The sequence below is a fragment of the Panthera pardus genome, unplaced genomic scaffold (genome assembly GCF_024362965.1).
Source record: "Panthera pardus isolate Hobbes unplaced genomic scaffold, ASM2436296v1 HiC_scaffold_2, whole genome shotgun sequence".
Lineage (NCBI taxonomy): Eukaryota > Metazoa > Chordata > Mammalia > Carnivora > Felidae > Panthera > Panthera pardus.
Genome location: NW_026526765.1, coordinates 35792423 through 35936601, shown reverse-complemented (window position 1 = coordinate 35936601; position 144179 = coordinate 35792423). Strand labels below are relative to the sequence as shown.

General features: G+C 37.6%; 1 protein-coding gene and 1 long non-coding RNA gene across 5 annotated transcripts; one reads left to right on the top strand and one right to left on the bottom strand.

Annotated features, from left to right (window-relative positions):
• Window positions 1-41125: 41125 nt before the first annotated feature.
• Window positions 41126-48147, bottom strand: MRPS30 (mitochondrial ribosomal protein S30). Its single transcript, XM_019464314.2, has 5 exons — window positions 47501-48147; window positions 45773-45918; window positions 44931-45036; window positions 43485-43661; window positions 41126-41493 (listed from the first exon to the last, which is right to left on the bottom strand). The coding sequence occupies exons 1-5, from the start codon at window positions 48084-48086 to the stop codon at window positions 41204-41206; spliced, it is 1305 nt and encodes a 434-aa protein (XP_019319859.2). The 5' UTR covers window positions 48087-48147; the 3' UTR covers window positions 41126-41203.
• LOC109275886 (uncharacterized) lies at window positions 48093-127920 on the top strand. Of its 4 annotated transcripts, XR_008423695.1 has the most exons (9): window positions 48093-48203; window positions 80978-81142; window positions 81263-81379; window positions 82034-82109; window positions 87250-87386; window positions 93070-93163; window positions 96049-96199; window positions 126856-126893; window positions 127718-127920. It is a non-coding gene; the product is annotated as an uncharacterized LOC109275886 (long non-coding RNA). The 4 variants fall into 4 exon arrangements; XR_008423693.1 differs by having other exon boundaries at window positions 80978-81379; XR_002084424.2 differs by lacking the exon at window positions 93070-93163 and having other exon boundaries at window positions 80978-81379.
• The last annotated feature ends 16259 nt before the right edge of the window (window positions 127921-144179 follow it).

Here is a 144179-nt window from a genome sequence, read left to right as displayed (position 1 = left end):
CTGAGGCAACTGTCTCTTAAGCCACAGGCCTCACTTGGACATAGGTATACTGCTTAAAATGTAAGGGACTTCATGCTTCTCCTATTTACTAGGAGTACTTTACAGTTACTGACTTTATTTTTTTTAATTTTTTTTTTAACATTTTATTTATTTTTGAGACAGGGAGAGACAGAGCATGAACAGGGGAGGGTCAGAGAGAGGGAGACACAGAATCTGAAGCAGGCTCCAGGCTCTGAGCTGTCAGCACAGAGCCCGACTCGGGGCTGGAACTCACGGACCGTGAGATCATGACCTGAGCTGAAGTCGGCCGCTTAACCGACTGAGCCACCCAGGCGCCCCCAGTTACTGACTTTAATACACACTCCAAAACAGTAAATATTGGGAATGTAGCGTTAATAACTGTGAACACCAATTACTTCTAACAACAAACAATATTGCTAGAGATGTTGTCAAAAGAATTAAATATAAATCTTTAAACTTTAAAGGGAAAAATATACAAATCTAATATTGTCCCTTAATTTATTATCAGCATAATATTTTGTTTTTAATTATCTACTAAGAGCTTTAGTGAAATTTTAATTGTAGTTCTTTTATGGTGTTTTTTTTTCTCTAGCACTGGGAATAAGAACTAAATTTTGAGATCTGTATATTATAGTAATAAAATCAATATTTTATATTAACAAAATCAAAGGGATTCTGGTTCTTCCATTCAAAACATTCATGATTTTGTGAAATTTTCCATCAGATCAGGATTTTTTATTGCAACCATGAAGAAAAAAAGAGTAATTGATTTCTATACCGTTAAATAAGAAGGCTTTGGCTATATCTGGAAATTCTGTTGAAAAACATGGCAGAAATGTGTTTGCTACCCATAGAAGGAAAGAAGAGCAAGTCACTGAGAAGGATCATGCCCAAACTAAGAAATATTATGGCTAAGAATTGGGAAACTAGAACAAGACTACCAAAGGTCACATACTGTCATTACCATTTACTAGCTCTGTGACCACGGGCCCCACCTTCAAAATGAGAATGAAAGGATAAAAAGAGACAATTCTTGTTAGACCCCTTAGGCCAGCCTCTGGCAAAAATAAGTGCTCAACAGAAACAAACAACCCATCATAAAATAAACTGACTGTCATATCTGGCAGCATGCTAAGCCCCTTATGTAGTTTATCTCATTTAATCTTCTCAACAACACCAAAAAGTAGATTCTTTATTACCCTCATCTTCCATGAAGCCAGTATTATGCTAAAGAAAGAGAGAGACAGGAGAGACAAAACACACACACACACACACACACACACACACACATCGAGCTTCTTAAAAATGAAACGGTGATAACAGAGAACTTGTGTTAGTTTGCGTTTAATACTTCTGGATGTTATAAAAATATGTTAACTAATTAGCTAGATATTTAGAAGCAATTCTATTTAATTATAAACATTCCTCAATTATTCAGTGCTTAATATGAAGGCTATTTATTATCTGCGAATTTCATTGGTTTTTCTCCCTCCATCCCTTTCATGGAACATACAGTTATTGTCAGGAAAATAAAGCTAAGTCAGACTTTAATTCTATAGCACATATTTAGTGAATAGTTTATACATGTGTGGCACTGCAAAGGTCCCTGTTTGGAAGGGGAGGGGAGAACTGAATCAAGAAATAATATTGTTAGGATGTGGGAGAGATTGATCCAACAAAATCTGGTGGGAGAAATTAAAGATACACAGCCTATCATTATGAATAATCAAGACAGATTTTTAAATACTTACTAATAGTTAAGCTTCAAAGTAAATGAAGATGTCCATTTAAATAACCATTCACAGATTAAACACATTTTTTTATTATCATTTCTGTGAGTGTTTTTCCCCCTAGCACTCCACTATGCTCCTTAAAATTTATATGAATCTTTTGTTTCTCAAATTTCTCCTCAGGCAAATTTCCTGTGCTATATCTCCAAAGACAAATAGAGGTGAAGAATATGTCTCCTGGTAAAATAATAATTTCCCCATCACTATTAGTTAATCTCTGCTCACAGTGGCTGTATTGAACATTGCTTTGGCTCATTCATGCATTTGAATGATTTATCAGTATAAATGTAAAAGAGAAATAGTATATTTGTATAGTGTATACATGATTCTTTTGCTGTTCAGCTTTGCATACTGTATACATGATTCTTTTGCTGTTCAGATTGACCCCATTTAGGATATTTCCAAACTTGACAGCCATTTTTCAGTCCAGGACAAAGCTCTCATTTCAGAATTTCCCAAGATAAATTATTCTAAAAAATTATTTAAAGCTCTCTACTTTTGTTTTTTAATATCCATTCCATTTTAGCAGCAAAATGTGTTGCATAATTTTAAGTGTCTAGGCAAGGGAGTTTATTAATCACTATTCCATTTTATTTTGTGTAACTGGAAAGTGTTAATTTACTTCTAGAATCCCACCTCTATAAGGAAGGTATAATGGGCTGTCATAATTTCTTCTTGTGACAGGGCGGAAATGTTAATGCATGAATGGTCACAGCCTCCTTCACTCCCCTACCCTTGCTTAGTGTCTGAGTTCTTCATTATATTGGTCCTTATGTCAGTCAGGATTAGAGTCAGGTATTAAGTGACACAGTAAAAAACAAAAACAAAAAAATAGATTACTTACATTATGACAGCTAAAATCCATTCTTAGGAGAAAATAATGAATTTGGAAAAGAAGGAGGAAAAAGAGAAAGAAATAGAGAAGACCAAGAGTGGTTTGAGTTTCAGAGACAATTTTTGGAGGGAGAGAGAGACAATGAAAGAAGAATGTCGAGGGGCATCTAGGTGGCATAGTTGGCTAAGCCTCTGAGTCTTGGTTTCAGCTCAGATCATGATTTGACGGTTTGTGGGAATGAGCTCCGCGTTGGGCTCTGGGCTGATGGCACGGAGCCTGCTTGGGATTCTCTCTTTCCCCCACCCCCCTGTTCTCTCTCCTGCTCATGTTCTCTCACTCTGTCTCTCAAAATAAATAAATAAACATGAAAAAGAAAGAAAGAAAGAAAGAAAGAAAGAAAGAAAGAAAGAGAAAGAAAGAAAGAAAGAAAGAAAGAAAGAAAGAAAGAAAGAAAGAAAGAAGAAAGTTGAGGGAGAAGCAAATAAACCAAGAACTGGGTGTAAAGTGAAGTGAAGGTTGAGGGCAAAAACCTTACTGTGATGACTTGGGAGATATTTGGGTGTAGCAGATTTTTCAGATATTTTGCAGTGGTTCATGTGTAATCAATCACTCTTGGCATTTTTCAAGAATACATAAAAAAATAATTTAAATTGGTTTTCAATTTCTAGATTGAGTTCTTCATGCATGCCATCCCCTGTGGGACATTATTCTGTTGAAATGGGCCATGTGGGGGGCATCTGGGTAGCTCATTTTGTTAAGTGTCTGATTCTTGATTTCAGCTCAGGTCATGATCTCACAGTTTGTGAGTTTAAGCCCTACATTGGGCTCCATGCTGATGGTGTGGAGCCTGCTTGGGATTCTCTTTCTCTTCCTCACTCTCTGCCCCCCTGTTCGTGCTCCCCAGCCAAAATAAATAAATACACTTAAAAAGAAAAAGAAATGGGCAATTAGGAAGTTCAGCTTTATTCAGATTACTTACTATGATATTTACCTTTGTTGTTATTGTGTCTTTAGTGGCCTGTGCTTCTTATTAGACTATAATCCCCATAAGGATAGGAATTCTGTCTTAATCATTTTTGTAACCTTATCATCTTGAACAATATCTGGTCAGTACTAGATGTTCAATGAACATTAATTTAATTAATTAATTAATTAATTAATAAGACGCCAGAGTCTTATACCAACGTCAGTCACAATAACATGGAGGAAAAATGTCTTAACATAGAAAAGTTCTTCAAAGTTTGGAATCAGTTATGTAACAAAATTTTTCCCCAAAGGTAAGAACAGACATGGCCTACATTTTTCTGCAGCATTGATTTCTCTTTTTGCATGGGCAAATTACACATCAGAGCACCCACACACAGTGTCTTGCAAAAGAGGACAAATATGATAAAGAAGGCATTTTACCGATTGTAAGGTGAAGAAGACACAAAGTAGACAGTAGAGACAATAAATGTGTTGATGTCTATAATTTACTGCACCTATGTGATAATCTACTACAGTTTTTAACTATATTTTTCCCAAAAGGTCAACATATTCAAATCAGATAGTTGCAATCTTAAAATATACTGATTGTCAATGAAGCCAGTAGGAGATTCAATTTCTCGAAACTTCAAAGTTTGTAAGTCAAATTTTATTATATGGTAAATTATATTTTAATTGCCTTTGTCAAGAAGTTTAATTAAGGCAATTCATTCATTCATTAGCCAGATATATAATGAGCATTATTATGTACCAGGCACTGTGCAATGTACTAGAGACTGAACAAAGAACAGACACAATTCGTACTCTCAGGAACCTTGGAACAATAAAATACAGTACAATGACTATGCAATGGAATTGTACATGGGGCAAATGAGAGATCCTCAGTCTGTGAAAGAGCCAGGGAAGGGTTCACAGATAAAGGCATATCTGAAGCTATACTGTGAACCAATTCTCTATGCAGGTGAAACCAACCAAACAAACAAACAAATATAAAGACAAGGAGCTCAGGGCCAGCTCAGTGCACTTAGTGAAGGGCAACTTTTCCAGTATTGTTAACACTTAGGAAATGAAAAATGATGGGAGAATTGATGAAAATTGAGGCTAGAAAGGAAACTAGCGGCCTTGTATGCCTTCCTAGGAAGCATGGATTTCATGTTGAGGGAGAGATTTGTGTCCTGTGGTTGCATCGTGAGGTAGGTTAGAGAGTGTGAGACTGAAGGCAGGGGTCTTACAGGACCCGTGGTACTGTCCAGGGGAAGAGTGATGAGGATCTAATACAAGGCAGAATTGGTAGGGGAAGAAATGAACGGTGAGTAGGAAACACCTTTAGAAATTTGCAAGACTTGGTATCTGACAGGATGGGGAGAGGAATAAATGTAAAAAATGACTCCCAGCTTTCCAGATGGGAGACTGGGTAAACAGCAGTGCCAAACCCTGTATCTGGGAAGACCAAAAAGGACAGAAAGCTGTTGAGTTCAGTTTGAGGCATGTTGAATTTGATGGTGATGTCTAGAAATGTGCTCAGGAGCAAACTTCTGGCTCAACAGAGAGATTTGGGAGTTTTGTGGGTCCATATGGCCGTTGAAGACTGAAGAGAACACCACAAGTGTTTGGAATATCCTAACAAAGCTATTACCTTCAATTTGTCTACATTCTAAATCTAGACTTTCACAGATGAAGGTTTGTTGAAAACAGTGGTTCATAAACTTTTGTTTCCTACTGCATAACATGCAGGAAACATGAAACACTCTAAAAAGGTACCAGAAGCTTAGTATAGCAGGATTTTTCCCAACAAAAGTTAAAGAAAGTCATGACCACTAAACCAGCCCTACAAGAATTGTTAAAGGAGACTGAGTAGAAATGAAAGACCATAAGCAAGAGTAAAGAAAGTAGGAAGTAGAAAGGCAGAAAAAAAATTATGCCTATAAAAATCAGTCAAGGGGGGCGCCTGGGTGGCGCAGTCGGTTAAGCGTCCGACTTCAGCCAGGTCACGATCTCACGGTCCGTGAGTTCGAGCCCCGCATCAGGCTCTGGGCTGATGGCTCAGAGCCTGGAGCCTGTTTCAGATTCTGTGTCTCCCTCTCTCTCTGCCCCTCCCCCGTTCATGCTCTGTCTCTCTCTGTCCCAAAAATAAATAAACGTTGAAAAAAAAAAAAATCAGTCAAGGGACTCAAAAAATAAAAGGATATAAAGTATGACACCATAGACCTAAAATATGGGGAGGCAAAAAGTAAAGAATGGGTTCAAACTTAAGTGACCATTAATATAGACTGCTATATACAGAAGATGTTGTATACACACTGAAGGGTAGCCACAAATCAAAAAGAAGTAATAAATACACAAAGGAAAAAAAGAGAGAAAGGAATTCGAGTATATTACTAAAGAAAGTCAACTTATTATGAGAGAAGAGAGCAAGGAAAGGAATAGAAAAGTACTACAAAACAACCACAAAACAAGTAACAAAACGGTAATAAAGCTATCGTAATTACATTGATGTAAATGGACTAAACACTCCAGTCAAAAGGCATAGGGTGACAGTATGGATTAAAAGACAAAATCCATCTATATATTGCCTACAAGAGACACATTTCAGACCTAAAGACAAATTGGTTGAATTTGTTGAAATTCATTTATCATGCATTTATCGTGCAAATGAATGTAAAACAAAGACTGTAACAAGAGACAGAGAAGGACTATATAATCATCCAGGGGACAATCCAGAAGATATAACAACTGTAAATATGCACCAAACATGAAAGCACACAAATGCTTAAAGCAGTTAACAAACATAAAAGAAATATATGATAGTAATATAATAATAGTAGGGGACTTTAACACCCCACTTACATCAATGGACAGATCTTCCAAATAAAAAATCAACAAAGAAACAGTAGCTTTGAATGACACATTGGACCAGATGGATTTAAAAGACATATTCAGAACAGTCTATCTTAAAACAGAAGAATACACATTCTTTTCAAGTGCATATGGAACATTCTCCAGAATAAAGTACATATTAGGCCACGAAACAAGTGTAACAAATTCAAAAAGATCAAAGTCATTCCATGCATCTTTTCTGACCACAATGCTCTAAAATTAGAAATCAACCACAAGAAAAAAATCTGGAAACAACACAAATACATGAAGGTTAAATAATATGCTACTAAAGAATGAATGGGTCAACCAAGAAAGCAGAGTTCAAAAAATACATGGAGACAAATGAAAATGAAAATACAATGATACAAAATCTTTGGGATACAGCAAAAATGGTTCTGAGAGGGAAGTTTATAGTAATACAAGTCTACCTCAAGAAGCAAGAAAATTTTCAAATAAACAACCTAATATTACACCTAAATGAGGCAGAAAAAGAAAAAAAATGGCAAAGTCAGTAGAAGGAAGGAAATAATAAAGATTGGAGCCAAAATAAACAAAATAGAAAGTAAAAAAACAATAGAACACATCAGTGAAACCAGGAGCTGTTTCTTTGAAAAGATCAACAAAATTGATAAACCTTTAGCCAGACTAAAAAAAAGGGGGGAGGGGAGGCAAGAGGACTCAAATAAACAAAATCAGAAATGGAAGAGAAGAAATAACAACTGACACCACAGAAATACAAAGGATTATATGAGAATATTATTAAAAATTATATGCCAACAAACTGGACAACCTAGAAAAAAAAATGGATAAATTCCTAGAAACATAAAGGTTCCCAAAATTTAATCAGGAAGAATAGAAAATTTGCACAGATTGATTATCAGCAATGAAGTTGAATCAATAATAATAAAAAAAAAAATCCCAAGAAACAAAAGTCCAGGACCAGATTGCTTCACAGGTGAATTCTACCAAACATTTAAAGACTTGTTAATACTTACTCTTCTCAAACTGTTCCAAAAAACAGAAGAAGGAAAACTTCCAAATTCCTTCTATGAGGCCTGCATTTCCTTGATACCAAAACCAGATAAAGATACTACAACAAAAAAAGAGAGCTACAGGCCAATATCTCTGATGAACACAGATGCAAAATCCTTAATAAAATATTAGCTAACAAAATCCAACAATACATTAAAAAAAAAAAAAAAACATTCATCATGATCAAGTGGGATTTATTCCAGGATGCAAAAGTGGTTCAATATCTGCAAATCAGTCAATGTGATATGACACATCAATAACAGACAGGACAAAACTGTATGATATTTCAGTGGATCCAGAAAAAGCATTTGACAAAATACAAAATCCATTCACAGTAAAAAGCCTCAACAAAGTAGGTTTAGAGGTAACATACCTTAATATAATAAGGGCGACATATGAAAAACCTACAGCTAACATCATACTCAGTGGTGGAAAACTGAAGGCTTCCCCCTAAGACCGGGAAAAAGACAAGGATGTCCATTATCACCACTTTTAATCAATAGTACTGGAAGTCCTAGCCACAGCAATCAGACGAGAAAAAGGAATAAAAGTCATCTAAATTGGAATTTGTAATGAAGAATTAAACTTTTACTAGTGCAGGTGATACTTTATATAGAAAACCCTAAAGACTCCACCAAAAAAACTTTTAGAACTGATAAATGAATTCAGTAAGGTCACAGGATACAAAATTTGTGTACAAAATTTATGTAATGCATGTCTATACATTAATAATGAAGCAACTGAAAGAGTAATTAAGAAAGCAATTCTGGGGGCATCTGGGTGGCTCAATCAGTTAAGCACTTGACTCTTGATTTTGGCTCAGGTCGTGATTTCACAGTCGTGAGATCGAGCCCTGCATCAGGCTCTGTGCTGGGTGTGGAGCTTGCTTAAGATTCCTTCTTTCCCTTTCCCTCTGCCCTTCCCCCTGTTCATTCTCTCTCTAAAAAACAAACAACAACAACCACCAAAACAAAAACAAAAAACAAAAAAAAGAAAGCAATTCCATTTACAATTGCACCATATAATAATAAAACACCTACGAATGAACCTAACTAAGGAGGAAAAAGACCTACACTCTGTAGACTGTAACACACTGATGAAAGAAATTGAAGATGACACAAACAAATGGAAAGATATTCCATGCTCATGAATTCGAAGAACAAATATTATTAAAATGCCCATACCACCCAAAGCAATATACAGATTTAATACAATTCTTACCAAAATACCAAAGCATTTTTCAAAGAACTAAAACAAATAACCCTGAAGTTTATATAAAACCACAAAAGACTCCATATAGTCAAAGCAATCTTGAAAAAGAAAAACAAAGCTGTAAGTAACAATTTCCAGATTTCAAGTAATATTACAAAGTTATAATGATCAAGGCAGTATGGTACTGACACAAAAATAGACATATAGATCAATGGAACAAGACAGAAAACCTGAAAACAAACTCATGATTCTATGGTCAATTAATCTTTGACAAAAGAGACAAGATTATACAATGAGAAAAATACAGTCTTTTCAATAAATGGTGTTAGGAAAACGGGACAGCTACATGCAAAAGAACAAAGCTGGACCAATTTTTATATCATACACAATAATAAACTCAAAATGGATTAAAGACCCGTATGTGAGATATGAAACCATAAAAATCCTAGAAGAGACAAGCAGTAATTTCTTTGACATCAGATGTAGCAATATTTTTCTAGATATGCCTCCTGAGGCAAGGGAAATAAAAGCAAATATAAACTATTGGGAGTACGTCAAAATAAAAAGTTTCTGCACAGTTTCTTTCAACAAAACTAAAAGAAAACTTATTGAATGGGAGAAGACATTTGCAAATGACATATCCAATATCCAAAATATATAAAAAACTTACGCAACTCCATAAAAACAAAAATCCAATCAAAAAAAGGGCAGAAGACATGAACAGATATTTCTCCAAAGGAGACATACAGATGGCCAACAAGCACATGAAAAGATGCTCAATATCACTCATCATCAGGGAAATGCAAATCAAAACTACAATGAGATATCACTTTACATCTGTCAGAATGACTAAAATAAAAAACACAAGAAACAACAGGAGTTGGCAAGGATGTGGAGAAAAAGGAATATTTGTGCACTGCTATGGGAATGCACATGGGTGCAGCCAGTGTGGAAGATAGTATGGAGGTTCCTCAAAAAATTAAAAATAGAACTACCCTACTATCCAGTAATTGTATTACTGGGTATTTACCCAAAGAATACAAAAACACTAATTTGAGAGGATATATGCACCCCTATGTTTACTGAAGTATTATTTACAATAGTCAAATTATGGAAGCATCCCATGCGTCCATTGATAGATGAATGGATAAAGATATAGTATATAAATATATACTATATAAATATAATAAATTTATGTAAATATATAATACATTTATAGATTACATTATATGAATATGCTTAGTATATATTATGTATACTATATATAGTATATTATAGAATACATTGGTATGTAATAATATAATATAATTACATTATATCATATAACTATAATATATTTAGTATATATGGTATATTTATATACTGTATCTTTATCCATTCATCTTTCTATATACAATGGAATATTATTCAGCTACAAAAAGAAGGAAATCTTGCCATTTGCAACAACATAGATGGACCTAAAGAGTATAATGCTAAGCAAAATAAGCCAATCAGAGAAAGACAAATACCATTCTATTTCACTCATGTGTAGAATTTAGAAACAAAGCAGGGGCGCCTGGGTGGCTCAGTTGGTTGAGCATCTGACTTCGGCTCAGGTCATGATCTCGCACTCTGTGAGTTCAAGCCCCGCGTCGGGCTCTGTGCTGACAGCTCAGAGCCTGGAGCCTGCTTCGGATTCTGTGTCTCCCTCTCTCTCTGCCCCTCCCCCGCTCATGCTCTGTCTCTCTCTGGGTCAAAAATAAATAAAATTTAAAAAAAAATTAGAAACCAAACAAATGAACAAAGGAAAAAGAGAGAGAGAAACCAAGAAACGTATTCTTAGTTATAGAGAATAATCTGATGATTACCAGTAGGGAGATCAGGGAGGGAATGGGTGAAATGGGTGAAGGGGATTAAGAGTACACTTCTCGCAATGAGCACTGAGTAATCTATAGAATTGTTGAATCACTGTATTGTACACCTGAAACTAATATGACACTGTGTATTAACTATACAGTAATTAAAATAAAAAACTTAAATTTAGTCCTTGATCACAAAAGTGATATAGTTTACTAAAGGCATTTCAAGTGTGTTATTTCTAATATTGGAAGAATTTTGTGGCCTTGATTCTATTATATGAATTCTCATTTTTCACAGAAACACACACACACATACATGCACACACATAGTTTGCATTAGTAAAACGTTTTCCTCTTTTTTCTACATTCGAATTCATATGTTATATCAGATGCTACAAGTATTAATTACAGCTCCCTGGCTATAATTTGTTTCAAATTACTTTGCTGGCAGGATGATTATTTAGACGGTTTCATTATTTAGACATTTGTGCTTACTTAATGTGCTATGGCAAAAATAATAGTACTATTTTATGATTGTATTTAAATTTTTTTTAATCCTTATTTTTGAGACAGAGAGAGAGAGAGACAGAGTGAGAGCAGGGGAGGAACAGAGAGAGAGGGAGACGCAGAATCTGAAGCAGGCTCCAGGCTCTAAGCTGTCAGCACAGAGCCCAAAGCAGGGTTCTAACCCACGAACCATGAGATCATGACCTGAGCCGAAGTCGGTCGTTCAACTGACTGAGCCACCCACGCACCCCCATGATTAAATTTTAATTATATTTGCTTCATGTAAATGAAGAAAGTAGATCTCAGAAATAAAGAGGGATTGACCTGAGATTCTCAAAGTCTATAACCATCTGAAAACATTTAACTCCTTTGCTACTTTTTTATTAGGAAAAAGTAAACTCGCATATCAAGAATATGAGCACATCCTCTGAAAGCCCATTATGTCTGAGATGTTTCCAAACAGGCCCACCACCTTCACCAAATTTAATCTTTGTAGAGTGAAGACTAATCTACATCTTCCCTTACTGTCATGCTTTTCAGTTCCACCTTCTCTTCCCCTTTCTTGCCCCCCACATCCAAGCCTGAAGACTTTGGAGTATCATGAAGAAAGGGAGAGAAGGTCATACACAGAGTTACCAGTGGCTGAAGAAGTGAAATGGTGAAGGAAGTGAGGTACCCAAGCAAGCAATTAGCATAGGGCAAGTGGCTAAAGGGTCAGGGGATGGTGGTGGCAGGCAGCATGGATGAGGGGAAAAGGTAGAGGACACAGCTGTAGTGGTTGGGGAAATAGTTGGTGTCCTTGAGTAAACAAGGTAATTTGTAGAATAAATAAGTACATACATGAAGAGCCAGGTTTGTCACCACTCAGAAAGGATTTACAAAGAGGAGGGGAAGACTACTGTGGAAAAAAGTTGTGAGAGACTTTGAAATGGACCAAAACTACCAATGAAGGTCTTTGGAGGAAACCTAGTGCTAAGTATACGCTTCTGGGATATCTGTTTCTAAGGGGTCTCTGTGCCTTTCATTGTCTTTGAGCTACTTTACTGTTTTGTACGCTGTAGATATCAGATATCAATGCAATCTTTCTCATTTAACACATGTACATGAATGTTGTCGAATGGAAACATAATGGATCTCCCCCTTATCCCTCTTCCAACCACCACCCTTGGAATAAGCCAGTTTTGTATCTAGTTTTAAATTTGCTTAAGCATTCCTTATCTGCCTTTATATGTGTGGCTCTTTGACTTCTCCTTTTAGCCAGTTGCAATTATCTTGCTATTCACTCATTAATGTGAGTTAAATAAAATATTTGGGTAGTGTTCGTTTTATACCTGCATAAGAAATCTAATTTTACTGTTAAAATTTATCTTTTAACACTATTAAGCAATCCTGAAGGGTTGAATTGGAATTGAAAGTATCTGTATATACTCACTGAGTTTTCAAAATATTGACATAGATTTAGAAATAGTCATGACAGTATAGAGTAACACCTCTCTTTCTCCCATTCTCCACTGAAAGGAACCTGGGCTTCCTGGGGACATGGCTGACACAAGGGAGAAACAGGGAAAGATGATAAACTTGGGACGTTTTTTATGCAATAAAATAAAAATATTCTGAAAGGAGTCAGCTTGAAGGATCTCTTACAGGTCAAAATTTATATAATTTGAACATCAAAATACATAATGAGTGTACAGAATTATAGCCTACTAAATAAAATAGGAACCTATTATTCTATACTGATATAAACAAACAAATAAAACATTCTTTCTTATTTCTAATAAATAATTACAAATGAATAATCAGTTTTGGGCAACTCTCATAGTACTAATTGATAAAGATGGATGCTACCAATAAATCTTAAAACTGATAAGATTTGATGAAGACAGTGTGTTGGGGCAGTGTCAGAATAACTTGACACAAAATACGAATCAAATTCCAAAGGAAAATGGTGACTTTACATTGACAAAATTTGGCAACCATCAAACTGACCAGGTGATCAGTGGTGGAAATTATAGCTAAAATTGTGTGTGCTCTGATGTAGTACATGGAGAATGAGAACAGCACTTTTTTTCCCTTGCTCTTTTAAATATTCTTGCCAACAATGCAGGAATACATTCTTAGATTGAGAGTTTGCTCATGAGAAAACATCAATCAGACTCAGCTCGAGGGCTATTCTACATAGTGAAAGACCTGTACCCTTTAAAACACTGTCAAGGGAAGGGGAGACACGAAAAGTGAGCAACTATTTACAACTGCAGGAGATTGAAGACACCTAGCAACTAAATGCAATGTGTGTTTCTGGATTGGATCCTGACCCAGGAAGGAAAAAGATGATGTGATGTTTAGTAAAATTTGAATGGGATTTATGGATTGTACGATAGGGTTATATTACTGTTGATTTGCTAATTTGAAAGGTTATAATGTATAGTGATAATGCAGGAGAGTTTTTTTAATTTTTATTTTATTTTTTTTAGAGAGAGAGTATGACTGGGAGAAAGGGGTTGGGAGAGAGAGAGAGAGAGAGAGAGAGAGAGAGAGAGAGAGAGAATCCCAAGCAGGTTCCACACTTAGCATGGAGCCCTATATGGGGCTCCATACCACAAACCCGGGATCATGACCTGAGCCAAAATCGAGAGTCAGATGCTCAGGGGACTGAGCCACCCAAGAGCCCCATGTAGGAGAGTTTTGATGTCTTAGGGCAATACATCCTGGAATTTAAGTATAAACTACATGCCAAAGAAAAGCCTCACATAAGTGTGTAAAAATAACAAAAAGGCCATGTCATCCAGTGAACATTCTAAGCATGAAAAGATCAGGGTCTAGATAGAAACAGATGTACATTTGAATTGGGCAATTTAGGACAGATTAATAAAGGGACTATGTTAAAAAATAGGGGCGTTACGTGGAGAAACCACAAGTAAGAGTATGATACTCCCAGACGAGGAATGGCAGGATACTTTGTGGAGAGGTTCATTAGTGATTCAGGTGACATGAAGGGAATCAATACCTTTTCTCATGTTATTTGGCTCTGGTGATTTCTGTTTTATCCCACATTTCCCTGGTGCTGAATAACTCCAAAACCTTCACCACAGCATTCACTCTGGAGCCACAGTGACAATGATAGTATGCTGTCTTTATAACCTGAATCCTTGCTCTATTTTGGGTTCGCCAAGTGACCAGATAATAAGCTATTTTGCTTCTTCCCTTTTCCTCCAGGCTGAGTATGCTAACCTTGATTAATCACTCAGCTTAGCCTGCCAAAATTGAACTGGTCACTAACATTGTTTTTGGCACTAAACAAAGTGGTTGACAAAAGATTATTTGAGTGATCAAGCAGAAATCTTAAGGGATGTCAACTGTTGGCATCATTAGCTTGTAATGCAGAAGCCAACATCTGTCCTGATGATCTGCCTACAATCGCTGCTGAACTTTTCTCGAAGTGTTTAGTGATTGTGCAACCCAACTCCACCCAATGTTTTGCTACAACAATCAACAGATATATTCCAAAGTTTTACCTTTGGGTTCATGGATAACAATTTAAATCATGTCTTTTTGGGAACATAATTGAATTTGAACAGACCAGCCAGGGTTATCAACGCAATTGTTACAAATGGCTGTGGTCGAAACAACCCTCCTCACAAAGGCTGTTTCTAACACATCAGCCTTCCTTTATTTGCATCACATATCACTCTTTGTTACTTGCTAGGATTTTCCTCCAGTTCTAATACCAAAATTCAGAAGCGGAGGGCATGGCAAAGACACTATATTGCTGTAGTTTTCAGCACTTTTGTTCCCAACCCCAAGTACTTGAATGAACATATACTTCAAGGCAGGATTTTGAAGCTCATTATAATATAAATAAATGCTTGCCTTGGTGTAGATGAATCACCAAGGTATTTTGTTTCACTGCACCAATATTGCCTCATTTTTATTTATGCACACACACACACACACATGTGGCGTGGGGTTGGGGGCATGTGTGTAATAAGATGGGGGAGAAAAATGAAGGGATGAGGAAGAGAGGAAAGGAGAGGAGAGGAAAAAATCAATGTTTAGGTAATAGATATAGTATAGATAGATATGTCCCAACATAACTATGACTATGTTCACTTCTTTACTGGCTATTCCCCACTACGCTGGTTTCCTGCGGCTTCTGTAACAAATTACCACAAACTTTGTGGCTTACAATATGGAAATTGTTTCTTTGACCATTTTGGAGGCCAAAAGTCCAACATCAGTTTCTCTGGGCCCAAATCAAGGTGTCATCAAAGACTCCTTTTTTCCCCCTAAGTATTATAACATTCACAGGTTCCAGGGATATGGGTTTCTTTGGGGAGCTATTTTTCAGCCTACCACGCCCACCAACACACTATTACACTCACTCCTCTTCCACTGTTACCAGTTGTTAAAACTTGTAAAATGGTTTTTGGACACAAAGAACTAGATCAATCTGGGAAAAAGGCTGAGTCTGAAATGATGAGACAACTCATTATTATTTGTAGCAAATGGGCCATACCTGGAAATACAGTCTTTCCTTTTCCCTCCAGTCTGAGAGCTCTCTTAAAGTGGAGTCTGTCTTGTTATCTTGGGATCTTTCATGATCAGCTCAATATTTCCCACACGGTAATAGGGAATAGTGTCCATGCAATAAACAAACAAATGTGTGAATTATGGTCATGTATCATCTCATAGTTCCCATGCTTCCTTCTACATTGACAAGATCAATGATGGAGGTCTCAGTTACAGTGAAGTTAACTGATGGGTTCTTTAGTCCCGGGGCTTTGCACCTCTGATCCTGAGGGCCTATTTTGTTCCTTTTCCCAGCACAGTTTCATGTGGCTCTTTCTTCTTTCTGTGTCTTCCTCATGCTACGAACCACAGTAGCCCGCAACTGGCTCTTTTCCCAGTACTGTCGCCTCCAGCAATGTAGCTCTTGAGCAGAAACCCAGCATGTGGCAATCCTTCAAGGATAGACCATGAAAGGCCCTGCAGAGACACACTGCCATTGGCCAGGACATATGCAATGGTGCAATGGTGGGCCTTCATCTGTGCCCTGATTTCTTTTTGTTACCTTCTTTTCTGAAACTAGGAGAAAGTCTTTTCTTCTATATATCAGCAAGTCTCATTGGGTATATTTGGTCAGGGAAGTTTTTTCACTGTCTTTCCCTCCTGAAATGAAAGCTTTTGCTCTGCTTTGAATGCTGTGTTAAGAGAATTCCTCTGATTTCTCCACCATTTCACCCACTGACCATGACCCCCACACTCACCATGACCCCCACATTGACCTCCACACTCAGCCACATCATACTTTCTCATACCTTTTTTTTTTATTCCTTTAAAAACTTCATCTTCAGACTTTGGTTTTTGATTTCTTATCTCTATTCAACCCCCCAAAAAGTATGTATTCAACTATGAGGCTTGGGGAGAGATAACCAAAGTGGAATCATGTCATGTTTGGGTCACACATGTTGCACAAAAGGAAAGTTTCTCTGAGGCTTCCTTCCCAGAGCACCATTGCACTAGAGGTGTTCGTGAATTTACTGTAGGATTTGGGGTGCTAGTTGAGTAGCTGCAACCTTTATATTTAAGTTCAGATTTCAACCTACGAAACTGTTCCAAATAGCTGACATGTTTCCTTCTACAATGGCTCCAAAAAACATTTTCTTTTATAAATTGCAAGACAGACAAAATAGAAATCACCTAAGTCCTCACTTAGAATATATAGACATCTTATAGGCAAGAAGAGACCAGCTCTTTTGTTTCTTTTCTCTTCTTTTCTTTTTTTTTGTTTTTTTTGTTTTTTGTTTTTTGTTTTTTGAGAGAGAGTGCATATGAGGGAGGGACAGAGGGAGGATCCATGCCCAGTGAGGAGCCCAATAAGGGGCTCAATCTCACAACTGTGAGATCACGACCTGAGGCAAAATCAAGAGTTGAATGCTTAAACAACTGAGCCACCCAAGCGCCCCCGAAGAGACCACCTCTTAAAGATGATCTGTTTCATTGACATAAAAAGGATGCCAAGGTCAGTATTATTAATAAAAAATATGAAAAACCACTTCACTGGGAAAAGAATGGCAGAAGAATAAGCGTGGAAATGGAGAAAGGGAAGTGAGGCCAAAGGAAGCACAAAATAACAAGGGCAACTGATTTGCCCAAGATCACAGGACTAATAGTTGTAAAGACAGGATTGGAATTCAAATATCCAGAGCCATAATGCAGAGTTATTTCCTCTACCCAGAGTTTCCCAGTCAGCGTGTCAAGAGTGAGCTATAAGTATAGGAAATAACGATTCCTTTTGCACAGCAGATGGAGCCCGGGATGGGAGGACTCCATAAGCCAGTTGCTGCTACCAAAAATAGCCCGGTTCTATTTACAAGAGTGTGCTAATGTAAATATAAATTTACTTGTGTTCTAGGATATAAAAAATACTGGGAAGCACTGTGGAGTCTTGACGAGACTTGCGAGGCTTTGCAAGACCTGGAGGGAAAGTTTTTGACTGGGATGGTAGATAGGCGTCTTTGTAAAAATGCCTTGTCTCACGAACCTGAGAGGACATACAGTCTATGTCAGGGTACCCCTGAGATTCTGTGGTAGGTATAAGGACAGGGAGTACTCCTGGAAGACAATATTATATTGAGAAGACCTACGTTAAAGAAGGACATTACTTGAAATTGCACTGAAAAACAGACTTGACATGTGAAAAATCTTTTCGTACATCTGTAATTGAGTCATCTAACATAGAATGACATTGAGTCATCTAACAAGTCAGCTTTATGCAGGCTGGCTTGAGGACCAGCTAGTAAGCTTGTGGGAAGCTTCCATTTTTGGCTACTCCCTTCTAGCAGGTAACAGAGACCGTTTAATGTGGCTGATATGAGGGGTTTTTATTGTCTCTGCTAGTGTAATGTTAGTGAGGAGGGCTTCCTGAAACAACAAGAGTGAGAAGTTCAGAAAAATCTCTAAAGCAACATACAGAGAGCCAGCAGCAGCCACGGCTTAATTAGAGCCATGCCTTCAACAGCAGCTTGATCTGGGCAGAGTGCAGAGTTTCCTTTTGTGGTCCTCTATTCTGCTTTCTGTGGCCTTTAATTCACAAAGCCTATGTCAGTTTCAAAACATGAATCCAAATTCTTTGCTTTTTGTCATCAAGAAGTGTCATCACCCTTCTCTTGAATCTTGGTGAACTTATTAATGCTGTCACCAGTTGATTGCAGTGAAAGAATGCTGTGGGACCTGAGACTAAGTGGGGAAAGGCCATGCAGCCCCCACTCATTCTTTTTAGGAACTCACTTATGGAGCCCTGAACCATTATGTAAAAAGTCCAACTACACTAAAACCTCCATGCTATGAGGAGGCCCAAGCCACAAAGAGAGGCCAAGTGTATGTGCTTTGGTCAATCAGCCCCAGCTGTGCTCCTAGCCAACAGCAAGCATCAATTGCCAGGCATGTGAGTGAAGATAACTCCAGATGATTCCAACACGTAGCTGTTAAGTCACTTTCAGTATCTGAATTTTACGAGGTGAAAACCAAACACCCAAACCATTCCTGCCATAGGCCTTTGTAACCTCCAAAGTATATCATGTAACCTATCACACTGCTCCACTGTGTAAGGTCAATACTAAGTCCAACTCCCTGCCGAAGCCAGATCTAATTTAAATGTTTTGTTACTTTCCCCCACGTCCAATGTCCCTTTGTTGCAGATCCGTTACCATTTTCAAATGGTCATATATTAATACTGAAGACTTGTAATGTCTATATTTAAATACGTATTTAATAATAACTTTTCATGCTCTATCTCTGGATTATTTAGCATTAAAATCCATTTTTTTCTGGCAAAGAAATGACATATGGCAAATAACTGATACAAGTGGAATTAACAGAATAGGAAGAATCTAGTTCCTAATACCCAGCTCTGTCCCTTGCTCAAGAAATGCTTAGTGACTACAAATATAGGACAAAGAATAAGGGTACAATAAATGGCCTCCATTTCTCACTACTTGTTTTAATGCTTCCATGTTCAGTACTTCTCCCAGAAGAAAAAAATCCTTTACTAAAAGTACAACCCCTTCTCCACAGAATCTATGTGGTTCTACGAAGCACACTGAAGATATTCCATTGCTTAGTCGTAAGTCCATTTATCTAGGTTGTCAAAGAAAGATAAGATGGTCTGGATTCTAAAATACTCATTGCACACCTGCTTTTTTTTTTTTTTTTTTTTTCCTTTACCAACTATAGTTCAAAAGAAACAAGATATCAGTCTTTTAATATAAAAGGTCAGGTAGTTAATACACAGACCAACCAAACTCTTAGACAACTTACCTTTTGGTGTGACCTGACTCACGAGTTCTCCTCTATGCTTGCTTGAAGAGCAGAAACAGGTCAATAAGTAATCGATGTTGCATTGAGAAAATTACCAAAAGCTAATGATCACTTGAGCCTCAAGCTGCATACTAACTGGAAAATTCCTATATGGAAGTAAATGGTATCATCTGAGAGTTACTCTGAGCACCCTAGTATTAATGCCACATCAAACATATACGTGACCTGGGGCAAATCTCTTAACCCCTCTGGCTTCTATTACTTTAAACTTAGAAAATTGGGGTGCCCGGGTGGCTCAGTCGGTTAAGCGTCTGACTTTGGCTCAGGTCATGAACTCGCGGTTCCTGAGTTTGAGCCCCGGGTAGGGTTCTGTGCTCACAGCTCGGAGTCTGGAGCCTGCTTGGGAGTCTGTGTCTCCCTCTCTCTCTCTCCCCTGCTCACACCCTATCCCTCTTTCTCTCTCAAAAATAAATAAAGATTAAAAAAAATTTTTTTAACTGGAAAATTGTACTAGATCATCATGTGGGAATGTGGATTCTCAAATAAATTTGTACATTTAGGCCAGCTTCTTATTCCTAGACTCTCTGTTTATGCTACCCGGAAGTTTGTGCTGCCTGCGTTTGCCTATGTGCTTTGTGCGTGTGCCCACTTGTGCTTGTGTGCACACACATGCACACGCACACATATACACACAGCTTTTGCTACATACAACATACTATTTACTTAATTATATTTGTATAATTGTAGTAGAAGCCCTAATTTTTTTTTTCTGTTTTGTAATGTGAGTGCCTGACTTAGGTTTTGATTGCTGAGGCATCCACTTCAAAAAGGCAGCCACTTAAAAGACAGCTGTCTCTAATAAACACCTTGCCGATTGCACAACGAGATCAAAAGCCAGGCTGCCTCCCCCCACCTGAGTCTCCTCTGTTTTAGAGATCTTTTCTTATTTTCTGTAAATAACCATTTGGGCCACTTGTTTTTTTCTCTTCGCATGCTAAATTCCTGCTCTTAGGTATTTTTTGTTTCAAGTTTATTTATTTTGAAAGAGAGAAAGCATGCAAATGGAGTGAGAGAAGGGGGAGACGGAGCAAAAGAGAGAGAGAGGGAGAGAGAATCTCAAGCAGGCTCCATGCTGTCAGCACAGAGCTGCAGGGCTCAATCTCATGAACTGAGAAATCATGATCTGAGCTGAAATCAAGAGTCTAACACTTAACCGACTGAGCCACCCAGAAACCCCTCCTGCTCTTATGTGTGTGGGTTTTTTTTTAATTTTAAAAATATTTTATTTATGTTTGAGAGAGAGATGCAGAGTATGAACGAGGGAGGGGTAGAGGGAGAGGGAGACACAGAATTTAAAGCCGGCTCCAGGCTCTGAGCTGTCAGCACAGAGCCCAACACAGGGCTTGAACTTGGGAACCTTAAGGTCGTGACCTGAACCAAAGCCGGACATTTAACCGACTGAGCCACCCAGGCGCCCCAGTTCATATGTTTTAAGTTTGCCAAAAAAGAGTGAGCCTGTGGCACCTGGCTGGCTCAGCCAGTAGAGCATGTGACTCTCGATCTTGGGGTTGTGAGTTAAAGCCATATGTTGGTCATGGAGCCTACTTAAAAAAAAAAAGAAAAAAAAAAAAGAGTGACCCTGTGAAACCCTAGGCCCCTACTCACTACCCCAATAAAAGCAGAACCCCAGGCCCACACCTCCCTCTCCCTCAACTTCTCTGTGTGATGTCAGGTATACCAACTAATTTTTACAACTTGTAGGTAATAAACCTTTTTGTTTTCAAAGTTTCCTGATGGTTATTGCTACAGGCATCTTCCAATCATAATAAGAACCACCAGGGTTAGTCCAGCCACAACAGTGGTTATCAATAGGCTGAAACCAGCAAATACCATATTTGCATAAAGCTTATATGTCATACGTTCAGAAAAATGTAGAAAATATTGAGTGAAAACCAACATGCCCATCATCCAAGCTTACCAAATACTATTATATTATTTTGGTATACATAGTCTTGACCCTCTCTCTTTTTATTTCATTTTTTATTTTTTAAGTTTATTTATTTTGAGAGACGGAGCATGCGTGCTCATGAGAGTGGGGGAGGGGAGAGAGAGAGAGAGAGAGAGAGAGAGAGAAAAGAGAGAATCCTAAGCAGGCCCCACGCTCAGTGCAGAACCCAACCCAGGGCTTGATCTCATGACGGTGAGAAACCAAGAGTCAGATGCTTAACTAACTGAGCCATCCAAGCAGCCTGATCCTCCCTCTTTTTAAAAACAAGTAAAATGTTGCAAACATAACTGAGCAAACATAACCATGGAACATATTCCCCACCCACTCTAATGTTTTCCACTTCCTGCCTTATCATTCTATAACATCCTGAAGGGTGTATAGAGCTTTCAATGCGTATTTTTAGATTTTACACATACGTAGAATTCCATTACTAATATAATATAATATAGTAATATAATATAATATTATATAATATAATATAATATAATATAATATAATAATATAATATAATAAATATCCTCTGGACTTCTAAAAATTACATAAATGGGATGATACCATATTTTTCAACAACTTGCCTTTTTCTGGATTCATTCATGTTAATACATTTATAAACTTCATTCACTTAAACACTAGTTGGTACATTTCAATGAACATACTACAACTTAGGTGTGTTTTCCTTTACTGTTAAAGATTTACAGATTTTCCATTTTTCCCCTTTACAAACAGTGGCACAAGGAATATCCTCTTACTTATCTTCTTGTGCACCTGAGAAGGGTACATTTAGAGTAGTGATCTAGGAGTGCAGTTACTGTGTCACAGGGCATGTTTATCTTCCACTATGGTGGTTACCACAAAGCAGCAAGCCAAAGTGGCTGTGTCAACTTAAAGGCCTGCCTGGAGTGTGCAAGAGCTCCCATTTCCCCACATCCAACTTTTCTCCAATCCAGTGGGAATGATATCACAATTCATTATTTCTATTGGCATTTTCAAACTTTTTAAATGTTTATTTATACCTGAGAGAGAGAGACAGTGTATAAGTCGGGGAGGGTCTATTTGCATGTATAACACTGACACAGAGGCTAGGAATTTTTATGGTTTTTCTTATATTTCTTGGCCACATGGCCTCATTTTCTGTGGATTGCCTTTCTTCTAGTCCCTTTCACAGAGAGGACTCACTTGGAGGAGTCAGATTATAAAGTAAAATTGGGGGTGAGGGCTGTCTTCCAATCTCTGAGCTCAAGTCTTTAGCCATGTCCATGCCTCCTTTCCCCAGGTGAGTGTTAAAATGCCAATTCCACAGTCCATTTCCAGGTAGGCTATCACCCAGGCTGCAGACAAGCCACACAGGGCTTACTGGCTTTGAATATCTTCACTGATTCCCACTTATAGATCCTTCCTTCCTCCTTTCTTCCCTCCTTCCTTCCCTCTCTTCCTTCCTCCCTCTCTTCCTCCCTTCCTTTTTTCCTTCCTTCCTCCTCCCTCCTTCCTTCCCTCTCTTCCTCCTTTCCTCTATTCCTTCCTTCCCTCTCTTCCTTCCTCCCTTCCTTTTTTCCTTCCTTCGTTCCTCCTCCCTCCTTCCTTCCCTCTCTTCCTCCTTTCCTCTATTCCTTCCTTCCTTCTTTCCTTCCTTCCTTCCTTCCTTCCTCCCAGCTTAGTCATATTTTTAACTTCTTTTGTGGTGCATTTTTTCATAAAGAATCTATAAAAGGGACAAAATGGTTGATGCCTTAATCTGCCATGTTGCTTGCACTAGAAATCCCTGCTACTGTTATTTCATTTTAAGCCAGTATCTCTGCCTATTGTTCTGCCTGAGTCCCTTTTTCTCTCCAAGATAGCTGTGGAAAATTATTGCATTTTAAAACTTCTCTATTCTGGTTTCCTGGACATTTTAGAAAACTATCTACTAGTTGACCTCCCGTCAACCACGTAGAAACAGTAATTTTCACGAAATGAAAAAAAGGATAGAAGAGATTGCGAGAGAGATACGGCAGGACAGAGAAAGCTTGGTCTTTAAATCTTACCTGTACTGAAAGCTGAGCCCTTTCTTGGCACAGAGTAAGACTAATTCTATTTGGCTACAAGCCATGGATTGCTCTTAGTGTAAGGTTTAGTTTTCTTTTTCTTCTTCTTTTTTAATGTTTATTTATTTTTGAGAGAAAGGGAGAGAGAGCACGAACGGGGGAGGGGCAGAAAGAGGGAGAGAGAGAATCCCAAGCAGCCTCTGGCACTGACAGCACAGAGCCCAATGCAGGGCTCAAACTCAGGAACGGTGAGATCATGGCCTGAGCCGAAATCAAGAGTCAGATGCTTAACCGACTGAGCTACCCGGGTGCCCCAGGTTTAGTTTTCTTGATCAAGTCACTGAAATTTCAGATCAGGGAAGATTCCAGGTGGCACTAGGCACAACCTAGGAAAATCTTAATTATCCTCAACATTGCTCTTTTGGTTGTGGAATCCCAAGATATTCTACTTTAGGCAGACTTCAGTTTAAAGTCACAGTACTTCTGGGCTGACAAGTACCTCAGGGATCAAGGAAATAGTGCATACGATAAAAGGGGTCATCACGGCTTCAAAAAACCTGGTAATGCTGGATGTTTTTAGAATTCAGATATCCTGCTCCCTCCCTAACTTAGAGGTTTTGGGTTTTTTTAAACTACCTGTATTAACAAAGGACCACAGACTGGATGGCTTAAAACAACAGAAGTGTATTATCTCACAGTTTTAGAGGCTGGAAGTCCAAAATCCAGGTGTCGGCAGAGCCATGTTCCTTGGAAACCCGCAGGGGAGAATGCTTTCTTGTTTCTTCCTGGTCTTTTGGTGGTTTATTGACAATCTTGGGCATTCTTTGGCTTGTAGCTATCTTCAATCTCTGCCTTATCATCATGTGATGTTCTCCATCCTATTTCCATGTCTCTTTTTCTCGCAAGGACACCAGTCATATTACAGTAAGGGCCCACCTTACCTCTGCTATGACCTCATCTTAGCTGATTACATCTGTAGTGACTCTGTTTCCAAATAAGCTCACATATTGAGATAGTAGGAATTAGGACTTCAACCTATCTTTTTCGGGACACAACTCAACATACACCACTACACAATTTCAATAATTTATAAGAAAGAGCTTAGTGGTGATGGATCTCTTAAAATAGGATTTTCCCAAGCCATCAATGAGAACTAGTGTCTGCTCCTACAATGTATTAATATGACCAAGTGAATATTTATGCATTTCATCATTTTAAGTAGTTTTGTATAAATATTCATCATAGGTTGAATAGTATCGGCCCAAAATTCATGTCTACTTGGAACCTCAGAATATGACCTTATTTGGAAATAGGATCTTTGCAGATGTAATTAAATAAGGATCTTGAGATGAAATCATCCTGGATTTAGTATTGGCCTTAAATCCAATCACTGGCAGACTTATAAGAATCAGAACACATAGAGACACGGGGAAGGAGACCATGAATAGACAGAGCAAACATTGGATTTATGCTATCACAAACCAAGGAGTGCCAGGGGCTACCAGGAGCTTGAAGAGATAAGGGAAGATTCTCCCCTAGAGCCTTCAGAGGAGTGGGACTCTGCCAGAACTTTGATTTTAGATTTCCGGCCTCCAGAAGCGTGCAAGAATAAATTTCTGTCATCTGAAGCAACCAAGTATGTGGTAATTTGTTATGGCAGCCCTAGGAAACTAATGCAGTATTCCTTTTACATAGATTGAGATAAGTTTAGTTTGCCAAGCCCTTACTGGTAAACAATCAGGCTGTCTCCAATTAGAAAATAACAATTAGGCTTTTGGATTTATTTTTGGTGGGTTTTGCATTTTTCCTATTATAAACAACAATGAAGTGAATACTATACATACTTTGTGTGGTAATCTAGTAGTTTCATTTTTTAGGATTTATCTCTATACATGGAATTGCTGTTAGAAGGATTTTCAGACTCATACATTTAGCAAAGGGCTCTCCATGCAAGGCTACAGAAATGCATACTTCTAGAATATTCAAGAGTATCTCTTTTGTCATTCCCTTCATGATACTGGATGTTACTAGTTTTCATCCTTGCAGGGGGTGAAAATCCTTTAATCATTGTTTTAACTAATATATTCTTCTTTTTTTTTTCTTTTTAGAGTTTACTTATTTATTTTGAGAGAGAGAGAGAGCACAAGCAGGGAAGGGGCAGAGAGGGAGCGAGAGAATCCCAAGCAGGCTCTGTGCTATCAGTGCAGAGCCAGATGTGGGGCTTGAACTCACAAAATGTGAGATCATGACCTGAGCTGAAATCAAGAGTCAGGTGCTTAACTGACTGAGCCACCCAGGTGCCCCTGAAATGTCTTTTTTAACTTGTAGTTTTATATTATGTTGGGAGAATGGATCAAAGGGGAGAAATTCAGGAAACAGGAGGAACTGTTGGGAGTATTTTGCAATGGTTCATATGATGAAGGTTTAAATTAGGGAAGTAGTCATAGGACAGAAAAAAAGGATAGATTTTGGAAATATTTATGGAGTAAAATCAGCAAGACGTCTTGCTTAATTGGATGTGTGGGAGGTGAATAAAGAAAGGGAAACATCTAAGATGAACATGAAGTTTTTCGCTTTGTTTTGATTTGCTTTTTTTTACATTAGCTTGAATAAATGGTAATGTTATTAACTATTAAAGTGAGTTTTGAAGAAGATCTCATCGTGAATATAATTATCTTGAAGGGCCTATAAGAAAAAACACTCACTAAACATCAAAGTGTGTGATTGTGACTTTCAAGGTTAAGTTCAGGGCTGGCAATCAAAACTCAAGGGTCTTCATTAAGAATGTGATTATTCAAATCAGGACAATGGACATAATTTTCCAAGGAAAAGACATAAAGAAGGAGTTCTCAAAGTTCATGACACATAATCATCTGGAGATCTAGATAAAAGTACAGGTTCCACTCACAGAGATTATCATTCACTGGGTCAAGGGTGAGGGCCAGGAGTCGTTTTCATCAAGTGATCCAGGAGATACTGATAGGGGGTCGTGGTTCTTTTTGAGAAACACTTTTACAGAGTAAGAGAAGCTATAAGCCAGAGGGAAACACCAAAGAGCTAACAACACTTAACATAGTCCAGGAAAAAGAATCAAGGATGGAGTGCATGAGGAATAATCGAAAAAGTAGTAAGGTTCAAGAGAGGACAAAATGGAGCACAGCCTTTCAGGAATGAGGAGCGAGACCCAGCAGTGGTAAATGCAGCAAATGGGCCAAATAGTTTCAGGAGAAGGAAAATGCCATGATTGAGAAGCTTTTTGTGACTTAAAGGGGAAAGGGTTTGGTCAGAAGGAAAATCACTGATTTATGGTACTTCATTCTCAACAAGAGTGATAGAATGCATGTTCCATGTGGACCTAATGCTGGCAAGCAGGCTCTGGGGACCCAGAGAGGGTCCAGCAGGACAAGTCAAGAGGGTCCCTGTCTGCATGTAGGATGGAAATCAAACACAAGCCAGAAGGAGGTGAAAGCAGAGTTTATTGAAGATAGATAGAGAGCAGATACAGACGATACAGGAGGAGTGTCTGGGAGACTCAGGAAGGAAAAGAGGGCCTCTCCCCTTTGTTCGGGGTCTGAGGGTTTTTACTGAGGACAGTGGTCTGGCGTATGTGTCCTCTCAGGCGTCCAGAAACAGAGATGAGGGCCCAGGTGTTATTCCTCACCAGTGGTCTGGAACACACCTATGAGAGCTTTGTCGGGCATTCTCACCTGGTCCTTCCTTAGGTCTTATCTATTCTAGAGAAATCATTAACTCCTTGTCCTTTACAAGGGGGACATATGCTATTTGTATTACAAGGCAAGTGTAAAGTGGGGTAGGGGTGTAGGTCCTAGCAAGGAATAGAAGCAGGAAAAAGAGAAAAAAAAATGGATTTTTATGGAGTCCTTCAGTGTCCTTGTTTCAGACAATGTGTTGTTTGGGTTTATACTCCCTATTTTTTTGAATCTTTAGAAATCATAGTGACCTCTTTGACATGTGAAACACTTAGTTTAAAGAAATCTTTATTTATCAAACATGTGTTCAGTAATTTTCAAGTTAGTATATCAAATGTAGAGCAAGAGCCATTCAGTTTTCTATTTCAACATGAGTTTGATACAATTGTGTGCAAAGTCAAGCAGTGTAAGTTTGGTTTGAAACTAAGCTTCGAGAATAATAAAGACGTTTCTTCCATCTGGACAATTTAAAACTTTATGCCAATCCCCCTACTCTCCGGAGAGGGAAAAAAACTATTTCATAAACTGCTTAAAATTCCTGGGAATTTTAGTAAATAACAAATGAATTTTCATATGTAGAATAAAACAGATGCATTCATACAAATAACTAATTCATGAGGTTATAGCAAAAAAGGAGAAGAATAAACAGCATAATTTTCTTCAACTTATAAAATAAGCCAATAAAAACGTTCACCTTATTTCTTGGAAAGCATTTTTACCTTCATCCTATTTGTCTTGATGTACATACAAGTATTTATTTATTATTATTTGAGATTTGATATTAATTCAAAGAACTCTGCATTTGGGCAGCAAAACACAGGGACAGTGACATTTCCTTTGAAGGGTTGTTTTGAAGAGTAAATGACATTTCTGCACGTGACTAAGTACTTTGCATATAATAGTTACTCAGTGAATGTTAGTGGCTCTCCTTTTTCACACGGTAGAGGAAATAAGGGAACAGTTACACAAAGGCCTCATTCTAATTAGTAAGAATGAAATAACTGCCATAATAAAATTGACAAATTCCTTGGTAAAAAATAAACACATAATCTCAAAGTTTATTGGGAAGTTGGCCCAGTTGGGGAAAGTGAGCATTGTAATATTTTAGACTTTGAGAATTAAACAGTCAAAATGTCAGAGAAAATATTGGCAACAAACCCTCACTGGAGGGAGGTGGGGGAGAACATAGCAAGAAGCTAAAATATGTATTTGAACCTGCTGAAAAGAATGAAGGAGATACCTGCATTACCATAAAACCTAGAGCCAAGATGAATGGGAAGAAACTATCAGAAAACAATTTCAAACCAAAATAAACATTGTTTACTAATAAATACAGTTCAAACTGGGAAAGTGGCAGCCTTAGGAGAGACAATACCTCTTCGTCCTTTAGGCACAGAGGCGAGTGAGTACTTGGTGTAAAGTATTTAGAGGATATTCAGGCATTGAATAGTAAGTTGAACTTGACCATTAAATTTCCTTTTATTCTAAAAGTCTGAGTCTGGCCTCGGGAGATAGTGCTGTGGGGAAGAAAAGTAGGAAAGAGAAATATCACAATGGAGGAAATTCATTGAAACAACAAACCAGACCCCACACAACTCTCTAGCGCTTAAGAACATTACCACTTTGCCATTTAGAAACAGGAGGTTTAAAAAAGAAATTTTAAAAAATAATGTTAATGGCAAATTACATCTGCCGGGACAGGCTTACAAGGACTGATTCGTTGAGCATGAGCATCACTGGGGGGTATTTTGCAGACCTTTTTGTCGAATCCCCTCAATGTGTGAGATGCAGAAACTAAATTCAGGAAAGAGCGATAGGTCCTAAGTCACTTAGCTAGTTAATGACAGAAGCAAGACTTCAATCTAGATTTTAGATCCGACTGCCAAACTGATTTTACATTTTCTTTAAACAGAGTTAGAACTGAAAGAATTTTTCTGGCATTGTTCTTTCTTCTTCTTCTTTTTTTAAAATTTAGATATTTAGTTGGAGAAAGAGAGAGAGTGCAAGGGAGGAAGGGGCAGAGAGAGGGAGAGACAGACAGACTCTCAATGAGGCTCTGCACTATCAGCACAGAGCCCAACACAGGGCTTAAACCATGAGATCACAAACCATGAGATCATGACCTCGACCAACATCAAGAGTCAGATGCTTAACCAACCAGGGACCCCTGGCATTGTTCTTTCAACTGATATTTAAAACTCTAGTTTCTAAAGGTTGTAACAAATTACCCTCCACCAGAGGATGACTGTATAGATATTTTCTTTTTTTTTTTAGGGCTTTCCAAATACACGGAACCTTTATTTTTCCAATTATGAATCACACCCAGGTGGTGAGATACGGAAATCTTGAAAATATGTTGAAAGTCAGAATTTAATCATCTGCGTGCTTGTGAACTATTCCAACATTAAATATATTTACACCCACATTAGCTAATCTTATATAATTATCATGCCGAAGTTTTTAGAATAAGAAAAGCCTGATTCTTTTTCACCTTGTAAATGAATGTGAACTGAATATTATGGAAATGTCATGTTTATGTATTTCTCTTTTAGTGCGTTAACACTGCTATTATTCAACCACTTTCAAAATACCCCAAAAGACTATATAATATAGAAGTTTATAGTAATTTGGGAAAGTGATTATGAACTAAAAATGGGAAAACATTTATGATCTCAAAAACATAAAGTATTAACAAAAATGCGTGCATATAAGGCAATAGATCAAAATGTTAACAGCATGAGGTGATCTTCCCCACTTCTCTTGTGTTTTTCATATTTTCCATAATGATCATATATTTCACAGCAATAGCCAAAATAATATATTCTACAGATTAAAATGAACCTAAGAAACAAAATAGTTTGAAAATCTGATTTCTCAACAAAAATCAAAAGCTCATCTATTCTTTACCTAAAGGGATAAAATTCATTAATCCATAAGATATGATCTGATATATAAAATAAATTTCTAAGTCTCATTGAGTGCTTCTACAGAGGGTTGTTGTAAATAAATATCTATCTATATGTTCCCTTGGGTAGTTGATGATAAATACCTGAACAATCTCATAAAGTTTTAAATGTATATGAACACTGAATGTGGAATGCTTTAATGTTAATGTAGTACCTGGCATTATAAAATTTGCTCACCATATGCTTTCTTTTTCCCCCGTAGCTTCTTGTGCATCTATTCAGATTATGAAGAAAGTTTCTGGATCTCATTCAGCAAGAATCCAGCTGGAGATCATTATCAAATTAATATGCAACTGATACGAACATTAAATTTGTAAATTCTTTAAAAAGAGAATTATAATGACTTTGTTTAGAGGTCTTGTTTACCAATGGTTAAAGGTAAGTTGGTTTTCCACATCACTGTTTCCTGTCCAATCTTGCCAGCTGAAACTGGTCTTTCAGACAAGTGATGGTTTATTCTAAAGAAATCCTATCAATTTTAAAGAGATTTTCCATTACAATTAAACTGAACAAAGAAAGGGCACCTATGAGATAAACTGAAACTCATTCTTGACCTGCCATCGTGTCAAGTTTTTGTTTTTGTTTTTGTTTTTACTTTTAAAGAATTTACTGAAATGTATGCTAACTTAAAATATATTTACAAATATTATCCTCCCATGAGGATACTGTCTTTAAGAAACCTAGATGCTTCTCAGAAATAAATATGATGTGTGCACCTTGAAAAAAATGTGCAAAACAAATAGGGAAGGTAAAATATCACGCAATAGCTCACAGTTTGTAGACACATATTTCCACTGATTATGTACCGGCATATTATTTATCAATATCAAAAATACCAATTCAGCTGCAAATTAGGTAGAACTCATTATAAAGAGTACTACAGATTGGGTATCCACTGGTATCCAGAACAAGTACAAATGGGATTCCTAAATGCCTAGTTTGATACTTCATTTCTTTCTCTAATGGTCTTCTTACTTCTACATTCAATTAACACATATCCTTATTTATCCTCTCTCCACACTACTGCTGCCATTGTTTCTGGGCATGAGTAAATACCAACCCCTCCTTACTGGAGATGGTAGAGTAACAAAAGTTTATGAAGACAACTTTTATTATGAATATTTTATTCTGACTTTCCAATTCAGTAGTTCTCTCTAGTTTTGTTTATAATCTTTTGGTGGGCAGATCCTAAGATCATCCCGTGATTCACACCTCCTTCTATTCATGCCCTTGTGTAATCCCCTCTCCTTGTTCCTGGACTGGCCACAGTGGCTGCCGACCAATAGTCTTGTTAGCAGATTCTCTCTGTAGGCTCTTTTGTCAAGCTGCCTTGTTGTAACCTGCTCTACTGGAGAGAGGTCCATATGGCAAAGAACTGAAGGATGATGCCTCCTTCCAATGGCCTTGAAAGAACTGAGGCCCCCTGTGCAACAAACTGCTTGCAGCCACAATCATTTGAAGCAGATCTTTCTGTAGCTGAGCCTTCAAATGAGACCCTCCCCCTGGCCAATACCTTATTGGCCAATACCAATACCTGATTGTGGCTTCTGAGAGACTCTGAAGCCGACCCAGTTAGGCCATGCCTGGACTCCTCACCCACAGAAACTGTAAAACAATAAACGTGTGTAGTTTTAAGAAGTTAAGTCTGCAGTTAATTATGCAGATTGGATAACTAATACAATGTTTTTAGTTCTTAATTTTATTTATTTTTAGTTCTGAAATATGACTCTTGCAAGTCTTCAGTAATATTTTTTATAATTTCCAGTTCTCTACTGAAATTTTAATCTTCTATCTCCTTGAACACAGTAGCCATGTGAATTTTAAAGTCTATCTCACAATCCAAATATTTGGTGCCACTTTGGATCTGTTTCTATTGTCTACTGTTTCTGCGAGTTTTCATTCCTGTTGTCTTTCTCCCCCTGTGCCCAGTTATTATATGGAAAAACTGTATTTGAAAAATTATTTGTAGAAATAATTTGAGGCCTAGGAAAATGTTCCTTCTCCAGATTTGCATCTTTCAGATTCCTAGGGACATTAGATATCACATTTCATAGCAATCTGCTTTCAAAAGTTCCAATTTTTCTGAGCTGTCTAGATGACTCAATTGTAAACCATATTCTATATGAATGGTTAGCTTCTGGCTCACTCTTACTGCTGGGATGTGGATCTTTAGGTCTCACACCAAAGAATCCTACCAGAGTCTCAAACTTAGAGGTCCTACACCCTAACTTTTGTCCTTCTGGTCTCAGAAAGTTATTAAAATGTTAATCCTCCTCTCAGCTTCCTATTCTTAGTTAACAAATCTTCCCTTCCAGAGCAAAAGCAGTCTCAATACCAGACTCATCTCTTTGGATTTCCATTTTCTTCCAGATATCAGCCTGACAGTTATTCACTACCTTGTTAGCTCTCTAACGCCTCCAGAGGGTGTTACAGTTAGTTGGATATTATAGCAGAAAGATCGGAATAATCTAGTCCACCATTTCTGGAAGCAGAAGCTGAAGTTCTGTTTGTTTGTTTTTTAATTTTTATTTATTTTTATTTTTTTAATGTTTGTTTTTTAGAGAGACAGAGTGCAAGTAGGGGAGGGGCAAAGAGAGAGGAAGACACTGAATACAAAGTAGTCTGCAGGCTCTGAGCTGCCAGCACTGAGCCCGATGCGGGGCTCCAACTCAAAGAACCCAGAGCTCATGACTTAAGCCGAGTGGGATGCCTAATTGAGCCACCCAGGCCCCTTGGGTTTTTTGTTTTGTTTTGTTTTGTTTTGTTGGGTTGCCTTACATCTTTCTAGCCAATCTGTGTTTGAGCTGCCATTTGGGCACCTTCTCTAGTCTGATAAGTGCTGGACTCTGTAAGAACTTCCTAACTATTCTACAACAGGGGAGGTCAATGCTAGAGACAACCCAATTTAAGCTAGAAAAGGAAACTACTCGTTGTAGTGTCCGAATATTCTTTGGTTACCAATTTTGGTTCTATGAAAATGGACAAAAATTCTCCCAACCTTGTTATAACTGTCAAACAAAACAAATCTGGATTCACTTTGCCATTCATTTAGCAGAACAGAAAGGGAACAGAAGTTTATATATTTTGCCAAGTAACTGTATATAGCATCCTCCAACTCAAAGGCCAGGTTTTGTTTCATTATCTCAAGTGAAATTGAATTCCTCCGAATTTATCATTACTTTCATGTTTGTTGTTAAAAAACTGAAATTTTTAAAGCCCAAAATGTAATTGCAAAGGTTGAGTTTTGCCAATAATACAAGTTCTTATTTGCAATCTGGACTGCAGGGGTCATAAACTCAATGTTCAGGGACAAAACATCGAACAGGAAGTAATGAGGTATGCCTGATGATGGCGGCCAAGTGAAGGAAAGAAGGAGTGGGGGGATTGTGCCACTGGAGAGAGTATGTCCCCTCTAAAGGAGCATAGAGCAGATAATTTCAAGCTCCTATCTGTTGTTAACATGCAGAATGTATGTTGACCCCGAGTAGAATGTAAACCGGGAGTCACCATATCGTAACATTTTTCGAAAGAATATGAAACCTGGATGTTTAAAACCCCTCTCTTATTGTTGACAATTAAAACAAAAAACCCACACGGTGTAGCATAAAGATAAATAGCATAAACAAGGCTCAGCTGCTAAGCTAAATTATCCCTGATGCCACTTCAGCTTTAAATCCTACCTACCTTCTTTATCAGTACTATTAATGATTGAGAGAAAACTCTTCTTGAAAGATTTCACAAGATCTTAATAAAGTGCTTGTAACATACATATTGTTACTTTGCAAGTAAAAGCAAAGTTTTATATGGACTAACGATCCAAAGAAATACTTCCCAAGCGGCTAAGTATCATGCAAGCTTTCATTTTCCTAAAGTCAGGACAGTTTTTCGTTTCAAACCTGGAATTAAAATAATAATTAAAAAATACAGCTAGTTCATTTATAAAGCTATTTGGGGTACATATTGCTGCATTATGAAATATTTTTACAATATGAAAAAAGCCATAAGTCCACAGCAAAAATGAGTATCATGATCCTCATTTTGTATATACACATCACACCTAAAAGATGCTACATTTGCACATGTCTTTATATCACACACAATTATCATAAAAGTATTCTAAGGGTATATATATTGAATCAAAATATTAAAGCATCAAGTTTATAATCATTTATACAGTTATCTAATTCAAAAATTTTCTAAACTGACTGATGTATTGGTTTTTGCTGATCAAGTATATATGTCACCAAGCCAACACTAACATAAAGCTTCGTTTATTTTATCCCAAAACTAAAAAGACAAAAAAACCCACCACCACCACCACCACCAACAACAACAACAAACTAATGAGATCGCATTTGCATTTATCAACTTGGGATTCCATAAATTTAATTCATTTCTAGAGAATATTGTATTTTAAATCCAATGGCAGTACTTTTACACAGTTTTAGAAACAAATCAAATTACAACCATAACCTTCTTTTAAAAATGCAGAAAACCAGGGGCACCTAGGTGGTTCAGTTGGTTGAGTGGCCCAATTCCACTCTCGTCATGATCTCACGAACCCTGAGTTGGAGCCCCACATCAGGCTTGCTGCTGTCAGTGCAGAACCCACTTTGGACCTCTGTCCCCACTCACTGCCCCTCTCCTGCTTATGCTCTCTTAAAAATAAGTAAGACATTAAAAACAATTTTTTTAAATTTTTTTTAACGTTTATTTTCGAGACAGAGAAAGACAGAGCATGAACGGGGGAGGGTCAGAGAGAGGGAGACACAGAATCTGAAGCAGGCTCCAGGCTCCGAGCTGTCAGCACAGAGCCCCACGCGGGGCTCGAACTCACGGACCGCGAGATCATGACCTGAGCCGAAGTCGGATGCTTAACCGACTGAGCCACCCAGGCGCCCCTAAAAAGATTTTTTTTAATACAGAAAGTCAGAATTACAACCTATACGTTAAACCTCAGACTTACATACAAACTATCATACAAGTTTCAGAAGCCAATTTGAAGTGTGAAATGCTATTTACAATTTTACAAAGTGTCATGCAGAATTCTGTAAGGTGACAATGAACACAAAATGCAATCAAGATCTGGGACAGAATTCAGGTTTTGTTTTGTTTTACACAGGAAAAGAACAAACAGAAATGTGATTGAGAAAGGAGGTTAAATTGTACTAAAAAGAATGACTTAGAGAAGCATTATTTAAAGCAGGCTAATTATGAGAATACTCAAAGTTATCTAGTCCTGTAAGCTACGTTTCTGCAGAGATAGGCTTATTTTGATAGTACCTATGGCCAAATTTTAGTCTACAATGCACTTATTACTCCAAGACAGTAGTCATCTCTATATATTTGGGATAAAATTACCTATACATTCTCATTCTTTGTGGAATTACTTCTTCTTCCCTGGTTTGGGTTTTTTAAAATGCTATTGTTGGTTTTATAAAGCTTTCCATACCAAACTCTGGACAACTAAGAAGACCTTTCTATGACAAATTCAACCTACTCCAATTAAATATTGGTCAGTATCAATGTTGTGCACCTGCGGCCCCGTTTTTTGTTTTTTTCTTTTCTCAATATTCACTAGAAAGTTTTTGCTCATTTAGTTTGCTCCTCATACTTTCTCCTGCCTCTATCCAAAGACATTTTTCCAATTTCTGTAATAGTAAACGAGTAAATTTCAAAAATTATTGTGCCTAACATTTTATGTGAATTAACCTTATCTCACATGTAACTTAAACATCATCTAAAATGGGCTAGAATTTGATATGAAATGCAGAATGCATAGTAATTAACTTGTCTATTAAAATATCTCATGAAAAAATCTAAGACCTTCATGTCTAGTATCTAAGTTTTCAGTGTCCAGGGGCCAACAACTTAAAATAAGTTAGAATACTCGTGTGATGAAATTTATGTGAATCTTGTTGAATAAACATTTTCTTAAATAACTAATATAATTTTAAAAATCTTTTTCAAATACAATTTCACAGTGAAGTTGTTTATGAGTGAGTGGAATTTGACAGAGAATGGTTGTTCCGTATTAGAGTCCATTTAAGAAAGATGACTAGTTTCAATTAAAATGAAATTATTTTTTTCTGATTCTAAAAATCATATGTATTTTCTGGGAATTTAGAAAATTTACAAATGAGAAAAAAAAAATCACCAACACTCTTAATTACTCACACCTGTTCAGTTACAATGGTGATGCACACAGTTCAGATATGCAATATAAGCTTGAACTCAAACTGTAATTTTGAAAGTGTTTATAAATATATTTAAATCCATGAGACCTGATAAGGTGGAAAGGGAAAGAGTGTGGACAAAGAAAAGATGGAGCCTAGACAGAACATGGAGGCATACCAATATGGCTCGAATTAAGATTCGAGGAAGAACAGCAAAGGGGAATTTGAAAGAACGGTCAATGAGAAAGGAGGAAAACCAAGCGTATTTCTCACTGAAGGCAATAGGATCCCATATAACACTAGATGAAGAATGAAGGGGTGGTCAACCATGTCAGATGAGTCAGATATACTGAGTTAAATAAGGTCATAGAACTGTCCAGTGGACTTTGCTACCTGGAGGTTAATAACCGTCCATGCTGATAAGCAGTTTTAGAGGAACCCAAATCAGATTGGACCTATACACCTCATGAGAATCAACTAAAAAAAACTCTTCATTTAATGAGCCAATTAAATGGACTTTTACAAAATATATATCCATACTAGCTACTTAAAGCCATTTTTAAAAGTTATAAATCATACAATTGGAAAGAAAAAAAATTCATTCACAATTACACAAAAATCTAGGCATAATGAAGAAATCTTTCATGCAGAAAATGTTAAATTTTGCTGAGATATAAAAAGTGCAAACAAATAAGGATATACACCAAATCTCAAATTAGAAAAACTAGCTTAAGTTCATTAATTTCTATCCATTCAACAAACTTTACTTCTATGCTTGCAGCACTTGAATTAACACATAAAGGTCAAAGCTGGCAGTCTTACCAGACTTCAGTGGGAATAGCACCTGTATTTCACCATTAAACCTAGGTCGGATGTTGACTAGCTTAAGGATGTTGACTAACATTAAAGTATCTTACCTAGGTTTCTTTCCTTTTTTAAACAAGGATAAGGATTTTATCAAAAGCCTTATGTTTCTCCTTTGAACTACTGATGTCCTCTATTAGCATATTTCCTAACATCATAACAACAACCCATTACTTTAAATCTACCTTTTTAGGATGGATTCTTTTAATTGTTGAATTTGGTATGTTAGCATTTTATTTGGGATTTCTGCATTTATACTGATATGTGCATTTAACTTATAAATTTCTTACTGATTTTTTTAAAAATTGGGAGACTATAGAACCAGTTATCGCATTTATGTGGGTTTTTTTTTTCCGCATCATCTTCTACATTTGTTTTTTTTTGTTGTTCTAATTTTCCTTAGTTTTTTTTTTTTTTTTAACTCTCTGGCAAATGCTGATTTTATTTTAAATTGTTTTTAATGTTTCTTTGTTTTTGAGAGAGACAGAGCATGAGCAGGGGACGGCCAGAGAGAAAGGGAGACACAAAATCCCAAGCAGGTTCCAGGCTCCTGGCTGTCAGCACAGAGCCCGACATGGGGCTCAAACCCACTAACCGTGAGATCCTGATCTGAGCCAAAGCCTGGCGCTTAATCGACTGAACCCCCAGGCGCCCCTATTTTCTTATTTGATATACACATATAGCATTATAAATTTGCCATTAAGTAAATTGGCAAACAGGTCTCAAACCTAAGACTATAAGGAGCAAAAGATTTGAAGCTCTTCCAGAGTTCTGAGATTAGTGAAAATTTCTTTGAACTTCATGTTTTCTCTCTTAAAATATATATGGCTTTTTGCATTCTACTCCATGTGTTTTAATATAAATATAATTTTTCTTGGGGTATTAAAGCAAAGACAGTTGACGACTGCAGAGGGAAGACGGATTATGTTTAGTTAGTGGTTGCTTCCTGCAGCATCTTCATGTATCCAAGAGTAAACGTGTTCAGAATAACTTTATCCCGCTAGCTTTGTATGCACTTTACTACATTGTTGTCTAGTTAGAGTTATATTTTTACATTAATATAATGCTCTCTTGGTCAAAGAAATTAGTTAAGCACAGAAAATGTACAAATATCTAGATTATATAAAAATATCTGACTAAAAAAGGAGAGGGAAGAAAGACAGCTTTCATTTTTAGATTGTGACATAGCTCTGGGAGTGTTTGATTATATATTGAATATTCTGTCCTGGCAAGTTAATAGCAACTCTATAGTTATTTAGGGATACACTTTTATCTCCCAATGATTACATGCTCCTGGTTAAAAACTGTATTAATACCTTTTAGATGTATTGTGGTGTGAATAGAGTTCATGACCTATATAATGCTGACTTTTAAATTTCCCGAGACTTTCTATAATCTAATCAATGGTTTTGTATACAAGTTCTATCACATTTTTAAAAATCTGTTTTTTTTTCTAAGTTACCAAATTTTAAGTCAGCTTTACTAATTATTCCTTATTTTTAGTTACTACAGCTTAAGATTTACATTAACATTTCATATACTGATTACAAGTTGCAACATATAATGACCTTTTAATACTGGAATTTGTTTTTGCCTTGAATTGTTTGAAATTAATACTGCTAACTCTGCCTTATGCTTTATTTTGTCTGATATGACCTTGTGTACTCATTATATTCATTTCAATTCTCCTTCGTTGATCCCTAGTATCATTTGCTCATCAATTGCAGTACATTTTCATAAACTTATTTTGTAAGTGACGTGGATGTTCCGACATTTTTTCAATTGTTCTGCATTATCTAGATCTAGGCTGGTCCTAGATTTCTTCTGCTGTGACTTTCCTCTGGAAGTCTGTAACATTGCTGCATTGTTTCCTAATGTTCAGAGCTATGCAGAAGTCTGAGACCTGTTAAGACTTTTTTTCTTGATAAATAATTTTTGTTTTCCCCAACTGATTTTAGGCCACATCCAACTTGCATAAATCAAGCTACTACCTATTTCCCAAGTACGTCCTGAAGCTTTCCATCTTCACTCACAGCTCCATCCACTCGCTGTCCCTCTGTTTTTGGAAAATGCCGTCTATCAAGAACCAATTTAAATGCCACTTGTGCTAACACACATTTCCAGGATTCATATTAGTCAGAATTAATCTATCCTTTATCTAAATTTATGCCACTGTTATACAACTGCACCACTGACGTCTACGGTGTATTGCTGAAGAATATATACCAGAGTGGTGATGAGTAGGTTCTGGAGTCTGAGCACCAGGTCTCAGATTTCAACCCTGCCATATTCTAGTTGTACGATCGAAGTTATTAGGCTCCCTGTGCCTTCTTAACTCATCTGCAAAATGGGAATAGTTTCTAGCTCATGGAATGTTTGTGATGATTAAACGAGCTAGCATGTAAAATATCGAGTCCACGCTCTAGAATATAGTTAAGTGCTATGTGAAGTCCTGACCTATACATATAGGTATGTATGTATGTATGTTATGTTCTCCATTTGTCATGAGAAATATCATTACAAGAGAATGAAACAGGTGCTACTACAGAGGTAGAAGTATTCAAAGGACGGAAATGAAACATGAATTAAATATAATCAGTTTAGGGAATGCAACGGCATTTCTACTGAATCCAACATATCTTAATTACATAGGATTTTAAAGGCACTTTAGTTTGCACTAGCTCATTTAATCCTTAAACTTTGGAAGATAATTTTGTTTTGGAGAAATAAAGGATGGCAACTCAAATTGCTCAAGGTACAGAGTTAGAAAGTGAAAGGTAAGATTAAGAAAGGTGTCATTGTACTTGGAGCTTGGTAAGGTCGCTTCTCTCTACACATCTGCATTTTTCCATCAGGGGTAAATGGAAATGCAATAGACAGGTTGAACAGACAGGACCCCGGGTAGAGAACAGTATTCCAAGGTTTGGAAACTGCTTAAACAAACAAATGGTGGTGTGTAATTACATGGCTTTCTGGGTAAACTGGAACTAATGTGTTGAAGATGGAACATAGCACACTGCCTTGCAAAGCAAGCTCTTGGCTGAATTGAATGCCATTGTTCAAATGTTATTCCTTCAGTTTAGCAATCATTTGCGGCAAATAATCCCCAGGCTTCTGGCTGAGGAATCTATCAATGTAACTGTGGTCTCCATCTTGAAAGAAAGATAACAAGAGAGGGAGGGTGAGAGGGAGGAAAGGAGGAGGGAAGGAAGGAAGGAAGGAAAGAAGGAAGGAAGGAAGGAAGAAGGAATGAAGGGAGGAAAGGAGGAGGGAGGGAGGGTGGGAACAGAGATTTTCATATGACTACAGTACATAATGGGGTTTTTTAAATATTCATAACAGGAGGTTATATAAAATAAAAAGCAGCATGACTATACAAAGGTAATTCTTTTTTCCTCACTAAAATGTTTCAAATGAATCTTAATTCTCAACAAGGTTAACAATTTTATCAACTGACAACTGATTTTGAAACATAATCTTTGGGATGGAGCAAATTACATGAACAGAAATATATTAACATTACTTCTTAGTGCTAAGAACCTAAATTCCACATATTTCATCAGCTATATTATTAACCATCTGTGAAATTGTGGAAAATTCACTTAACTCCCCTGGGCCTCAGTTTCCTACCTTGCAAAATACTGTTCAGTTTGAGTAGGACTCTGAAACTATCATGTTATTAATGAAAAAAATAAAAACAAAAAAGAAAACTATAACACATCTACATACTCAAGCTTTTGAGTTACTGCCCTTAAAATACTTTCAAAATAACATGTAATTAATACCACATATTGAAGACAGCTCAGTCTCACCAGTTAGTCATATATGAATAAAATCACCTTAAAATCAACATACTATATTTCAGATGAAATCTTTCAGTGTGTACTCTGAGCAGAATGAGAGGTCTAATCACAGGTTAACATATGAAATATTTGTCTCAAAATAATGCACTTGACAGTTACAGGTCTCGTCATTCAAATTCTTTTTATTTTTCCTCCAGTGAAATTTAAGTATTCCCAAAGTCCTGAATCAATGATTTCTTCTTAGTTTTCCAACAGCTGTGATTTATCTTCTTTTGGTCTGTTCAGTAGAAAGTGAACTATCTGAAGTAGGACATCATCATTAAAACCTTTCACATTATTATCTTCGATGGTTTCATAAAGAGGCTTACTTTGTGTTCCCCAACATATATTTTTACGAGGGTTATTTTGATCAGCTTGTGTGGTCAGTGCCAAAGTATTTAACTGGTAGCAGAAAAAGGAAAAGTATTTTCCATCTGTGATCACTCCCTGAGAGACAAAAGGTCGAGTAACATCTGCTTCACTCCAGAATCCTATAGAAAAAAGTTACACTGAATTTTACACACAGAATATATTTTACCAAAACCAAATATACACATTAGAGGGATCAAAAATACCACCTGAAACCTAGATATTTTATCTACCAAATTCCTGAAGATCTTGAAGTCTTCCTCATCTTCTCCATTCTAATCCTATATTCTATTTCTGCATCAAAAATTATTTCCTCCCTTCTAACATCTCCAAACTCAGGACACATTCTCAACTTGGGCCTTCAACAGCTTTCAACCTTAACTCACTTCACCTAAAATAAGCAGCAAGCTCGATCTATGCCGATGTCCCCTGTATCTGGTACTAACCACGTGCATCATTACTGACTTCAAATACGTTCCCATGTTCCCAGCACCAGCAGCACCTGCCATCCAGTAACCATTACAGCCCTTTACTTCAACCAAACCTAAAAAACATACCTTCAGACATTCTAAGGACTTCAGTCATGTCCTTAGACAAATTCTATATCTTCCCTTACATATTTCAAATTTGGTTTTATGAGGTGCCGTCATTTTGTCTTGTGTATCTTGTGTCATAAGGTTCCAGGAGGCCTTTGAAGCCTTTACTACTCAAATTTGCTGGCTGCTTCTTGTTCTAGACTGACTGGTTTTAGTACTTAGTGCCAGGGCCAAGCAGTAGTATTATTTCTTCATACATAGCTTCTATCAGCCTTAATGAAGATAGCCAATGAATAATATTGTTAGTTTTGTAATTAATTACAGGAAAAAAGAAGCACTTTATCTTTAATGCATAAACAGTGCCACTCTAATCTATCTTTGAGAAAGATTCCTGTTTCTGCTTCTGTCCAATCCTATTCTCATTCTCTCCATTTAAGTCAACAAGTGTGAGTAAAAAATTACAATAAATTATACATATTTACATATCTATCTATCTATCTATCTAGATAGATAGATATGGAAAAAAGTGAGCTTGGAAATAATTGAATCAGTATTAAAATTCCTCCTGGGAACTCATATAGGATTAATCTGGTTGGTTACATATTACAGTTTATCACTTCGGGTTTTGTAATAAAGCCCATGCTTCACATTGGGCTCTCAAAGTCCTAAGTGATATGGTTGCTGGCTTCCTCTATCTCTTCCTCCATCATCCTCCCCCTCCCTTTCTTCATTGTTCTTTAAATACTTCAACTCTGTTCCTACCTCAGAGACTTTTAGTCGTATTCCTTTTGCCTGAAAGTGTCTTTCCCCCAAGTTTATGCTTAGGTAGCTCCTCAACAGTCAGGTCTTTGTTCAAATGTCATTTTTTGGAGACCTCTCCTGAATTACTCCATTTAAACAGATTCTGTTCCATATCCCATCTGCACCCCATAAATCATTCTATCCCTTATGTAGTACTTTTCCTCCATAGTATTACCACTAGCTAAAAGTATTACACGTTTATTATCCTTTACTCTTCTCACTATAGGCTCCTGGACAGCAAGATCTGCCCACCTCAATTCAACACTGTTATCTCCAAGGCCAACGGTGCTTGGTTCATAAAAACCATGCATTCACTATTTACTGAATGAATAAACAACCTCTTAATCCACCACATCCTGGATATAGCCCTCAAAGATATTACATAGGAGAGTCGTAATTTAATCTGAAATTTAATCCACCAAAGCACTTTCCTTTTCCGGCTTCAGAAAGCTGCTATCATCTACAAAGTTGACTTGGTTGGTTATAGTTATTCACATGCTTGAGAACATAAGAATAAAATTCATTCATACAAAACTGGTCAAAGTGAAAGATCAAAATAACTATCTAAATGCCACTTGTCAACCGCAAATGTTAAATATTTAATTATGAATTTTAAAACAACTGTATTTTGTTGAAACTGCAAAACCGCAACCAAAGTTCTCAACGTGATAAGATTCAACCTACATCTTAACCCAAAGAAAACAATTTAAACCGGTAAATTCTTAAAATGTCACAGAAATCTTCCAAGAACGGCAATGGCATAAAATTAGTTTTACCTTGATACATAGCTTGTGCTCCAGTCCAAGCAAAAAGGCTTGCGATAGCATTGGCTCTAAAAACAACTTCTATCTGATCAGCACAGTTTTGTTTCAAAAGCCTTTCCCTTTTTAATTTGTCAGGTAACAGATGAAACTGGGTATGACCATAACAGTATGGATCTGCTGTCTTTGAGCCTGAAGAGCAAAATAAAAACATTTCATTATTTTTTTAATTTTTTTTTAATGTTTATTTATTTTTGAAGAAGGGAGAGAGCATGAGAGGGGGAAGAGCAGAGAGAGAGGGAGACACAGAATCAGAAGCAGGCTCCAGGCTCCGAGCTGTCAACGCAGAGCCCGACGCGGGGCTTGAACTCAAGAACTGCGAGATCATGACCTGAGCTGAAGTCAGATGTTTAACCGACTGAGCCACCCAGGCACCCCAAAATAAAAACATTTCAGATGAAATGTACATGTGAACATGCGCAACACGTCGTTAGTCTTTGCTTCAAACCCACCCTTCTCCTCTACACATCATGTGATCACTATTCAAAATACACAATTGGGAACGTTTATTATTTATTTCAAATAGGGAAAAGAATAGCCAATATTTCATAAAATGCTGATATTCTTGAGTTTAGTAGTAGTCTTTTCAACCAACAGTTCCCATAATTCACTCTAAGACCATAATGACCCAGAGGGAGCAGGTCTGGAAGACTAGTATAAAGCTGGTTTCTTAAAACCATCAAATCGACTAGGAATTAATAGACAAAAAGACAGCAAAAGTACAAGCTGCACAAGGACAGGTATCAGGACTTATTAACTTTTATATTCTTAATGGTTATCACAGTGTGTGGTACTAACAGAAGGCTTTTATAAAAAAAAAAAAAAAGAAGAAAAAAAAACAATCACTGCCTCAAGTCTGATTCTATACCGGTTTACTTTTGAAAAAATACAAATTACTTTTTTTACACAATAAATCAACAAAGCCTAATACATGTAGCTATTTTTTAAAGTACTGCTAATTAAGTAGAAACAAGTAAAATTTTAAATGGTGAGCTGAAAGAATATTTTCTTCTCAATTTTCATGCATATTGCAACAACCTGAGATTACGGATTATACTGCTTGTAAACTATCTGAAACCTCTTGGTCGTCAAGAATTATGTAAATTTGCATGGGATCCTTTGGACACACTGATGGCACAATATTTCCAAAGGGAAACTTATCAGGGCGCCTGGGTGGCTCAGTTGGCTGAGTGTCCGGCTTTGGCTCAGGTCACGATCTCACAGCTGGTGAGTTCAAGCCCCGTGTCAGGCTCTGTGCTGACAGCTCAGAGCCTGGAGCCTGCTTCAGATTCTGTGTTTCCCTCTCTCTCTGCCCCAACCCACTCTCATTCCGTCTCTGTCTCTCTCAAAAATAAATAAACATTAAAAAAAGAAAAATTTAAAAAAAGGAGGGAAACTTACCAATAAATATGGTATTTTCATATTGTCGTTTGAATAATGGAAGTTTGTCTGGCTTACAATTCATCACAGGGATTTCGACAGGTACAGAATAATCCAGCGGCACAAACTTAAAGGAAAGTCATAAGTGAGTTCACAGAAACACTAGTATGTACACATTTTACTCACATTCCTAATAGATTTAAAACTCTTAAAATGAGATTTTTTTTTTTTTTTTTTACAAAATGATTTGGTAACACCACCAAGTGGGCCAAATCCAGCCAGCCACCTACTTGACAAAGTTTTACTGCAACATAGTCACACACATTCATTAACATATGGTCCATAGCTGCTTTTACAGTATAAGAACTAAGATGAATAGTTGCAACACAGACTTATGGCCCCCAAAGCCTAAAATATTTACTGTCTGGACCTTTACCAAAAAAATGTGCCAACTTCTGATACAGACGCAAAGACAACATTCAAAATATACTTATTTTCTCCAAAAGAGCTGTAATATATAAAATGACCAGGTTATAATTATAAAAATGCCTTGATTGATGATCAGGCAGTGTAATCTATTATAAATTACAATCATAAACTATTTTCAATTGTTTCTGTTTTTATAGCAAGAAAAAGTATGGACTTGAAAACTGATGCCTTAATCTTATGATTATTTGACCTTTAAGGACTAGACATTCCATAACAGGTTAAAAAGCTAAAAAAGAATTTCAGATGAGATGTACTTGCAAAAAACTCAAAAGGGACCCATCCAAAACTTTTTATCCTACTAAGCCCATTACCTAGGCTGCCTACAACATTTCCTCACCAGATGTCAGTAGATATATAATGCAACAAATCCTTACCTCTGGGAGTTGTTTGGACATTCGAATCTGGTTGTGTGGTTTATCATTTATTTGGTATCGCAGAGCATCAACTCGACCTTTCCGATGACCACTAGGAATAATTTCTTCATCACGCAACCAGTAAAAGTGAACTGGGCGTTTACAATCTATCAAGAGATATTCAAAATTTTCTTATCTCGTCATTTAGATAAATTTGGTTATTATTAAAATACCAGCAATACAGAACTCAAGAATAATTGTGTAAATGAAAAATATATCAAAAATTACTCTAATGTAAGATAGAGTCTGGCTTATAGGATGATTTAACTTCAATGATCAGGACTTATGCTCAAACACTTATTGTCTACTTGTGCGATGCATCACACACTAAACACTGTAATGAAAGAGGTTTCTCAGTTAAGAATAAACAACGAAAGTAAGACCAACAGGAATACCACTCATGAAAAAAAGTAAGTTTTTTTAGTAGTCAGAGCTGTCTTAAGAATCAAGGGTCGCCTGGGTGGCTCAGTCGGTTAAGCATCGGACTTCGCTTCAGGTCATGATTTCACAGCTCAGCTCATGGTTCCAGCCCCGTATGGGGCTCTTTGCTGACAGCTCAGAGCCTGGAGCTGGCTTGGGATTGTGTCGCCCTCTCTCTAGGCTCTTCCCCCACTCACGCTCTGCCTCTCTCTCAAAAATAAGTCAATGTTAAAAAAAAAATTTATATAAAAATTAAATTTAAAAAATTACTAATTCCATCTTCACAGTAACTCTCAAAGGTATGTATGGTTGTCATCACCTCCATTTTATAGAAGAGGAATTTGGGTCTTGACAAAGTCAAGCAAGTTTCCCTAGGCCAACAATCAGGAGTCAAAATCGGTGAGGCTTCGCTCAAGACCACTTCTTTCCCAACTGCGAGCGAAGTAAAGTAGCACGCACGCTACAAAACTCAGCTGAACACACATCTACACTTACAATAATAACATTAATCCAACAGGTATTTATTAAGACACCTACTAGGCGGTAGATATAAAATAAAGAGGACGTAAGAAACACTGACTTTTAAGACTATCCATTAATTATTTTTCAAGTCTGCACTAAGCAGTTCATAAAAGTTGCTGACTGTTTCCTGGGAGCCCAAAATGGCTAGGTTTGAATCCTGAACTCCAATCTACCAGCTAGAGGCTCTCGACGAGGTTCATTTTACCTTTTTGTACCTCAGGCTGTTTTTCTCCCATTTATAAAACAATGCTACCTGCCATAAACGGTTATTGTGAGGATTAAATTGGTTGGCACATATACAATTAGGAACCGGGCCTGGTACACAGTAAGTACTTAGTAAATGTCTGGTATTTTAATCCCTATCACCCTATCACCTTTAATGTTCACAATTCTATGAGGAAGTGAATTGACATAAAGTCACGGGACGTTTTGGTGGAAGAGCCAAAAGCCAACTCCAGGTCTGTCCCCCCTCTAAGAGCCCCTTTTCCTAACCAACACTGCTCTTCCGTTTGGCTGGATCTTCACAAAGCAGAGCCAAGGACTGGAGGCGTGCAAGGTTGTGCAGCTAGTAGGTGGCAGCACCGGCCCGAGAACCCACCCAATCTCCAGACTGCTAGTTCAGTGCTATTAAACCTGGTGGCGCCCAGCAAGGCGCGAAAGGACTAGGAAAAAAAAAATGACAACGCAGAGAGAAAGACATGAACAGCCCCCACCACCCTCGCCCGACGTGGCGGCCCCAAGGCTCACCGAGGGCGGCGGTGGCCAGAGCAGGGTTGTGTGCGCTGAGCAGGCCCACGAGGGCCGCCACCAGCTGATCCAGGAAGGGCGAGGCGATGGCCTCGCGGTCCTGGTAGAGGGGCGCGCGCCGCTTGCGCCGTAGGTAGAAATGCTCCTGCAGGAGGCAGTCACACGCGGCGGCGCGCAGGGCCTCCAGGTCCAGGGTGGGCGATGACTCGGCGGGCTCGGCGGGCGGCGGCGGGAGTCCCGACAGGAACACTGTCTTGGTGAAGCCCTGATACCAGCGGTCAGCGTTCAGGGCGAAGGTCTGCGGATAAACCACGTACTTCATGAACTGCATCTTGGTGAGGATTCGCAGCTTCTCGTCCACCGACTCGGCCGCGTGCACCGTCGCCTGCCACCGCTCCACTCGCCGCTGCCGTGCCGCCTTGCTTTTGGCAGTCAGAGAGGCCACAATCGGCGGGTAGCGAGCGACGGGGGTTGCCGCGACAACTGCGCCGGTCACTTCTGGAGCCGTGACAGCGGCCTCGGCCGCAGTGTGCAATGACAGCCGCGACCCGCGGAGGGCTAGCCTGCAACACCTGGCCGCCGCCATCTTTGCTCGGGGTTTGCGACCCAGAGGTTAATTTCAGCAAATGTCCCTGCCCTCTTTGCCGTAAGGACCAATGGAAAGCGGGATTTGAGAAGGAGGCCGATTCTCAGAGGGCCTGAGGTACGTTGCGTCATTCATTTCTTAGCCAATCATATCACTCCTCCAACTTAGTTTCCAGTGTCCAGCAGTGTTTGTAGACCGAAGGCAGAACTTGTGTGCCCGTAGGTTTTCCACCGGCCTGGCTGGGAAGAGCGAGACTTTTAAGAAGGAATTGCCGCCACCTAGGTTGCTCTTCCCACCACGGCACAAACCTCCTGCAGGAAACCATTTAGGAACGTTCTGCACCGTAACCTCTAGCCCTTAGTTACATTTACTAGTCTGCATTGTGTGTGGCACATCCACCTCTGTGCTGTTTTAGTTCTTAGGGTTGAAATTTGTTAAAAATATTGTTCTAAAATGTTTTATTGATAATACGTTATTTTTTAAACGATGCAAGCAGCACTTATAAATGACTATTACTAACCTTTGAGAAAATAATTCCATGTCTCTGTATGCTAATTGATATGTAGATAATTGGCTTGTTTTAATTCCCCTGATTTTTCAAAACGGGGAATATACTTTTACTTGGCTTTAACTGGAAACAAAAAAAAAAAAAGGAAGGAAATAATAAAAAAAACACTAAGGAGTTATGTTCAAATTTTGCTTTGTGTTAAAACTCATTATTTCAACATGAGTTGATTCCTACTAATCTGTGAGCTCCTTGAAGAAAGGAACTTTTATTTTTTTAATCCTCAGCAATCAATACCTGTGTGTCACAGGTCATCACTAAATACCAGCTGAAAATGTCACCTAAATCACTAAAAAGTTTAGCTTATTTCAGGCAATCTAGTTTATGGACTCACTCTCCATTACAACTAGGAACTGGAATCATGTTTGTTTGCATTTATTGCAATAATTCTTGAGGGTACTGAAAACCAAACATTTTGTTGCTAAAAGGAAGTTGTGACTTATGTATATATACCTTTGCATAAGAAGTGATGGTACAACTTAACTATGAAGTTGCAGGTCTATTAAACTGACATTTAGAAACATATACTTTAAATTCATTACAATAATATCTTCTGTGAGAAGTTGCTAGCAGAATTCTCAAATATCTTGACATTAATATACCAAAAGGAGGACATAAGAGAGTTAAGATCTTTAAACTTTTTTCAGTATTTAAAAGGTAAAAGCAACATGTTCATTATTACCCAAAGTGACCCTTTTTTGTGTGAAGAAATCATAAATATATTTTTAGAGAATATATCATAGAAATCCTAGCTCAACAGTTGTAGGTAGTTTCGTACTATTCCAACATAGATTTTAGGATTAGAAAACAGAACTAGAGACCAATTAACACTGTAAGAACAGTATTTTCAGAAATTGCTTTTGTACTTTTTTGGTTTGTGAATCAAAATAATTTTAATTATCCCATATTTGCTGATTGTCAACATTATGAACCAAGGAGGGAGGCTCTGGGAAAGGAAAGAGCATGCTTACTGAAGGCTGGGGCAGGACCACATAAGTATAAACAAAAGAGCATACTAGTGAGAAAGAATCCAGTCAGGACCATTTGGAAAGAAGTAGGCTTTCTTTCCAGTATGATCCAAAGTTCTTATATTACACACAAAGAAAGAGATATAAAGGGCAAGTCATACAGCATGGTAGGGGCAGTATCGGGACTAAAATCCAGGTTATCTGCCTGTCTGTCAGTTGTATTTAATGAATAATTATTTAATGCATTTTATGTGGTAGGCAGTGTACAAAGTGCTTGGGATACTCAGTGAACCAAACAGACAAAAGCTTGTACTCTAACAGAAGGAAACACACAATACAATATAAAAAATGAGTAAATGATATGATTTGTTAAAAGGAAGTAAACGTTATGGAAAAAAAACAGAGCAGGGGAAGTAAGGCTCATCAATGCAGTCTGCAGGGAGAGGGTTTGCAATTTAAAGTATGTAGTCAAGAGTAATGCTCATGGAAAAGAAAACACTGGAGTGAAAGCCTGAAGGAAGTGAAGGAGTGATTCATGCTAATATCTAGGGAAAGAGGATTCCAGCAGGACGCTGAGATAGAAACATACCTGGTGGGTTCAAGAACCAGGAAGGCGGCCAGTGAGACTGAAGGAAATGACACATGTGGAGAGTAGAAGGAAATGGTATTAGAAATGGAACCAGAATTTATAGGTTCCCAGAGGCAATTGCTAGGATTATTAAGACTCTTCATAGTCGGGGAGGAGTGGGAAGCCATTGGAAATTTCTACTCAGAGGGGGGTCCTCGTGTGTCTTAGGTTTTAAAAGAATTACTCCATGTATTAGGTAGCTTGTGTGATTTAACAACAAAAATGTATTTTCTCCTAGTTCTAAAGGCTGCAAGTCTGAGATCAGGGTAACAGTATGATTGGGCTCTGGTGAGAGCTCTCTTCTGGCCTGAGGACAGCTGCTTTGCAGTGTCCTCACATGGCAGAGAGAGACTAAGCTTGCTGGTGTCCTTTATCATAAGGAGAGAAGCCTGTCAGATTAGTGTCCTAATTGTATGACCTCGTTTAACCTTCATTACTTCCCTAAAGGCTCTACCTCCAAATACAGTCACATTGGGGGTTACAGCCTAAACATATGAATTTTAGAAGGCCACAACTCAGTCTAGAACACTATGGCTGATTGGGAAATAAAGATTGTGGAGGGTCAAATTTGGAAGCAGTGAAACCATTAGAAGACAATTTGGCATATTTTTGATTCTGGCTAGAAGCAACAATAGCAGTAAAGAAGGTGAGTGGTTACAGATTCTGAACCGAAATGTAGGTATGAGAAAGTCGCCCAGTCAGATAAGAGAAGGTCTATGGACAAGAGATGCATTTTTCCTTTAGTCTCTCATATTTTTCTGGGGTGGATGTTGGAGAGTGAGTTGATTTGGGGAAGGAAATAGGAGAATTTGTGAAACATGAATTTATTTATATGTGTTTATATAATTGAGACTCTTCTGGGGCGCTTGGGTGGCTCAGTCATTTGGGCGTCCAATTTCAGCTCAGGTCATGATCTCATGGTTTGTGGGTTCGGTCCCGATGTCAGACTCTGTGCTGACAGCTCAGAGCCTGGAGCCTGCTTCAGATTCTATGTCTTCCTCTCTCTCTCTGCCCTCCCCCACTTGCACTCTGTCTCTCTCTCTCTCTCAAAAATAAATAAACACTAACAAAATTTAATTGACATTCTCCTGGAAGAAAATGGATATTAATATCTTTTGTAGTAAGGTTGCCACTGGTCTTCAATTTAAATATTGTAGTCAAAAGCTATGACATTCACCAAGGATTTTTGAGCCCTCTCTACTTGATTCATTCAATAAATGTTTATCAAGTGACTTATTATATGCCAGCATATATGTGTTCTAGGTACACAGGTTATGGCAGTGAAATAATGGCTTTCATGGAGCTCACATGCTAGTAGATAAAATCATCTAACCAAAGAATCAAATATACGTGTCTATGTTAGATGGTGATAGGAGGTAGTAGGAAAAATACAGCAGGGAAGGAGACCAAATAGTATAGGGTTGAGCGGAGTGATTTCAATAGACAGGGCAGAGAAGCTCCTCTTCCCTGCCCGCCCCCCCCCCCCCCAGAAGGACAGAGCCACGTGGACATCCAGAGGACAAATCTGAGAAAGGACAAAAGCCGCAGTATACCTAGAAAGTGGGAAGAATACCGTGGAGGCCAGTGGGCTAACATGGAATGGGATGTTGCCATTTTGTCAGTGACAGCCAGTATCTTACTCAGAAACAGGTTCTGATGAGTTGGGTGATATTTATAATCACAGTTTCTCCCCCCTGTCGTGGTTGGGCATCAGAACAGTTCTGCTGATGTTTGGGTGAGACAAAAGCTGCCTAGTTGATTGTAATCCTTAGCCGAGCTTCTTAGGTCTGCAACTGAGGATGTGGGAAGGAAATGGCAACAGGATGTTTTCTATGTGCAGATATGGATGGGAGTGACAGCTGGTACTTTTGAGCTGTTTCCTTCACATATATTTCTTACCTGGTTGCATATATAACACATTTACATAAAACTGAAAATATAAAGTATTACTAGGGGAGGGTGTGTGTGTGTGTGTGTGTGTGTGTGTGTGTGTGTATGTGTGTGTGCGCGCGGGTGTGAAGTATTTTTGATGGTTGGTTTAGAATCCACAGGAAGGAAGCTAAGTATCTACATCTTATGCCAGGTACCATATTAGATATTTCATATGTGTCATCTCCTGTAATCTCACAGTCGTGCTCCAAAGGGAATATTATTTTTCTTCTGGTTTATTTACAAAATCATGGAACTCTTGCTCAGAACAAAGAATAGCTAAAACAATTTTGAAAAAGAAGAATAAAGTGGGAGGATCAGGCTACTTGACTTTAAGGCTCTCAAGATCATCATCAATGGAAGAAAGATAGCCTTTTCAGCAAATGGTGTTGAACTAGACATCAACAGGTCAAAACCAAAACAAAGTAAGAAAAAGAAAACAACATTTGACCTCTTACATCTCTTGGAAAAATTAAAGTGGATCAAAACTTAAACATAAAATTATTAGAAAAAAATAACTTGCAAAGTACCCTCTTAAGAACTTGAAAAGTATAAGTTTGTATTTATCATTCTTGGTGGTGGTGCTGGTGGCATTGGGGGTAGTTAAGCAGTACACATGTAAATAGGGGTGTAACTCTTGTTTTGACAAAGTATATATGTTGGCCATTTTCATAATTGAAAATTTCAACTACAAAAATAACTACACGTGAGAACACGTCTGTGATTTTCACTCCTCAAGATAAGTTTGATTAACAAGTAGACAGCATTTCAGACTTACAAGAAACTGCTAATTCAGGATTCTCCAACTTCTTGGTTAGCTTCTTTTATTGGTATTCTCTTGATCAGAACTTGCTACTTTTCAGCATGTTTACATAATTTATAATCAATGTTTTACAAAGGCAAATCAGAGCCACTGGAGGGGTTTAGTGTCCCCCTTAAAATTAATTTTTCTTAAATGATACATGGCCAAGCTAACCAATGCAGAGTCCAAAGAATGTGCAGTAAAATTCTCTGTTCCTTCCTCATTCCCAGTCCCTCCTTTTCCTTCTCCAGAGGCAATTACTGTCAACAGCCTCCTGTACATTCTTCTAAAGAATGACATTCCTGCATAAGAATATCTATGTACATATACACATACTCAGAAGTCGTGTGAGATGCTGTTTATTCTTGTTACTGACTGCCTATTCAAGCCTGCTCTGAAAAGCTATTTCTTTCCTGCATCTTGGAAAAAATTTAGGGCAAGTTCTATTATTTTTCTAATTGATCTTAGATAAGTCCTCCAGTTGCTTCTAGGCACAAAAATATCTTAGTCCTATAATTACATGCTCAGTTCAGTGCAATAAGAAACAGAAAAAAAAAATGCTGTCAACTTTATTTAAAGTTCTGTCTTCTCTCCGCCCTTTTCCCGGTCGGCCTAGGCTGTCTGCTTGCTGTAGGAGGAGGGCAGGCTTGCCACAGGCTTCCTCTGTTTCCCCACAGCAGCTTCTCACCCAACTCACTAGGCTGCCAAGTTGTGAATCAGGCACCAGTCCACTATCCTCCCAAACTCTAGAAGACCAGTACTAAGCTCCTCCAAAGGGTCCCATTAGAAGGTCATTTTCTAGCTAAGTTGAAGGTAAGGGCATCACCTTTTCTGCCCTCTCAATGACGACGTTGGGGAGACAGATTCTCGGTGTACCCTCTCAGTCTCTCCTGTCTTTTGGGATGGGGGAAGGGGTTAAAAACACAAAATTATGTTCTATAAACTTCTTTGGAATTCCTGCATGGGTAGACTGGCAATTTACCTAAAGTGGAACTAGCTGGTACCTCATGTTTTGGAGCTTTACCTGAAAATAAGACAGCAATAATTATATATACACATATATAGATATATAATATTATTATATATACATATATGCATATATGCCACATTATATATTATCGTGTATACATGTGTGTATATTATATATACATATCTATTATATATGCTACAGTGTATATATTAAAGTATATATTATATGTATAATGTTATGTATGTGTACATATAGAGAGAAATTGAGAGAGAGATGGGGTGAGGGAGAGAGAGAGAGAGAGAGATACCCTCTTTTTTTTCATATGAAATGTATTGTCAAATTGGTTTCCATACAACACCCAGTGCTCATCCCAACAGATGCTACCTTCAGTTTATTCTCAGTTATGCCCTCTTTTTTGAAAGCATTTTTCATATATAATTAAGGACTCAAATATTCTCATTATAAGTTTTGAGTTTTATTACATTCTAATACAAGCATTGGTCACCCACTGGAATGTATGGTCATTTTATAAGAATAAAAACATTTCATTAATCAAATCACCCATTTCCTCATCTTTTGCCTTACTAAGAAAGTCCCTGGGGAAAGCAATCTTTCCAGAACATAAAGGCAAGCTTCACAAGGAGAGGCTCTTTGCCCCCCCACCCCAACTCTTTTTTTTTTTTCCTCTTCCTGAAATGAAGACGCAGGAAGACATAAACCATCAGGACAAAAGCCCCATCCTAAGAGTGGATAAGAAGCAGAAAAATAGGTGCTCCTGGGACATTTATATCATCTTTAAGTCATACACTAGTCCAGACGCATGCCTCCAGCCTTTTTGTTATGTGAGGGGGAAAAAATGAACAATAAACACAGGTTTATTGCTATGCTATAGATATGTTTATCTGCAATCTGTTTTCTTTTACTCTTGGCTTCAGAGCAGCAGACCTGATCACTGCCTCCCACAAAGCTCATAAAACTATAAATATTTTATATTGATGCTTATATAGAGAGAAAACATATGAATTTTTCTGTTTGAGGAGGATTTATTTTAAATAAAAAGAGAATTAATCTCATACATACCACGAACAGTCCTCTAGGGCAATAGATAAAAGTATAACTCACTTTTTTCCGTAGCTGCATTATAGCCATGCTATGCATTTACCATAATTTATTTAGGCAATCTCTTGGAAGAACATTCAGGTTAATTCAATTTTTTAAATTTCTTTCTTTCCTTTTTTACATTATAAGCAGTAAGGTAATAAATATTTTTAAGTACTGATGCTTTTATTTTTGTGGGCTAGACTCTGAAGAGTGGAGTTTCTGGGACACAAATAATATGCATTTTTTAAAAAAAAATTTTAAGTTTATTTATTTTTGACAGAGAGAGAGAGAGAGAGAGAGAGAGAGAGAGAGACAGAGCATGAGCGGGGGAGGGGCAGAGAGAGAGGGAGACACATAATCGGAAGCAGGCTCCAGGCTCTGAGCTGTCAGCACAGAGCCCGACGCGGGGCTTGAACTCACAGACCACGAGATCATGTCCTGAGCTGAAGTCGGATGCTCAAGCAACTGAGCCACCCAGGCGCCCCGCATTTTTATATTTAGACATATTACCTACCATTATGTTCCCATCCTGGTCATAAATGCACATCTTCTCACATTCTCACCATATTTGCCAAAGTATATGAAATGTCACTATTCTTAATAATACCTCCATATAGGTATTATCTCCCATAATATAAATTCCATGAGAGCAGAATCTTGTCTTTGTCACAGCTATCTCCCTAGCACCAGGAGAATATAGATTTCCACAGTAGGCAACTAAGAAGAGATCTTATCTTTAGGTGTATTCTTTTGAAACACATATATATACCCAAGGAATAATAATATAATTACTTTTCAATATTCCTGTGCCATATAGGTTATCTATTATCTTCCCTACAACCAGCTAGGAGAAGAAATCTAGGAATAAATGTATTTACGACTTATTTGGTGGCAGCGAGGTAAGAAAGATGGAGGTCCGGTTGGGAGAATATAGCAGGAACTTCTGATTCTTTTGGTGGTCACGTGAATATGCTGTGCTCCTCAGCAGAGACAGGACTGAAAGGGGAGAAAAGAGTTAAGTGGGACAAACATGTGGGGCCAGTAATAAGGTGTCTCAGTCACCTCCAGTGCAAACCTTAAGGGGTGCAAAAAACTCAGTAATCAACATAAATAATAATTTAATGAAACATCTTTAAAAATCAAAATCAATATCAAAAAGTCCATGATGAACAAACTATGAACATTTTTTTAAAAAGGCAGGATCAGGAGAAGCACTGATATAGTCACAGTCTACTCAGAGTCAAGAAGTGAGCCTCGACAAGCATGCATATGATGCTTTCTTAAATGTTAAACAGTGAGTTTCCCTTCATCCTTTTCTCTGTTTGCCGGTTGTTTCTGGTCCTCGCTCCCCACCAAGAACTTTTTAGGAGGGTACCAATGAAATTAAATATACTTTTTTTCTTACATACAGGGCTAGATTTTAATATTGTTTAGTATCTCACCAAACTGATTATACCCTAAGCATGAGGCTACATATTTTCCTATTTCTTTGTCATTGAAATATGAACATGTCTGCAATATAGTTTCTGAAATGCAAACGTATATTTCAAATGTTCTTTCAACTTACACAACACAGTGTTCCTTAGGCACATGGCAGTAATCTGTTATATTTGGAACATATGGCTGCATTTGATACATCAAGTGTCTTTTACAAGTGAAGTCATCATCCCAGTTTTATGGAAACTTGTCTGCAATATGACACAGGGGAAAGACCATGATTTTCCTCTCATTATTCATTACATTTTTTTTTCAAATTCACATCAATATAAGTGGGTCTAAAAATTAATTTTTCCTAAAATAACTCAAGTAGTTAAAATAATCTTAAACAACTTATTATAAGCAGTCATCAAAGTATGGTATTCACAGTGGGAAAATAAATTGTTACCGCCTTTTGGGAGAGTACTTTGGTGATACAGTTGAGCCTCCTAAAATGCCCATTACTACTAACCCTGAGGAAATTACTCATAATTCAAAGAGAGTGACTCAGTATAATTTGAGTGCTGCCCACTCCCAGGAAAAAGTTGAGCTTTGCCCAAGTCGGGGCCAGAGGTTGACCTCTCACTGCACCATACCATCACTGTCACCACCCCCTACGCGATCTAAGTCCCTGCTGTCTTATCAGGGATGTTTGAAGATCCCAGAACCACTGAACCACATATGGGATCAGTCCTCCGTCTAGGACTGCTTGTCTGTGCATCCTTCCACCCAGCTTCCTGGTCCTCCACCAAGAACACTTTTCCCTCCCCTTTCCAATTAGTGCGCCCTCTGCCCTGTCGACTGTCTTTCTTGCATTTGTGTCTCCACTTTGCCTCTTCCTCTCCTTCCTCTAGGCTCTGTTTTATATAGTCATGCATGAGAAGGAAAACAGCCCTGAAAAGATGGTCTTTACTTCAGGTTACAGGAATTCAATCACTGTTTACCTTGCAGTGACATCTGAGGTAGACAAAATGGTCTCAGGGTAAAAGCGAAAGAGGGGAAGAGGGAAAGACATAAAGAATAACTTGCTTGGCACTTTGCAATATAATGTTTGTTATTTGTCATAGGAAATTTGTGATCGTAAATAGTAAACATTTGTAACGGCAAATATTTGTAATAGCAAATAGCATACTTACACACAATTATCTAATAACAAGGGATTGTTTAGATAAGGTGTCGTACATTTAAATTAAAAAATACTATGAAACCAATAAAATAAAATTTATAAAACAATAAAATGCTGGGGCACCTGGGTGGCTCAGTCGGTTAATGCCGCCTTTGGCTCAGGTCATGATCCCATGATTTGTGAGTTTATGAGTTTGAGCCCTGTGTAGGGCTCTGTGCTGACAGCTCAGAGCCTGGAGCCTGCTTCAGATTCTGTTCTCCCTCTCTCTTTGCCCCTCTTCCGCTTGTGCTCTCCCTCCCTCTCAAAAAGAAATAAATAAACATTAAGAAATTAAAAAAAAATAATAATAAAATGCTTTTGAAATAAAGACAAATTTTAAAACCAAGATTTACAAGAAAACCTGCATAAACCGCATGATCTAATAAGACCTATATGCACACAAAGACATGTAGAAAAACCCAGGAAAGAAGTGCAATTAAAATGTTGACGAAGGTTGAAAGCAGGTGATGAAATTATTGGCATTTTTCTTCCCTGTAATTTCTAATTTATCTTTATTCTTTCTTTCTTTTACAAATCAGAACAAAATTTAACTTAGAAGAAGTTAAGAAAAAAAGTAAGATATTACCAGAATCTCAATAGATGCATCAGATATTATTCCACCAGATGGCCAATTACTTGCTAAACATATCTGATCATATAGTAAATTTTTAACCCAAAGTAGAATTCTGGGTTAGAGTGTATTGACCTTCCATGTCAAAGTTTAATTGTCTGCTCACCCAAGTTCAAATTGGAGAGAATAAACTATAAAATTCAAGGGCTAGAATTTGGAAGAAGCTATCAGAAGAAGTGGAGTCAAAACAGAGAATAACCTGAAAGAAGCCAGTGTGGAATCAGAACAAGTTAACAGTTACCCTGGAACAAGCTCACTTTTGGTTTAAGTGCAGGCCTAATGGCCTACAACTCGAACTGACAAAAACAAAACAAAACAGCAACAACAGGATGGTTTGCAGAGGCTTCCCAAGGAGACAGGTAGCAGGAAGAGGACCAAGATAAAAGGCACAATGCACATCCAGCCTGTCTGCACTGTACATCAATGGGAGAGTAAACAGAATCTTAGACTTGTGCCCACGAAGTGACATTCTGAACTAGCTAGAAAGTAATGTCTTTGACAGAGGAGCTGCCTTTATAGCCACACCTCCATGGTTCCCTGAGCCCAGCAGTCATCAAAATATGAAATCTGTGATGTGGGTTGAAGACTCTGGACCTGAGTTTATCCTTTATATTGTAATGGCCATATCTCTGTGCAGAGTCTTGTATGCCATATCAATTTCATGTATGATGTTTGAGGCGATGGCCAACTTGGGCAGAACTATGAGCAGATAAATTATTCCATATGAGAAAGTTGCTGATGACAGCAAAGATTAAATATAAGGGGTCAGAATGGAGGCATAGGAAGTTCTAATAAAGCTATTGCAATGGTCAAGAGAAAAATGATGAGAATCTGAACAAAGCTAGCTGAAGTAGTGGTGGAAAGAGCAATCTATAGGAGAGACATTGTGGGTGTATAATGAACGGAATTTGTATGAGGGAAATAAAGAAAATGAGAAATCTTCTGGAATAACTCTAAGGGAAACAATACAGATGGTGGCATCATTTTCCAAATGTGAAGAAAAAATGTTTGTGGGAGAAGATGATGAATCCAGTTTTGGATAGCTTCTTACCAACCATTTGCTATATGACAATGGAACTCAGGACAAAGGATGAGGTTAGAAATACAGATGTTGCCATCAATAAATATGTGGTAGGTTGAAACCATGAGTATCAGTGAGATTGCCTTAAGACATTATTGAGAATGAGAACAGAGTGGTTTGGAGACTTGATGGCTACCAATATTTTAGGGGTTGACAGATTAGAGAAACTTTGCCAAGGTAAAGGAAGAGAAACCTCTTCAGAGGGAGGGAGAAGGCCAGGAAAGAGAGGTTTGGTAGAAATCATACTAGAGAATCCCAAATAGTGTTGAACCCTGAAGAGAATTCAAATAAGAAACAGATCATTCCTATTGATTTGAGAACAAAGAAGGTATTACTGACACAAGTGAGAACACAATTATGGAGTAAACTGAAAACGATATTGCTGTGGGTTGTGTAGGCGAGGAGGTGGAATCCATGAGTTCTTCTAAAAAACTGTAATTTAAGATTGAATATGTGCAAGATGATATTGATAACATTTTTCTAAAATTTAAAGAATAAAACAAAATAAACAGGCAGGTACCCAGCTCTCAGTTCAGGAAGTAGAACATTACCAGTAGCTTTGAAGAATTCTCCTTCCACTGAGACCCCAATCTCATCCCTCTTTCTCCCCACCCCGAGGTAACAGCTATCCTGAACTTTGTGTTTGCAGTTCTTTTGTTTTTCTGTATAGTTTTATCTGAGTGAATATTCTTAAATATTTACTCTCTGAAGGTCAGCCCTGGACTTGTGCAGTGAACAACTGTTGTGACCATTCAAGGTAGTGCTAGTTGTATATTGTTCAGTTTTGATGTTTTGGAACTTTTTATAAATGGAGTCATGCTAAGTATTTTCATCTGTGATGAGCTTAGCCATTCAACTTAAGGTTTCTGAGACTTACCTATTTTGGATAGGTAATTGTAGTTTGCTTTTAGGTTATATACAATTACCTTTATGGAAAGATTTCAATAGGGTAATCCTCCTGTTCAACATTTGCATTGTTTCTCATTTTTCGGTATTTCAAATAATCCTCCTTGAATGTATCTTCCCTATGGTATATGCCAGAAGTGGAACAGTTGGGTCATCTTCACCTTTATTAGGGTGTCAAATATTTTTTCTAAGAAATTGTTTCCACTTACTAGAAATTTATCATCAGCAACACTTGATATTGTCAGAGTTAAACTTTTGCTCATTTGGTGTGTGTAAAATGATCCTTTTTGGTGTGGTTCTAATTTACATTTCCCTGACTACTGGTGAATTTGAACATGCTTTAATACATTTACTGGTCATTTATATTTCCTCTGTTCTGACATGCTTGTTCAGGAGTTGTCCATCTTTTTTCAAATGATTTGTAAATGTGTTTTCCAGTTTATGACCCGACTTTTCACTTTCTTTATTGTATCATTTGATACATATAATTTCTTAACTTCAGTGTGGTCATATTTATGTTTTGCTCATTTTTAAATCTGTTTGAAGTGATACTTAGCAACCCTGATGTTGTAGATATATTACCTGTTTTATTAATTTTTTCACATTTTAATCTTTAATTCATCTGGAATTGATTTTTGTAGATGGTGTGAGATAAGGGTCCATTTTTCATGCGTTTCCTTATGACTAATAAATCATTTCTTCCCATACTACAGGTAGCTGAGATCAATGGTAACATTCCTGTAATAGCTGCATTTCTGGATTTCCTGAAAGCAACTTTCCTGCCTCTAATTTCCTGCATTAACACATTCTCCTGTCAACATTCAGGCTGAACTCTGAGTGTTACAATATTGTTGAAGGAATAGTCAAATGTAGAAACTTGAATTTGCTAACAAATCTAGACAATTCTAAATGTTTTCCCAAGCAATGGAGTAAAAAAGACAGCTGGGGATAGTACAGAAGGATATTGCAAATTTCAGAGGATGGGACATTGAGGTTTATAGGTAGAGTGATTAGAATAATCACAAATCAGATAGGAAGGATAGTATGTTCACCTGTGCACACATGAGCACACACATGTATGTACACAGAGGCAACCCTCAACATTCTCAAGTTTGGTTTTTGTACATTATTCAGCAAATATTAATATTTCTCAAATTGCCTCTTGTACAATGAAGTTGAACTTTTATGCATCAGAAAATAGTAGACTTCAATCTCTAGTTCAAATAGTAGATGGCAACGGTCCTTAGAATTGGTAGCACTTAGAGATCTATGAGGATCAGTCTAGTTCATTCAGGATTTAAATCATTTGAGTTGTTGAGTTCATCTTTAAAATGGAAACAATAGCCTATCTACCTGATAATAGTATTAGGTTTAAATAAGATGATGCTACTTCAGAGTGCTTCCAAGAGTGATAAGTATGTTGTGAATGTTAAATAAATTTTAGCTGCTGTTGTGGTTATCTAGCGCTCTGTCGTCTTTGGGATAGGGATCAGGAAGATGAACTAATCCACACATCCTAATGAGATAACAGACACTACTTTTCCTGAGCCTGCCCTCACTGCCTGATCCCCCAACACTCACACAGTATCTATTTTCTGTTTGTGAGAAGTTTTCATTTATAACACCCCTAACACGTACCACTTGGGATCATAAAATAATATTCTGTAGAGCAGTGATAACATTGTATGGACCCCAAACTAACAGTATCAGCATCACCTGGGTACTAGAAATGTATCTTTGGGAGCCTCACCCTAGATCAACTCAAACAGAAACTCTGGGGGTATGGCGCCCAGCAATGCACATTTTAGCATATGCCTTGGGTCATTCTGATGCATGCTAAAATTTGAGAAACACTGCTTTAGGGTGTCATTCTGGGTCATGGTTGGGAAAAGAATTTACCCCATATGGTACATATAGATTTTAATTAACACACTACTTACAGAGGGGTAGACAGGGTTAACAGAGCAAATGAGGGATGGCGAAATACTCAAAGACTAGCCACTGTCGTCAGACATGCCCACCTCAAGTTCTGAACGGGCGAAAAAAAGAAAGCATATTACCAGAGCCCTGAGAGACCTGTACTCTGAAGGAGGAACCACTTGATGGGATCTGTCATCATGGGAAATACAAAACAGGGAGGACATAAGGAAGAAATACCCTAACTTCTCTCCTCTCATATTCTTTATCCAAACCAGCTACAAACCAGTCAGCAAAGGAGCCCCAAGGCAGGCAGTCCTCAGGACTCAGCTTCCCAGTTTAGGGAGCATGGCAGAGAAGGACAGAGAATAGATTTGGAAGCTGGGTGCAAATGGACAATAACCAGCAGCTATACCGTGAAGCCTGAGCAAAGAGGCCGACAGAAATAGGAGCTGAGCGCACTGTCATTAATATAGGCGGTAATTCGAAAGACAGATCAGGCATCTCCTCAGTGTCTCCTCTTCCTACTTCCAGTTAGAAGGACTGAAACAGTAGACATCAGTTTCAGATGAGAAGATTTTAGCATCATTGAACAAATGGCTATCATGTGATTGACACTGGACTGGGCACTGGGGATTCAGCTGTGACTAAAACAAAATTCTTGCTCTGATGTGCTAGCCTAGGGGGATGGAAAATAAACAAATAGGTAATACTCCATGTGGATAAGCACTCTGGAGGATGATAAGATACAAGATTAGAAAACAGAGAGTGATGATGGGGAGGTTGCTTTTTTAATCAAGTTGATTAAAAAAAAGAAAAAGAAAAAAAGAACTTCACTATGGGGGACGTCTGGGTAGCTCACTTGGTTAAGTGTCTGACTCTTGGTTTAAGCTCAGGGCATGATCTCCTGGTTCATGGGTTTGAGCCCCTGCATCTGGCTCTGTAATGGCAGCTGTGGAGCCTGCTTGGGTTTCTCTCTCTCCCTCTCTCTCTACCCCTCCCTCACTTGCTCTCTATCTCTCAAAATAAGTGAACATTAAAAAAAAAAAAAAAAAAAAAAACCAAAAAACAAACAAACCTCTCTAAGGGACATTTGAACAGAGAACTGAAGGGAATAAAGGAGTGAGCCTTGAAGATATCTGAACAAAGAGAGTTTCAGGCAGACAAAAGAATAAGTGCATAGGCTCTTAAGGAGCAGAAGGAGGAATGGGAGATAATATCAAAGGTAGCAGAAGTTATTTCCATTGTATTTCTAATCCTATAATGAAATCGGCTTGTTTATGGTTGGTATCCAGGGCTAAGCCCTAAGCCCTCTTTCTGTAAAGAAATAAGGTTTTTATTAATTGTATATTTACAGCAATACAAATTCACTGCATAAGATCTGGAACATTTAGAAACTGTTATGATCTTTTTCTTTCTGTAAATCTTTGTAGTAGTTGTTGTTTGTTTCTTATTTTTGGAAAGGGTGATATGTCCCATCCAATAAATCCCATCATATTTCATAATTTGAGAGTATTTTAAAATTTAAATAAACTTCTAAAAATTTTAGAATACTTTTAGATTTACAGAACAGTTGCAAAGATATTATGGAATTCTATTTCCATATACCCCTCAACCAGTGTCTATTTTTAACATGTTACATTACCATGGTGCGTATGTCACAGCTAAGAAACCAGCACTGGTGCATATTCATTAACTAAACTCCACTATGTTTGGATTTCACTCGTTTTTCCATAATGTCCCTTTTCTGTTCCAAGAGCCCATCAAGATACCGCGTTACATTTAGTTGTCACGTCTCTTTAGCATCCCCTGGTCTGTGAGAGCTTCCCAGGTTCTCCTAGTTGCTCATGACCTTGACAGTTTGGAGGAGTACTGGTCAGTTTATTTGGAAACTACCTCTGAAAGAGGTTTGTTTAATATTTTTTTCATGGTTAGATTGGGGTTATGGGTTTCAGAGAGGAGCACCACAGAGCTAAAGTGCCATTCTCATCAAATTATATCAAGCATACATGCTATCAACATGACGTATTTTTGTGATGATTTTAAACAAAGAATTTAACAATTACAGACTTGCATAGGGGATAAACACCATATATATATTTGGAAATGTAAGGAGAAATTGGGTATTTTTGTAGTAAAGTAAGATGATATATTTCTGTACTTTGCATATGTATACACAAACACATATACACGCAAAAGGATATAGTTTTTGCATACCTACATATGCTTTTTTAAAGTAAAAACTGACCACAAGATGTCGCTGTTAACTAATGTATAAGCAAGACGGTTGCTTCAAAGAGCAGTTAGGTTTTGCAAGGCATATGTGGTTAGAACCCATAATTTTAAAACTTTGGCAATAAGTAACCCCCAAAATGTTTCAGTTTTACAAAACCACTAGAATGTTTTGAGTTTGGGATGTTACATTTTTTGTCTTTGAGTTTCACAAAAAATTTTCCCTGGAATTCACACCCAAGTCTATTTATTTGGAAATTTAATTTAAAACAATATGTTTTTTTTTTTTTAATGAAGTTGAATGCTCTATTCTTAAATAGAAAACAAATCCACAGAAATCACTCTGAGTTTTTATTATCCTTTTGACCAGTAACAATAGCGTTATTTTCACTAATGAGGATTTCCTCAAGAAAAAAATTTAATAGAAAATGAAAGAGCATCATACACGATGCTTTATATAACTGGAATGGGTCTTATCCCCAAATAATAACTTAGAAATAAAATTATTAAATTTGGATCTTTTACTTTTCCACTACATAATTTTAAAAAATGACTCTGCATGTAAAGAGGAAAGAAGTCTATTTTTAACCCCCTACTCCCAGCATATCCATATTTAAACTTTCCTGGATATAACAGTTTTAATTTCCAAAGCAGATCCTGTAACTCTGACTCTGTTATGGTTTTGCTGTTTACTCACCCTACTTTCTCTAGAGTCTCCTCTCCCCTTGTTTTTCTTCTGCCCCTGACAGTACCTTTCATTTGTTCCATTCTTTACGAATTTAGGGTAGCCTTGTCCATTGTTGAATAGCATTAATGACCAGAAAGCTCTTAATAGTTGAGCTACCTGTCTACCTCTCTGTAGCTTTTACCCACTGGCCCTACTTTTGTCCTTGGGAATCATGCAAAGCTAAATCCTTTCTTGCTTTACATAACAGATTTTCAAATACTTGGTGACAATTGTCTTTTACTTCCCTAAGCTTCTCTTTTCATTTTCCTAAACTCACCCAGACTTTTTGGCCATTTTCATATTCGTCCTGCTTTTAGATCTCCATCATCCTACCACTCTCCTCTGATATTATAGACTTGCAATGGTCTTCTTAAAATGTGAAGCACAGAACTGAAATTTAATATGGTAGACATAGCTGGAGGAGCGAAGAATGCATTGGGGCCATTTTGGTAACCTGAAGACATTACCCACTTTATTAATTTATCAACCCTTTGTAAACTCTCTGCTAATGAAATACTGCCACCTGGGTTCCTAGTGGTCTGATGAGTGTGTGTGCATGTGTCTGGTGTCTGTGTGTGTATGTGTCTGACTCCCATCTACCTCTCTAGCCTTATTCTGAACTTTAATGCTTCTGACATCTAGGTTATGGCTGACCAAACAGAAAAAAAAAAATTATCTCTCTCTCTCTCTCTCTCTCTCTATATATATATATATATATATATATACACATGTATATGTGTGTATGTGTGTGTATATTTATATATATCCAATGAGTTCTTATATCATTTATGTGGAATCTTTCCATGTGATTATCAATAGTACAGAAAAGGGGAAAGTCATATTTGCTAGATTTCTTTAATAATGTAGCCAAAGCAGGCCAACTGGAACTGGACTTGAAATCCCAAATGTTTGAATTGTCATCTAGATTTAAAACCTAGGACCTAAATTAACTTATGAATTAACGAACTCTCTTGGAATACAATGCCTAAGCTGGATGGCTATATAAATAGCAAACAATGGGATAGTAGGATAGTGAAGTGGCTTAGGATGTAAGGATAAGAAACAGATGGACTGGTTTCAAGTCTGTGTCTCCCGCTTACTAGCTATGATACTTGGGCAGCCCCCGTATTTGCTTTGATACCTACTCCCAGGGTCGGTGTCAGGGTTAATTGAGGTGAGGTATATAGGCTCTTAGTACAGCACCTGGTCCATAGAGTGCACTCAGTGAAATATAGCTATTATGATTAATAGCAAACAATTCTTAAATACATTCGTACTTTCTGTATACATAGAATTGACATATTTAAAGAAACACATTGATGGATTTACAATGATACCAGAATACCTGGCCTCTCTGTAGTCCAGTTAGTGCTTATGAAAAAGCTGTCAAGAATTGGAGAATTGTCTTCCTGTGATGGGATAGAACTATCTCACAGAGGATTGATTTTTAACTGAAGCTTAATCAACAATCTAACCAAGTGATCTTTCTCCTTTCCTGAATGTGTCAATAGTAGCATTTGGCTCTGGTTTATTGGACCACCAAATTTTAGTCTGCATGGGGTCACGACAGAGAGGGTAGCTAAACCTCCTTCGTTTCTCTCCTCACTACCTCTTCAAATTCTGGGTCTTCTTTTCAACTTGGGGCTCTCAAAAAACTGAGACTTGGCTGGAGGAAAATAAAAACCTTCGTATGATAAACCACACTTTGTTCCCTTGGTATTTTAGAAGATGGTTCCATTAAAATCAAGGCCTCTGTATTGGTTCCTTTAAATGAAGACAGTTTGGAGAATTTCAAAAGGCTTTCACCATTACCTCATTCCCATCCCATGGGTGCCTTTAAACAGCCAGTTCAGCAGGAAATCAGATGATGAATTTCTCAATACTGTGTTATAAACTAAAGAACGACAGACTTTCCTCCCATGTCCAGTATCCATCGTTATCAGTCTTTCACCAGAAGTTCATCATCTGGCACACAAGATGTTGCCCCAACACAATTTGGCTCTGGCACAGTGACCATTTCATCTTCACTGATAATCTAGTGATTTGTTCCGACTGATTTGTCTGACACTAGAATATGTCACAGTTACAATATAGATCTGCTATTATGAATTATGTATGTTATTGAGTTATTAGGAAAGCAGATTGAGCCATATTCACCTACAGGCTCTATGGTATCATGAAATTTAAATTAGGCAATTTGATAAAATTTATTAATTATTTTAGCAATTTACTACATAAGTTCTATAGTCACAGGTATTTTGTCAAGTTATTCATACAGATATCCTGACTACAGTCCTGACTTAGGGATCTATAAGATCTGTAGGGGTTTCCCCTTCTTTTCTTTGGATCTTACTCTATTAAAGAGACAATTTTATCATATATAAAGCTAAAACTTTATTTTTGCATTGATAATTTGCACGCAAAAGATACCTTCTCAAGTCAGGGAATTTCAAATTTGGATCCATAGTTCCGTTCCTTTCCAGTTTGTGAGAGCAATTTTTCCCTTTGAAAGGAATCTATACATTAGCTTGAGAGGCAATACTTAGAGTGCATTTATAAGCAACAAGCACAATCTCATTAAGTTCTCTTTAATTTAATTTCAATGGTATTGATTTTATCTGAAGGACACATCATTCTTGATTTTTCTGATGTACACAAATTACTGTAAACCTCACTCTCTGGCCTTTTTCTCTCAGAGGATGGTTAAGGTCAGCGATGATGTATGTTCTAGGACATTGTCAGGAAGGAGAGTAAAAAGTCCTCTCTAAAAGCTGTCCCCTTCACTTGTCTTCTTATAATTGGAGATGGGGGGTGGGGTGGGGGAACTACCCACCAACATGGTTGCTGGCTCTAAATCTGTGTACCTTCTTCACTCTGGAGCTCAGCGCAATCTGAGCATTGGGACAGACTCTCTGTGGGAGTTGGCAGAAGTTCATCACTCAACCCTGTGCTTATAGACCATAAATGTTCCAGCAAAACATCACAGAGCACTGGGCCTGTTGGCTCAATGGCCCCAGACTCGCAGTCAGTCCTCTTTGATATAAGTGAAATAATCTGGGTTCTAAAACACAATGCCTTTGCAATCCAATGGACCACTAAACAATTTATATGACGTCGATTCAGCTTCTAAAGCTGGTCGGTGAATACCAGGAGCGGTGTGCTGACTTACAGTTGGAAGACAGACCTAGCTTTACTTCATGTTTTTTTTTGTGTAAGTTAGCTAACCAAAAGAACTACCAACGTTGGCATATGAATACGAAATGGATATTTATATCACAATTCACTTATAAATGACAAATTTGTGAGAACAGGGAGGCTTATAATGATTGATCTCCCCATGTGCGCATGGCTCTGTAATGTTACAAAACTGACATGATTTTCCAAAGAAAAGCATGTTTTCCCTCTACTGAGCAGATCCCTCAGATTCTGCTCTCATTTATGCACTATGGGCATCAGCAGGGAATCTGGCAGAGAGACTCTCTGCTATTAATGACTTTGGACCAGGAAATTTCCTTGAAATTCTTATTGGCACTACAAATGTCATCTTCACTTAATGTCTGGAGTTTATAGGACTTGTTGGATTTGCAATGGCTCATTTTAATTTGCAGTTCTAGATGATTTCCATGGATCATCATCAAAAACTGTGTATTAAAACTCTGTTACTTAACTCTATCTATTACCTAATATGGATTAGAAGCCTTCCAATGAGGTAGAATGAATTGGCTATGGATCTATTTCCGCATCTGAACTTAAGCACCGAACTCCGGTAATGCCAGCAGCTCGTCACTGCCCTCGTCTTTGTTACCTGCCCTTCCCCCAGTGATCACATAGACAAATGTAGCTTGAGTCCCCTCCCCCTTCCTGTCCATCTGCCACAGATTCACTTTTCACCAGCACTTAATTCTCTATCAAAATATTTTTCCAGGATGAGAAAAGAACCAACTTCCAGGCAAAAGAAAAAAAGTGATTCTAGTTAATGACTTCCAGATAAGAATTTGCTTATTTTCCTAATGGCCTACTGTGTCCTGCTAAGCTATCATGTCACAAACAGAATAGATAACTTTAATGGGAGAACTGCCTAAGGATCTTGGGACATAGCCACAGCCCCTTTGTCTACATAAAATATTTTTTTTAAATAAATAAATTAATGGGAGCTGCAAACAAGTGGAATCTAAGAATAATATAACTAAGTCTTCGGGCAAAATATTTTTACAACATGTGAAATTAATAAACATAAAACCTCTAGAGACTAAATGCATCATTTTTCATCTATCATGAGAAAACATTTTCTGTACATGGGAGATGGTGTGGAAAAAGGTGACTGTGGTGAGAACGCGTTTGTTCCCTCGAAGGCAAGATTGAGAATTCCAGTCTTGCATTGTGTCACGCACACACCCCTCTGCTGTTTTCTGCCATAATTACCTGAGACACATCACCCAGCGCAGCCACTAATATGAAACCCCTGCTTAACAGAATGTAAACACTACACAAACAGTAATGATGGTCTTTAGCTCACCACAGTGGGCTGACCACATCAAACGTGAAGGAATAGTTGGTTTCCAGAATACTGTCAAATAACAGAAAACCATCTGTTGCCGAAAATAACATTGGGTGGTGGAAAAAGAGATCCCCAAATTGTTTTTTCCCTCATAATAATAAATGAAATACAGTAAAACTATTAAGAAAAACACAATAGCAGACCGGAGCTATCATTTAAGAAAAACATTTCAGTATGTTTTATTATAGTTAACAGTTACGGAGAGGAACAGTAAAAATTTGGGCAGAACTGTGGTTACCATGTTCAGAACTATGCCAACATGGAGAGCGCCTCACCTGCCTCCAGGAAAATACTTCCTTTTTGCCTGTTTTTCTCAATCTGTAAATGATGCCCAAGGGGGATCTCTTTAAAGAGATACTGGGTTTAATGTTTGTAACGTGGTTTTTTGCCCCGAAGTTAAAAAAAAAAAAAGCAAAGTACAAAGTATTATTATAGCATTTGTGGCATTTAAACCTATAATTAAAGTGACCAGATATTTTCCATACCCGCCCCCCCCCCCCCCCCGCTTACATTCAGTTCTTTACAAATTTTTTGCAAGTTCCTAATTTGAAGCTAAAACTTTCCCCATTCTATTCATTAGTAGCTTGGAATCACTTAAAAATTATTCAAACAAGTTTGTGTTTTGGTGATCTGTCTTGGATAATTTGGAAGCCACTGATGTTTCTATGTAAAGCAATAATAATTCTGTACTTTGGATTAGACCTTGAAATGAAATGTAGCATGCAGGACACCAAAGGGAGCTTAAATTCAGTTGGGAAATAATAGTTTAATGATAATAATATCATTCATAGATTAAAACCATGATGTAAACATGTTCTGTTGCAAATTTTGCTTTGGAAATGCATTATTGATACTTGGATCAGTTCCTCCTCTCTCATTTGACTTATTACCTCATCAACTGGTTGTTTGAATGCTGTACAGAAAACCTAGAATATAATAATTGTTTTCATATTTTGAAAAAGACTATATTTCTAGAAACAAGATAGACTCCAAAATTTTCCCTTACATTGTGCTTCTTCATCGTTTAAGAAAAACAGTAAGCATGTAAACTTTTAAGATGAATTATGATCTTATAAACGTATACTATAACAAAATTCCATCAGAGATTAATGATAATATTTTAGTTTTTGCTCTTTAACACTTAAGCAATAGATATTATGAGGCGGGGGTACAGGATGAGGGCAGAGAGGAGGAAGGTGAATAATCCTTTCAACTTTAGGTATTACATATACATTTCTTTTATATTTGTTTCAAATCCAGTAACCAGACAGTGCAACTGGCCAGGCTATTCATTCTATGTTGTCAATAAAAGGAACAAGCGGATGAAGACTTGTTTTTTTCATTCTCAGAGGTTTGGTAAAGATACTGCATATTTTGCACACTTAAGAGCACAGATCATCATGTGTTTTTTTGAGAATATTCCATGCTCCACTGGATCAGGCAAAAGCAGCACCAAAGAATTAGACACAGAGAGTTATTTCAAGGAATTGAGAGAAACAGAAAGTAATTTCAATACAGCGTGTTGAATGATACCTTGAAAGTAAATTTTCAGGGTTTGGGCAGTAGCTGGAGGAGAAAGTTGTAACAGCCCTGGACAGTCGGCAAGGACAGTTTAGAGGACGGTGAGCTACCTCAGACCTTTTCCAGTGAGTCTCCAAATGCTCTGGAATTTAATGAGATCCTTGTTTCTCATAGTATGGTCCAGGGACTGGCATCATTGCATTTCCTGGAAGCTTGTTGCTATACAGAATTTAGGGCCCCAATCCAGACCTCCTGTATTTTAGAGATTACTAGGCAATTCATGTGTACATTAAGTTTGAGACGCATTATCCTAGATTCTGTCTTCTTAATAACCTTCAAACCCAGCTGAAAACAGGCATTTGTATTTCCTTCTATGTTTGAATTTTGGGAAGACACCTCTCAAAGAGCGCCTCCAGTTCATGCAAAGTGTTTCAAGCGGAAAGAATGGTTCCAAGATAACCCTTGATTCTAATTCCCCACAGCCTCCTCGTGAGTAAAATGGTTCACAAGTTCCTGTTTGCCAAGGGCACGTGAAAGAGATAATAAGAGGCCTGGGGATCTGAAGCCGGAAAGGATCAAGAGGGCAGCTCGTGGAACAGAGGCCCCTTCTATCTCAGTCTTAGAAATTTCTCCCTATGCTCAGACACCCTCCAGGAAGAGGTGAGGAAGAAGGGTGATGTGGAATGGGAGAATTAGCACAGGGCAGAGTCTTTGATTTAGCCAGCTCATCTGAAAGAGACCAAGTTGTAAACCAGAAGAAACTGGTTTGCCTTGCAGGGTGAAGTTTATAAGGTTGTTCTCTATTAGCAGATAAGGACTAGGAGCAAAAATAATTCTTTTATGCAAAATAAAACTGTACTTTTGTACACCTGATTAATAATATGACCATTTTAAATCACAGTATAAACAAGAGAGATCTTTGCTTAAAATCCTTTAGTGACTTCTTATGGCTACGGAATTTTAACTTGGCACACATCATTTTATTTGCTTCTTGCCTTCCTCTCTAACATCACTTCCTAAAACCAGCAATGGAGACTGGAAAAAAAAGTGTTATAGAAACAGAAGGAAATTTCAATGCAAGTTCTAGGCCAGTTAGACCTCTTGGCATGTGTGTGTATATGTATGTGTCTGTCAGCTTGTCTGGCCGTAATACATATGACAACATTACTCCTTTACCAGTTAACCCTGACAAAAATAACATTGCATGAAAAAATCATCCCCAAACTGAACAGGAGGGAAAATAGCCAAATATACAACTGGCATCAGAATCATATGAACAATTTGTTACAAATTTAAATTCTTGAAACAAAATTGGCTTAAAACACTAAACCGCTTGTACTCATTGATCTGCACATTGGCTGAACGTTTTCGAAGCTGGGCTTGTTTGGGTGGTTCCACTGGTCATAACTGGACCCACTCCAGCTTCTGAAGCCAGCTTGGTTAGGCCAGCGGTTGTTCCACCCCACGGTTGATATCCTCCTCAGGAGACCAGAGGCTAGCCTAAGCTGCCCTTCTCACTGTGCTGCCAGAAGTTCTAATCTACAGAGCCCAGCAGCAGACAGATTATAAACCTGCTTATGTCATTGATGCCAACATCTCCCTGACCAGAGATAGTCACAGGAAAACACCCTTTGTCAAGGAGTGGGAAAGTCTGTTCCTCCAACTATAGAAAAGCACTGCCAAAGTTACAGGCCAAAGAATATGGATGGATAATTCAATAACTATGGATGGAACAAAGAACAAAAAAAGTAATCCACTTCGACACAAATCTCCTCTTAAAAATAACTGACACCACATCATAAGGATCTAGCGATTAGTAACAATTAGCGATGCAAATCTAGCCCAGTGGTGGTTAATCTCTCCACAATATGTTCCCATGATCAAATCCTGTTTTGATTTTCCTATCTTTTAGAAAAAGTTATGTATAATTATAAAATTAATCACCAAATTATGTTTAATAATTTACACATTTATAAATTCAATTGTATTACTTTCATGTTCTAGAGAGGGGTCAATAAACTACATAGCCTGCAGGTCAAATCTTGCCAACCACCTGATTTTGTAAATAAAGTTTTATTGGATCACAACTACTCTCATTTGCTTACCTATTGTCGATGGCTGCTCTTATATATAGCTACAACAGCAGAGTTGAACATTTGTGGTAGAGATCATGTTGCCTGCTGAAATATTTACTGAAAAAGCTGAAAATATTTACTCTCTCACCCTCCATAGAAAACTAGACACTTCTGATTATCATATTTAAGGCGCGATTACCAGTTAATTCTTCTTAGATACCACTAACGATTATCTTCTTTCAAAAAGAAGAAAGCTTTATTAACAGAACCAGGATTGCAAAGCACATCTGGCTGACTCCAAGGCCAATGCTTCTTCCAGGATACCATACTGTGTCCACAGTATTTATTCTACTTTTAAGAATGCTCTCCATTCTGATATGGGAGGGAAAAGAGAGGGACCTATATGTCACTTACATTCGAATCATGTGAAAAATTTTTTGAAAATTCAAGCTCTTGAAACAAACTGCATGCTTGAGACTTTGATACCTTTTTAAAAAATTTTTTTAATGTTTATTTATTTTGAGAGACAGAGCATGAGTGACAGAGGGGCGGAGAGAGAGGAGACACAAAATCTGAAGCAGGTTGCAGGCTCTGAGCTATTAGCACACAGCCAAACACGGGGCTTGAACCCATGAACCGTGGGATCATGACCTGAGCCAAAGTCGGACACTTACCCGACTGAGCCTCCCAGGTGCCCTGACACTTGGCTATCTTAACAAATGTCATAGGTGATCCTTATTTACATGAAAAAGAAGGAACAAGAGGTGTAAGTGAAAGAAACAACTTATGATGTTGGATTTGAGAAGAGTCGTAAAAGCTTCACATCATTATGGTAGTTCATAGAGAATCAATGAGGCAGGGGAAAAAAAGGACTGCTAAGGAGAACTAAGACCTTGATCTGAAGTCGTCTAAAATGTATCTGGAGTACATTATATTCCAGCCCTCCCTCAGTTTCTCACTTTGGCTCTACTTTTGTTAATTATAATTTTCATGTGAGTCTCTAATCCAGAAGTAATTCAGATACATAGAAAACTTGGGAGGACAAGGGTAATGTCTGCATGCTATAGACACAGATGTCTGCTTTATGAATGGAATATTCTAACAGCCCACTTTTCCAAAAAGCATTTGGGCGGGCAGGTTTTAACAACAACAACAAAACGTGATGCAACATTAATGCAGTAGAAATAGATTATCTTTGTGTATATCTATATTGTGAATTTTCTTTTGATTTGAAATGTTGAATATGACTTTTCTTTTTGTTTAAAAATTTCAGTAAAGGGAGGCACCTGGGTGACTCAGTCGGCTGAGTGTCTAACTCTTGATTTCAGCTCAGGTCATGATCCCAGGGTCATGGGATGGAGCCCCATGTCAGGCTCCACGCTGAGTGTGGAGTCTGCTTGACAGTCTCTCTCTCTCTCTCTCTCTCTCTCTCTCTCTCTCTCTCTCCCCTCCACCTTTGCCCCTCTCCCTTGCTCTCTCTCTCTTTCTAAAATAAATAATAGTAATAATAATAATAAAATAGAGAAATAAATTTCAGTAAAGAAATAAACCTAGACAAATTGTTATTAGCATTCCATTTCCCAGGTTCAGAAAGATGTCTAGAGTGGGCTCCAGCCTCTAAGCTGCAGGGCTTGCTCAAAGGCATTGGAAACAGTCTTACTACCACTGCCTAATTGGCATAATAGGAGCAGTGTTGCTTTTCTCGCCCAAAAGCCACATTAGGCACTGAAAATCTTTCATAAAAACTGGAGAGTCCCTGCCCAAAGAGATGCCTGGCAACTGGTCTTTCCCAATTCAAGGCTTTCTGAGATGCAGAGACAAAAATAGCCCAACTCAAGCCACCACTAAAGAACATTCCAGTGAGAAAATTCTCAGAATAATATTCTGAAAAGCTTAGAGTATGCTTTCCTTCAAGTATGAGGAAAAATTAAAGATACCTGACATGCATCCTCAAATTTGAAAATAGACACATGTTTCTCTTCTGGTAGAGAGATTTCTGAGGCCTAGAGGTTTAATGGAATGGGCTATGCCTTCTGGTTTTCAAGGGCCCATGTGTCTGGGAAGAAGATGGGGCAACTTTATTCCTGACCCAGTTCTCTGCAGTTTTTTAAGAGTCCAAGAGAGGATTGCATTGGTTTTTTTTGTGTGTTTGTGTGCTTTTAATGTTTATTTATTTTTGAGGAGATGGAGACACAGAATCCGAAGCAGGCTCCATGCTCCAAGCTGTCAGCACAGAGCCTGACGCAGGGCTCGAACTCACAAACCATGAGATCATGACCTGAGCTGAAGTCGGACTCTTAACCGACTGAGCCACCCTGATGCTATATGCAAAGGAGCATGAAGGTTAGTGGTGGGCATGAGCTGAAGAGCTACTCAGGAGGTCATAGAGGTCAAGTGGTTAGGCATTCATACCAGAGACAGGATTGATGATTCTGTACCTTTGGCCTGTCAAAGGGAGTCAGGGCTGTCCTTTGGAGACAGAAAGGAGAAGAAAAAAGGAAAGGTGAAGAAAAAAATATGCCCAAATATCACCTGAGCATCATGTTAATAGAAGATACTAGAAGAAGATGAGAGCAGTCAATACCAGAGTGAGGCCAGAGATATTTCTCTGTCACCAACACTATTTTTGTTTCACCATGCCCCCAATAGCAGAGAATAAGTACCTAGAAAGGGAAGAAGATGGGGTTTCTTTGAGCCAGAACCTGCCACCTTCTTCCAAGAGCTGAGGAGGGAAGATTTTTAGTCTGTGGTGGATCAGGGAAAGGGATGATCCTTGAACTGAACTGACATTAAAATTTTTACAACACGGACACCTGGGTATCTCAGTCGGTTAAACAACCAACTTTGACTCAGGCCATGACCTCACGGTTTGTGAGTTTAAGCCCCATGTCAGGCTCTGTGCTGACAGCTCGGAACCTGGAGCCTGCTTCGGATTCTGTCTCCCTCTCTCTCTCTCTGCCCCTCCCCTGCTTATACTCTGTCTCTCTCTCAAAAATAAATAAACATTAAAACAAATTTTTTTTTTAATTTTTACAACAAAAAGGAATATATACCATAGCAAACAAAGAGAAATCTCAGCTAGTAACTGGAAATAATTTCTGGGAGAAAATTCTCCATGGGTCTCTTGCATTTCTGCACTTCTTTCAAACAGAGGCACTTAACTGCCTTTGTTCTGGACTACCTTTTCAAAGATAGCTGTATAATAAATAGCACTGAAGACAGATACAGTGTCTCCTGATGCCAAAGGCCAGTATAATAAAACTAATGTCTCCCTTCAGAGCAATAAGCCGATTTACTGCCCATACTAAAAGATTTGGGTTCTATTAGCTTGGAGTCCCTCTCCTACAACATCACCTACTATGTGTGCAGGTGTAATATGGTCCTCTTTAGGTCACTCTGTGAGGATTGAGACTTATGTAACTAGCACAAACATGATAATCCTCTGGCAACTACCACTGCTAAGAGTAACAACAATCTGTCTCTTAGCTCTGACCAAGGTATCTTGTATCCTCTACCACTAACGGTGAAACTGTGGCAGGCTAATTGGTCTCATTTTTTTACAGTTCTTGATAGGGAGTACACAAGAGTATGTATATCAGGGGATGTGCAAAAAGGGAAACTTTGTGCACTGTTGGTGGGAATGTAAACTGGTACAGCCACTATGGAAGACAGTATGGAGGTTCCTCAAAAAAGTAAAGGTAGAACCACCATATGACCCAGCAATTCCACTTCTGGGTATTTATCTGAAGGAAATGAAAATATTAACTCAAAAAATGCACTCCATGTTCATCCTTAACATTATTTACTATAACCAAGAAAAATGGAAGGATTCTTGGCTACTTTTCTTGAATTAGTGATGTATTTATTGAGTTCCAGGGACAAATGTAAAATTTTTCGCATCAGACTTAAGTATCTTAATTCCATAATTTCCTGTTAGTAATATCCATCAAAAGCATTACATTGACTTTTTCCAAGTTGTTACTCAGGGGGAGATGTGTATCTATATGTTCTTATTTTGACTTATTTCTTGTTAAGACTTATAATCTTTACACGATTTCTTTTTCCTCTGAGAGCAACTGAATTATGAAAAAAACATAGCTATGAAATTGATTTTAAGTGAGGTAGCCAAGAATCCTTTCCAGTGGGAGTGGTAACTTCAATTTTCAGATGGTTTTTATATAAATTGTCCCATTTGATTTTCACAAGAACATTAGATAGCATGACAGGCATTTTTATACACATTTCCCTAAATTAATTTTTTCAGGCTCTCGAGTGGGCTATTGTGGGGATTAGAAATCGAATCGAGAAGGATCTCACACCCTTTAATTGTTCAATAAATCGTAGCCATCATTGCTACTGTTTCACGTGGGTGAGAAGTGAGACTCAGGGTGATTAGGGCTTGCCACAGTCTCCTGACACACAGTCCAAAGTACCTCCCAGGGATCTCCACTTAATTTTTCCCTTCCCAAAATGGGGATAGAAAAGCAACATGAATAATCGCACTGATAGTATTCTACCTGAGGGACCTCAGGGTTTTAAGCTCAATAGTTTTACTTCTGGACAAAGGGGCTCTGCCGAGTCCCTGATCCCGTCAACTCCCCACACTCCCAGTGTTGATCTTCAGAAGAGAAAGAAAAAGGGGCGCCTGGGTGGCTCAGTCGGTTAAGCGTCCGACTTCGGCTCAGGTCACGATCTCATGGTCCGTGAGTTCGAGCCCCGCGTGGGGACCTGTGCTGACGGCTCAGAGCCTGGAGCCTGCTTCGGATTCTGTGTCTCCCTCTCTCTCTCTGTTCCTGCCCCGTTCATGCTTTGTCTCTCTCTGTCTCAAATAAATAAACATTAAAAAAAAAAAAAAAAAAAAGAAGAGAAAGAAAGGAATCCCCTAGTCCTTTTCTCTTAAAGGTGGAGGAAAACACCTTGCGAAACGGCTGCTGCTGTCAAAGTCCAGGCCTTGATTTGTGAAGCTTGGTCTTGGAGAAGTACTAAATAGTAGTAAGATGGATTTACATTCGTAAACTTTGCTTCCCCTAAATGGGAGGAGAAAGACCACTCATGGGAAACAAAGACACCAGTCCTGCATCAAGACAATGTAGAACAGTAAATTAACTGCACACAAGCTTGGAAACTCAGTGTGAATGTAGGCCTAGAAATTTTATTTTAAGATAGTTTGAAGAGTCAAAAAACTCCCAGAGCCTATTCATCAGTCTTCACACCTCCTCTTTACCTGAGTCATGCACGTTGCTGGGGAAAGAAAAGCCACAGATGCAAATGCAGTGAAGTTGGTTGGAGACCAGTTGAAAGACAGGTCTTCTAAACCTAACCTTCTCCAGATGGGAAGATGTAAGTGTGAGAATTTAAATAAACTCAGATGCGGCCATTGAAAATCTGCTCAATATGCAGAGAAGACATGCGCAACATTTTCCAGAATATAGCAGTAAAAAGTTTTCTTATTTAAGAGGAAAACCATCTTAAGCATTCCCAAATAAATTAGCTTTGACTATTTCAAGCCATGGGAGAACCTGGTAATAATCATTCTTATGACCCACTGTCTGTCTGCTCACATTTCTCACAGAATTTTCCCGATCTTTTAATTACATCTGTTTACATTTTTATCTGGCCCCAAAGAGGACTCAGTGTTGTCTCTTCACTTTCTGGCCTCGGTTCCCATTGACATCAGATTTCTCCATGTGAAAATCAAGCAAAGTATATAAAATAAAAGTACAGCATGAATGACTTTTATCAATTTGCTTTGTTTTAGTGGCTTTGCCTATATAACGACTTTGCAACTCAATTTGTAACTTCAAGCAGTAGTCTCATTTGAACTGGGAGAGAAAGATCATGTCGGGGGTTGAGAAGCCACAGGGAAGGTGAGGGGGGTTGAGTTGATAAAATAGGAAAGAGGCTAATAAGCCCATATTCTTATCCTAGAAGCTTACCTACCATAGAAGAAGCCTGGCAGATGCCATAGGGTGAGGTCAGCAAGGACAACTGGGCACTGGATTTGAGGACTGAGGCCAGGAGAGTGGCCCAACGAGGCACAGACCCCAATCAATTGATCTGAGCAACAAAAAAGTATCTGGGCATAAAGTCTTGAGGGACCAGGAAAAAGCTAGAGCAAATACTCCGTGAGTCTCCCAAAAGCCTTTTTTGAAAGAGCGGCTATGAAACATTAAGAGGAATTTTAGGTGGCTCAGTCGCTTGAGCGTCAGACTCTTGATTTCGGCTCGGGCCATGATCCCAGAGTTGAGGAATCGACCCCTGCATCGGGCTCCACCGTGGTTGGAGCATGCTTGTGATTCTCTCTCTCTCCTTCTGCCCCCCCCCCCCAAAGTAAAAAATAGTAATTAAAGAGAGGAATTTAGGTGTGTCTGGTATTTTAGCAAACATCTCAGGGCGTATACATCTAGATGTGTATTGTCCAGCATATGAATCACCAAACAAAATTAATCTCTAATCCACTGAGGCTGCTGTTAACAAGCTCAGTTTTGAAATTCCTATGTTAAAATTGCTTTCACAGTCCACTTAGCCCACAGTGAGGTCAATGATATTTTTCACGGAGAAGGCTAGCAGAATTCATGTTTATGCGTCTGCTTGTTCACTCTACTTCCAAAATCTCACCCCTACACTCACCATAATCTCATGTAAAGGCAAAAGACTAAATTAGCTATTACCTGTTGTGGCAATCAGACATTTTGAAATAAAAATGTAGAACTGCTGCCTCATTTACACCCTCAGATCACTAATAGTGGCCTAGTGAGAGTGGTACAGAACGATTCCAGGCATGGAATAGCTCATTCCTAGAAGGCATTAGAAAGTTCGAATAGTTACAAAGGTTTATATGAGACTGTGTCTCACTGAAGTGGCTTGAGTAACCCCAGTGAATGTTCTGAAAAAATACACTTCTCATCATCTTATTCTGCGTGTCCCAGTTGCATTGACTGGACTGCCATTGGCCCTCTCCATATACTTGCATGCTGGCCGAATCCCTTCCCAGGACCACAAACAGAAGGCAGGTTGATGTGCAGAATTCTTAGCCAGATAGGTACTAAGTGCCAGGGAGGTGCTGCTGATCTGAGATAGGGTCTCCTATTACCTCAGCACCTAATTCAGTACTCTGGCAAAATGTTTTCAAAACTTGAATTCACTGTTCTCAGTGCTTTCTCATTAATATCTTTCCAAGACACTTCATTTGTAGGGATTATACCTTCTAGGATGTTAGAGCACCTTTCCCTACCACACACACACACACACACACACACACACACACACACACACATTCCTGACCAGCTGTTTTTGTATCTTTATAGTTTCCAAAGAGATGTACAAGGAGAGAGAGTCATAGTAGTAATAGCCATTGGGTTGTGGGGAGTGAAGAGAAATCTCAAAATAAGGCACCCATTTAGTAGTTACCTAAGTTTCTAGACTGATGATTTACTTCTGACACAGGAAAAATAGCAGAGAGGAAAACTTTTACCTATTCTTAATTGTCAAAATAAGCTTAGGGTACCTGTTGCAATTTTCTACCCAATTCTCTTAACTTTGTAGTTTATGAAAATTCTTCATGGATACTCGTAATGGGCTTATTGTCAATTCTGGTTTAGAGCGCTCTAACTTTTGTGATTTTCCTCTGCCTTCACAGATATTTTTGTGCAGAGTTGAGACCAGCTGGATCCTGGGCTGCAGACCATATGCCATTTACACCAGAAACCTCTTTCCCCTCTGGTCCTGCTTACAATTACTCCCATCTTCTGATTTCCTGGATTTTGGCACCTCAGTACAATTTTTACATCTGCTTCTTAACTGGGTTGGTGACCCTCCCTTTCCAAGCTTCTTGTACATTGACTCTGCACACACTTCTGGGATCTGTTCACTTCTTTGGATTTGGTGACATCTATCCCCATCTCTTAACCTACTATCGTTCCAGTTTTTGTACCGATACAATGACTAAACAGACTTGCCCATCACCACTGAATCACAGCCAAACAAAGGGTAGTAATGATTATTTTGTAATACCACAGTCTATGTATAGTCCTTGAATCAGGTGAGTTTTTCTTTCTGGAGTGTAAGTATTATATTATTATTATGTACTTATTAATGTTTTTGTGTGCAGCCTATGGCCTTTTACCACTAAAGACAATTTCCCCTTCATGGGCGCTAAATAGAAAATGTATTTATTTAGGCAGGAGCCTTAGTGAGATCTGGATTGCCAGAGAATATCTTATATTTGGAAAAAAATACAAAATTATACATGAGATCATTTGAAGACCTATGTGAAGAACTGAAGCAAGACTATGAAGTGTGATGTAACAAAAAATTATTGGGTTAAGATCTGGAGCTTTTGGGGCGCCTGGGTGGCCCAGTCGGTTAAGCGGCCAACTTCAGCTCAGGTCACGATCTCACGGTCCGTGAGTTCGAGCCCCGCGTCAGGCTCTGGGCTGATGGCTCGGAGCCTAGAGCCTGCTTCCAATTCTGTGTCTCCCTCTCTCTCTGACCCTCCCCCGTTCATGCTCTGTCTCTCTCTGTCTCAAAAATAAATAAAACTTTAAAAAAAAAATTTAAAAAAAAGATCTGGAGCTTTTATGTTTACAGTATTATTGTAAACCTAATCTACTGAAACTAAATTGATTCATAGGATGGATATCTGGTCATGCTTAATTGTATTAATTCTCACCTTTCCTTATCTTTTTGGACTCAGAGGTGGGAAGAAACAAGAATTTTGATGTGCTTGGTGCTCTTGCCCAAGCACTGAAGCACTTTACAAGGGAACAAAGGTTTGTGCTTTTGAAATGACCTCACAGTGGATCTAACAATGTACCAGTTAAATCTTATTCCAGAATGCAATTATTTCATTATTAAAATGAAGCACAGTGAGTTAGCTGCTGTTAGCAGCTGAAAGAATAGCATCACTGATTTGGAGAACTTAGAGAATTCTTCAGACATCCACCAAAAAATCAGAAGGCCAGCACCATGAGCAATGAGGTCACGATCTTTAAGGTGACTAGTAATATGTTTTCTGTGTATGTCCTGTCTCTCTAACGCTTTAAACTTTTATCATATAGTTAAAAACATCTACATTATTTATATATTTCTATGGAGCAGTATACATTTCTTTATTCATCTGATTTCACAATCCCTTTTGGATTAAAAAAGGCATGAGAAACAAACAGCATACTTTTGAGTTGTCATGTAATTTGTTTAGTTACATATCTTTTTTCCCTTTGTGAAGGGATTTGATATTTTTATTTATATTTTTCTTTAAATGTCCCCTTCTTATTCTTTGGAATATGAGGCCAGCATTCTTTAAGATATTACGTCTTTGAATCTGAAGTCTTAATCTGATGTGATTTAGTTTCTACATAGTTTATACATGTACATCACTATATTTCTAGATACCTAATTTAAAAAAAAATTGTTTATTTATTTATTGGAGAGAGAGAGACAGAGACAGAGAGGGTGGGGGGAAGGGCAGAGTCAGAGGAAAAGAGAGAGAATCCCAAGCAGGCTTTGCACTGTCAGCACCGAGCCCGACTTGGGGCTCAAACTCACAAACCGTGAGCTCATGAACTGAGCCGAAACCAAGAGTTGGATGCTTAACCGACTGGGCCACCCAGGCGCCCCAATACCTAATTTTTGAAACTGATTTTGTTTGCTGCTGTATAAAACATTTAATTGGATTTATACTACTAATGAACAAAGACACTGAGGTCTTTTTATTGTGTTTCTCTGTTTCTTTTTTTCTTTATTTTTTTAAATGTTTCTTTTTTTTTTAATGGCACCTTTCTTCCCCCAGAAGAGTCTATATTTCAGAACATACGGTCTGCCAACTTTGTTCCATTTCACTGCTGCATTGATACTTCATTGTGATGCTATATTGGGAGAATTCATATATATTGAACAGGGGCTGCCCAGAGTGTGTGAGATGAGCCGACAACAATAGCATATGACCAATAATGAATTAGAGAGAAGACAGCAAAAACAGAACTTAGGGAACTAGAAATAAGATTAAAATACAAAATGCAAGTACACACCTGAGAAGTTAGTTTTAGTTCAGCAGGACTATCGTTTGATTTTCATAAAGCAGACTCTGGATGCTGTCAACTCTAAATCTTTACTGGCAACAGAATTTTCTACAACGGATAGTATTATATGCATTGGAAAAACATTAGTCACAATTAGTTATCAACAAACCGTGAGTTCTTTGATGGCAGCATCTCAGTCTATTCTTTGAATAATCTGAAATTTTGAATGACCTATTAAAAACCACTTCCTCAACCCTAGTAGTTATTATTGTTCATGAACTGGGATGTCCTCGGCATTAGAGAGTTCAGCGTTGCAGAAGGGAAGGCAGACAGTAAGCCAGGAGCCACAGATCATTATGACCTGGTCTCAAAAAGTTTGCATTTATACAATTAATCAATAAAAAATTTTAAGGCATGCCCCCCACTATATGTATTTTTATTCATAAATGTTTTATGCATACCTCGATTAATGCTTACTATCTCAAGTTACAATTCATGCTAAAAGAAAGGTTCATTTTCAATGACTTTTGTTATAAATCCACCTTCAAATAGTATTCTTAGTTATTTCCATTTTTGGCCTGATTTCCTTAGATAATAAAATTATCTTAGCAGATGATTTTTAATGTGAGCTCTGCCATTTTTTTGCTCACATGTGCTTGCATTATGGCCTCATGTTTAATCCATGGTTTCTTTGCAGAAACTTTTAAAAGCCACCCTTTAAAGGCTTACTTCAGAATTTTAACTTGATAACATGATATGTAAATCTAATTATCTGGGCACACACCAGATTGCCATGGGTCCTCTGGTACAGTCCCTGCAAGACGAACCCCCTTAGCAAGCCTTCATAGGACACAGCAGGAACAGACCCATGTTGCAAAAATCTCTTACATATACAGGTAACTTTTGTGTTCCTCCCAAACTCATGTGCGACGCTCTTCTATGTAACACCACTATTCACTAATGAACCACCTAAAAGATCAGCACACAGAACTGCATTTTCCATTTGAAAAAGTCTGTGAAGAAAAATGCCAATGAACAATTTGATGAAAAAATTGTAAGGTAAGACAATTAACAAAACACAGAGTTTGAATGTGGAAAGAGCTAAAATTTGTCCACATGGGGGAAAATAATCAGTCCACCAAAATATAGAACACAGATACTATAGTAGTAGAAAGATGTAAGAAGAGAAAGACATTGAAATGAGGTTAATGGAAAGTTTATGAATCTTTTTGTTTCTTAATTTTGAATCTTTATGAGTTTTTTTTTTTTGGTGGGGGTGTAAAAAATTTAAGTTCTACTCTCTTAGCAAATTTCAGTTATATAATGCAGTGTTATCCATTATAGTCACCATGTTTTACATTAGATCCTCAGAACTTATTCATCTTACAACTAAAAGTTTGTACCCTTTTTTCAACTTCTTCATATTTCCTCCAGCCTCTGGCAACTGGCACTACTTTCCTACTCTGTGCTTTTGTGAGTTTAACCTTTTTTAAAAAAATTCCACATATAAATGATACGATGCAGTAATTGAATTTTCTTTCTCAGACTGACTTATTTCAATTTGCACTGCCCTCCCTCAAGTTCCATCTGTGTTGTTGCAAAAATGGATTTCCTTCTTTCTCGTGGCTAAATAATATTCCATTGTTATATATATATATATGTGTGTGTGTGTGTGTGTGTGTGTATACACATACATATGTGTATACATATATATACACACACACACATATATACAATGATATATACATATACAATGATATATATATTATGATATATATGTGATATATATGTATACAATGATATATATAATGACATATATGTGATATATATGGATATCATATATATGTATATATACAATATCACATATATATATCATACATCTTATTTATCCATTGATATCTGTTGATGGACCGTTAGGTTATTTTCATGTCTTGGCTACTGTGAATAATGCTGCAATGAACATGGGAATGCAGATATCTCTTCAAGATTGTATTTTCATTTCTTTGCATATATATCCAGAAGTAGGATTGCTGGATGGTATAGTAGTTCTATTTTTAATTTTTTGAGGAACCTCCATACTGTTTTCCATAGTGGCTGCACCAGTTTGCATTCCCACCAGTGCACAAGTGTTCCCTTTTTCTCCACATCCTTGCTGACGCTTGTCTCTTGTCTCTTTGGTGCTGCAGTTCTAACAGGTGTGAGATGATATTGTGATCTTGATTTCTTTTTCCCTGGTTAGTGATGTCAAGCACCTCAACATGTCTTCTTTGGAAAAATGTCTGTTCAGTTCCTCTGTCCATTTTTTAATTGGACGATTTGAAGCTTTTTGCTATTGAGTTTCATGACTTCTTTATGTATTTTGGATATTAACCCTTTATCAGATATACAATTTGCAAATTGGTTGCCTTTTCATTTTGGTGATGGTTTCCTTTGCTGGACAAAAACTCTACAGTTTGATGTAGTCTCACTTGTTCATTTTTGCTTTTGCTTCTTTGCTTTATGTGTCAAATCCAAAAAATCATTGCCAAGACTTAGTCAATTACTGTATAATTTCTGTACAGTTTTGGTTTATTTTGTTACCACACTGTGAATCCTTAACTCTAAGCAACAGTTTATAAATGAGTTTGATTGTTTAATCCAAATCTACTAATGGTTTGAAATAAGTAAACATATATTTATTTAGAATCTATTAATGATAATGGATCATTAAAATCAACTCTCTAAAGAAAATTCATACACATTAAGAGTTCTCAGGAGTGTCACCTAAATGTGATTCCCTTTTGAAAAACAGAGAGCAAACCATAATAAGCAAAATAACATTTTAAAGTAACTTCTGTACTGTTAATTATTTCAACCAATAAAAAGTTGCTCCTAGGGGTGCCTGGGTGGCTCAGTCAGTTAAGTGTCTGACTTTTGATTTCGGCTCAGGTCACAGTCTCACGGTTCAGAAGTTCAAGTCCTATGTCAGGCTCTGCACTGATAGTGTGGAACCTGCTTGGGATTCTCTCTCTTTATCTCTCTGCTCCTCCTCCAGTCATGCCTGCTCTTTCTCAAAATACATAAAAAAATAAATAAAAATTAAAAAATAAAAAGTTGCTTCTAGTCATCAAACTTTGATATAACAAAGAATAATAATAGTATAAATAATGTGATGCAAGTTAAGAGGAAAAAAAGGATACTCCATTTACTGAAAGTCATTTAACTTGTCATGCAGACAACTTCATGAAACACATGTTCAGATAAGATTTAAGACACTGAAACATATAACAGTTACTAATTCTTAATATATAAATAAAACAGAGTTTATATTAAAAGTCATCCAAGAAATGCAGATTCATATTGCTTCCTAGAAATTTCTTTTGATGTAATTGGCAAAATGAAGAAATGTGACAACATCCTAGCTTTGTATGTGTATCTTTTAGTTGCCTAGAGAATGCAAACATATTTTAAAACCCAGAAATGATATGGATCTAATTTCTGTTTTACTGTCTTGCTAAATTAAGTGGCTTTAGATAACATGCAGAATATACCTTTTTTTAAAACTGAGAATATAAACTATTTATAACAGTTACTTTTATTTAAACAGAAAGACATAGGCATTTATGTGATTCCTCAGGCCAGCACTGTTTTGATGTGACAAAGAAATAATCATCAAAATGCAGCTCCTTAAGTAAGTGTCTGATTTCACACTTTAGGAAATGTGCTATCTTTCTGGTTGAGCCGGCAAGAATTGAGAAAGATTAAGAAAGTGTTTAAAGATGTTCATTAAAAAGTAGTTATAAAAATGTGAAAGAGACACAGCACCAAGCATGCCAAACAGAGTAAAACTGTCATCAAAAAGATTCAACAGCTATGAAAAGAGTTCTTCAAAATCTGCCACATTTTTTTCCAGATAAGAAAATCTATCAATTCCAAATGTCCACATTAGTCATGCATAAAGGCACCAACGTTTCACAGAAAACAAACAAATCTATCCCAACGAACCCTCGCTGTTTATCAAATTCACCAGAGAGGCTAGAAAAAGTCGAGGTAAGTTTTAGTTCTTAGTGAAGTTTTTAGTCCTAAGGTGTTTTTCCAGAACATGAACATTATAGCTATTTGGTTCTCCTTAAATTTTTTTCATCGCAATTTTTATCATTCTACTTTTATTTTTTTCAATGCATTGTTTTAAAAATTACAGAAGTACTACATACTCATATTAATTTGCGAAATAATACAAGATATATAAAGAAAAGGTTAAAATTCTTTTTTCCTCCTCCAAAATCTCTATGTTTATTGTCCTGGGAAATGTGCTAATAGCCTGATGTGTTTTCTCCACCATGGTTTTCCCTCCTCATAAATACTTATAAACTTTCATATACATGGATATTCATTTTTTATTTTTTGCTCTTATTGCACTTGAATTTTTTAGAAACCAAAACAATAGCTCTGAAATTTGCTTTTTAATTAATTAACTTATTTATTAGAGAGAAAGAGAGTGCACACATGAGGGCGCAAAAGCAGGGGAGGGGCAGAGGGAGGGGGAGAGAGAATCTTAGGCAGGTTCCATGCCCAGTGCAGAGCCTGACTTGGAGCTCAATCTTACAACCCTGGTATTAAGACCCAAGCTGAAATTAAGAGTCGGAGGCCTAACTGACTGAGCCACCCAGGTACCCCTGAAATTTGCTTTTAAAAAAAAAATGTTTATTTATATTTGAGACAGAGAAAAACAGATGGTAAGCAGGGGAGGGGCAGAGAGAGAGAGGGAGACACAGAATTTGAAAGAGGTTCCAGGCTCCAAAGCCATCAGCACAGAGCCCAATGAGGGGCTCAAACTCACAAACCAGGAGATTGTGACCTGAGCAGAAGTCAGAGGCGTAACCAACTGACCCACCTAGGCACCCTTGAAATTTGCTTTTTAAATTGAACTACATGTCCCTACCATTCAGATCAATATAGTTGACGATTAGCACCATTATTTTAATAGCTATATAGTATCTATAGTATGGTTAATCATTTGTGTGTTATTGTGTGTGTGTATGCGTAGGTGTGGGTGTGGGTGTAGGATATTCAGGGATCTCCCCTCCCCTATATTTTCCCACTACCAACAATGCTGAAACAAATATTGAACATGTATCTTTATGCTTTTATTTCTATGAAACATATTGTCAAAAATGAATTGGCGAAGTCCAAGGATGAATGTATTGTTACTTTTAAAATTATTTAAAACATGGGGCACCTGGGTGGCTCAGTTGGTTAAGCGTCCGACTTCGGCTCAGGTCATGATCTCGCGGTCCGTGAGTTCGAGCCCTGCGTCGGGCTCTGTGCTGACAGCTCAGAGCCTGGAGCCTGTTTCAGATTCTGTGTCTCCCTCTCTCTGACCCTCCCCCGTTCATGCTCTGTCTCTCTCTGTCTCAAAAATAAATAAATAAAATAAATAAATAAAATAAAAAAAAATAAAATTATTTAAAACTTAATATCCAAAATGATCTTGTAATTTACACTTGGGACACTTAATTTGCATCTTTCTATCAGTAAGATGGAGAAATATTTTATGCTTATAGATCTTTTGGAATATTGTTTTCATGAATCACTATTATCTATGATAGACAGCACTTTATATTGTTTGTCTGTTAATTTTAGACATTCTGGGGAGCATACAATAATGTATTAATTTCTTAGCTCTTAGAGTCCCCCAATTCTTTATTACTTTGTGACGTCTTCTGAAAAAGTTAGTCAACTGAAATTCTTACTCATTAATTCATTATTTGGCTCTTCATCCCCTCTGATGAGCCCTTTAGTTAAACAATTTTATTTTTCACTCTCAGTATGTCCAATTGGATATTTTATGTAACTGTTTGCTCCTACTTCATGTTATCACTGTTATAAAGAGAATCTTTATTCTCTTACAGCAGTTCACGGACAACAGGCAGGTGTCCCGCCCTGGGAGCCAGTTCTGTGGAGGTCTCTGCTCTGACACTTTTTGAACCCACAGTTGATGGTTCACAGGAATTTCTCTCAGACACTTAAGTCTCATTTGCATAACATAAGACAGTTTTTCTCTGTTTCAATTTGTTCCAAAAATGGTTTCTAATGAACTCTAAGCTGTAACCACTTTTTAGTCTGAATAATCTTTAAAATCCACATTTCTCATAAAATCTCAAACTTATAATTAAAAAATCATTTACTCAGGGATAATCACTAAATATACACTCAACTTCTTTACTACCTTCTTTAATTCTGTCAGGTAGATTTTATAATCATCCCAAACTAGCATTGAGGGCTGTCATTTAAGGCTAATATGTCTTCCTCAAATAGAGTATTATTTTCTAAAACATACTGAGAACATGATACATTATTTAAGAGGCTTTGTAAGAGCTTAAATGTCTAATGATTCATTTATCAGGGAAAATTTCATCGAACAAAAAAATGACACCCGCCTCACATGCAAGCATTTATGGAGAATTTATTCCCTGTAATTCTGAGATAATTTAGGCATTTAGATTATTTCAGCAATTCTCCCATAAGTGCAGCTTTTGTTATGTCTCCTAGGTCAGTTTTATTTTTAGTTTCTCTTTGACTCGGGCTACTTATAAGTGATTCTTAATTTCCAATATTACACCCTTTATTGTTAATTTCTAATTTTATTAGATTATCTATCATTAGAATAAACACAAGTGCCTTTGGGGATGTGTCGAGTAAGAGATTGCTACGGCTGAGGTCAGAGAGGTCTTTTCCTGCTTTCTCCTCTAAGGTTTTGATGGTTTCCTGTCTCACATTCAGGTCCTTTATCCATTTTGAGTTTATTTTTGTGAATGGTGTGAGAAAGTGGTCTAGTTTCAACCTTCTGCATGTTGCTGTCCAGTTCTCCCAGCACCATTTGTTAAAGAGACTGTCTTTTTTCCATTGGATGTTCTTTCCTGCTTTGTCAAAGATGAGTTGGCCATACGTTTGTGGGTCTAGTTCTGGGGTTTCTATTCTATTCCATTGGTCTATGTGTCTGTTTTTATGCCAATACCATGCTGTCTTGATGATTACAGCTTTGTAGTAGAGGCTAAAGTCTGGGATTGTGATGCCTCCTGCTTTGGTCTTCTTCTTCAAAATTACTTTGGCTATTCGGGGCCTTTTGTGGTTCCATATGAATTTTAGGATTGCTTGTTCTAGTTTCGAGAAGAATGCTGGGAGAGAGCCAAAGCATAAGAGACTCTTAAAAACTGAGAACAAACTGAGGGTTGATGGGGGGTGGGAGGGAGGGCAGGGTGGGTGATGGGTATTGAGGAGGGCACCTTTTGGGATGAGCACTGGGTGTTGTATGGAAACCAATTTGACAGTAAATTTCATATATTAAAAAATAAATAAAAAAAAATTAAAAAAAAAAGAATAAACACAAGTGGTTTTTTTTTTTGCTCCCACAAACAAACAAACAAACAAACAAGCAACTAGTAAACCCTTACCCTCCTAGTAGCCATGTGGGAGAAGTCTCTCTCCTCCAGGTTCTTTCTACATGCCAACTGCTTTCTCTCCTAACTGCCAAGGCTGGAGAGAGTTCAGGCCAGTAGCACAGCGTCCCTCCAGTTCTAACAGCGCTGGCATGAACCAACAGTGCCACCAAGAGCAAGCCCAGGCATAGGCATTTTGCAAAGGAACCAACAGGATTCTGCCACTTGAAGTACACGTGTAAGATTTGTGCCCATTTTCTAAGCAGTTGTCTTCTCTGCCAATAATATCTTGGCTTCTGCCTGGTACCAAAGAGAATGAAGTCCTATAGCCCCCTGGATCTCAGAAAGAGCCTGCTATGTCCCCTCCAGGGGAGGGCAGCATGCCTCTCAGTATTTTGTAAATGCCCGGAGAGAGAGAAGGGAGGACGATGGCACCTAGGAGTGTGGCCAAAATGCCACCCTCCTGGAATTTCTCCAGCTGTCAGTCTAGAAAATCTAAATCAAATGTTTGAGTAGCGATCTTAAACATAGACGAAATGATCACATTGTCTCTGGTAGAGATCTACATGAATGTTACAAGTATGTTTTTTGAAATATTAATAGGTGATAAGTCAAGTACAGCAAGATTACCTAAATAAATGCATTTGGAAAACAATTATATCTGAAAAGTTTCTTTCCTGCAAGATTTGTAAGAGGCTTGAATATGAAAATACACACTTAATTGCTGTCAGAGGTAGAGTTCATGGGGTTTCTGATTATTTTGATGTATTGTTATTTTTTTTGTCATATTGTTATTGTGGCTGCTCATGGCATTGTTTTAACACCATTTCCAAGACTGTATTTCTACAAAACATACTTTGGAAAAAGTTGGCCTTTACTTTTCCTCCAAAAAATTACTGAATATATTATTATTTTAATTTTCAAGAGGGTTATTATACAATTATAATTTTAGTACAATTACACAATTTTAAGTATTGAAATAATTTATGTATTTGATAAAAGTAATCAACCACAAATTATTTCCACAAATTATTTCACAATTTTAATAGTCAAACTATAAAATAGGGGATAGAATACAGAATTAGCCTGTCTCCCATCCTAAAATCCAGTCTGACTCCCCAGAAGTTAACACACACACACACACAGACACACACACAGATTTTCTAATGAAGTGTTTTTAAACATTTATACAAATAGGCCCATATCCTAATCCCTGTTTGGGTCATTTTCAGAATACTCTTTTTTCTTAAGTTTATTTATTTATTTATTTATTTTGAGATAGAGAGTGTAAGTGGGGGAGGGGCAGAGAAAGAGGGGGAGAGAGAATCCCAAGCAGGCTCTGCTCTATGTAGAGTCGGCAGAGGGGCTTAATCCCAGGACTGCTAAATCACTGCCTGAGCCAGTATCAAGAGTCTGTCACTCAACCAACTAAGCCACCTGGGCGCACCCAAAAACAGTCTTAATTGTACCTTTGGATATCTCTGCATTACCTGCACACCACTCACTTTTAATAACTTTATAATATTCTATTATATGGGTATGCTTAATTACTCCTCTACTGAAAGGCTTTTAGATTATTCCAGTTTTTCACAATTATAAACAAAACAGAAATGAATAATCCTGTAGATGATTTAGATACACTAAACAGTATAAATTTTTTATAGGCTAGATTTCTAGAAACGGAATTCCTGTGCTAAATATCAAGCGTATTTTTAATTAAAAATTATCTTTGAAAGCAATTATAGCAATATAAACTTCCAACCGTGTAGGAGACTGTGTGTTTATTCACATTCTTGCCAGGAATTCTCACATTTTAAAATTATTGCTAATCTGATCCCTGGAAATATGGAAACACTGAAAATGATGAGTAAGGCTGGGATCTTATCACAGCAATAAGCTGTTTTCAGTTCCTTATTTGTGAACTCTTGATTTTGTACATTATTCCAATAAAATTTTAGAGTTTCTTATTTATTTGTGAAAGATTTTCTCTATTAAGGAAATTGGATTTTTTTTTACTCTGTTGTATAATATAAATATTTCCCAAGTTTGTTTTTGTGGTTGTGTTGTTTTTATTTTGTTTATGATGTCCTTATTGCAAAGACGTTTTAACATTTATAAATCAAATGTTTCTACTTCTATGGCCTTTGGGTTTTGAGTCTTGTATAAAAAGGCATTTCCTATCAAAGATTAAAAAAAGAAATCATTTAATTTTTGTATATTTTAATATTTGTATGTGTATGTGTCTGTGTGTGTTTACATGTTTGATCATTAGAATTTTATTTTGGTATAAATAGTTATGTAGAAATCCATTTGATGAGCCTCGAAATGACTGTGAACTCAACACCTTGTCTAAACCTTTATGACGGACCCTGAACCATGGGCACCCAGGTAAACTCCTCCTGAATTCCAGGCCCACAGAATCTGTGAGATCATAAGTACTTATTTTTAAAAGTTTTTACGTTTTGGAGTAATTTGCTCTGTAGCCATAGATAACTGACAATATTCATTTAATCAATTTTTATTTAAGTTTTTTTTAAAAGTCAAGATGGGACGGTGAATTTTGCCAAATGGCCTTATTTTTTTGGCCATTCAACTTATTAATATGATGAATTATATTCGCAGATTTTTAAATAATGTATCATCCTTATGTTCCTGGAACAAACTCCATTTTAAAAATATTAGTCTTTAGATACACTGCAGGATTATATATATGTGATTTACTTGAGGTTTTACATTAACATTCATAAATGATGTATCTATATATGTTTTGACTGTCAAAAGTTTTGGCAGTCTACACTTGGAAAAAAGTTTAAAGTATTGGAATTTTCCATTCCTTCAAAGTGTAATTGACTTCACCTGTGACTCCACTCAGGAATGGTGTGTTTTCAAAGTGAATATTTGAAAATCCTCTCAATTCTTTACTATAATTGTGTTTAGATTTCATATTTCACCTATGGCAAAATGTCGTGGTTTTTTTTAGAAAACTACATGACATCTGTGTTTTAGTAACTGAATAGAGTTGTACAAAAGACTTTTATATTTCTTTTACATTTCTAGCCATCCCTGGTCATTTCCCCATGTTTAGCTCTCGACCCTAAACTGATGCGAGCTGGAGGTAAACACCTCCACTTCCTGCTCACGCAGGTGGGACAACTCTTATGTATGATCTATGGTCTGTCATTATCCCTAGCTGGACAGAACCCTGTTGTCCAGAGCACAGATCGATTCCATATTGTATGACATTCCATCTGGTGATTTTTTGGATCACCTCCCAAGGAAGCTACTTGGACTGAAAGCCTAGTCCCACTGTCGAAACCCTGTTGAAAAGAAATGTAGACACCCACCCCAGAGACTCTTTTCCAGCAGTGCCATAGCAGAATTCGTTAAAGCTTTATTACCATTAATTGTGAGTCTTATTCTTTTTTCCCAAGGTCAGAAGAGAGAGAAATTAGACGTTGTGGGAGGAGAGTCAACGATGAGAAGAAAGCTCTTTGTAGGGATACTATTTTCAAATTTAATGAACACAAATAGCACTGCTCATCATTTCATGATTTATTGTGATTGCTTTTTTGAAAAATTTTTTGAACGTTTATTTAATTTTGAGAGAGACAAAGAATCCAAAGCAGGCTCCAGGCTCTGAGCTATCAGCACAGAGCCTGACGCAGGGCTCAAACCCACGAACCACAAAAGATCATGACCTGAGCCAAAGTCAGCCACTTAACTGACTGAGCCACCCGGGTGCCCCAAGATTCATTACGGTTATTGAGTAACAAAGATTTTCTATATTGGTATAAAATATTATATTATGTTTTAAAAAAGAACAATTGCTAAAGAAAACTAAAGCCATCATAATTCTAATTTGCCCTTCTTGATTGACTTTATAGAAAATCTGCATTGGCCTACACTTTATCTTCAGAATCTAATATAATGTTCTACAATTTGAAGAGCTTTATAATTACTCACAACAACTTGGGATTTACAATTCTCTATACAGTATGGGCTTGTTTCAAATAATGAAAACTGATGCCAAAGAAAATCCAATAGAATCTTAGTATTTAAAAAAGCAGTCACAGTACCCCAAAAGGACAGACATTGAAGAAATACTTATTAATCTGTTGCTTATATAACAGAACTAATTGATCCTTAGAAGATGAAACTCTCTTGTGATTTACCATAACCTTAGTTATATCAGAGGACTGCAATGTTCACTACTGGTTGTAAGACACAGGGCATTTGTGACAGCCCATCTCTTCCAATTATGGTATTGGCTGAAGAAGATTCAGAGCAGTACTTAAGTTTTCAGATGAGCAAACCTTATTCTTTCTGATAATGACAAGCTCCCTGCTCCTAACATTCATACCTCAAACACATTGATACTCTCTTACAGGGAGCTGATTATCTCAGGAAGGCCAAACATTTCTGGTCTATTTCAAGTGGGTGTTTATACGAAACAAATTTTTTGATGCATTTTCCCTGAGAAGTGATTTACTTTTTCCATGATCATTTAACCACACTTTTTGATGTCATCTTATTCTTAGTTATGTCCCTCTCCTCCATCCAAATTCACACCTCTCAAGGAAGCTTGTGGATTTTGAAGATTTACTTAGCCTAAAAATTCATATAAAGAATGCCCTTGTGAGCATCTGTTTTTATTAATCTGGATTCAATTCACGTTTGTTCTCTATAGGCTTATACTTTCACTCTCATAAGATAACAACAGACAATTTTACAGGAAAAATAATATAATTCTTTTTACTCATATTCTTTAATAAAACCCACATATGTAAGAGGAAATACATTTTGAGCGGGCTTTGAACACTGCTATTTTTATTAATGTAGATTTTTCCTTTGGAAAGTTGACCTATTATTTGCAAAAGTGTAATTCAGAAAAAAAAACTTCTAGTAAAGTAGGGCTAAAAATTATTGTTAATAGGCCTATTTTTCTTCCTTTGCTCTTTAAAAATATGGCCTCAATTAATGAAAGCTTGCAGAAAGAAAATTTAAAGAAGTTCAGTAATTACATTCTCTATGTCATCTTTTTAGCTAAATTGTGTTCTGTTATGAAAATTAACTGTGGTGTTTAATGTATTTTTTTCTCTAGATAATGTTCTAAGAAAGTAAGTTTCTAGAGAAAACTTTCAAATGTGATGGCAAACATAAGGAGCTATTACCTACAGATAGAGATTTGGTGAAATAAGTACAAAATTGTATACAAAATGGTGAAATAAATAAAATTTGCCATGAACACTCACATACCACTTATTCTCTTGAAGGTAGGAGAGAGGGGACCTTGACCACTGTCCCAGAGCCTTGGATAAAGTACCAACTCCATCCCCAACGTGGTCTGGGAAGATACCCGAAACAAAACAGGACTGGAAATGCCAAGTGCACATTTCACAAGTGAGTCAAGACACAAAATGACAGGTAATTGCTCAACTTCCACAAACAGAGTCCAAATTAGAAACATTATGGGTCGTGTTGCAATTCTGATAGTAAAACCAGTCATATCCAGGAAGTCACAGACATTATTATTGATTGACCTTCTATGAGTCAAGGAAGTTAACTGCAGTATTTTTTCATTAATATAATACGAAAACATATTTAACTCTATAAGGCCATATTACATATTTAACTCTATAAAGCCATATTCTTTTCGTCAAGGAAGTTAACTGCAGTATTTTTTCATTAATATAATACGAAAACATATTTAACTCTATAAGGCCATATTACAGGGTGACTTTTAAAATCTACTTCATATTCAGTCTCCTCTAGGAAGCTTCCACATTGTTCCCCTCAACTCAGTCCAGGATGGATGTCCTTCCCACATCCTTCTGTAGTTCCCTTTTTCTATACTTTCCCTACTTTGATTGCCTTATTTCTTGCCTGTCTCCTCCAGTGAATTCTATGCCCTTCGAATATAGAAATCATACTCAGGCATCTTTGTGACCTAAAATTATATTATTGCCTCAAATAAGATAAGGTCCCATTCTGTGCTTATTTTCTAAATGAACGGGTGAATGACAATTCACTGCTCCAAGACCCTGTTACTACTGTCTACCCTGATAAGCTGCTCACAGCTTATTCTCAACTAATCAAGATTTTAACTGATATAGGTTGCCATGTTTTTCCTTTAAAGGGTATCTGAATTTTCACTGGGCACACATTAGAATCTAAAGAAAATCTGGTAACAAACTTTCAAGAATTGTAATATTCAACTGGGAGGTACTATTTTAAACAGAGACATTCTATATAATCATATTATGTAGACAGCCTGTGCCATCACTTCGTAAAACTAGCCTAGCTTTGTTGTTATATAGAAATGTACAGATATGTATATTTGGAAAGAGAACCAACGAGTCTGATGGATGCTAAGAGCCATAGAACTATACTCCTGCAATTGAACCTGACTAGATAAAACTTCCTTTTGGTTTTCTTGGTAAGGCCTGTGGTATGAGATGCAGTGAAAGAAAAGAGGGAAAATACCCTGTCTTGGCCGCAATGGTACAGTGGCTAGTTGTGCCCTTAGAAAGCATGTGTCTACTGTCTGCTGAGACATCTACTTTTTGCTGTTTTGCTTCTCACCTGGTAATGATTCCAAACGTATGATATTTGAAAAAGACGTAAGTCATTAGTTCCCAGTTAGAACAATTCTAAAGCAAGCAATGTGTTTGGCATTTTCAGAAATGCTTTATTGGAACGATCAAGGAGTTGAAAGGCTGGAGTTAGGTATAATGATCATTTCCCTTAAACAGAAGAAGGTCATGATGAAAGTTGCTTTTTATCAGTAATTAGAGTTCTATAGCAGCAACATGTCCTAATTATGATATTTAGACCATTAGCAGATGAACAATGTTATTTAGATTCTGCTACGGAAAATCACCCCAGGCCATGTGGCATCTTATGGAATGATTGAGTATAATGCTATTTGTGGTCTACATCTCACACACTTACCCAACCCGCCTCACATACACACTCCATCTGGACTCATTTATTAAGGGCACTTTTGTGTTCAACACAGAACCTGAGAAGTGGCACCTCAATCGGCTTGGAGATGAAAACAAACATCCCTGTGCCTTATTAAATTTTGCACAACATGGAAAACATTATGAATGGTGAGATAGAGTGAAACTTCAGTATATAACGAGCAACGAACATTTATGAATGACCACAGTCCCTTTTGAATTATACTTTCAGAAACACAGGCAAGGAAATCAGGAGGATCCAGAATCAGAAATTAGAAAAATATAGAAGTTGTTTCAAAATGATTTGCCCAGCATATTTTTTTAGGCTAACTCATCAGACATATTCACTCATCATTCATATTCAGGGTCATGCATTATACGAGGCATTAAGAATAGGAAGAATCCTTCCCAAAAGATGCTTTTGCTTAAACGACTCTGAAATGTTAAGACAAAAAATTCTGTCCAGTGGACTGTGAAATGGATTGTTGGTACAGTTTCCTGGACAGTTTTGCACTTTTTCAGAGTGAGAAGGAAATAACACTGGTTTGATGTTCCCACAGACACAGCTGGGTGGGTGTTGAGCGGCATGGAATTTCCCTGGTTTAACTTGTGCTGTTAGTCTGGCTTGGCTTGCCCTGGGCTGGCAATCTAGTGTCACTTGACCCAAGCAGAAGCTCAATCACTTTGGTCACAGGACAACAGTACTTTAGAGTTTAAGAGCTCTTTTGTTTCAGGAAATTTTCCCAATTATTCAATCTAAGGTTTCATTTGTTTAATGACTTCCTCATTTTACCATCTAATGTGCTTCCCCATGCCTTCATCTTTTTGCCTTTTTATTTTGTTTAGTTATTCTTTGGTCTAGCTATGGTTAATTTAATCTTTCCTCCTAAGTCAATGCCTCTAACCCCTGGAGGCACAAGGCCAAAGGCCAAATGACTTTAACTGCCAATATATAAAAACTCTCAAAGGTTGGTGAGGTGAGTGTCATTACTGAAGACGTGTAAGTGGTGGGGCGGGAATGTCTATACCGTAAGGCATAGTAAAGTGTCAACTCAGAGTTGCAATCATTCAATATGAAGTCCTTTTATTGGGGGTAGTAGAGCTTTTAAAGGTTTTTCCTTTCGTGTTTATTTAGGCATTTTGTCCCATTAATTGGGTGGGAGGGATTGAGGAGTTTATAGGAACAAGTTCAAGGAGCACAAAGCAGAGCTACCCTGGGTGATGTGTGGCCGGCCACTTGGAGCTCTAAGAGGGAATGTGTTTCGTGGGAAATACTTAAACACATTTCTATAAAATGTTTAACAGAATTTGTGCACAATATAGTAATACTTTAAAAGTTTTACTAAGCAGCTTCATTCCTAACCTGTAGTACGACAAACATATAGAGCAGTGGAAGAAATCTCACAGGCTTTAAACATGTCGATATGTGCCCATTGCTCCTTTGTCAAATATGTGATTTTCTTTTCGTCAGAATCAATACCAGATGCATTAGAGTACTCAATAAATGTTAGTTAAATGGAAAAATTTTTCTTTATATTCATCACAATTTTCTTTATTTCATTATTTGTGTTTTTTTTTATTCCATGAACTCTAATCTTATTTTGTCAGTCCTCTTTCCTCTAAGTTTTAATTTTAAGCTTTCTTTACATTTTTCTCCAATATCTTCAGGTTTTGTTGTCAGAATTTACACTTTGTACTCCCTCTGTCACTTATTCACGTTTGTCTTTGTTCCATTTTGGACATTTTTTTTTCTTTATAATTCCTTGCCACTGCGTGTTGCCTCTGCAAGTGAGCTTGCACCAATTTTCATTTTAAACAGCTTAGGGGCTTCTTCGTGGCTTAGTCAGTTGAGTGTCCGACTTTAGCTCAGGTCATGATCTCGTAGTTCATGGGTTCGAGGCCCACATAGGGCTCTGTACTGACAGCTTAGAGCCTGGAGCCTGATTTGGATTGTGTCTCCTTCTCTCTCTGTCCCTCCCCCACTCACACTCTGTCTCTCTGTCTCTCAAAAATAAATAGTAAAAAAAGAAAGAAAAAATGGGGGCGCCTGCCTGGGTGGCTCAGTCGTTTGAGTGTCTGATTTTGGTTCAGGTCATGATCTCACAGTTCGTGGGTTCAAGCCCTGCGTTGGGCTCTGTGCTGACAGCTCAGAGCCTGGAGTCTGCTTCAGATTCTGTCTCCCTCTCTCTCTGCCCCTCCCCTGCTCATGCTCTGTCTCTCCCTCTCAAAAATAAATTAAAAATAAAATCCTTAAAAATAAATAAATTTAAAAGACAGCTTTAAATTTTTCAGAGAATTATTCAAGTCCTGTTTTAAAATGTTTCATAAAGTGGTTTTTACAGAAATCAGAGATTGAAAAATGTGTGGTATTAGCATAATATGTCACTTTTTTCATTCAACGAATACACAACTGTTTTGAAAATCCTAGTTCTTACCTTCAAGGCAATTTTTATTTTTTTATTTTGTTTTTAAGTTCATTTCTTTTTAAGAGAGAGAGAGTGCACAAGTGGGAGAGGGGCAGTGAGAGAAGAAGAGAGGATCTGAAGCTGGCTCTGCACTGACAACAGAGAGTCCGATGCAGGGCTTGAACTCACAAAGTTCAAGTGAGATCGTGACTTAAGCCATAGTTGGACACGTAACCAACTGAGTCACCCACGCACCCCTTAGACAGTTTTCAAAGTCTTTTCAAAGGTATTTCATTACCTGGGAAGTAATTCTCATATTTTCATATTTTATAGTCTATCTAGCACATAGTACCCATTCAATAAATGAAAATTACTTTATTATCTGATATACTTTGAGTTCTAGGAAACCATTTTACATACAAAGGAGAACATAAGATTGGAAAATAAGGTGGACTGTCTCCTCCTCTTTTGAGCGAATTTGTCTATCTTTTACACTAATAATCAGTTTCAGAGTATTTAGAGAAATTTGTTGGTCCCTTTACTATAGCCAAATGAACATCTACCAGCAAGTGCAAGAAAATTCTTCCACTGCATCTATTAGGTTAAACTGCTTTAGATATTTGAGGATTGGTATTCATGGAAAATGCCATGTTATGAGATTTCTAAATATAGATGCACACAAATTGTTATTAAATATTTCCAAGCACCACAGGTTGAACTAGGTTATCACTCTCTGTGCTTTCAGATATCTTAACGATTGATTTGAAACGTCACATATTTCCTCTAGGGGTAGCAGCCACCAAAATAGTCAAAATTACTATACTGGCATGTCAGGTCCAGTCTGGCGGGAACACATAAACATGATCATCATTAGCAAATATGGGCCAGATGTTCATCCTCTAAGAATCTATGGGAATGATTACTTGTGTTATGGTGTACAGTCAGTCTTGACATGAAAAAAACAAACTTAATTTAGCATAGAAGAAAGTACAAAATTGCAAATGATCCTACTGCACCTCTGGAGGAAAGAAACGATATGAGATTTTCTTAAGTACCATTGGTATTTTGGATATTGATAACCATTAAGTTGTCCAACAACAGTAATCTTTCCATCTGTTCCTAATTGTAACCCCTATTGTATCATCTGATCTACTTTATTACAATGGCCTAATTAAAAATTTTTCTAATATTTATCTATTGTTGAGACAGAGAGAGAGAGAAAGGGAGAGACAGAGCATGAACAGGAGAGGGGCAGAGAAAGAGAGGGAGACACAGAATCGGAAGCAGGCTTCCGGGTCTGAGTTGTCAGCACAGAGCCTGATGCGGGGGCTCAAGCTCACAAGCTGTGAGATCATGACCTGGGCCAAAGTCAGACGCTTAACCAACTGAGCCACCCACGCACCCCTGGAATGGCCTAATTTGAAAGAGAACTTTTTTCTTTTTTTTAACTTGGATATACCTATTTTCTTTCAGTTACTCTAATTTCGTCTACTAATTTTACTATGGGAGACAATCAATGGACAATTTCTTAACTATCCTTCCTTGTTTAAAAAATTACTATTTTTTTGTTTAATGACTATATTCTAGCATACCAACTGGCTTGAAGACAGAACTTCATTAATAACCTTAAAGAATATGTCACTTGTGATATTTCGGTCTACTTTGTTTTCTTCTCATTAGCATGAAGGCCAGATAAAACTTACTTTTTTTTTTTAATAACAGCTCTGTTCATAGCTGGTACTTTTATCTTATGTTGTCATAGAAATAAAAGCTCAGTATTATACATTAAAACATGGCTGCAAAATAAAAGAATATAGAAACTTCTCCTGCAGAAAGATTTTCAAATACTGTGCTTGAGTAGCAGACTATGGTGAATTATATACCCGGTTATAGTGAAGTAGTCATTGAGTTATGATTGCACAGCCATCAAATATTAATTTGGGGGCATTATTAAAAATTACTGTAAGGGCATGTACCAGATAATTCTTCATACATCTCAATTCCATGCGTAATCTTTCACTGGCATATTTGGAGCAAAGGTTTTCGGTGAAGCTGGATGTAGATTGTCTATACAAACCACACTGAAAAGAATTGAGACTCAGTTCAAGAGTGTATACTTTCAAAGTCATGCCATAATATGTTCATCAAAACCTATATAGTTGTGCTATATAGTCACAGTCTTAAAATGTATTCTACTTAGAGTCATGTATGTAATGGCGTATCTGAAGATTGCTAAATGGACAGGATTAACCAAGCAATGTTCAATGACTTTGAAAGCATTTGATGGGGCACCTGGGTGGCTCAATTGGTTAAGCGTCCAACTTCAGCTCAGGTCATGATCTCGTGGTTCATGCGTTCGAGCCCTGCGTCGGGCTCTGTGCTGACAGTTCAGAGCCTGGAGCCTGCTTCAGATTCTGTGTCTCTCTCTCTCTGCCCCTCCCCTGCTTGTGCTCTGTCTCTCAAAAATAAATAAACATTTAAAAAAATTTAATAAAGCATTTGAAAGCATGTTTAAACGAGCTGATTATTATCTACGGAGCGTATGAGTTCTATGTTCATGAGTCACAGAGTCATGAACACTGGTGGATACCAAAATCGATATGATCACACCCCCTCATATAATGTCAAACTTCAGAATCCTGTAGCTAATGAATCAACATGTTTTACTTTTCTTAAGCATTTTTAGCCTGAAATTATATTAAAAGTTCTCTGGTGACAGTCTAATAATTACTTTTCACATTCCAATAATACACTGCTTAAAAGTATTTTAAAACTAAGCACTTTGTACTTTAAATATACTTTATTGCTAATATATAGTTCTTAGCCTAATCAATCAAATATCTATCAATGTGTACTGTGCAAAGAGCATGTTGCCAAATTTCCCTGGGCTTATTCTTTTATGCACATCAGAGATTAAGTTTCTAGTCTCTTGGAGCTCAAAAATTAGCCACAGGTCCTAATACCACTTGAATTAGTCACATTTAGGTGTAGAAGAAGGTTAATTGAGAGATTAAACAATAGCACTGGCATAAACTTGAATTTCTTCTTTTAATCTTTATTAGAATAATGGTATTAAATATACTTGGATTTCTCTGATGAATTTATCTTGTGAATTTAAGTATATGTGCTGCCGAAGCAAGCACTATTTTGTGAATTTAAGGTTCTTAACAAATTAATAAAGCCACTCCTTCCTTTAACTCTTTTTTTTTTTAACTTTTATTTTATTTTTTTCTGAGACAGAGAGAGACAGAGCATGAACGGAGGAGGGGCAGAGAGAGAGGGAGACACAGAATCGGAAGCAGGCTCCAGGCTCTGAGCTGTCAGCACAGAGCCCGACGCGGGGGTCGAACTCGCAGACCGCGAGATCGTGACCTGAGCTGAAGTCGGACGCTTAACCGACTGAGCCACCCAGGCGCCCCTCCTTCCTTTAACTCTTATCTCAACTCCTGATGTCCCAAAGAAATACCACTTAACTTCTGGTCTCACATTTCCCTCTAACTGGTGTCAGTATGGTTTTTGACACTTAGCCACTTACTGTGTTTTAATATGATTGTCAACTAACTTCATGCAGGTAACTCCTGATAACATCCTCTCACACACTACCTTGTATTTATTGGATGTTGGATATTTCTTTTTCATCTTCCTTACTTTCTTTGTGTAGCACCTAGTAAACTAATGTAAAAAACTACTATTTGAATTAAGAATACATTTTTATTGGGGTGCCTGGGTGGCACATTTGGTTGAGCATCTGACTCTCGGTTTTGGCTCAGGTCGTGATCTCACAGTTTTGTGAGTTCGAGCCTTGCACTGGATCTGTACTGGCAATGCAGAGCCTGCTTGGGATTTTCTCTCTCCTTCTCCACCTGCCCCTCCCCTGCTTACTCTGTGTCTGTCTCTCTCAAAATAAATAAACTTAAAAAATATTTTTACAAAGATTAAATTTTATTTAACATATTAATGAATTCTCATAAACCAGTGAATTTCCATATATGTTTATACATATGTATGTACATGTGGATTTACATATACATATGTAAATAAGGTTTTCTGTGTGAGATAATTAAAGGATCAGAAAAGAGTAGGAAAAAGACACATATTTACACACCTAGTAAAATGACCAAATCCAGAACACTGAAACCACCAAATGTTAGCAAGAATGTGAGCAACAGAAATTCTCACTTACTGCTGGTAAGAATGCAAAATGGTACAGCCACTTTGGGAGACATTTTGGGGTTCCTTACAATCCAGCAATTGTGCTCTTTGGTATTTATCCAAAGGAATTGAAAACATGTTCACACAAAAACCTGCACTCAGATGTCTATAGCAGGTTTATGCATAATTGTCCAAACTTGAAAGCAACCAAGATGTCCTTTAGTAGGTGAATGGATACATGAACTGTGGTATATTCAGACAATGGGAATGGTATGCCCAGCACTAAAGGGAATGAGTTATCAAGCCACGAGAAGACACGAAGAAACCTTAAATGCATATTATTAAGTAAAAGAAGCCAGTATGAAAATGCTACACACTATATAGTTCCAATTGTATGACGTCCTGGAAAGGCAAAGCTATGAAGACAATAAAAAGATCAGTGGTTGACAGCGGTAGAGCGAAGGAGGGAGAGAGATGAATAGGCAGAGCACAGAGGATTTTTCAGGTCAGTGAAAATATTAAAATAATGGGTATGTGTCATTATACATTTGTCCAAATCCATGGAACCTACAATATCTACAGTGAACCCTAAGGTAAACGACAGACTTTAGATGATAAGGATGTGTCAATGTACTTACATAAGTATATACTTATATCTATCTATCATCTATCATCCATCATCTGTCTATCTAATTAGTAGATAGCTTTATATATATAACTGTAAATAGATAGCACTATTTACCAAGGGAAATAAAAGTTCCATATTCATCATAGAGCTGAAAAAACTACTATTACCTATTTATTCTTCTTGCTCAAGTCCTTCTCTCCAAATGCCTTCATTAAATGGGCTCTCATCTCATTGGGCTGAAGATAAGAAACAATTTTTGAACTATTTTCAAACAATTTGTCCATGTAAAATAGCTTATACATGTTTATTTTGAGTCCTTAATGATGGATATAATTAGAGGGGAGAAATTTCGCAATGATACCTTGGAAGGAATACTGGTAGTTGTCAGTAGGTTCTAATCACATGCATGGCTTAAAGAAAATGATTGACAAAAATCTTCAAATCTTAGTTTAAGTCCAAATGGCTGGATTTTCATACAAACATACTAAAAGTTTATCCTTTGTCCAGTGTCCTCAGGGCTGCAACTGCCCAAACCAAACTGAAATTTGATTAGAAAGTTTGCCAGATTATCATGCTAGCTTGAGTTCACCAAGCCTTTGACCTGAGGAAAACTGGAATTCTGAAAATTGGAATAGGAACATACAGAAGGAAAACAGCCTCCCGTGGACAGTGAAATTGGCTCCTTTCCTGTAAATAGGTCTTAACTCTAAGATACTGACTTCCCTAGGTGGAAGGATCATGCCAGGTTCTCATGTCACCTCACATTGCTCCAGACCTATAATCAGAACTAGAATCAAGAATATTTGAGCAGAGAACCTACAAACAAAGCCCCTGGGATGATAAGATTTTGATAATTTATATAATTTATATGGATACAGATGTGGAGAATACGTGTAAGAATGGAATATGAAAACTCTAGACATAAGAGGGAAAGGAATAATTTTAGAACAGGTTGAACTAATCAATACAGATTCAGTCACCAAGTTGGTCCTTGATTCACTATGCTAGCTAGAGCAGTTGGGTGTGGTTCTTCTTTTCCTTTTCTTTCCGTTTTTTCCCTCCCAGTTTGGTTAACTTTACCCTGAGCTCAAATTCTTCAGTATAATGTAGAGGAAAAGAATGTAGAGGCTCACAGATTAGTAAATGTTGGAGAGGAGTGAACACAGCAGACTGCTCAACTGCTCCCTAACCATGCTCTCTTAAGGGGCCAGCATGTATTCACTACTCCAAGGTTTTGAGAAATATCCCGGGGAGTGGAGTCCCAACATCTCTTAAAGGTGATGCTAGGGGCTGCACTCTGGAAGAAAGTGATGCTTGTGTGTGATACTGCACTTGAAAAGGGCTCCTTGATACATTGTGATACTAGATTCCAGGGTGTCAGAAGATAAGGAATGGAGCATACCTGTTAGGTTGAGTCACAGTGACTCCAAAAAGCAGCAGTATCAGCAAAGGGATCAGAATGGTATGGGCCATAAGGTACTTTGTGGTGGTATATTGATCATTGGGCCCCTGAAATGAACAAAGAACTGAATAAACCCTAGACTTAGTGAGTGGAGGCCTTACCTAAGTCACCAAAATTTATACTATTTCTTCACCCAACTTCCAGACGTGGGTTAGTTCAAATATCTAGTGGTCCTCTGACCCAGAGAGGGATAGAAAATTTTGAGTTTGAACTCTGTTTTTATATTCTAAGTGTATACTTTGACTCTCCTTTTTAACGCTTTCCCAAAGGGATCTGTGTCTATTTACCAGAATAACTGTTTCTTTGGAAAAGACAGTGATGAATGACAATCATATATAAATTATATAATTTATTATAAGGAATTAGCTCATATGATTATGGATGCTGAGGCTGAGATCTAGAAAATCCAGGGGTGGGGTGCCTGGGTGGCTCAGTCAGTTGAGCATCAGACTTCGACTCAGGTCATGATCTCACAGTTTGTGGATTCGAGCCCTGTGTTGGGCTCTGCACTGACTGCTCAGAACCTTCATCCTGCCTCAGATTCTGTGTCTCCCACTCTCTCTGCCCCTCCCTCGCTCACACTCTGTCTCTCTCTCTTTCAAAAATAAATAAACATTATAAATTTTTTTTTTTTTTAGAAAAACCAGTGGTATAGTTCTAGTCTGAGTCCAAAGACCTAAGAACCAGAAGAATCGGTGGTTTAAGTTCTGGTCTGTATCTGAACTATCATTTGTCCTTGTGTAAGTTCCAGTCTGAGGGCAGGAGAAGACTGATGTCTCAGCTCATAAAGTTAGTGAAAATTCTCTCCCTTCTTCCATTTTTTGTGTTTAATTCAGGCCTTTAATGGCTTGGTTGATGCCCAGTTCCATTGGGAAGGGCGATCTACTTTACTTAATCTATCCATTCAAATGCTAGTCTCGTCTGGAAATACCTCCACAGACACAGCCAGAAATAATGTTTAACTAAATATCTGTGGCTCTGTCAAGCTGACACATAAAATTAACCGTCACCAGCAGACTGGGAGGACTGGTAGAAATCATTGTTTGTACAGATATTCCAAGTCTTGTAAGAAGCACCTTCACCAGGGCAAATACTGTCATTCTTTCAAGAGACTGTGCATAGCAGGTGTTGAGGAATAGGAGCCAGATCAGAAGTGGAAAAACAAAGATACATGTCATATGGCAACTGTGGCTGACAGTCTGGGTTGAGGGTGAGGCATCCTTTGGAGAACTCGAAAGGATAGTTGGAGGGTACACTATAAATGGAATTAAGGCATTGCATGAGTGGATGGGCACTAGATGAGGAGCCTGTGGTTGGGAGATTAATATGATTTAATATTAATATGGTTTAGTGGTGTCTGGGTGGCTCAGTTCGTTACGTGTCTTACTTTGGCTCAGGTCATGATCTCATGGCTCGTGAGTTCGAGCCCTGCATCAGGCTCTGTGCTGACAGCTTGGAGCCTGGAACCTGCTTTGGATTCTGTGTCTCTCCCTCTCTCTCTGCCCGTTCCCCGCTCACATTCTGTCTCTCTGCCTCTCAAAAATAATAAATAAACATTTAAAAATTTAATATTAATATGATTTAATCTGTACCATAGGAAATGCCTGATGATATGTGGTTTATACAAAAGAAGGAGCATTTATACTATAAAGTGCTATATTGCTGTATGTTATAATAGTTACTGTATATGCTCACTTCTGTCTTACCTTTAACATGCTTCTAATCCTTTTTAATGTCCATTCCTAACTGCCTTGCACACCCATTAGCTAGTCTTCTTTTTGAGAGGTGGGAAAACTAAAAGACTATATTTTAGGTTCCTACTAGCATATTTAAAACTACTCAATTTACAACATTCAAAACATATTAGCTGATTTATTTCAGGAAGGATTTAAGGTACTTTATCTGTGGAACCCACAAGATTAAAAAGAAATAAGTGAAGAAGTTACAGTTACAAAAGAAAACACAGGTAAGAAAATTAAATTAAAATTTGGATAAAGATTTATCCAAAATGTCTTGTATAGTCCATAGGGGTGTGTCACATATTTGATTTTATTCTTCATGGTAGCAAAGATAAAACTGGAATCTTGATCCGTTATATGCATCAACATCCATAAAATAAAAACTAATTTCCCTGAGTACATATGGTTAATCCTTCTACTGAAACCTGAGGGAAATTTCTTTCATAAAATGAGACGATGTAACATAGTGAGCATCAACCATATTGTAAATATGATGATGAGATTCTTAGAGATGTTTATTCTAGGTTGAAATGTAAGTGGAGAGGTAATAGGAAAGCCAAGATTAGTAAATTCTAATCTTTGAGGGACCAAACAATCTACCACATGTGATTCAACTCCTTGTAGGTCTGGCTCCCTCCCAGAATAACATTTAGAACATCTAGAGCAATCAGACAATCTTTAGGAATATCATCTCTTATAATCATGTCTATGAGATGTCATCAACAAAAGTTTCAGGTTATATTTCCCTGCAGTGCCCTAAAGAGGTGAGGTGATTGTTAAGTTGACTCCAGTAAAAGACCAACAGTATCATCAACAATGTCAGTGTTGTCTGAGTTATGAATATTGCAGAATTATATCAGGCAGAATGCTAAGATGGCCCTAAGATCCTGCCGACAGTCACTTCCAGTATAATTTCCTCCACTTGGTTGTGGGCAGTACACATGAATATGATGGCTATCATTTCTGGGATTAGATTATGTAACATGGCAGGGAAACGTGAAGGGATTTGCAGGTATAATTAAGTCTGTAATCAGGTGATGTTAACATAATCAAAAGGAAGATAATCTTGGGTGGGCCTCACCTAATCAGGAAAGCTATTTTATTTATTTATTTATTTATTTATTTATTTATTTATTTATTGAGAGAGAGACAGAGCATGAGTTGGGGAGGGGCAGAAAGAGCGAGACACAGAATCCATAGCAGGCTCCAGACTCTGGGCTGTCAGCACAGAGCCTGAGGTGGGGCTCAAACTCACAAACCATGAGATCATGACCTGAGCGGAAGTCGGATGCTCAACCGACTGAGCCACCCAGGTGCCTCAGGAAAGCTCTTTTTAAAAGGCTCAAAGGAGTAGCCACAGGCCAAGGAGCTGCTCTTCTTGGCTTTGAACAAGCAAGTCTCCATATTGTGGAAAGGGTCATGTCTCGTGAAAATAAAAGGTGGCCTATAGGAGATGAGAGCAATCCCTGGCCTGGGCAATAGGTCAACAGAAGATTCAATGATTGTTAGGCAGTTATGTTTTCAAAATTTTAATTAGCATTTCCTTGAAGTAAATTGATAGAAGATGTAGACATATGTGGCAATGATAAAATACTTTGGATGCTTCCAGGCTTTGAAAATTAAAACAACACAGCAATGGGTTCTTCTGAGGTTTCTGTTTAGATACTCTGGATTTTAGTAATTGCTATCTCTAATAACTGCTTGGAAACACTGAAACAGAAGAAAAAATGAATGAGGATTTATGAGAGGCCAACTAAACTTTAAAAAAACAATAAAAACTGTTTTGACCTGATTTAGGGTGTAAGTAAAGCATAATGTGGTGTACCAAAAATACATTTAAAAGATGCGTGCCATCTCTCAACAATAGCCAAATTATGGAAAGAGCCTAAATGTCCATCAACTGATGAATGGATAAAGAAATTGTGGTTTATATACACAATGGAATACTACGTGGCAATGAGAAAAAATGAAATATGGCCTTTTGTAGCAACATGGATGGAACTGGAGAGTGTGATGCTAAGTGAAATAAGCCATACAGAGAAAGACAGATACCATATGGTTTCACTCTTATGTGGATCCTGAGAAACTTAACAGAAACCCATGGGGGAGGGGAAGGAAAAAAAAAAAAAAAAAAAGAGGTTAGAGTGGGAGAGAGCCAAAGCATAAGAGACTGTTAAAAACTGAGAACAAACTGAGGGTTGATGGGGGGTGGGAGGGAGGGCAGGGTGGGTGATGGGTATTGAGGAGGGCACCTTTTGGGATGAGCACTGGGTGTTGTATGGAAACCAATTTGACAGTAAATTTCATATATTAAAAAATAAAAAAATATATATATAAAAAAAATAAATAAAAGATGCGTGCCATGAGCATATATAGCAATAACCATATGAATATTTTGAAGGATTCCTACAGAAAGAATAGCCAGGAAGAAGGAAGATAATTAAGGAGTTGCTCTCTGAAATATCCCAGGGTTGTTTTTTAAAAGGCAGGGCTGTGGGAGAGAGCAACTCAGGGTCCAGAAATACAGCAGTAGCTGCCCATTGCAAAGCCAGACCTACTCAGGCAGACTGCTTAGTAAATGTGGATCAGAATGAGATTTTTATTCATAATGGTTAATTAGAAGCTAATTAAGAGGATCTATTGAGCCTAGAACTCCCTATAGTCTTTGTCTAACCTCCTGCCTGCTCCTCGGGAGGATGCAGCTTTGCCCTGTGGACAGCAGGCAGATGTCAACTATGGACAGCAGTCACGTGTTAATGGGCTGGATACATTGGTGAGTAATGCTTCACGTAATAAGGAAAGTGCCCAGAGTGCGTACAGACACGAAACAAACCCTCTGGTTGCGGGGAGTCTTGAGGTGTGATGGTGAACAGTTGCTCTTGCCACAATAAAAACCTTCTGTGGGACCCTGCCATGGCCCCCTTGAGCTGGCCAGGCTGCCTGTGGCTTTGGGGCTTACTCCACTCTGACAGCTAATATAAACATGCTAATGCAGCTATGGCAAGAAAGAAAGTTCAGAAGAGAAGACTGTGATAAAGGTGATCAAGCCCAAAAGAAGGAAAAAAGAAGTAAAGGCAGGGGGAAAGACACATTTTTCTTTCAGCCTTTTAAATGCAACAATCCACTTAACAAGAGGGAATTAGAATGTTGGGACCATGTAGTTTCTGTGAAAATTCATCATTTTAATGATGAATTGGACTCAGGCTTCAGTTGTGTGAAAACTGCTTTCACCAAGCTGTGTGTGGATTACGTTTTAATACTTGTAAGCAATAATTATAATTAGCATGAAAAGGATTGATTGAATCTCTAAGAGCTAATACCTTTTACTGTGTCAAAGATTTTTACGTTAATTACTTATTTTTTTTCCATAAAAATCCCAGGAGGTAAATAGGGCTACCATCATTATTTTTATCTGAAAGACAGAAAAATCAGACTGATGTGGTTAAGGAACTCAGCTGAGGTGGTTTGGGGAAGCTGGTATGAAAGAAGCTGGGTTTGCTCCCAAGACAATCCTTTCTGTCACAAGACTATTTTCTTGCTTAAAAGAGAATAAAACATTTTTATTATGGCAAGAGAAAGCCATTTTGCAAGAATATTACTAATTTCATTTCTAGCTATAACGATATTCCTACAGTGTTGGAGATAAAGCAGTATAGTTTTTTCAGGAAAAATAGAAAAAAAAAATGACAGGCCAGGGACAATCACTCTGTAATTAATAGTCACAAGTTTCAGACTTACTCTCCACCTCTTTCTAAGCAATTAACTCCCCAGGGTGCTGTGTTTTGGTCAAGTAGCGTCAGGTGGCCTCTTTAGGGGCACCTGGGTGGCTTAGTTGTTTAAGCATCCGACTCTTGGTTTCTGTTCAGGTCGTGATCTCAGGTTCGTGGGATCGAGCTCTGTGTTGGGCTCTGAGCTGATAGCACAGAGCCTGCTTGGGATTTTCTCAGTCTCTCTCTCTTTCTCTTTCTCTCTCTCTCTCTCTCTCTCTCTCTCTCTCTCTGCCCCTCTCCCACTCATTTTTCCTCTCTCTCAAAATAAATAAACTTTAAAATTAAGTAGCCTCTTTAATATAGACGGCTTATTTGACAAAATGAATGACAATACAGGGAAATACACGGAATCAAGAACAGTGTAGTTGATCTCAATATTTGTAGAGTTTTGCTATTTACTTTTGACTATTTACAGATGAGCCCCAAGATTTAAGATGCAGAATTTGTCATGTCATCAGGCATGTCTTTCTGTCACCTGCACCTTTAACTTGGTAAAGCAGAAATTGTGTAGAAAGCTATATAGCCCATTGACTTTTTCTGATATAAAATCACCTTTAAGTATCTTAGGACTATTATTATAATGCTCAGCTTTATAGCACTGCAAATGTCTCAAGGCACTGAGTAATACAAATGTCAGATAAGCCAGCTTTGTCTCTATCACAGAGAAACAGAAACAACATGTTAAATCTCATGTAAGTTATTTTGTGCTTTATTAGTATGTAGTTTTAAAAACTTCACCATGTGTATTCTTTTTGGGTCACCAAAGACGTGTGTGTGTGTGTGTGTGTGTGTGTGTGTGTGTGCGCGCGTGCGCGCGTGCGTGTGTGTGTGTGTGTGTGTGTGTGTGCCTGCAAATCCCAAGGGCCATTTCTTTGTTCTCAATCTCTTTACTGATTCTGTAGCTTTTAAAAAAATATATTTTATAAATATTTAATTTTGAGAGAGAGAGAGAGAGCACGTCCAAGTGGGCGAGGGGCAGAGAGAGAGGGAGACAGAGAATCCCAAGCAGGCTCCGTTGCTGTCAGTGCAGAGCCTGTGATGCAGGGCTCAGATCATGATGTGAGCCAAAATCAAGAGTTGGATGCTCAACCCACTGAGCCAGCCAGGTGCCCATGATACCATAGCTTTTGAAATTGATGACTTTCTTAAACTATCTTACTCCTTTGGCTTCTGTGAAATCATGTGTTGTCTGTCTTCCTGCTTCCCCGATGAATCCTCCTTTGTTTCCTTTTCCTGGCTCCTCTTTCACCACTGATACTTCCCAGCTTCAGTTTTTGGATCTTAGTCTTCTTTCATATGTAATCACTTTGCAACTATGTTGAGGACTTTCAAATCTGCATTTCCAGCACTTTTTCTTCTAATCACTGGCTTTCTCTCTATACCTTTTAATGTATTTTTTTTAAATTTTTTTTAATATCTATTCATTTTGGGGAGACAGTGTGAATGGGGGAGGGGCACTAATATTTTTAAATGGGTTCTCTGGTGCTAAGTGCAAACCCAACACGTTCAAAGGTGAACTCATAATCTTCTCCACCACACATGTGTCAATTCTTCCTTGGGACTGAAGGCAAGAAGTTATCTTTAATTCATACCTTCCTTTGATATATGTAATTAGTAAATAGTGAAAGCAAACCCACATTTGGGGGGATTTTTTTTTAAGTTTATTTTATTTATTTTGGGAGAGAGAGAGAATCCCAAGCAGGCTCCGTGCTATCAGCACAGAGCTGGATGCGGGGCTTAAACTCAAGAACTGCAAGATCATGACCTGAGCCCAAATCAAGAGTCAGAAGCTTAACCGGCTGAGCCACCCAGGTGCCCCAGGGAATTTTTAATCCCATTTTGCTTCCACCTACATGCATTGCTACAATAGAATTATTTAGAGTGATTCCTGCTTGCAAAACCAATGCCAGCTGGACTTGACCCACCACTTTAATAAGGTCTCTTTTACTCTGAAACCTGCAATAAGATCTTATTTCCAATCAAAGTCAGGGGAGGCTACTGCAGGTGGATTTAAGGCATTGATTACCTGAGCCTACCCTACCTGTCCTGTTTCTTTTTACTCTCGTATATACACCTTTCCCTTTCATCAGGGAAGACTTGTTTTTATTTCTTCAGTGAGCACAGCACTCTCATTCTGCACTCTGTGCCATTATTGTGTTGGTTGACTTGCCCGGTATCCTGTCTCATCCTCTTCACCTCTGCGTGTCCACCAGTCTTCCAAGTTCCAGATCCCGTCCCACTTCCTCACGACAGGAGACCTCCACAGATAGGATCTTCTCTGAAGTTGTTTACAATATGACGTAGAAGGTGTCTTCCCAGGATACCACCGAATCATGTTACTTAATTTATTCTAGATTAAGAATCTCCTGAGGCAGGAGATGTGGTTAATAAGCAGTGTGTCAATCCTGGCTCCCAGATTAATGCATACAAAATAGGCAGTCCATAGTTAATTGCTCATTGAAAAATCGGTGTTTTCATATTTTTCAGTCCTTCATATTATGTCAATTTCTCATCTGGTCATTTGAAAAAATAAAGTGGCACCTCACAGCTTTCAGGATAAATGCAACTATGTTCTCTTGTCTAGTTAGGAATATAGCTTTCCAGTTCAACATTGGGAAAAGAGAATGAACATTGAACTTTTGATTTTTTTTAATTAGTGGAAATAATTTCACGAGTCTGGCCCTAAGTTTATCCTAATTTATTAACAGGAAACACCTGAGAAATAATTGCTTTTTGGCTTACGGAATCCTGCTTTATTATTTTTTTAGGCTTTTCCATCTAAATACAGATATAGCTTTAATAAATATTATAATCACTTATGTTTAGAAAATATAGCACTTTTTGTTTCTATGGCTGGCTGAAATTATTTAATTAAAGGTTATTTTAATTTGGAAATTCAAGATGTTGTGAATTAAATTCTACTGTACTTAGAGGAGAAGGAAAATATTTGAAGTGCTACTCTGGCATTCTGTAAGCTCTGGAAAAAATGCCCAGTATAACCTTAATATATTTTCATTAAACTGAAACTTATGGATTTACAGAAGTAAATTTTTACTTTGCAGCTGTAGCCGAGTAGTTTATTGTGTTCTTCCAGATTTGTCCCACTAAAATTCTGTTATTTAAAGTTTTAGATTTTTCAGAAATATCTCACATTCAGTAGCGTATCTTTCACACATCAAAATGAGTTCAAATTGATATCTTTGTTTCATTCTTACTAACTCAACATAGGAGTAGAGATTCTAGCTGCCAACTGGTATGGGTTTTGGGTGGGACTGGTAAGATTTGGGGAAGGTGAAGGAAAAAAACAAAGTAAGCCAGATGTCATGGAAGCAACTCTTAGATCTCTCATAAAGCAGGAGGGCCCTCCTACTAGAATCTAGAGCTAAATAAGAGTGAGTGTGACACATTATCTGTGGGCTGTGACTTTACATTATTAGATCAAGTTACTGCTCAGCGGAAAAATGGCATTTTGGGTGGCACTTTAGTGCACTTCTTGGGATTTCCACTTTGCACTTGGCAAGAACACATTCCAGACATACCTCATTTTTATGTTTGTTTGTTTCTTTTTTTCACAAGATTTGGTGGGATAAAGAAATCTGAACCTCCCTTTATAAAAGTAGCCTGATAGGTCCGAGGTAGGGGAACCCTCTATTAGAGAACTAATTGCTAATTATACTAAGTGCACAAGTACATGTTACCTGAAAAAAGCTGAAAGCATTAAGGATATAAATCAATTTTGAGAACATTATTTTCAAGGCTAGTTTCCTGTCTTCCTTCTCGGAAATACAGTTGTCAACTTGGTGTGTGAATTTTTTCAGTTAATTTATGTGCATATACTTGCTCTTACAAAAATAAATAATATAGCCTTATAATATTTCTAGCAATTTTATTGAGATATAACTCACCTGTCATACAATTCACTCATTTAAAGTGTACAATTCAATGGTCATGTATATTGGCAGAATTGTGTGTCTGTCACCACAACCAATATTAGAACATTACTCCAAAAAGAAATCCCGTTCCCATTAGCTGTTACTTTGCAAACCCTCAACCCCACCAATGTCTCCCTGAGTACTAGGCAACTACTAATCTAATCTCTGTCTTTATATATTTACCTATTCTGAATATTTCATATAAATAGAACTGTACAATATGAAATCCTTTGTGATTGCCTTCTTTAGCATAGTTTTCAAGGTTCCTTCATGTTGTAGCATGCATCAGTACTTTATTGTGTTTTATTACTGACTACTATTCATTTTATGAATATACATTTTACTTATCCATTAATCAGTTGACAGACGTGCAGTGAGTTGTTCCTTCCTTTTGGCTATTATGAATAATGCTGTTATGAACAGTCACGTACAAGTTTTTGTGTGGACAAATGTTCTCTTTTCCCTTGCCTGTATACCCAGGAGCAGAATTGCTGGGTCATAATGGTAACTCTATGTTTAATCTTTTGAGGGATGACCAGACTGTTTTCCAGAGTGGATGCACCTTGAATCACTATGCTGCATACCTGAAACTAATGTAGCATTGTATGTCAACTATACCTCAATAAATAGAAACTAAAATACAGAAGAGGGAGTATGCTTGGCATGTTAGTATAATAAGAAGTATAAAACAAAAGCAAGCACAAAGTGGATGCACCATTTTATATTCCGCATTCTCACCAATACTTCTTATTATCATAACTGCATTCTTAAAATACAATATCACAGTTTCTGGTTGTTTTATAATTTTCCTTTTTTACTTAGTATATATTCATATGTTTAATAGCTGTAAGTTCCTCCATACTATAAATATGCAATAATATCTTTAGTCATCGTTATTTCTATAGACATTCAGTTTGCTTCCAATTTTTCACTGTTAAAAATGATAGCACCTATACAGTGAACATCCTTGTACAAGAGGGTTTTTTTACAGGTATATGTGTAAATATTTCTCTAGAATAGAAAACTAGAAGTTAAATTACTGGCATATATATATATATATATATATATATATATACACACATACATACATATATATATAAATTTAATAAATAAATAAATATATATAAATTATATATGTATATATTATATGAGCATTAATAGAGCATGCAAATAAACTTTAAAGTGTGTGCCAAAATAGTCAAAATATATTGTCAAAGTGGCTATTTAAAATATAGCTGTGCTAGCAGTGAAAGTATCTGTTCACCACACCCTTACCAATGTGTCACTTTATTAAGCTATTTATATTTTTATAAATCTAATTTATCTTGTTATCTCAATTTCCATTTCCCAGATTACCAGCTATTAAACATCATTCATGGGACGCCTGGGTGGCTCACTCAGTTGAATGTCTGCTTCTTGATTTTGGCTCAGGTCATCATGTCACATTTCATGAGACTGAGCCCCGGATCAGGTTCTGTGCTGAGAGTGCAGAGCCGGCTTGGGATTCTCTCTCCCTCTCTCTCTACCCTTCCCCTGCTTGTGTTCGTTCTCTCTCTCTCTCTCTCTCTCTCAAAATAAATAAACATTCAAAAACCATCATTTATGATTATTGGGCATTTGTTTTATGATCATTGACAGTTCTTTTTCTGTTTCTTACTGATACATAGGTATTAAAATGTTTGTATATTAATCCTCTGTCAGTGATATGTTAGTTTGTTACCATTCTTTTAATAATTTAGAAATAAACTTTAAATTTAAACATAACCAAATGTATCAACTTTTCTGTACTATTTTTTTCAGCTAAGATGATTAATCCTCTCATAAATTTATAAATGCAATTTCCTCTGCTTTCTTCAATGCTTTTAGTTTCATGATCAATTACTTAAATCATCTGAGATTAATTTTACTAAAAGGTATGAAGTAGGGATCTACCTTTATTTAAGGATAGACTATTCAACATAATTTTAAAAACTTTCTTGAGCAATGATGGTATGCCAGGTATATTTCTAGATAGTAGGGCTCCAACCAAAAATATGGCCAGCTTCCTCCTGATAGGAGCATCCTAACCAATTTTTTCAGTGCCATTTACTAAATAGATTATTCTTTCTCCACTAATTTGAAAAATCACATTTATCACATTTTAAACACCACACACACACACACACACACACACATCTGGCAGCCATGGGAACAAACCACTCATATCTGCTGCGGAGCATAGTTGATTGACAGTCCATGTGCCAACCCTCAGGATCTACCCTATTCCCCTGGGCAACTCCCAGTCAATCCCAATCAGTGACCAAGCACAACAGTGACACTAATGCAAGCTCATTTCTATGATTCATGGGACTTCTCCAATGGACAACTTTGGCTCAAAAGGCTCCTGATTGCCCTGCCTGAAAGTTCACTAGAACATGTATTAGAATACTACTGCCATTGAAAGAGTATACCCAGCTAAAATGTCCTTCATCCTTTCCTCTCACAGACCCACACTGCTTTAAAAAGGCTTTCTCTGCCTACAGCTGCTTCTTCCATTTTATTCTTCACCTTTTCCCTCCAATAATTCTCTTGCATGTCTAGTCCCTTCTTGGTGTCTGCTTTTCAGAAGACCTCAGTTTACACAGACTGAACAGCTAACAGCTCTGCTGTGGCCAGTATTGGGTTCCAGGGCAAGTATCATGACAGAGTAGCTGAGGAATCCGCTGCTTGTGGAGATGCACAATAGAACTCAGAGAAGTGGGGTGGAAGTTCAAGACAATTAATATGTACCTCTCCCTGCCTCTGGTGATGCCAAACATCCCCTTTCTATTAAGTGAGAAGTTTCTTATTATTCTGGCAATATCAATATTGTCTAATGCTATATAGAGTTATCATCTTGAAGCACCCCTTCATGCTGTGATGGTTGAGTGATATCTTTTTTTTTTATTAAACAATATGTTTTTACTAAGCAATTAATGGATCCAAAAAGAAGTCAAGAGGAAAAAAAATCCTTTGAGACAAATGAAAATGGAAATACAACATACCAGAAATTTTCGATGCAGAAAAAGCAGTTCAAGGAGGGAAGTTCGCAGCAAGAAATGCCACATCATGAAACAAAAATCTCAAATCACCTCAAGAACTGTGAAGACTACCTCTCTCTACTGTCCTCTACTCTTGTTCCAACCATGACATCAGACTGCATATAAAGAGTTGATAACCCATTGTACTCAGGTTCTTGTAGTTCCCCAGTACCATATCTCTGTGTAAGTTTCTCTAAGAGGGGTCCAGAAAAGTCCACTCATCCAAGGCGAAGTCCACAATCACCAAAGGTCATTGAATGACAGCCAGCAAAATGCCTTTGAAACACAGTGATTGAACGTTCAAATTATAGTCCAAATTAACTAATTTTATCACTTCTCTCAACCCATTTGTTCACAAAGTCTCAATAATATTATCTCTTAAATATTTCTTGAATCTCTCCCTCAGTGGGAACCACCTTAAAACTAACATTTTTCCTTTGCCTTGACTATGAAAAAATTCCCAAAGGGGTATTCTTGCCTTCATTCTGTGCCCCTTTTAATCCTTCCTCTTCTTCTCTGACAATCTTCTCTTAAAAATGACAAATCTGTGTTTACATTTTTCCTCAGTGACATTCTACCTATGTCAGAAAGCCCAAATTCCACCGAAAGATCCTTCATCATGTGACCCATGCCCTGCTCCCCGGCCTCTTGGTAGAGGCTCTTCTCACACTGAATATTCTAGCTCACTAAATTATTTCTATTTCCCCAACCACAACATGCTGTTTCGGTCTCGCTGTTTTGCACATGAAATCATCTTAACCTGAAATGCTACCTCCTCATGCTGTCTTCAAATGTCCTATAGTGATATAGTCTTCAAAATAGATGTACGCATTATACTAAATCAAGAAAGGATGAACAGTGCATATGACAAATTAAACCCTATACAATAGTGGTTTCTACTTTAATTAACTCCATGAATTACTTGGCTTTCTTGGCATTTGTAATTCAAAATTACACCAATATAAATTCTAAGTATATCCCCACTCTGTCTTCTCCATCACATCTCTAAGTTTCTATATGAAACAATACCATTAAATAGATACATAAGAGGAACTGTGGCTTAGTAATGGAAAAACCTGTGTTTAAATTTTTTTAACGTTTATTTATTTTTTCAGAGACAGAGGGAGCATAAGCAGGGGAGGAGCAGAGAGAGAGGGAGTCACAGATTCCAAAGCAGGCTCCAGGCTCTGAACTGTCAGCACAGAGCCTGACGTGAGGCTCAAACTCACAAACCGGGAGATCATGACCTGAGCCGAAGTTGGACACTTAACAGACCGAGCCAACTAGGCACCCCTGAAAAACCTGTGTTTAAGTGCCAGTTTTTATACTAATTCTATGATTCTAAAGCTTTCCAATCAAAAATAAGTTAATATTGGCACTTCATCCATTGGGTTAGGGAAATATTAAATGAGACAATGCATATACAGTTTATAGTGCTTTGTACAAGGTAGGAACCCTATAATATTAGTCCCATCAAGACAGGCCACTTTTTTATTTTATTTCTACCCCAGTCTTTGCATGAGAACTTTGTACTGCCTCAGCTACACCCTAAACATCAGCTCTTGCTACTCTAGTTTTCGTCTTCAAACTAGCAAATTTCTGGCATCTCCTAGAAGTTTATGAAGAAGCAGATTCTTAGGCACTGCCAGTATGCCTGAATCAAAATCTGCATTTCAAGATCTCTAGATGATTTGTATGCACAGTAAATTTTGAGAAACACTAAAGTCTAAAGCATATTTCTTCTAAACTTTCTATTCTGCATGCATTGCACCTAGTAATATTCACTACACTGAACTGTCCACCCACCACATGCTTTCCTGATAAGCATTATCATACAGTTGTGTAATAGGTTTAAATATAACAAAATATGACCATCATATACATATATATGTGTGTGTGTATATATATATATATATATATATATATATATATATATATATATCAGATATTATATATAAATTGCAGGAATGCTGAAACTATCTGTGATTAACCATCCATTTGCCACATTCATCATCATGTAGGACTTTGGTACCACTCTGATTTTGCCCTGGTTGCATGTCTTTTGTTCTGGCTTCAGAGACCCCCAGATTTCTGAGATATCTAATAATTTCACTCATTTCAGATTATTCCTAGATCGACAGTGTATATGTCTTTTTAACACAAGTTACTCTCACACATCTTAGGAGTTGTTCTGAAAAATTATGCCCTTAGTTACTTTGAGACAAAATTTTCATATAGTCAAATGCATCTTTTTTTTATGTTTATTTTTGAGAGAGAGAGACAGAGTGTGAGCAGGGGAGGGGAAGCGAGGGAGGGGAAGAGAAAGAGGGAAACACAGAATCTACAGCAGCCTCCAGGCTCTGAGCTGTCAGCACAGAGCCCGATGTGGGGCTTGAACTCATGAATGCTGAGATCATGACCTGAGCTGAACTCTGATGTTTAACTGGACTGAGCCACCCAGGCACACCTGGGCAAACACATCTTATTTTCAAAATATATGTAAACATAATGAAGTCATTAAAGGTTGCAATAAATGTTTGTAGGAATTACCACATTATAAACTGTGAATTGTAATTATAGATTATAAAACATCATTTCGGATCTAATTGAGCAGAAACTATTCTTAATCCAGATATAGTTTACAATTATAGTTTACCTTGCATTATCTTGAAAAAAGCATAGGATTATTGAATATGAGCTTATAGCTAAGATTTTTTTAAATTTGAAAACATTTATGCACTTTAAAATATTCATTTATTTGCCATGCTTTGAAAAGTGACTCATCTGATCAAAGCCTTAAAGATCTTAACTACATAGGAGCTCCTGGGTGGTTCAGTCTGTTGGGCATCCGACTTTGGCTCAGGTCATGATCTCACAGTTCATGAGTTAGAGCCCCACGTCGGTCTCTGTGCTGACAGCTCAGAGCCTGGAGCCTGCTTTGGATTCTGTGTCTCCCTCTCTCTCTGCTCCTCCCTGCTCACACGCTGTCTCTCTCTTAAAAATAAATAAAGATTTTTAAAAAATTAAAAAAAATCTTTACTACATAATAAAATTTCTTTTAAATAGAACATCCTTGAAACTATTACAAGCAATATGATTTTTCTAAGTATTGTCATAATGTAAATTCTAATAATTTAGATTAGTTTTCTTCAAATTATGATGACTCGTTAAGGTTTTTGTATGTATGCATTTTAATATTCCACTCATAAGTCAGCATTTGTAAAAGATCTTTTTTCTTGCTCTTTTTCTTTGGCAATACAGATTTTTATAGGAGAAGAGGCAGAAAATATGTTACGGATTAAGTTGTGCTCATGTATGGTGTGTGTTTCCTCTGATATTTGTGATTAAAGTCGTGTTTTGAGGAGACAGTGGGGGATGAAAGACTGGGAAAAGATGGCTGAAGATGGTCTGTATCTCCTTTTTGAAATCATTTCAAATAGCAGAGTGGCACCTTCCAATGGAGCTGTGGTTTTCTGCAGCACCTGCAGCCTGAGGGTGGACTGTTCTGGGTCAGCCAATTAGGGTGACTGTTCTTTGAAAGACTCAGTAAGGATGTGCTTAAGGCTGTCACTGAGCATTCCACAAGCTTGCTGATTTCTCTGTTTGGCTGTACATCTGTGTTATTTTGTTTTCAGGTCAAGTTGTTCTCTGTAACAAGGTAATGTTTTCTGACTTCTTTGTAACTTGCTGCCTTTATATTTCTGAGATTGAAGCAATAGAAGAAGTGGCTTTGCTCAGTGAGTGGCCCGTTTATGTTGGAAAGAGGTAGGCAAAGAGGTAGGCGATCAGGGAGGCACGAAGCAGTGAACCAGCTCACTCAAAACAATGCCAAGTGACCTTGAACTCTGATACTTTAGCATGTTGGGGGGTGGGGGGAGGTGGGAATAATGGAGACTTGATCTTGGTCCAACAAGAATGAGAAGAGGATGTTTGTTACAGAACAATAAGCTTTGTTATTCAGATATTCCTCTTTAGGATCTCTTCCATAAACTAGTGGAATCCATTTTCCATTTGCAAACACTCGTCTGTGACCACCTAGAAATAGGCATGCAAACTTTTTTTAAAAAGAGATATAAGAATATTTTTTTCAAAGAAAGCACTCAATTTGAATAGAAAGTGAAGAATAAACATAATTTTAAATTGTATCAAACATTTTGAAGAGTGTTTAGTTTCCTACAGATATTCTTAAATTAGTGGAATATTTTTTATCCTCAGATTGAAGTGGCATATATATGTATTTTTTCTCTCTTTTAATACTTCCAATATATTTTTAAGTAATGTATGACAGTTGAGATAGTTACTCTTTAATGTGTGAATGCTTCTTTGGCTATGAAAGCCTGGATTCTGATCTTAAAAGCAAAGAAAAACTATATTTTTTTAAAAAAGGAAAAATTTTAAAAATTATTTAGAGAAATGATTTATGTCCACCTAAAAAGGTAAGTATTCACTATATGAAAATGTTCAGAATGTCCCCCGGGGAAGTAAGTCTACCGATTGCCACTATCACAACGTGCAGACTTACTACAGGGGTTGGAGACAGTGACCCCAAGTGTTCCGCACCTGAGATGTGAAACAATGACATGAAGTATGGCTCACATATGTCCCATATTAGTTTCTTATTTCTAGTCAAATGAAATCATCCCCTCTAAATCCAAGACCTGTTCATGATAGAATAGTTTTTGCCAACCTCAGGAGCCTTAGGGTCTACATTTATCCAGATGTTTTGGTTTTTCCAACAGATGGTCCTCAAAAATTTATTCCTATTTCAGTTGCTGCTGCCACTTTAAGTGTTTCCTGGAGATCTTTAGCATACCCCTCTGAGAGTTTCATGGCATAACAGCCAGGCGTCAGGGACCTTTAGTTGTGCTAGGCACATATTCACAAAAAGTAATGAAATATAGACTGATAACAGGACCAGAGATATGAACTCTTTTATTTATAAAAGTGTGCTTATACCTCTAAAAGGTTCATGTGCTTAGCGTCAGATCACCACTATGCAGGTGAAATGCAATGAATAATTATAATAAATGTATATTGCAAAGTGTTCATTATACATTTATGAACCTTTGGCATTCCAAACAATGACCTCCTGGTCCATCCCCCCAGACTCTTAGTCATTTTCAGCCAGTTTATGGTGGTTACGGTCCATTCATCTAATGTTTAACTTAGACTTGTTTGATAAAGGGAGGATGACAGCAGTTTGCTTACAATATAACAGTAGCACCCTTAGCACTTCCCCCAAGTGACAGCTCAGGTCCGTTAAGGACAGAAAGTAATCAAACAATCTGTTCTCAGATTAGTTTTAAGTTTTCTAAGGTTTTGCTAATGCAGGCTATATATAATTATGCACAGGTTTCTAGTTTCCTGAATTGCTCTTTTTTTTTTTTTTTTAATTTTTTAGTGTTCATTTATTTTGAGGCAGAGAGAAAGTGTGAGCAAGGGAGGGGCAGAGAGAGATGGAGAGAGAGAGAATCCCAAGCAGGGTCTGCACTGTCAGGGCAGAGCTTGATGTGGGGCTCGATCTCATGCACCGTGAGATCATGCCCTGAGTGGGTCAAGAGTTGGACACCTGACTGAGCCACCCAGGCACCCTGCTCAACATTTATAATAAGAATTCCAATTATGATGTGAATTTTTTCCCTGTCAAACTATAGATATTTTGTACATTTTTGCATGATTGACAAAGAGTTCGATATTGATTTAGAACTAAATATATTTCAGTGTTTTCAGGGATATCAGAAAATGACTTAGGAAAATCTTAACTTGTGAAAATTCTTAGCACATATCAAATCATTTATGATTTTTCTTACTTTTGGCGGTCTTTACAAGTAGAGGGCCAGATTTGTGAATCGATTTATAGTATAAGCAGACTGGAAGTAAAAGAAAGTAAGAGACAGTAATGTAAGATATGCCATTAAGGGCAGAGCTTAAATTACTAAATATCAAAGTGCAGCCCAGACAAGAAATAAATGGGGAAAGACAAATACCGAAAGAAACAAATAGTACAGAAGGAGATATTGATATTTTTATAAAGACTGCACAATACTGTTTGATACAAGGAACAAATAGAAAATTAAAACAAAACTCCCTAAACCTAATTGGGTTATAACTGAGAAGCTTTATAGCTTCCTCAGTTCCTCACTAGCTCTTCTCCTCTACAATTTGCTCATAATTGCAGCCACGATGTGGATACATTTTTACTCTGCTTCTTCTCATACATCCTCTATCACAAGATATTCTCAAGATACACCTGCTGCTAGCTTCTTATGCACTGTTTTGGTTCTGTAACAGAAATTGTTGAACTACAGCCCATAAGCCAATCTACCTGTTTGCGTAAATAAATTTTTTTTGGAACATAGCCACACCCACTTGTTTCTAAATCGTCTACGGCTTCTTTTGTAATACAACAGAAAAGTTGCATGTTTGCTACACAGACAATGCGGCCTGCAATCCAACAGGGTTACTAACTTGCCATTGAAGAAAAAGTTTGCTGATGCCTCTTACTCTACCTTTTTTCTGCCACGGGATATTAAAGTTCTTTCCACGTCTTTTGCCTATTATAATAATATCCCCGTGAGTATTTATGTACATATCAATTTATCCGTTTCAAATATTTTTTCCTAAAGAAACATACCAAGGGTTACCAAATCAAAACATACACGTATTTTTGTTCAATACAAAACTGATTTTCAAAAGTGTTGCACAAGTGAACGCAGTCCAAGTTGCCACAAGTAGTGTTTCAGTTTATGAGATCCAATAGCATTTTGCAATATTGAATGTTATTATATATTTTAATTTTTAACAGTTTTGTTACCATTTATATGAACACTGTATTTTTGATTATGAAAGAAATACAATACTGACAAATTTTTCAAATAAAATTTGACAAGCTGATTCTAAAATTCAGCCAGAAGAGAAAAAATACAAGATTAGTTTAACTAAAAAGTTTAACTGGGAGATGGATGACGGGAAAGTTTTACCAAATTTTACCAAATGCCATAATATACTATAAAGCCGTGTTTAACAAAATGCAGTGATACTGGCACCAAGTTAAATAGATTGATTAAACACAAGAGTTCTGAAAGACATAGAGCTTCATAATTTCGGTAATTTTGTGTATATTGAATGTAGTATTTAAGATACGTGGGAAAATGATGCACTGTCCTATGAATGGTATTCTAATAACTTAGGCTGTCTATTAAAAAAAGATAAAATTCTTCACTCTATACAACAAATTCTAGAGGATCTACCAGATAACAAATTTAAAAAGCTGTAGAAACAGGGATGTCTGGGTGATTCAATCCATTAAGCGTCTGACTTTGGCTCAGGTCATGATCTCATCTCACGGCTTCTGAGTTGGAGCCCCACATTGGTCTCTGTGCTGACAGCTAAGAGCCTGGATGGAGCCTTCTTCAGATTCTGTATCTCTCTGCCCCTCCCCCCCCCAAGAATAAACATTAATTTTTTTTTTTTACTTAAAAAGCTGTAGAAACATTTAAAAATAATTATAAGGAAAAATTAACTAGGATTGGTGAAGGACTTAGAAGAAATATACAACTGAGGTCTAAAGAGAGAATGTTCATTCTTCCCACACAATACTGGCAACAAGTATACATTATCAAAAATATTCTTTCTCCCCACCTTGCAGCCTTAAAATGCCTGGCAAATGACTTTAGAATTAATGTAAGTTTCTTCTTCCCTGTTGACCACTGCATTGTAAAACAACTAGAATAATGTCTGGTGCACAGGAAGCACACATATTTGACAGATGGCTGTAGTATAAAATTTAATCTTTCAATTACTAACATAAATCATGTTTGGAGGCAGGGTTTATAAAACTAAACTGCTGTTTGGACACTGCATACATGTCTTCATCAATCCATTTGTTCAGCCATTATGTATGTATATATGCAAGTATGTGTTTATTACATCCTTATTATAGACAAGCCAATCATGGTTTCTGCTTTCAAGGCACTCACACTGCATTGGGGAAGATAGATAATAACCAGGTAAGTCAGTGAGAAAGAAAAGATGAGGGGTTATAGTGCTTTATGGTAGATAATGGGGAGTACATGGTGGGGATCGTGACTCAGGGGCTACCTTTGGTTGAAAGATGAGCAAAGGCTTCTCTGAGAAAGTAACATGAAGCCAGTGGTGTGTTGGGAGGAGGGACACTTGTGCCCCCAAGGGGACATTGGGCAATGCCTGGAAACAGTCTTAATACAACTTGGGGGAGAGAAGAGGTTTGCTACCGGTATCTGGCAGACAGAGCCCAGGGATAATCCTGAATATCCTACAAAGCACAGGACCTCCTCCCCCCCAACAAAAAAATCACCCAGACTAAAATGTTAATTGTATAGAGACTGAGAGATCCTGGATGAAGTTAAAATCGATCTGGCAAAAATTGATCAACCTTGAGTTGTCTGCTGGAAGAATATTCCAGGCAGAGGAAAATGTCTATAGCAAATATCTAAAAATAAGAACTTGTGTAACGTGTTGGAGAAATGAGAAGAAACCTATCTCGGGAAAGTGGGAGGAGAGGTAGAGAGGGGGTAGGGAGATGGTTCCCGGGAAGGGATTGGATATGTTATGTAGAGTGCAAAGGGAAGACAAGGGAGAGACTTACTCTGGTGTATCGTGATCTGCCTTGCATTTTTCAAAGATCAGGTTGGATGCTGCTTGGAGGAAAGAAAACTGGGAGACAGCCAAAGGGTTAAGTAGGTGATAAAAAGAAATCATTTAGAGGCAACAGAACACGTTGGTCACTTGTGTGGAATGCAGCTAAAAGTTCAGTCATTTTGTGACACGAACATTTTTTATTTTTTCTTTGCAGTATCCAGGGCTATCACACACAGACTTGAGTCTAGCACTGAACACTGTGCTAAAAGTTGTACGTACATCATGGAACGGAACCTTTTTAACAACCTGCAAGGAACGTACTACTATCTCAATTAACAAAAGAGAAGACTGAGGTCAAAAGAATTTGAGTAATTTATCTGTCATCACCCAGATAATAAATAGTAGAGCTGATTCAAACTCCTGTCTTACATTTCTTCATTCCTTGTTCTTAAACACTATACACGATCTTCTAAGGGAGTGAAGCATAGGCAAGAAATCCCAGACTTTTAAAAAATATATATTTATTTATTTATTTATTTTGAGAGAGAGAGAGAGAGAGAGAGAGAGAGAGAGCGAGAACGAGCACTGGGGAGGGGCAGAGACAGGGGGAGAGGGAGAATCCCAAACAGTCTTCAGATTGTCAGTGCAGAGCCCAATGTGGGGCTCAAACTCACAAACTGTGAGATCATGACCTGACCTGAAATCAAGAGTTGGACGCTTAACTGACGGAGCCACCCCCGATCTCCTCTCAGACTTTTTAAAATGGCAGTTTGTTCTCAACCAAATGAGACAAAATGCATGGTTTAGCATTTTTGTTCTTCAATCAATCATACAGGCAATGAAAAACCTCTGCATTTCATGATTATCATTGGGTCTTCAAGGTTCCCAGAAGTTATCTTTATTCTATATCTTTAGTAGTATAGGTATTGCTTTCAAGTAGCTATTACTTTTAATGGATACATCTTTGACCACTTTGTCTCTCCTGGGTCCCACTTTAACCCTTCTATTGTTCTCTGGGTTCTCATGCTCTGTTCTATTCTCATATTGGGTTCTCATAAGATAATCTTTATCCTTTTCCTCCCCACCCCCAAATCCATGATGTTACCTCTCAGTCAGCCATGCATTCAAGCAGGCACAGCTTGTTGGAACAGCCTGCCCTTTGTGAGCACAAAATAGAACTGGATCCTGGCAATGGCTTATTCCTCATTTTGAATAACTATAGAATCAGGGAATTAACAAAAGAGAATTTGAGGAAGCCCACCCATTGCTGTACAAAAAAAAAGACAAACTGTTTTTTTTCCCTTGTTAAAAGGGGGTCAATATCTTCTGACCATCTTTTACCTCCAGATAAGTTACTAGCTATCCCTGGATAACGCTTGCTCTCCCTACCCCAACTGTACCCTACCCCCCTCCCTTTTTAGAGTGGCTCTTCATGGCTCTTATTCATGAGCTTTATTCTTACATTCATGAGCCTTATTCCCAACGTCTCTGGGATGTGGCCAGCATTCATGCATTTGTTGAGATTCTATTTTACCATGTCTGTCTAAACATCTAATAAGTAAACAGGAATTCTAGGGGCCCCCTGATGTTAAAAATTGCTAGCCAGATGTATGAAAATTAGAACTTTTCTGTGATCTGTATCTCACGAGTAATAACCACTAAAAATGCCATGCGAAAATGGGAGCCATTAAAATATAGACTATGACTGATCAATAAAATTAAACCATATTCCAACACGATCCATTTCTAGAGCCATTGATCCTTATAATAAGTATTTTCATTGTCATTGAGGAAAGTGGTAGGATACAGGTGACTGTAAATATTCTAGACAAATTTCTAGACACTATGAAATCTGTTTCTGATGCTGCCACATCATTTAAACTTACATAAGACTTAGGGAAAGTCTCTAAAACTTGCATGTTTGTTTCCTCTTTTTGTTTTTGTTTTGTTTTGTTTTGAAACATGTACCTAATATATACCACAGAACTGTTGTGATAATTGAGAGATAATATAGTTGTAAGTGTTCTAAAAAGTACACAGCTAAAAATCAGTTTATTCTTACATAGAAATGTAGAATAGCTTCACATTTGTTCAGATGACCTAACTGCAGTCATAGTAAAGTCATAGTAAAGTTCCTGTATGTGTAGATGCTACGCATTTAACATTTTAGGTAATCACCATCTAGTCTGAAAAGACAAAAGATACCTCTTTCTACAGCAAGCATCCTCACTTAGCAGAGATCAAGTTCTACTGCAACCAGTTTGGCATCAGTGGTAATCTTTGTGTTTAATGGTGGCTTTCTATTGTAAACATCAAAGTTTTCCAGGGATGAAAGATAAAAAAAAACAAAAAAAAACCAGTCATTGATTTACCTGACGCTGAGGCATGTATACATAAGCTGTGCTCCCAGTCTCTAATAAAAAAGCTGATGCTTTGTTCTCAAAAGCGTTCATAACAAGATTCCTCTTTTCTCCAATGCTGGACTGGACAGAGGATTGTGGAGGAAAATAAGAGATTAAAGGCCTTTATTTCTATATTGTTAAGTTATAGGAACTTGAGAATATTGTTTGGTTGTCATCTAATTGAGAAGTTCATTCAATGTACGTGGTATCCAAATTCACCTTGACACCTGATTTGCCATGGAAGATAAAAATCTAACATTGTTTGGGTCAGTTTTTAAGAACCTGGCTAAAAAGGATTTCTGTCATATCTTTTTTGATTCTTCCTTGCTTACAAAATTATACTTCACTATAGTTAGGTAAGCAATGATGACATATGAAAGGTCTTCCCTCACAAACCTGATTATCTAGTTTTTCCCAAAGGAATTCCTTTGATGTTGCATCATGTAGAGGGTGGCTGGCAAAGGTTAAATGCATGAAGAAAATTCTTAACGCTTCTGCAACTGGAAAAGACAATTTGATGCAACATTTTGTGCAACGATCACTTGAAAAGCAATGGAATAATTTGGTAACTCTTGTTGGTAATTTTTAAGTGAAACTTCCTATCTAAGTGAAATTTATTTAAGTGAAATCTCTCCTAATTTTAAGTGAAATTTCTTTATCTAATGCTGACAGCAATAAATAGCTTAGCTTTTCTGTCTTCATTTATCAAACAGTTAAATTCAATAGATACAGACTGGGGCTTAGGGTACGACATCGGAATATGCAACAATAACTCTTTGTCAGCTGCACCATATAATATGGACCAATGGATCTCGAAAAGGCCATCTCAAAGCTGCAATTGGTGAACTAACACTTCTCAGTGCCAGCTTCATAATGACATCATAAAACAATTGTGGCTTATCCCAATTTAGAGCTCTCTGGCTTAGCGAATTTAGGTGTGACTAAAAGAGTATTTTCAATAAAAGCACTTGCCAATTTAAGATACTCAATTTACTGTGCCAATTTAAAAACATCTTAATGTACAGCATATAATATGAACTTTTCAGTCATCTATGAGGTAACCTGAGCAGTGGAGGAAGAAACCTAGACTCATAATTACAAGGTCATGAGCCCAGAAAAGGATATGGTGGCATTCACTCATCCTGTCCAATTTAGTTACCATAGTTTTAGTTGCTTATTTTCCCTCAGTATGCTGTGACTAAGGATTTCTCTTTTTTAATATTTAGCTCCATATGCAAACTATGCCTTCCCCTCCATCCCAACTGGGTCAACTTTTTTTTTTTTTTTTTTTTTTTTTTTTTTTTTTTTTTTTACATTTCCATCCATGACTCCTTCATCCACTTTCTACTTTTGTTTCCTGGAGAACGGATATGGAATGTCCTGTTGGAATCTGAAGTCCGGGGCTGAATTGCAGTCTGGTTCCAATCTCTCTCTCTGAGCACCATTTTTTATACTTGGGTGTCATACAGGGTCCTTGTGAGAATGAAGGGAGTTGCATAAGTAGACACCTCAGGCAGAAGGTAGAAGGTCTGACCCAAAACACACTCCTCACACTGACTACAGAACTTACGTATCATTTGAACTTTACTTGCTTAGTCAATTGCTTCTTCCATGAAATATCCTATATTACTGGGTAGATGGTATGCTCAGAGACGACGTGTATTGTAGACACATTCAGTATCCTTCACCTGTCTAACAAAGTGCTTTGTATACAGGAGGTAAATAAGTAAATACATAGATGGATAGATGAATGAATAAATGTTCTTGCTCCTGATCCTTATCCTACCAGTGGCTGCAACGCAGAAGACATTCTGCACGTTTAGGGAAAGTACTATGGAGAAGAACTGTGTTTAGGATCTATGTGTCCAAGATAAAGATGCTTATTATGGGGGCTGACACGGAGCATGAATACCTGGGACACTCTGGGGTATTTTGAACCAAATACCAAGTGTATATTTTAATTCCCTTTTCACACTCTATTCTCAACTGATTACCTGCTGATCCCACTTAGAATCATTAGCAAAAACAAGTCCCTGCATAATAAGCCCCTCCAGGTTTTACCGGGCCCCAAATGTCTATTTGTATATATCTGACAAATAGAGGAAATTTTTTAAACTTCACCACTTCAAATTTGTAACGCAAATTCACATTCATTTCAGTTTTCTTTCCTCTTCATTTAACTGAAGAGAAATAGCCAGGTTATTAAGAGAGCAGAGAAAAAATGGCAAGGATTGCTTTTCTCCCTGACAACATAAACTTCAGATTTATATGTGTTTGCCGTCCTTCATCTATCACATGCATGCCTTACACCGGGTGTCCTCTCTGTTGCCATTCAGGATGTTCCTGAGCCACCCTCTGAACCAGCGCTTGGTCAAGTTGGCATTGTGGTTCTTTCTGTTAGTATCCTGCTCAATGTCCCATGTCAAAAAAATAAAAAATAAAAAAATAACAAAACCACTAGCAGCAACAAACATAACACATAATAATAATGCCATACCTTCCAAAGGCCAACAGAGAGGATTTTTGGATTATCCACTATTCAGGATAATCTTCACTCCTGATCTCCCCTATTATTAGCGTGCATAATTGAGAATTCCCTGCATGTAACCTGACTTCCTTGCAAGAGAGCCATAAAAATCTCTGGCCCTTAGAGCAGTTTCAATGAATGAAATTAATTAAGAGAAAGAATTTGAGGTCCTGGGATGGGAATCATTGTAGAGCACTTTTAAATTATAGTGTCATGACTGGATATTGGAGTAAATTCTTTGATCTCCTTTCTCGTTAACAAGATGATATGATATTTTAAAGGCAATCATTCCATTTTGAAGGTCTGCTGACATCACCAACCATCAGAGCACAGTATGGAAATAAGATACCCACTTCTCTCTGCTTCCTCTTACTGATTTCATGCAATGACCTTGCAGTTATTAAATATAGGCCAACTTGCACTCTCAGACCTCAGGCAACCTCTTTTTTAAGTGATTGCTTACTCCCCAACATTTCTACTAAAATTTGATGCTTAAAGATCACTTAATGGAGGTAACCAATTTACCCCTGTCCCTTGGGTGGTCCCCCAGGGCAGTTTTTGCTGTTTCAATACAATTACAAAATGCTTCCAGGCTCTGTGAACTTGGTTATACAAGAAGGTTATGGCAACAAAGACTGTTTTCTTTGGAAAATTGTTACAAAGTGCTGACCTTCCTAAAGTATATAGCATTCTGAAAAGCCTGAAAGCCCAGATGCTTAACACTGTGAGAGACAGAGCCAAATTCTAGAACCAGAGGCATGAGTTAAAGTGCAGGATGCACTGAACCAAGACAAGCTAGAAGAGAACTTTCTTTCAGGAACATTTATTTCATGTCCTGTAGCCTGGATTCAAACAAAATTCCTTTGTTGACTCTCAAGTATGTTTAGGAGAATCTGACCTAGGAATGGCTTTGAGTCTCATACATGGATCAGAGAGTTGTAGCAAAGCCAGGATGATTTTGAAGGATTGTAGTGAAAAGCAGGATCTCATTTAATGACTAGCTGCCTTCCTGTTAAACATCAAGAGCATGATTCAAACAACTAAGTATACAATCCAGGCAAGACAACAAATAAGTAAGATAAAAGCACTGGTTATAGTCTCAGGTTTTGTGTATACTCATTACAGGGCATCCACATGGAAGTTACATGTTATTTACTGAAAAATGCATATTTCCTAATTTTGCAGACCCACGTGAGGAAGGGTGTTCTCTGGGGATGGGGAGGGGCTGAGAGGGGTGGGGAAGTTGGTGAGAATCCCCCTCCACCCACAGAAGCAATTACTGGGACAGAAACAGTATCCCCTTCTCCCCCCCCCCCCCCCGCCCCCCTTCTCAAAGGCCAAACACTGTGGGATGCACTGAACACTGTTCAGATCCACAAGGCTCTTCCATTTCTATTAAGTTGATTTAGTGCCATATAAGGAGGACATAAATGAGTAAGACCATAGGCCTTTCCTTGAGACCTGAGGGTTTCATAAAGCACCTTTCAGAAACAAGTGGCCTGGGTAATGCTGCAAGCCTTAAGCCTACAAAGTCAGTATTTATGGTGTACTGATTTTGTCATAGATGAATTTTGCTAGAATTTTAAAATGGATTTACAGTAATTTAATAAGTGGTTAAACTGTAACATAGGACTAGAACTGCGTTCAGTTGTTCAACTGACTTAACATTTGCCTTATTAATAGGCATTTAAGTTAATTTCTTTCTTGTATATTTTCTTACGTTTTATCTTGTAGAATGTGAATTGCATCATCCTTCCTTGGTCATTTTTCTTGTATGGAGTGTTTGTGGGGCAAATCCCTAAGGCAGGGTTATGGAGGCAAAGCACATGACTACTTCCATAGTTCCTGGATGTATTTAGATAATCTAGTGTTAGAGAATAATAGAAAGGTTAGCAATCTTTTTGATGCTTCAATTTCCTCTTGAGTATAACTTCTACTGAAAAACAAAACAAATGTTGGTAAGAGAGCATTATAATTTTCATAGTTCTAGTGATACTCATCACCCCTACAAGAGAGGCTGAGCTCTCAAGGCACTTAGAGAATTGCAAAATAGATTTGCTAAATACTTGTCTGTTCAATTATTAGACTTGTGAAAAGATCACAGAAGACTGGAAACTAATAAATATCATCCTTGTCAAAAGGCGAGACATTTTAACTTCTTTTAATTGGAAATCAAATAGTTTGGTACTGAAGTAGGGCATGATGTTAGAACATGCATAGTAATTTTACTGCATATATATACAAATATGATATATTTTACATATCACATAATGGTGATGTATATTTTTGTGTGGAATATATATTATTATGTGTATTATTTATTAGTATTATTATGTAATGGTAGGTCTAGGATCTGCTGGCATGTCACATAACATAGGGTCCTTTGCACCTCTGTTCCAGGCTGAGGTGGGCTGTTGGTGCTCTTTAAGAGCCAAGCACAAGGGCAGCCCCCTGCTGGGACAAGCCAGTTTTGTGGCAGAGGGAAAGAACAAGAGAGCTGATGGAACCAGGCAAGTCCTCTTGAACATCTGCTCAGACATGGCACAGGTCCCACATCTGTGGGCAAGATGGCTGATGCTGTCACGGGAGGCACTCAGTCAAGTGATAACAGGATATATAACCTTCCTACAGCAAGCACAATTAAATATTTGGAAGCACAAATGTAATCAAGCACCCTTTATTTAATTCAACAAATATATTTTGAATACATCCTATGTGGTAGGCACTGCACTGAGATTCAGGGATTTAACTTTGATCTGAAGAGAGGTGTAGCTCCTACTCCAGGGGCGTTACATTCTAGAGTGGTATTTATAAAATCAATAAATTTTGTAAATAACTATATACTTATAATCATAACTCATGTTAAAATGCAGTAAAGAACATTAGAGAGGGCATGGTTTTTGTGTTAAAACATTTGGAAAACCGTCCATTGGGAGAGCTAAGAGACCGGGTCTATATGCTCTTAAAGACAAAAACAAGCACAAAGAAAGACGGAAAGTCCTGGGAAATAAAATTGGCTCAATGTAAGGAGGCACTGTGGAACAATTCTAAAGGTAGAATGGGATGCTTAAGAGGTAGTGAGCTTCCTATCACTTTAAGTGGTCAATGCCTTTTTGGTGATGCCATATAGGAAACTCATGCTGTGGGACAAACAACCGAAATAGGTGTTTTAAAAATCTTTAGCACCTTAAGGTTATTTACAAATGTGCAAACTTTAAGTAAATAAAATAATTCATAAAGGAGTTCTCCATTAAAAAAAAAAAAAATAAGGGGCTCCTGGGTGGCTCAGTTGGTTAAGCGTCCCACTTCGGCTCAGGTCATGATCTCACAGTTCATGAGTTCGAGCCCAGCGTTGTGTCGGGCTCTGTGCTGACAGCTCAGAGCCTGGAGCCTGCTTCAGATTCTGTGTCCCCCTCTTTCTTTGTCCCTGCCTCCACTCCCACTCTGTCTCTCTCTCTCTCTCTCTCTCAAAAATGAATAAACGTTAAAAAAAATAATTAAAAAAAAAAAGTAAAATCATACAATGCCTTGGAGTTTCTAGGTTAAAATGAAGCTGAGTCCCTTGTATCGAAAACTATATGGAGGAAAGCTACTGGATTTCATTTTCAAATGAACATTAAATTTAACATTTTTCTATTTTCAGAGGCTTCTAATCATTTCTGTACTTTTCTACCAAATAAGGAGATGTAAGATAGATTAGAAAACATGAATAGTGTTTTTGAATAAGACATGTTTACAATTTGATGTTTTCAATGTTGTCTACCAAACTTGCCAAGGAAAACTCTTCTGAATTTTTTTTTCATGATGAATGAGGACCCTGAGAATCTGATGGACCCCAATTTTCTGTAGAAAATAAACATGTCCACACTTGAACTTTTGAATATGTAACTCCATGTAATTTTACCGTGCAGAAGCTGGTACACGATGTGGTCATTTTGTGACACAAGCTTACTTTTGCAGCAATAACCCACGATCTGAAATGCACGTTTACTTCTTCATCTATTGATTTTTGTTTGAAAAAGATCATCTCAGACAGAGAAGAATAAAAATTCAGACATTCTCAGATTTTTGCCCAGTTTTTCCAAGAGCAATTCATTAGTGGGATGTAACTATACCTAACCTTATATCCCACTGCAAATATATGCATAATCTAACAAGCTGGCTATTCCAGCAACTTCACTGGACTATGAGATCACCAACAGCATATATATGCAGCTTGTGGCCAAATCTGAAGGACTTCAATAGTTGAAGATACCGCAGAAGTTCACAGAATATATCATCTACACGTTCAGCGGGTTCTAACCCACGGTACAGGATTTGCATTCTGATATGTGCTGGAGACATATGTGTAATGATGAGTGCACACACTGACTGTGCTCTCATTTACTACGTCCAGGCACTGCTCTCTGCATTAATGTGTATTAATCCCATTTGGTATAATAATGATTCTATGTAGAAAGCACAATTAAATTCCCTGTTTTTACAGATATGAATGCTAAGGCATACACAGTTTAGTTAGCTGACATTTACACTATTAGGAAATGGCAGAGCCTGGATATATCATGGTAAAAAGCATATGGAGTTCCAGGGGAGAAAATCAAGTTTTAATGTTTTGCTCCTTTACTTGCTGCTTATGACCTAACAGGCAAGTTGTAGAAACTCTCTCACATAGAGCACCTGACTTAGAGGGAGATTTCTACCCACCTGCCATTTTAAGACTTGTGAATTTTCAAACACCTCTTAAAATTACTAAGGAAAAGTTCAAAAGCAGTACTTCATAAGTACTTATAAAATGAAAAGTGACACAACTAAATTTCAAGTGTCTTTTCATATGTCTTTTTGCTTCTTTAAAGAGGCGCCCAGTCAGGGTTTTGTGAATTCGAGCCCCATGTCAGGCTCTGAACTGGCAGCACGGAGCCTGCTTGGGATTCTCTCTCTCCCGATCTCTCTGCCCCTCCCCGACTCATGCTGTCTCTCTCTCTAAATAAATTAATAAACAAACAAGCAAAAAAAAAATTTTAAGTGCCCAGTGAGTTACAAAAGTACTGTGCAAAGGACTCTGTAAATTGGAAATCACCTTGCAAATGTTAGCTGTTATTGCTACCACTGTGCTTCTTGTTTAGGGGTTAATACTGATGAGACATGGTCAAATATTTTAATACCTTGCTGTTATGTAAGCCTTTACTGGTCCGGTCTCAATTTCAGATTTTAATAAATGATATCATACATACGAACTAAACTCCAGAAAACGTTGTGAAGCATTTTTCATTAACTGAATACTGTATTTCTATTCCTTCTAAGCAACCAAATTCATCTACCCCATTAAAAGAGAAAGCTAGGAAATGGAACCTAAATCTCCTCCAAGCTTATATTCTCAGTCCTCTCCTCTGTCACTAGAACACAAGCTGCTATCATACCCCAATCATTATCTGAGTGATTTGACTTCAGGACTTAGTTTTGGACTCAGACAGACATGGAATCAAACCTACCTTGGCTATATATTAGCTGTGTGATCTACACAAACTAATTCATTTCCCTGACTCCCAATTTATTAACCTATAAAATAAGAACAAGAACACTGAATTCTCATGGATTATTAGGAATTTGAATGAAAAAATAGCATTAAGTAATAGGAATAATTTTTTTTTAATGTTTGTTTTTGAGAGAGACAAAGCACAAGTGGGGAGTGGGGACAGAGAGACAGAGGGAGACACAGAATCCAAAGCAGGCTCCAGGCTCTGAGCTGTCAGCACAGAATCCGACATGGGGCTCAAACCCACAAACTGCAAGATCATGACCTGAGCAGAAGTTGGAAGCTTAACTGACTGAGCCACCCAGGGGCCCCAGGAATAAATTTGTAATCTGGTGCTTGAGATTGTCATTATTAAAGAATGTCATCCTTAAGGTGTCCATATGACATTCTAATTACTTTTTTTTCTGACCCAAATTAGAAGATCTCTTTAAAATGGCATATAGGGGCGCCTGGGTGGCTTGGTCGGTTAAGCGTCTGACTTCGGCTCAGGTCATGATCTCACGGTCTGTGGGTTCGAGCCCCGCGTCGGGCTCTGTGCTGACAGCTCAGAGCCTGGAGCCTGTTTCAGATTCTGTGTCTCCCTCTCTCTCTGCTCCTCCCCTGTTCATGCTCTGTTTCTCTCTGTCTCAAAAATAAATAAACGTTAAAAAAAATTTAAAAAAAATAATAAAATAAAATAAAATGGCATATAAACCTTCCTACCTTCCTAAAATGTAAGATGAGAAACCATAACCATCAAGTTGACTGGTGGATGATGCTGACAATAGAGTATCTGTTATTTTTTTAGCTGGAAAACTCAGTTCACTTACTCCCTTGACAAAAAGTATTAGAAAATAAGTATCATGACAATATATTATTCTAAATATGATATCTAAAAACAAATAAATAAATACAATATCTAGAATTAACTTATAATATTTGGATCCCAGTTCAGTCAGAAGCCTGAAAATTAAAGCCTAACAAATTTCCTAGGAGTTTGCATTTATTTAGTGAACAATGGGCTTTTTTTCTCTAAGGGTAAAAATAAATGTTCAGACAAATCTCACACAGATTCTAGGATTGATATCGTGTCATACAGAATATTTATATGGAAATAGTGTTAGCTAGTTAAATTCATGGGAATTCAGAAAGAATTCTGCCAAATGCAAAATACTGAGTAACACTCAAATACTCAAAATACTGAGTGCAGTTCATTCTTCTTGCCCCTAAATTTTAAAGGAACAGTCTACAATGAGATTGAATTTAAGAGTCACCTGGAGAGTTTCTGAACCTCCCCAAAACCAGACCATACCCAAGACCACTCAGATCAGGCATCAGTGATCTTTAAAGTTCCTAGATGACTCCAATGTGTATCCAAGGCTGAGAATCTCTGTTTTAAGGCAATTTCGTCCTTGTTTTTGCCTCCAACCTGTTTTATGATAAGCACATGAGAAAAAAATTTGCGGAAAACCAAGGTAAAGTACTATTCAAGAGGAAACGTCCCCAACTAAATATTTTAGAATCAGCCCTTTCAGAAAAGCTTATGTAAAATTCTAAAGGCATTAATTTTTTTCCAGAAGTAATTGGTGGATAGTAAGGGGGTTTCAACACAGATTTCACATGATGTCAGCATCACCCCATGTCACCACTTTAAAAGATGACGGAATCATCTGCTTCCATTTTTCTACTGATAAAAACCTCATGTCAGAAGTGGAGCCTGATGCCTTGAGCCTCATTTAGCCATAAACATGGGAAATGGCAGGCAATTCTGATGGAGGTTTAAGAAAACCCAAACCACTATGTACAGCTCTTTGGCCTCAATGCAAATAAACAAGGATTCATTTGTGCCCAGTTGGTATCTGATGGGCCCATTTTGGAATGCTCTCAAAATGTGTGCGGCACCAAGAAATGCAGCTGCCGCCAGTTAGCTCTGTCGGTTGGAGCGCAGTAACTAATGAGGCCAAGGTTGTGGGTTTGGCCAGTTTGAATTCCTCTGTTCCATGGCCACAGACTTTACCACCAGCCTCAGACAGCTGTCCACAAAATATGTGCCCTTGGCCACAAAGCGGAGTGGGTGAGAAAGTGCAGACAAACCAATTCAAATCTATCACCACAACGAGAAAAACAGCTCAGAGCACATGCCCAGCTGACTATAGATGTATTGCATCATCTTCATGCGTGATGTACAACAAGCTACTCCAACCAGTTGTGATTTTATTGGCAGCCATTTCAGTGCTGTCTATGGACGGTTGATATTCTGTATGTCCTGTGTATATGCTTTTAGAATAGGCTTAGAAGCAGTAGTTATAATTTTGTTGTAAATCTCACCAAAAACACATTTTACAAGAACAGAGGACAGACATTTCACCTTACTTAATCTTTTCCCTGCTCCCTTTTGTTTGGCTTTAGAGCTTAAATGGTTCCAAGACCACATTGTACAAATGAATCTCGACCTACTGACCACTGGTAAGCTCAGGAGTTTCTTCTCCTTAGACCCTGATTTGGTTGTGTGCCTTCTTCCTTTACCTTTTTACAGGACTTTCTTCACTTTGGCACCTTAGTCTTCCGTCAAGTTGAATCATCTTCTGGACCAACTCAACTTTTATATGATGAGAGGAAATCTCACAAAGCAAATTACACATTGGTAAGTAATTTGCTAGTACTCGGGGTACTTATTTGTATTGGTTTACTGTTACTATTGTAAAGGCCACTTTAAATGAACATTTTTATATCATACAAATTGCATGGTTAGTGCTCCAGGGGAATATAGTCTGACTTATGCCAAAAGAAGGGGAGAATACACACGCAATTTTTATACAGATATAAATAGCCACGTAAATATTATAATCCATTTTGACTTTTAAAGAAGTTTTAAAGAAGTTCAATACACACTCAGGCACACACACACATTTCTACTTCTAATATAATTTAAGAAATAAGAGCTATCTATAGTGATTTGGATAATACTCTTAAAAATGAGTGGAAAAACCTATGCTTTATGTTTTTTGTTAATGTGTATATTGGTCTAACTTTGCAAATTTCCACAATAAAACACAGATCATAAAAAAGTAGGTTGAATTATTATTACTCATAATTCTAAATTAAGAGATAATGACCTTGTTATGAACATAAACTATAAAATGAATTGGATCTTATTCCTTTTGCCATTTTCCAGAATTGCATTTGTAAAACGTGAGGAAGTCCAATTAGACAGCCTATTTGTTATTATTCCTATTCTCCAAAGTTGCGTTTCTTTTTTTTTTTTTTTTCCAAAGTTGCATTTCTACTGAACTTTGTAGTTTGGTTTTAATGGGAGAAATGCTAGTGATAGTAAATTGAAAAAATGAGAATATGGGGTGAATATTAAGCTTGTGAATGGTTATATAACTTTAAAATAGATTGAGTATAAAATAATTTCAGGCTAGTAAAATGTTTAAGTCGTGGCAAACAGACGAGCTTATCAAGAATGTACTCCCCATGATTCAGCTTGTAATCTCTTATAGTCCCACTTTCCTTATTTAATATATGAACAAAATGTTATTGAGAAGCTGGTGCATGCAGTAATTCTGTCATGTGCAGGAAATACAAGCTGATTACAAAAAGGTCTCTTCCCTCCAATTTAATATCCAAACAATATCCAATTTAAAACAGCATGCAATTCACGGTGAGTTCTACAATAAAGGCATGTACAGGGGACAGTGGTTCCCCCAGGAGTACTACTGGTCTTTCCAGGGAGATGGAGTAAAGGCCCCACACACACAATTCTTGAAATATCATTTCTAACAATAAGTTGTAGGTAAGTATTGAAAGTTAGAGTCAAACTGTACAGCGGTTCAGAACCCACCGTGTTCTCATCCACAAACCTTGATTCAATCCTTGGCTCTGCTATAGCCCCAGCTGTATGGTCTCTCCCATCTGTGCTGTGTTGTCACTCATTTTTCCAAAGTAATATTCTTTATAACACTGGTTTCAATGACCATGTGTTCATAAATGATTTTCAAATCTACGTCTCTCACCGATTTCCCTTTACTGAACTGCACACACTATATCTGATTACCCATTATACATTTCCACTTAAATACCCCTTAGACAAGTTAAGCTTAATTTGTCCAAAATGAAATTTATCACCATTCCCAATACACATGATTGTTTTCCTTTTCTTCTTTTTTCTCCTCACTTGATAAATGAGTCTACCACACAACCAATCACACAAACAGAAGACCTGGGATCATTCCAGTAGTTTTCCTTCTTCACCCCTCACCACAGAGCTTTGCTCTGGATTCTGTCTCACTCATCTATCTAATATGTATACCCCTCTCCTTTCATACCACTTAAACCTTAGTTGATCTGTTTGGGGGCTGGGAAGGGGCAAAGGTAGATTGCTGCGATACCCTCTACTGTTCCACTTCTTAAGTCTTCTTTGTTCCTTGGTAGATACCTACAATAGCCTCCAAGTTTTCTGCCTCTGGTCTATTCTCATCTCCCATGTCTTCTCCTCACTACTTCCAGAGTCATCTTTCTAAAACACTAATTTTATCATGTCATTCTTCAACTTACAATCCTTCCTATGTCCTTGCAGATGAAATTTGAACTACTTTCTAAGACCCTTTATAATTTTGCCCCCGACCTCTTCTCCAGCTTTGTCTCTTTATTACTCTTCCATTTCTTCCATTAAACACCTTTTCTCTGCCAAGGGAGAATTACTTACATTTCTCTAAATGTACTAGTCTCTTACATTCTAACCCTGTCTGTCTGCCTGTCTGTCTCTCCTCCACACAGACATAGATACACACACACACACACACACACACACGCACACGCACACACTACACATTTCTGCACCTGCTGTTTCCTATAAGTGCACTGCAACCTGCTGTTTCCAAGTACGGTATTCTTCCCACACCCTTCTAAATGTGATGAACTCTTATCTGACCTTCATCACATAGGTCATTCTTCTGGGAAGACTTTCTTGTTGCCTTCTCGCATTTCCTTTCTGAATCAACTGGGTTAAGTTCCCTTTGCTGTTCATACGTGGCTGTAATTATTTCCTTTTCTAATTCCTCTGCCAGACATCAAGCAATTTAAATGCATCCCTGGTCTAAATATATACAGCAATAAACATTGCACTCAGCACATAGCAATAACTTAATAAACATTTCCTGAAATGAAGTTCAAGACAACTCACTTGGTCACTGTATCTTTCTCAGATGAATTCTTCTCCTTCTAAGCCTCTTCCTTGGCTCACCTGCTGGCCCCCTCATATCTTCTTCAGTGCCACCACACATACCTCCTAAACAACCTTCTCTGCTGCAAGCTTATTTCATGTTTGCTTTGTCTACAATAGTGCTTCTCACCTGGGGATGGTTTTGTCCCTCAGGTGATACTGGGAAATATCTGGAGACATCTGTGATTGTCACAACTGAGATGGGGGTATGCTACTGGCATCTAGAGGATAGAGATCAAGCAAGCTGGCAAACATCCTACCATGCAGAGGACATCCCCCCACAATAAAGAATTAGCAGGTTCAGGGGCCCCTGGGTGGCTCCGTTGGTTAAGCGCCTACTTCGGCTCAGGTCACCATATCACGCTTCATGAGTTCAAGCCCCGTGTCAGGCTTGCTGCTGTCAGCACAGAGCCTGCTTCGGATCCTATGCAGTGCAGCCCTCTCTCTCCCCCTCCCCTGCTTGTGCTCTCTTTCTCAAAAATAAAATAAACATTAAAGAATTTTTTCTAAAAACATTTTTTTTCTAAAAAAAAGAATGATCAGGTTCAAAATGTCAATAGTGCCAAGGCTGAGAAACACTGGCCTATAGTAGATGAATAAACAGGCCACCTATCAGTCTGCAGGTCTATGAAGCATGCCTTCAGGTGACACGGAAAACATGGCCACTAAAAATTGACCACAACCGGTCAGCGGTCCATCTGCTAGGCTGTGAAGAGCAGAACTGGTGCACAGGCCTCAGACTTCAGTATCATGTCGTGTGATCTAGAAGGCAGTGTCCCAAAAGTCAGTGACAGTGCACAGGACAGAAAGGCGAGGTTTCACATAAGCAAAGTGAAAAGAAAAGTGCCTGTCTTGACTCTGTAGCCACACACCAATAAAATGATTTTCAAGTAAAGAGAAGTAACTAGGGACAAAAATGTTAGATTTTATTTTTCAAATTAACCTTAGCCAACATGAATTTAGTAGGAAATTGGGCTACAGATTTACATGTTAAGTTGCCAAGTATTAAAC

Excerpts from the sequence above, each read along its gene's own strand:
- MRPS30 (XM_019464314.2), bottom strand. The coding sequence starts at position 48,086 with ATGGCGGCGGCCAGGTGTTGCAGGCTAGCCCTCCGCGGGTCGCGGCTG. Across the intron at positions 45,919-47,500 it reads TCTGGCCACCGCCGCCCTCG|ATTGTAAACGCCCAGTTCAC; the intron begins GTGAGCCTTGGG and ends ATCTCTTGATAG. Across the intron at positions 45,037-45,772 it reads TGTCCAAACAACTCCCAGAG|TTTGTGCCGCTGGATTATTC; the intron begins GTAAGGATTTGT and ends CTTTCCTTTAAG.